Genomic DNA, 144,179 nt, shown 5'->3' with positions numbered 1-144,179 from the left:
CTGAGCTAACGCCTATAGTGACTCATGAAGAGTCACCTTCTAGAAAATTCTAAACTAAAGCCTAAAGATGCTTTACAAAAGAGGTATCTAATGTTTCCCTCTAAGCACCTTCTTAAAACTATATATTTAAATATTCTATATTATTTAAAAATTTATACAAAAGAAACTATAAAGAGAGATATTAATTGAAGCCCATTCTTGAAAGCTTGTAGACTTCTTTGGCTTTAGGCTTGGTCCTCTCTTTATTTTATGTCTTCTTTTAATTTTAAGAAGACTAGAATGAAGAACTTCAAATGTGAGGGTGAATGACCTCTTCCTTCATTAATAAAAGCCCCCCCTATTTGATCTCCATCAACCTGTCCTTAAGGCTTTTCTAGCAGTTCTTCACATGATTTTTCTTAATACCCGATAAGCCAGCCTCATTTAAAGCCATAACTATGTTAGTGTATCCTTGAGTGGTCCAACTACCATCAATTCTACACCCCTTTTGTACCTCGTCAATCATTGCATTGAGCAAAAGTAGGTCCATCTCCGTCGTCCACTTCTTGAACTCTCGATAAGAATCTGATGAATTTGAAGCAACATTTTTCCCACGATCCATCTAATTAACCTAAATAAAGTTAGGATGACAAACATTGAAAAACAGGAGAAAATATATTATTTCATGAAATTAATTGTTTACATAATCTTGTCACATTTAGTTTGCTATAGTATCCCTAATATGACACCCTAGCCTATAATCATGTTCATGAGCATGGGTGGTGCTTGGTTGGACATCTTCTTAAAGAGGGTTTTCGCAAACTTGTTAGTCTAGAATGAAATTCCTTTGAGAAAACTTGATTCAGAACTCAGTTTGCCAAAAACACAAAGCAATTTAGCACAACACCAGAAAAACAATCAATTGTTTATACCAGTTAAAATATACAAACTAAAATTAAAGAGTTTAAGGGATAGAGAGATTGCACACACAGTTTATACTGGTTCACTCTTAAACCAAGAGCTACATCCAGTCTTCCCAAAAACCACTGGGGGAATCCACTAAGCAATCAAACCTAGATTACTTACACACACCATAAAAGAAGTGACCTTGATCCCCTCAAGACACACACTTCCTTTGGCTCAGCATATACACCACCAAGACTGCTGATCTTGACAACCTCAAGAGCACACATCACTTCTTGTCTTATCACACTAGAGTTTTACACAAAGTACGGAAGGATTACACTTGTTACAGAATGATCTGAAATCAATACAAGTTGAAAATCCTATTCCACTCTCTCTTGATCAAAGCAATCTTTTACTCTTCAAAAGCAAAATCAGTGAAAAACTCAAATATGTTTTTCTATGATTAAATCTCCGTTCTTGTTTGTTACAAAAGCTGAACAAACTATTTATTGCTTTAAAAGATTGGTCAAAGCATTTAAAACAGGAGCGCATTCAGTTATAAAATCATTTAAAGCTTAGTCAAAGCACAAAACAGTTTTCAGTTATGGTTTCAAAACAAACAATCGATTGAATGCTCGAATCAATCGGTTGTTTTGGTTTGACAGCAAGTCAACCACCAAAAACAGTTTTCAACCTTTCTTAAAACATCTAAGTATAAAACAATCGGTTGTTTCGACAAAACAACATGTTGTTTTTCACTTAGTTTGAAAAAAAAATTCAATTCAAAAGGTTTGAGAATACTTAAGCTTTGGATTCAATCAAGAGTGGATTTACACAGATAATCTACCCCAGATCCTATTCTAAAACACCTCAGCAACAACAAGCATATCCAGCCTTCCATCAAACTCAAAGGATTTGGATTCTTCAAAGCTTGAACACACTTGATTCAACATATTCTTCCACAAGTTGCCCGTCCACCACAGTCTTGCCTGGGCCAAGTTGGGAAAAGTCCATCCCAGGGTAGATTCCTGAGACCTGGGTGACAGTGCTTTCAAAGCCCGCCAAGTACGAGTTGGCAACATCATTAGTGAGGGCCTTTCTTTCCTTAACCAACTCTTCATCCTTTTTAGCCAATGTCTCTTTAAGCCTTTGCACCTCAGCCAGGAGCGTCACATTCTTATCAGATAAGTCTAAAGCTTCCTTGGACTTTTTAGTCAGGAGGGCCTTAGCTTCTTGTTGTGATTGTTGGAACTCCTCCTGAAGCTTCACTGTCTTTTGTTGGAGGTCTCCAGCCTGTTGAAGAAGCTCAGTGAACTCGTGGGACTTTCTCTCAGCCGGCCCCTTCTACTCTCTCAGTTTGGAAATGGCTAGGCAACTCGTAACAAGTGCTTGCCCACCCTGCCTCACGGCCTCCCCCACCAAGCGGTCCTCCTCGATGTCGATCAGCTTCTCCTTGGCCTTACTGGGCAGAAGGACCTTCTCCATGAAGGAAGGAGCGTCCAAGCTTGGGTCCCACAACCCCTCTTCTTGGACGCTTGTGCCTTCGCCTTCCTACACCACTACGATGTCACGAGGTAGGGTTGGGCTTGGTGAATGAGCCTGCTGAGAGGGAGCATATCCGTCTGAGATAGAGAGCTCAGAAGGTTCAATTGTGGTATTTCGCCTACTTTTGAAAACTGGCCCGAAGTAGGTCTCCTCGTTGTTGGTAGGGGTTGGGGCTGCGTTGACAACAACCTTGAGCTTGAGATCCTAAGCTGAAGGCGCTTGAGCGGCCGCTCTCATCTTCTTGGCTTTCTCCGCCAAATCCTTCTTGTTGATCCGGGCCAACATGTTGTTTGTAACAAAGGCATGAGAAAATTCAGCAACAACAAATAGGTAAGCATAAATAAGAGTAACAGAATGAAAAGATACCAATGTACGCTTTTAGTACCCCTAGGGAGAACTCTTGGCTTATGAGGGTGGCCGTATCAGAAACCACTTTTAGGCTGGAGAATAAATGGCACACTTCTTGGTCCCGTTGTGGCATGTTTTCCAGGCACCGAGCACCTTGGAAGGTTGGTTTCTTGCTCCAATATAAGGGAAACCCATCTATAAGAGTTTGGTCCCTCTTGTTGCATCGTATCTTCAGAAATTTACCCTTAAAACCTTTATAAGATTGTTGGAAGAGCAATAAAAATGCTCTCCCAACCACTCCGTTGAATGAAACCCACAGTTGGCGGCCTAAATGCTTGGCCTCAAAGAAATACAAGAAAACTTCCACAGATGGCAGAAGGCCAAACTGTGCACAAAGAATGGAGAAACCCCAAACGAATGCCCAACTATTTGTTCATGAGAAATGTAAATTGAGACTTCTTCTAAGAGGTTCTCTAGTGCCTAATGGTACATAGCGTGGTAATCCATCATACAGAGTATCTAAAAATGCAATCAAGAAACAAATGCAGACACACATTCAGGCAGAGAAAACCACACTCAAAGTTGCATTTCAGATTCAAGCAAAAACAAGACTAACACAAGCAGAAAAGATGAAGTCAAACAGACCCAGCTTAGACAGTATGATTGCAGCAGATATTCTAAGCAGGTTATCATGCGAACAACAGGGTAAGGGTTCGAGTAAGAGGAAATACCTTGGTTCAAGTAACGATTGAGGGCGATGAGGTTTCCCAAGTTGGGGAGGAGGTACAGAGAGTCTGAGAGGGGCATGAAAAATTCGTAAGAATTAAATAAATGAAACCGTAAGAGGCAATGGTTTTCGAAGAATAACTTAAGCAAACGAGGGAAAAGCAAGGGACAACACTTTTCCACCATCTATGAAGAGGTCACGTGTATGCTCCCAGTTATGTATGGTGAAATGTCACCTCAGAAACGCTTTGTGCGTTGTGCCACGTCTGCCCTTTGTGAAACTGATACGTAAGCCACCAATGCACACGAGTAGTCTCTTTCCTGAAGAAAGCTCAACTCGAGTCTGGGGGGCTTGTGTATTGGACCAGAGCGCTCAGAACTCAACACTCGGTGGTTGGACCTTGGTACATGGCGCAGACAGGTTAGCTCGACTCTTGGGCCAGAATAGCAGGCCATCTAATTGGGCCCCAGTGGTATGAGTAAGTCCATTTTTGTATAATTAAGGTAATCCTTCTCACGTAAAACCTAGGCAGCTAATGAAGGGTAATTGTAGACCTAGGGGTGCGCTCAATGCATATGGGGTCTAGGTCAAGTAAATGTTTTTCTTTTAAACCTAAGCCCATGTGTCTTAGAGCACGTAGAGGTTAGGTTTGATGTATAATGAAAGATAATGTAGCACCATTGATGGATTGTGCCTTCATGACCGAATTCTTTGATTGAATTTTGGAGAGAATTGGAGGAAGCTTCAATGGATGAGACGTGCAAGGATGGCTCTCATGGAGCTATCAATTCCTTGAAGGTGCATGATAGGTAAAGAGAGTGGTTGATTGGGCCATATCACTTGAGCTAGGTGAAGATGAAGATTAAATTGTCTATCCTAGAAAGGCAAGACAAAGGAGTGAGATGGCTAACAATTTTAAAAGCAATTCACTCATTCATTAATCTTACAAAAACATGAGCCAAGCACCTCAATTTATAAGAGAGAGGGTTGAACATTTTGGAGCCAAAATTTGAAAATTCAAAATAAAACTCTCCAATGAGAAGGTGCCATGTGGAGTCATGCTTTCCATGTTTAGCTCACACCTTCCATGCTAAATCCTCTCCACTCCTAAGCTACCATGTGGACATCCTTGTGCTCCATGCCAAGGTGATTTTTGTTCTCCAATATACCCTAGACATTTTAGGGTTACATTGGGCTCAAAGAAGCACAATTGTTACCCTAACTAGTCACTTTTAACCCTAACTATACCTATTTTACTATTGGTCCAAATACAAGCCCAAAAACCTATGCTTCTTATATTGGTCCAAATACAAGCCCAAAAACCTATTGGTCCAAATACAAGCCCTAACTATACCTATTTTACTATTTTCCTTTAGCTTCTCATTCTAAATACAAAGTAGGGTCATTGGACCCACTTAAACTAGGTAACTTTACAAAATCAAAAAAATGTTGTGGTTGATGGTGGTGTTGATGGTGCCGTTTTGCAAAAGTGTGCACTAGCCCATTATGTTCTTGACTCCCACAGTGCATGGATGGTCTAGGTGCTCTTGGCGGCTCCAATCTCCTTTCTTGAATTTTCCTCGCTTGAACTTCTAGTCTTTGCAATCTTTTCGCTAGTGGCTTATTTTCTCGTCTTTGTGGACAAGTCGCTTCTTGACTTCCACAAGTTCTCCCAAAAGTGGGCATTGTGATATGCTTGCGGTTTTGAAGGTTCACCTAAAGACAAATGAGCCATAATTTTTTGCACAAATGAACAAACAATTAGTGAAAACAATTTAAACACTTCTCACATTTACGTCACTTTTGGTTAAATTCAAGAGAACACTCAAAGCACTTCTAAGAAATTCTTCCCTTAACAAAGGTCTTTCTTGAGGTTGAAATACTCTCAAATGAAAAAGGAAAAAGTCTTCAACACTTGATCTTAAAGGAAACCACCTCAAAACTTAAGGAAAAGAAAAAAAAAAGGACAAACAAGAAAAGCTTAACCAAGAAAAGCTAAATCAAATTGGAGAAAGAGATGATGACAAAACTTGAAAAGGAAGACAAGCAAGAAAAAGGCACACAAAAAGACTCTAAGAGACTTACTTAGCCTTGAATAATGAAGTTTTACTATTGCTAGAAAAATGTAAAAGCAAAAGGATCAATTCCATAATGTTGAAATCAATTTGCCAAATAACATGAATCCACTTTGAGAAATATTGATTTGACCAAAAAAAATAAAATGGTGGTGTCTACTTTTGTTCTCTTTGTTTTTTTTATACTAATTGGATGTTTATGGAAATAAGATGTCCATAATTATTTTCATGCATATTTTATTTACTACCAATTACTCACAAAAAAGTGTTGGATTCAAATTAATTGATCACTTGAAATCTTATGTTTGGAACAAAGATCTACCTCTACTTTAAACAAACTTCTAGTGATTTTAGACTTCAAAATTTAAAGCAAAATAAGTAGAATCAAAGTAATGACACCTAGAACACTAAGAACATATGACACAATCACAAGAGGTAAGAAAAAAAAATTGGACAACAATTTAAATATTCAAAAGCGAAATAGAAGTGCTAATGAATAAAAGAGGTGCTGAAAAATAAAAGCAAGAAAGTAAGGGCTGAATTTTAAAGTTGCTTGAATGTAAAAGCAAGAAATTAAAGGTACTTGAATTTAAAGACAATAAATTAAAGGTAGTTGAATTTAAAGACAATAAATTAAAGGTAGTTGAATTTAAAGACAAGAAATTAAAGGTAGTTGAATGTAAAGAATGTAAAGTGTCAATCAACTCAAAGAAAAATAAGCTCAAGAACCTAAGCTCTGATAACCACATGATGTGAGTTAATTTTAGGATTGTTCAATTAGGTGACACTTTTAGATTTATGATTGAGATTGTTAAACAATTAATAGTGAAAACCTAAGGAAAATCCCCACTGGACATTAATTTAACCAAGTGATTAAGTAGATTTGAAAGTTCATTTCACAAAGGCAAAATGAAAAAGACAGTTATAAGGTGATGATGATGACAAGATATGGTGCAGAATTACACAAGGAAAGCAAGAACAAAATGTAAAAACCGAATAGACATAAGGAAGCAAAATAAGAACATATTTATGAATAGAATGGAATGACAATGGAAGGAGATGATGAAGGATTGATGAAGCTTATGAGCATGGATTTGAGATGATGAACATGCCACTTGGATGATGAAATGACTCAAAGATAAGTGTTGGAAGCCGCCACTTGAGATCTCTCAAATTCTCACAAGATAAGACTAAAGACTAAGAGGGACAAGCCTCACTAGCATCTCACAGAAAATGTGCAGAGTAATTTTTCTCTATAGGTAGTCCTCCTATTTATAGGTGAAGGAGCCTTGTAGAACAAGCTAAACAGGTATGATGGGAAAAGGGAAAAAATGGGCAGCCTTAGGGTTTGACTAAGTCAAACCCGCATCCTAGGCTTGTCCTTCTAGAAACTAAGTGAAAATGCCTTCCAAAAGGGCTAGGAACAAGCTAAAATGCTATCCACACCCCCTATTATGCTAAAGGTAGCTTCTTCTTCCGCTTATGCTTTCTCGAGGTTTGGTGGAACCCGACTTTGTATACTGAGATGATTGACCTTTTTGTGAGGTGCTTGATTTGTCCTTAGTCATCCGTTGGTTGCTTTGGTTTGTATCAACTTTGGTTGACTTTGCTGTCAAACAAATTTAATCATTTGTTTCGTGTTTTCAATCGATTGTTTTTCTGAAAACCTTAACAGAATTTTGTTAAGTGGCTTTAATTTGTTTTAAATTATTTAAACTATTTTGGATCTTGCATTAAATGCTTTGACCAATTGATTGGAGTTTAAATAAATTGTTTTACGCTCCTGATCTTAATTAATTTAAGAGAAATCATTCAAATCAGTTCTCCTAAGATTGCTAAAAGCTTTGGATATTTTCTAAGAGTGGAATAGGATTGTGTTGTATCAATTATGCTTTAATCTGTGATTGTACCCAGGTGTACTTCATTCCTTCTTTCTTGACTGCTGTAATTATTTGAGAATTGTTGTTGTGCAGTTTCAGAGGTTGTTCTGAAAACTTTGGTGTATTTTGCCAAAGGTGGTGTGTGTTCTTGAAAGGTTCAAGATCACTACTTTGGTGTGTTGTGTGTAATCAAAGTTTTTGATTACTTAGTGAATTCTCAGTGGTTGCTGAGGATTGGATGTAGCTCTTGGTAAAGAGTAAACAGTATAAACTCTCTGTGTTAATCTCTCCATGCTCACTCTCTTTAAAACTATTTTTGCTTTGTTTTTAACACTAATGATATAAACAACCGATTGTTTCGTAAAAACAACCGGTTGATTTTTTGCAATCACATCAAAAACAATTTTGAAATTGGCTGAACTGATTTCTAATTCATTGATTCCTCATTGGCTTTCAATCTACCTTCAATATTTGATAAAATCTTTCATAAACAATTCACCCCTGATGTGAGTTGAATCAAGCATAAACACTTTAGAAAGACAATAGGGAGGCTTAAGGACAGTTCAATGGAGGACATTGCCTTCCAAATGAAGAGCCAAACTCATAAGAATCATGAGTGCCATATACTTATACACAAATATAGGGTGGAAATGGAAAGAAAAGCAAGATCAACACATGAACACAAGTAGAAACACAATATAGAACAATTAAACCGATTAAAAACAACAACTAACACATATGAACCGATTGAAAGGAGAATTAAGTGCTGGAAATAAAAGGAAACACAAGAGAAACAAGAACAAACAGTGGAAATTAAAGAACAACACCTAAAAAGAAAAACTACCGATTGTAATTGCTAGAAACATGGAAATGGAGATGGAAGGAAGAAGGAACTTAATTGGATGAAGATTTGAAGGAGATGGACACGACACTTGGATGGTGAAAGCTCCAAGATGAGTGTTAGTTGCCGCCACTTGAAGCCCTCCAAAGCTCACAAGATAAGACATAGTGAAGGAGATCAAATCTCTCACAATTCTCTCTCAATTTGAGTAGAGTTTCCTTTCTTCAATTTCTAAATTCTCAGTTTACAAGAGTATGGCCTCTCTATTTATAGTAGAAGAGGGCTGAAAATTAAAAGGCACAATTCAAAAACTAGATTATTCAAAATTGGAGCCAAAACAAGTCTCATGAGAAGTGTGACATGTTTTCCTACTTTGGCACCTCCTAAAACTAGATCTACACCTACTCTTTATGTCACATGGAAGGTGTGACTTTGTTTTGTACATTAACACCCCTTATTTAATATCTACACCTTCCTTTTAAAGTTCTACTAAAATCTACACAAAAGAAATTACAAATAGAGACATCCAGTGATGCTCATTTATTTAATGCTTGTGCCCTTGCTCTTATTATCTTCTAAGGCATGATGGATGATCATGTGTTGGCTTAGGCCTTAGTGTGGGCTTGGGCCTCCATATTAAGAACACTAATAAGAAGAACTTCAAATATTGTGGTCATTGACCATTCCTCCTATTGATGGCCTCTTTATTTATTTGTTGAGATGACCCTTCAAGTATAGCATCCTTGGTCATCTTTATGTATTTTTTATTCTCATCAACCCCCTCCCTCTCTTGTTTAAGGCCTACAATTCTAAAACTATGTTCTCACAACCTAATCTCCATTTCCATTTCTTGAGGAGAGTCATATTAAATAAATTTATGTCTTTAATTCCTAACCCTCCATCCGATTTTGGATTTACATAGGAGGTCCCACTTTACCAAGCTACTTTCCTTCTATCACTACCCCAACCCCACAAAAAATCTCTTTGTATCCTTGTGATTATTTTCCCAAATGCCGAGGGAATTCTAAAAAGAGACAAATAATATAACGGAACGGAAGATTGGACAGATTTTACCAAAGTGACTATGTCAGCAAAGGATAAATGTTTTCCTTTCCATGTGGTAAGTTTATTTTTTATTTTTAAGATCATGTCATTCCATAAAATTTTTTTCCTATGATTATCACCCATCAGAACCCCAAGATACTTAAAAGGTACATCCATTTGATTACAATTTAGAATCACAAAATATCTTTGAATTTCAGTGTTTTGAATGCTTATTCCCTCAATTCTACTTTTCCTGAAATTCACCTTCAAACCACACACAATTTCAAAACATCTCATAACACATTTAATTGTTATGATATTTTTTACATTGTCTTCACAGAAAAAAATTGTATCGTCAACAAACTGTAACATACTAACTTCTACCTAATCCCTTCCCACTTTAACCCCATCATAATACCCCTTTTGCTGAGTCACTCTCATGACTTCTGCCAACCCTTTAGCCACTATGGAAAATAAAAAAGGTGTTAGGGGATCATCTTGTCTTAGCCGCTTAGTAGGTTGGAACTGCTCAGTTGGGCTGCCATTAACCACAATGGAGATAGATGAAGACTTTAGAAAACTCTTAATCCATTTAATCCATGTGGTACCGAACCCCATCCTCTGTAGCATATAATATAAAAATTTACAGTCCACAGAGTCATACGCTTTCTCAAAGTCATACGCTTAACAATAATGCACTTACTCTTTTTCTTTCTTACCTCTTCTATAACTTCGTTTGCCAGAATTATGCTATCAAGGATACCCCTACCTTGTTGAAGGCCTATTGTTTATGGTCACTGATGATATGCATGATTTTCTGCAGTCTTCTTGCTAAAAGTTTTGCTATAATTTTGTAGAAACTACCAACAAGGGAGATGGGTCTAAAGTCCTCTAATTTAACAGGGTTAGAAATTTTAGGTATAATTGTGATGAAAGAGGCATTACATCCTTTTGGTCATTTCCCCCATTTATGAAAGATACTGCTCTATACAATTCCATGTGAATAAGATCCCATAATTCTTTAAATAAGAGTTCAATAAAATGTTAAGTTGAAAATTTTAAATAAAAGAAATAAAGATTAATTTTTAAAAATTTTTGAGTGGTTGGTTTATAATTGATATTACATCCAATTTTTTATCAATTCAATCATGTTTAATAATGAAAACTCGCATTGTATGATACAAAATAAGCATTGAATGAAAACTTCTTGAATATATCTCTTATAACTTATTAGGCCTAACTCATAATTTTTATCTATTTTTTAAGTGAAAGTTAAGATCTTATGGATGGTCTATGTCTTTTATAGGAGTTATTGGCGTTTGACAATTTTAACACATTTTTCAATATATGTTCATGGTCAAAATGAAAGAATATTTTATGAAAATTGTATTTTGTAATGTTTAAGATTATATATTTATGAGATGAAGATACATTATAAGCTATTTTGTATGTGTGATTATCTGCTGAAAGAACTACATCTATCATTGTCTTATACTAACAAATAGATCCACTTTTATGTGTTAAACTTTGCTTTGTATTTAAATTAAAATCACTTGAAGTTTGATACACAAATCTTTTACAACTAGTTAAATTTGAGATTAAAAAAATGAACTTTTTAGAATTTATTTGAGTTATTTTGATGCATTTATTCAATTCCCACAAAAAATATGTAATTAAAACATTATTATGATTATGAAAGTAACCAACGATTAAATTTGCAAAATGTACTATTAAAATAAATTTAATTTAACTATTTTTTCATTTTTTAGTATAATATATCAAGTGAGTCCACTATAAGAAAAATATATTTTAGTTGTCAACAAAAAGCGAGGACTATAAAAAAGAAGCCACTAGCATGGGTGAAGTCTACTCAAATTGGACACAAAAATAAATGTCAAATATTGTGTTCACAATGGACACCTTTAACTCGTACTAAAAATTATTAAAATAATAATAATAAGTTAGCGTCTAAAATGGGGACACAAAGTAAATGTAATGAAAAAAAATTAAGTGACAGAATAATGAGTATAGAATGGGGATACAAAGTGGATACAAGTTAAAAAATTATTAAAATAATAACAATAAGTTAGCGTCTAGAATGGAGACACAAAGTAGATACAATAAAAAAATAAGTAGTAGAATGATACTGCGTCGAGAATGGGAACACAAAGTGAATGCAAGTTAAAAATTATTAAAATAATAATAAGTTAGCATCTAGAATCGAGACACAAAGTATATGCAATTAAAAAAAAGTTGCAGAATGATACTGCGTTGAGAATAGGGACACAAAGTGGATGCAAGTTAATATTTTATTACATTTAGCGTAGATTTAGGTGACACTAAAGTGACATGGACGTTTATTGTCACCTTAGTCCATGCTAAGTTATTTAATAAGAAAAAAAAGCTTTAAAACATTTTTGTCTCACATTTTCATTTTCTCATGTCTGTCTCACACTTTCAAACTCATAATCCTGAAATTCCTCCCAAAAACCCTATGTCTTCTTCGTGTCCATTTCGCTCTCCTTAATTTTGTTTTTCGTTTTTGTCTTTGTGGTCATTTCCCTCTCCTTGAGTGCATTTTATTCATATTTATTTCCCAGGTAGTGTCCTCAATGGCAAAAATTTACTCACATTTGCTTTCTCACGTAGTGTCCCCAACGACGACACTAAGTTTAATTATTGTTGGAGATCCCATATCGACTAAAGATTAGGATATTTCATAGTATATAAGTGGGTGCAAACCTCATCTTATAAGTCATTTTTATGAGGTTGAGTTTGTTGGGAAATTCAACACAATAAAAATAATATCTCAACAAGAGCAATAAGCAGTGGATAATAATTTCCCCAGCTTGCAAGAATCTGTGAGGAGCAATAACAAATAATGGCAGCAACACAAAACACGAACTTTCTCAATGTGAGAAGTAAAAACCACGGGCACAAGTCAGTCAATCAAGCTCTATTATGATCAAAGTTATGATTACAAGAGAGTTTCGAATCACAAAACAAATTATGCTCAATAACCAGCCAAATAGCAATACAACAGAGATGAAACAAAGAACAAGAAACCTGAAAAATTCACAAACTACAGCTACTGTATGCGGCCTATATGTCACTGTTCCGGTGACTTTTGAACAATCCGAACAATCCAATTGAAGCACCACGAGGTATGAACCTGCTGACAAAATTTCAGTCCGATCCAACGGTGGACGAAATAGCAGCAGCAATCCGAAAGTTTTCGTCCTCATTAGAAACGTTGAGAATGCTGCTGCAGTGTGAGATGAATTTCTCACTGTTAAAAAAACATCTGCAAGATCCGAACGGTCAGATTGAATTCACTCGAAGTATGAACCTGCTAACAAAATTTCAGCTCGATCCAACGGTGAACAAAGCGTCAGTGGCGGCCGGAAGTTGCTGAGCGAAACTTTCTCTCTCTTTAATCTTTTCTCTCACTCTCTGTATCTGCTTACAACTATCTCTCTGTTCGAAAAACCTTAAAGGTTAATATTGGACTGGGCCTCCACATAGGAAGTGAGCCCAACCCAACAGAGTTAGGCTTAAAGTCCACTTCTTAATAATTATTTAATTTTATATCTATTTTAGTGTCTCACACTAGTCCCATGTAACGTCTTTCTTTTGCTCTTTGCGTCACCTTTTTGAGGATTCTACCATCATTATTTCTTGTAGTGATCATTTAATCCATTTGGTTTTAATTACTCAAATAAAGTATATATAGCTTTAAAATTAATGAATTTCTCTAATGATGAGTTTATGTGACACTTCAATAGTACACTACAAGAAATGGAATTTACAGTGGAATTTTAATCCATTTTTTTATCGTGTAACACGAAACACGTAAAAACTATGACACTGATTAGCTTTTATATATATATATATATATATATTTACAAAATAAAATGTGTGGAGAACTAATTGTAAACAAATAATATAATATTTAAAACTTAATAAATTTTTATTTTTAATATTATATTGACTTGAAAAGGTAGGGTTTTTTTAGTTTGAATAGGTGGGATTTTTGTTTGTTTCTGGTTTAATTTGTTGCCACTTGGATGATATTAGAATAAAAATGTAGGAAATGAATTATACTCTCAATCTTTCTTCATTATATGTCATAAGTGCTACCATTTTACAAGGTTAAGGTAATAAAAGGAAAGACAACTCCATTAACAAGATATATTAATAGACATTGTAAGTAATTAACTTTTTGTTTCTGTTTTTTACCCTTTATACTTTATTTATGTTAATTATTTTATTGTTAATTTCTTTCATTTATTGCTTATAACTTTTAGTATAATTATAAATTATCGTTTATATTATTTTATATTTCTAAAAAGTAAATAAACAGACATATGTAAGTTTGAGAAAATAAATTATTGTTTTTATATTATTTTTAATAACTATTAGAGTTCAAGAGTGCAAGAATCAAGCTAATAGAGCTACTGAGTGCGTGAGGCAAAGGAAGCAGCGAACCCTATTCGCAGAGAAAGATCAGAATGAAGAGAGGAGAAAACGTGCAAGAGAGTGAAATAACTCTTATTCAATGTGTCAAAAAATAAACATGTATGTGCATATATAGAAAAAGCAATGCCTAAAATAGTTGGCACAAAATAATAGAAAGAGAAAATATACCCAGTGGTGGCCCAACCCAATTAAAAGGGTTGCCTTTAACACCCTCTCAAGCTGGGAGTATATATTGCATATTCTCAGCTTGCATTTGAGTTTGCTAAAAGGTGCTTTTGCAAAAATATCAGCAATCCGCATGGCGAAAGTGATGGGGAGGAGTTTAATGAGACCAACATTGAGCTTTTCATGAACAAGGTGGCAGTCTATTTTAATGTGCTTGGTTCGTTCCTAGAAAACTTGATTGTCACAATATAAGGTAACTGACTATAAATTCTATGTGGAGTTCAATGAGGAGGTAAGTCAGCCATTGTAATTCACATGTGATAGTTTTGAGGGCTCTGTATTTGGCTTCAAAAAAGCTGCGAGAGATGGTTTGTTGTTTCTTGGACTTCCAAGAGATGAGAGAATCGCCAAGGAATATAGAATATAATGTGATGGGTTTGCATGTCTCAGGCATGTGGCTCAGTCATAATCACTAACTGGATGGAACTTGTTCTAGGTAGAAAAATGTCGCCACCAGGGTTGGCCTTTAACTAACAAAGAAGGCGTAGAGGTGAATTGAATGAGAGTGTTGATAGTGAAGGTAATGTTAGGGTGAGTATTGGTTAAGAAAATAAGTCTCCCAATGAGTATTTTGTATGTAGTGGTTGCTTCAGGTGTGAGGAGGATGCCATCAAAAGATGAGAGCTTTGAAAAATGTGTCATGTGTAATAGATCAAGTGTATATTTGTGTTGGCTGAGATGCAAAATTGTGCTGCTTCGGGCTACCTCAAACTTGAGAAACTAAGTTAGGTTGCTCATATTTTTTATTTTGAAGTTGTGATCCAAAGCAACACTGATAGATATAATTTCCTCAGTATCATCACCTGTAAGTACCAAGTCATCAACATAAATAAGTACGGAGGTGGTGAAGTCGACAAGGTATGAGGGTGGCATGTGGTTTCTGCTGGAGCGTCTGGGTGGAAAAGAAGAAGTGTTATGTGTTAGAAAGTATGGCTTTAATCTAGAGGGGGGTGAATGGTTTAAAGAGGGTTTTCGCAAACTTTTTAAGATAAAATGAAAATTCTTTGCAAGAAACCAGATTTAGGAATTCAGTTTGCCAAGAACAAAGCTCAAAACAGAAAAACAATCGGTTGTTTATACCAGTAATATAACAACAACTGAAATTAAAGAGTTTAAGGAAAAGAGAATTGCATAAACAGTTTATACTGGTTCACTCTTAACCCAAGAGCTACATCCAGTTTCCCAGAAACCACTGGGAAATCCACTAGGTAATCAAATCCAGATTACATACACACACCACCAAAGAAGTGACCTTGATCCCCTCAAGACACACACTTCCTTTGGCTCAGCACATATGTTAGAATAGATGGCTTTAAACTAGAGGGGAGGGGGGGAATTGTTTAAAGAGGATTTTTCGTAAACTTTTAAAACAAGAATGAATTTATCTCAGGAAACTATTGATAAGAAATTCAGTTTACCAAAAACAGCAAACAAAATCAGCACAACCAGAAAAACAATCGGTTGTTTCACAGAAACAATCGGTTGTGTATACCAGCAAACAACAATTAAAACTGAATTTAAAGAGATAGAGATAGAGAAAATTCACACAGATGTTTATACTAGTTCACTCCAAATCCAGAGCTACATCCAGTCTTCTCAGAACCCTGAGGAAATCCACTAAGCAATCACAACTTGATCACTTACACAACAACCAAGAGAATGACCTTGAACACCTCAAGAAACACACTCTCCTTGGCCAACACACCAACACCAAGATTGCTGATCTTGATCCCCTCAAGAACACACAGCCAATCTCAGCAAACACAGAAACGAAACTTGTTTTCACAGAGTACAAGGATTACACTTGTTACAGAAGATAATCTGAAATCAATACAAGCAGAATCCTATTCCACAAACTTTGATCAATCACAAACTTTCAGCAATCTCAGCTCTTTGAAAAACTCAAAAACTCTTAGCAAAAACTTGTCAAAGATTTATTCTCAAATCTGTTTTTCTGAATTTATTCAAAGATGTAGTTTGTTATCAAATCTTAATAAACTCTTAAATTGCATTAAAAGATTGGTCAAAGCATTTAATGACTGGAGCGTAAGCAGTTAAAATCATTTAAAGCTCAGTCAAAGATAAAACAATTTTTCTGTTATGGTCCCAAAACAAACAATCGGTTGTTTCCTCGAATCAATCAGTTGTTTTGGTTCTTAACAGTTCAACCATTTGAAAAACAGTTTTCAATCTTTTTCTCAAAACACCTAAGTATAAACAATCGGTTGTTTTAACTTAGTTTGAAAACATTTTATCTTTACAAAGATTGAGATACTTTATGTTTTAGATTCGATCAAGGGGTGGATTACAAAACTCAAACTACCCCAGAACTATACTAAACCAGCACAGCAACACCAAGCACAGCCAAGGCTTCAACATCCTTCAAAGGGTTTGGATTCTTCAAAGCTTGAACACCACTTGGTTCAACAATACACCACCAAAAATGTTGATCTTGACAACCTCAAGAGCACACAACCCTTCTTGGCTTTACAACACCAGAATGTACACAAATCACAGAACGAATTACATTGTTACAGAATCAACTGAAATCAATACAGAGTAATCATATTCCACTTCTCTCTTGAATAACCAAAGCTCAAGTTCAAACTCAAGAATGCTTCAAAACTCTTTGAAAAACTCAAATTTGTTTTTCTGTCTTGTTGTTTGTTATAAAACATTAACAAACTATTTATTGTATTCAAATCTTGGTCAAAGCATTTAAAGCAGGAGCGTATTCAGTTATAAAATCAATTAAAGCTCTTTTAACAAACAAAATTGTTTTCTATTAGGATTCCAAACAAACAATCGGTTAAAATAGCGAATCAACCGGTTGTTTGGGTTTGACAGCAAGTCAATCATCCAAAACAGTTTTCAAACTTTTTCAAAAACACCTAAGTATAAAACAATCGGTTGTTTCGATAAAACAACAGGTTTTTTTTCACTTAATTTGAAAAAACCTTTAATCTTAAAAGATTTGAAAACACTTAAGCTTTAGATTCTACAAAGAGTGGATTACAAAAATAATCTACCCGAGATCCTATTCTAAAGCACCTCAGCAACAACAAGCACATCCAACCTTCCATCAAACACAAAGGATTTGGATTCTTCAAAGCTTGAACACACTTGATTCAACACTATGAACACTGGAAGAAGCCTTAGGCTCGATAAGAGGTGCATGATCAAAACAAACATCACAATTTGAGTCATAGTTAGTGGGAATAGGTAGAGATAAAGTGTTGGGACCCCTGTCAAGATCATTATCCAACTTGTATGGAAAATGAGTTTCATAAAAAAGAACATGTCTTGAGATTTCAATGCGATGATATTTCATATTTAAACTGATATAACCCTTTGTATTATGGGGAAAACCAAGAAAAACGGCTTTGACAGATCGAGCATCCAATTTTTTTCTATTCGCAGTTATGGTGCTTGAATAGCAAAGACAACCAAAGATTTTGAGAAAGGAGAGATCACATGTTTTCCAAAAAGTTTTTCATAAGGAGTAAGATTAAAAAGCATGGGAGTGGGAGTAGAATTAATTAAAAAGTGGCATGATTAACAACAAATTCCCAAAATAAAGAGAGGAGATTAGCTTGAAAATGTAAAGCACAAGTAACATTTAAAATGTGTTGATGTTTGCGTTCAACAATACCATTTTGTTGTGGGGTTTCTACACAAGGGTTTTGGTGTGTTATGCCTTTAGAAGCAAAGAAATCATGTATACTAAATTCAGGTCCATTATCAGTGCGGATTACTTTTATTTTAGTATGAAATTGAATTTCCACAAAATTTATAAAGTTGATGATGTGATTACGAACTTCAGATTTATTATGCAGCATAATAGCCCATTTATGGTGAGAGTAATCTGTTAGAATTAATGGCTTAAACAAGATGGAGGGTGAATTGTTTGACAAAAGATTTTCGCAAACATTAGCAAAGAATGAAGTTTTATCAACAGTCGGAGAAGGAGTAATTAGGGAAGCCAAACAATCAAAGCAATTAAAACTGTTTGCAGAAAAACAATCGGTTGAAATTACATTTTAACCGGTTGTTTATAGCAACAGAGACAAAAAATCAAAATCAAACAGTTTATAATGAGTGAGAGAGACAGAGACAAAGATTACACAATCAATTTATATTAGTTCACTCAACCCTGAGCTACATCCAGTCCCCAAAACAACCACTGGTATTCCACTAGCAATCAATCACAAATTACAAACACTCAAAGCCACAAAGAGGTGATCTTGACCACACAAAAACACTTACCCTTTTTGCCTTTCACACAACCACAGTCAAAACACCCTCTGACCTTACAGGTTTACACACTTTACAAGTATAGAAAAGAAACAATTACAAGAATAAAAAAGGAACAGATTACACCTGGTAGTTCAGGAATTATAGAGCTCCTAAGATCAATTCTTGAACCAATGCACGGCCTTTAGGCAATCTTGCAAAATATTGAATCAAATATCTTCTCCAAAACGTTTTCAATCTCACTTTCTATGTGTTTTTTAATACAAAGAGAAACCATATTTATAGCTCTTAAATCTAGCCGTTTTAGGAAGTTAATCATGAGCCAAAACAGTTTTAATTCAACTAAAAATAGATTTAACAGGTTTTTGAAAAGCTGTTAAGAAATGTGATAATCAACCGGTTGAAATGTCGTTTTAACCAGTTGAATTGGTTTTGACAGTTAGTCAACTAAGTCAAAAACAGTTTTGAAAACCTTTAAACAAATTAAGTGTAAAACAACCGATTATATCGTGAATTCAACCGATTAGCTAAGTGTAAAACAACCTTAGAAAAACATTTTTATCTTTTAAAACAGATTGATTCAGCTTGTGCATAGGATTATGAATGATCTTTACAAGAATTATAAACATGCTAGAACTAAGCCTCAATCAAATCAGCAAAGCATCAAGCCTTCATCACAAATTTGGTTCATCAAAGCTTCCATGTTCTACAATCTCCCCCTATTTGATGAAGACAAATCCCTAAGATGCTTTTTGGAATGTTCTGTTTAGAATCTTGCTTAACCTGCATTCACAAGCAAAAATAGAAATACAGGATAATTTATTCCAGATTAATCAGGCACCATAAACTAGTTTCCACTAGGTTATTTCCAAAAAGGAACATCAGTCAAATCAATGTGAGAAACCAGTCAAACATGCATAGGTGCAGCATCAGAAAAACAATCGGTTATTTCGCATGAATAACTGGTTAAAATATGTATCAAAGTTCATAACAAGACAAAAAACCCAGTTAGAGCAATGTTCAATCAAATGGTCAAAACAAAACAGATGCAAATATAGGAACATTACAACCTAAAACTCACTTCTCCCCCTATTTGTCTTCATAAATGGAGTGACTGAAGGATTAAAAAAACAACATAAAAGAAAAGAAATTGTTCATAAGAGTAAACCAGAAATTTAAATGAAAGCCTCAAACTTGCTTCAGTCATTCCTTCCATATTGCAGATCAAGGAGTTGGTTCTGAACTTCCTCAATTTGTTCATCCAAGGTCTGGAACCTTGAATCCATATGCTGAAACCTAGACTCACATAGCTCATGAAGATTTCTTTGATTCTCCGCAACGTTGTCCATCTTACTTACCATGAGCCTTTCAAAAGGAGACATTGGAGTTATCCTATCACCCATGTGGTCAGAACTTGGATCAACTTCATGAGCTCCAGCAGCAGGTTCTTTTGTGTTTGTTGCAGCTTCAGTCTCTTCTTCAGCATGGGTTCCACTTGGGCCAGCTTGATCTCCATCTTTGCTTACCCACCTTCCACCAATCTTGGTAAACCCCATTTTGCTTAGGGAACCACTATGGATTTCACTTGAAGGCTATACAATCTCATCCAGTTCTTCTTCTATATCTACTTCAAAATAATGTAGAATTTTAGAAATCAAAATGGCATAGGGATAGTGGAAATCACTTAACCTTATAGCCTTTTGCATATGGTCTTTGAAGATGTGGATCCAATTAAGCTTAACCTTGTTCATAATGCAATAGATTAGAAGCAAATCCTCTTTTGAAAGAGTAGAATGATTGTTCCCCCTTGGTGTGACAATCCAGGAAACTATGAAGGCAATGAGCCTTTCATCAAGCTTCAACCCTCCAACAGAAAAATTTCTTAACTTTGAGAGGGGATTCTTGAGACAATTCTTGTAGAATTTCATTTTGTTGAACTCTTCTATCACTCCAAGATTTCCTTTATTGATTCTTAATCCAGAGTATTTTAGCTCAGTTATAGCAGTCCAAACCTCATTAGTGATTTCAATGTCCACCCCCTTCACATGAGAGATGAGAATGTCACCATTGAATTGAATGTTTATGTAAAATACCTTCAAATTTGGATAGATATTTCCAGACAGCTTAAGGAATCTCTTCGGCCTTTTCTCCTTTAAAAGACTTCTCACCACAATAAGGTTCTGTTGTTTCATCCAGGTGAAGGAAACAAGCTTTGGAGTGTTCACAATTTTCCTACTTGTTTCATGTAGGAACTCCTCAATTAGTTCAGATTCTCCTGAAAATCAGCGTTCCAGTTTTCCACCACTCATTACTGGCCTTGCCTTCATCCTCTTAGATGATGGAGGTGTTGATGTCGTGGTTTAGTTAGAGAGAATGTGGGCAAACTGCATAACAAATTTAGTGTAGAGAGAAAAAAAAACTGGTTATTTCTTGTGAACAATTGCAACTAATAACCTCATATTTATAATCAGAATAGTCATTCAAAGTTTTGGCTTTTAGTGGTTAAATTCAAAACTGAAAAGGAATCAAATCAGAACAATAAAGCAGTTTGTCCGACCAAACAGAAAGCACAGAAAAATCACATGTTGATTTGACCAAACTTAAGAGCAATTTTAATTTCTAATATTTAGAAGAATATATTCCATGAAGAGCAGTTATTGCATAGAGAAATTGTATTCAAAGCTGTAATTAATGCGTTGTTGACCATAATCATCACTAGGTTTGAACAGAAAAGCAAATCAAAGCACAAAGAATTAAAACAGATTTAACAAGTGCTGACAGAGCTGAAACAATCGGTTGTTTCGTAGAAACAATCGGTTGAATTTCTGCAACAACTTAATAAAGTTTGAAAAACCAAATTATTTTAACAGATATTAAACATACAAGGATTCAGATTAAAGCACATAGTTTTTGTATTGAAACAAAAGGAATACAACACAAAATAATCCAAAACTATAAAAGTGAAAATACAGATTTGGATTTAAAATGAATGTTCTAGTATAAGAAGAACAAAGAGTTATTCTTCAAGCTATAGATCACATTTGAAGCAGTTCTTAATTTTTAGAGCTAAGGTATTGTCTTGCTTGTTTGCATCCATGAGAACCTGATTTTATAGATCCTTCATGTGGAGGCAAAGTTCTGCAAAAGAAAGCTTATCAAATAACAAGATTTGATCCCTTAAAAAATTTGGGACCTTTCATGTTAGATTTATCTTTAGAACCATGAATATTTCTTGGAATCCATTTAAAGATACCTTTATGAACAAGAAATTTACGAATTTTGTAGAATCTAACAGAATGACCTCTCTTCATATAGTAAAAGCATGTAACAACCGGTTGTTTCGTTCTTTTAATCGGTTGATTTTCTAACACTGTTGAAAAAGGTTTTGAAATCCCATTCTTTTTGCTCTGTGGATAAAATCCTAAGCCTGCTTTTCCAAAAACACAATTTTGAGATGCAAGAACATTCTCAAAGTTGGATTTTCCAGTTGTAAGCCTATCCACGGTTTTCACAAGGTAGTGAACCTTCTTTTCAAGAGATTCACAGTTTTCACAAAAACTTGAGTCACACATGCAAGAAGAATTCTTGTAAATCAAATCCAAATTTTCAAAATCAACTTTAGATTTTTCCAACTCTTCTTCCAATGATTTAACTCTGTTTTCAAGCCAGTTGTTCAATCCTTTCAACCTGTTGTTCAAGAAAGCCAATCTATTAGCTTTTTCATGTGTTTCATTAAATGCTTCAAGTAGTTGGTAGTAGTTCTTACCTTTGGCCGAAAAGGATGAGCTTGCACTGCTTGATGTTGATGCCTTTAAGCATAGATTTGCTTCTACATCTTATGAAGAGCTGGAGGAGGATACCTTATAGTCATCCCAAGTTATGTATGCTTTCTTGGTTTTTCCTCTCCTTTCTCCTTTGATATCAGTTTTCTCCTTGGTGTCATTGTTAGGACACTTAGCCTTGATATGTCCCTGTTCACCACAACCATAACAGGTATATTTGTTAGAATTAAAGCCATTCAGTTTCTTGGAACTATACCTTTTTTAAGATTGGCCTTTGTTCTTTTTCAAGAATTTGCTGAACTTTCTTGATAGCAAGCTCATTGTGTCTTCATCACTATCACTGGAATCTTGTTGCCTTTTCTAGTTAGCAGCTTTCAGGGCAATCCCTTTGTTGTGTTTGTCCTCACTTTCTTGAACAACCAACCTATTCATTTCAAGCTCATGCTCCCTTACCTTACCAAACAATGAAGTTGTTGTCATGGATGTTTGATCCTTTGACTCAGAAATGGCAATGACCTTTGGCTGCCAAGACCTATCAAGACACCTCATAACCTTTATGTCCAACTCCTCTTTGTCAAAGCTTTTTCCAATACTCATTAGGTGATTCAAAATTGTTTCCCCTTTCTGCATTCTGAATAACTCATATTCTTGAATGAGAGCATGCTAACTTGCCCTCTTCACATCATTTGTTCCCTCGTGTGTAACTTCAAGGATATCCCACATTTCTTTTATAGAATTGCATTGTGAAACCCTGAAGTTATAATATTTTTAGCAATCCAATCAAACTTTGTTTTCTTGCTATCAGCCTCAGTCCATTCAAATGGAGGCTTATCAACAAATACATCATCTTTTTTAACTTGAGGAATAAAAGGACAATTTTCAATTGCTTCCCAAATTCCTTTATCTATGGAGTGCATAAAAATCTTCATCCTAACTTTCCAATTTGGTAATTCACACCACAAAATAGTGGTGGTATATTTATTGAAGCACATTCCCTAAAAGGTAGTTTATCAGCCATTAAAGCAGTTTTAGAAAAAAAAATGGAACTTGAATATTTTTCAAGAACCTAGCTCTTGATGCCAATTGTTAGAATTAATTGCCTAAACAAGAGGGGGGAAGAATTATTTGACAAAAGATTTTCTCAAAGATTAGCTAAGAATGAAGTTTTATCAACAATAGAATGAGTAATTAGGGAAGCCAAACAATCAAAGCAATTAAAACTGTTTGCAGAAAAACAATCGGTTGAAATTACATTTTAACTGGTTGTTTATAGCAACAGAGACAAAAAATCAAAATCAAACAGTTTATAATGAGTGAGAGAGAGAGAGATATTACACAATCAATTTATACTAGTTCACTAAACCCTGAGCTACATCCAGTCCCCAGAACAACCACTGGTATTCCACTAGCAATCAATCACAGATTACAAACACTCAAAGCCACAAAGAGGTGATCTTGACCACACAAGAACAGTTACCCTTTTTGCCTTTCACACAACCACAGTCAGAACACCCTCTCACCTTACAGGTTTACAAACTTTACAAGTATAGAAAAGAAACAATTACAAGAATAAAAAAGGAACAAATTACACCTGGTATTTCAGGAATCACAAAGCTCCTAAGATCAAATCTTGAACCAATGCACAACTTTTAGGCAATCTTGCAAAACATTGAATCAAATCTCTTCTAAAAAAACGTTTTCAATCTCACTTTCTATGTGTTTTTTAATACAAAAAACAACCATATTTATAACTCTTAAATCTAGTCGTTTTAGGCAGTTAATCATGAGCAAAAACAGTTTTAATTCAACTGAAAACATATTTAATAAGTTTTTGAAAAGCTATTAAGAAATGTGACAATCAACCGGTTGAAATGTCGTTTTGACCGGTTGAATTGGTTTTGACAGTTAGTCAACCAAGTCAAAAACAGTTTTGAAAACCTTTAAACAAATTAAGTGTAAAACAACTGATTATATCATGAATTCAACCGGTTGTTTTTCTCTTTGCTTAGAAAAACATTTTTCTCTTTTAAAACAGATTGATTCAGCTTGTGCATAGGATTAAGAATGATCTTTACAAGAATTCTAAACACCCTAGAACTAAGCCTCAATCAAAGCAGCAAAGCATCTAGCCTTCATCACAAATTTGGTTCATCAAAGCTTCCATGTTTTACATAATCATCCACAACAATCAAGAAATATTTAAAAACTTGCATAAATGTAATGGGACAAGGTCCCCATATATCAAAATATAGAATATCAAAGATGGTAGTAGTAGCAGAGGTACTTAAAGTAAAAGGTAATTTCTTTTGTTTGGCACGATTACGTGTATCACACAAGTGCAGTTTGTCAACATTTATAAAGGGATATTGACGACTCAAGACAGTTAATCTTTCATGAGAAGGGTGTCTCATTCTATAATGCTACAAGTGTTTGTCCATAACATTGCAATTAATATAAGGAACAAAATTTTGTGGTGTAGTGCGTGAAAGAACGAAAAAAGAACTGAAGAGATGCAAGCCAGCAATAGATTGTCCTGTATTATGCATTGAGTAGAAGTGAAAGTTAAAGTTCATCTAAGTTGTAGAGATAATTTAGAGGTTAAAAAAGGCATAATTTGAATTGAAGCATGTATAACACATCAAGGAGATAAAACTTGTCAGAAAACTTTACTAAACCAGAATAATTTGCAAAAACAGTTTGGCTAGTAGGGAGATTAATTAAAACAAGGGTAATTTTTGTGTAATGTGTGAAAACAAAGAGATCAGTGCATACATGGTCAATGGCACCTGAATCAAGGATCCACGAATTATGAATATCAGGTATAAAGGAGAAAGAGTTACCCGTTGGAGACTAGTCATTTGGTTTGAGGGCATAAATAGAGAAAGTTCCAACTTGGTTGATCTAGCCTTGAGATGAAGGAGCAGCAAAATTATTTTGGCGCAGTATGTCAGTCAAGAATTGATATTATTGAGATGTGAGTTGAATATCTTTGACATCCTGTTCTTTAGAAACATGCTTAAGAGAAACATCATCAGTAGTAACTAAGTTGTGAATCTGAGTGGTACGGGTTGGGTTTTGGGGTCTGTATTCAGGGGGAAGCCATATTTCTTGTAGCAGGTGTCATTGGTGTGGCCAATTCTTTTATAGTAAGTGCAAAATTTTCTATCAGATGTGAGTCTAGAATTCCTAGTATCAGTAGTAGGGAAACCAACCTTTCTAAATCAAATAGTCTCATTATCGCCATATTTCCCACAAAAACCACACAGCAAGTTATTGGGCACAGCAGTACGACTAACATTAGCATTATGGATATTTGTAAGAGGTAAAACAGTGGACAACTGACGTTCTTGTTGTACAATTAGAGAGAAATTTTTTTGGTATTGGGGGAATGAGTTGCATAAGCAAGACATGTGATCGAATATTACTGTATTGATCATTCAAACCCTTAAGAAACTACATAGCACGATTTTCACACTTTCTTTGATTTATAACAAATTGAACATAACAAGAACATTTAACAAAGCAGTAGAGAGGATTAGGTCTAAAATTTTCCAATTCATCCCAAATGATGCGCAATTTAGTAAAATAATCAGTCGCAAAAAGATCATCTTGGTTTAAAGACGCAACTTCTAATTGTAAATCGAAAATGCGAGATAAATCACCCTGAGAATATCTAGTTTTCAAATCATTCCAGATTATACTTTGCCTAATTGGGAGAGAAATGGAATGAACTAACCAGGTAGCCACCATGTTATTGCAACGCGACCATGTCGAAAAGGTAGGGTTATTCTTTGGTGGACAAGGATGGGTTCCAAGGATGAATTCAACTTTGTTCATGGCACTAAGAGCAATGATGATTGAACGGCTCCAAGAATGGTAGTTGGCTTAATCAAGAAATAGGGAAACCAGGGATGCGATGAGATTCTCACTAGGGTGCAGATACAAGTAGCTACTTACAAGTTGTTCTGATTGCGTGGACGAAGTAGCATTATTGTTAGCCATTATCTGCAAAAAGAAAAACAAAACGACCCAGAAATGATCAAGATGCACGAAGAAAGAAAGAAAAATGAAAAATAGATAAAGAAAAGGAACACAAGAAGAAGATATCAAAGGGACGTAGTAGAGCTCTTTATCGGATGAAGAGCTTTGATACCATAATAGAGTTCATGAGTGCAAGAATCAAGCTAATAGAAACACTCTGAGTGTGTGAGACAAAAGGAGCAGTGAACCCTATTAACAGAAAAAGATCATAAGATCATAATAAAGAGAGGAGAAAACGTACAAGGGAGTCAAATAACTGTGAGAAATTAAATTGCATTCGGTGTGTAAAATAGTAAATAAGTACGTGCATATATAGAAAAAGCAGTGTCTAAAACAAAAAATAACAGAAAGAGAAAACGAGCCAGTGACGGCCCAACCTGAGTAAAAGAGTTGCCTTTAACAAAAACATTTTCCTATTTTATTATAAAAACTAAAAAAGGGTTGTGATGCGTATTCGTCTTATCTTAACTAGTGGAAACACAAGTGCAACTGCGCCTGTGTATCTGCATTTTCCTCTTTTACTCAACTTTCACGATGATAGAAATTTAACATATATATAGAAGTAATTTTGAATGAGTCAAAAATGAAAAACAAAAAATAACATGTAAAAGAAAAATGATGAATTGATTAAACAACCTTTTTTTTTCTTCTTCTCCAGATTGAGTCTCTCTTCTTCTTCTTCAAGTTTTTTCTCTTCTTCCATTGATAGTTTTGGAATCGAAGGGTGTGATAATGTTCACGTTAAAGTTAGGATTGACTTGATGGTAGATACAAAAGAATAATGGTTTTGGAGTGAAGATAGTGATTGGAAATGAAGATTATTTTATTTGATATGTGAGATTTGGTATGAAAAAGTATGAGAGTATGCTCTCTCTTTCCTCTTATTTTTGCCTTAAAATGAGGAATTAAGAAAAGAGTGAGGGAGTCAGTTTGCGTATAAAAACGGTACATTAATATTAAATTAAAAAATAATTTTATTTTTGAAGTAATTCATATATAAAAATAACAAAATATTTCATTGTACTAATAAAATGAGATATAGTAAATAAGGGTAAAATTGGAATAAATTCATGAAAAAAACAAAAACGATTTTAATGAGTCTACTTTATATATATCTTATTTTAATAACATTGTCAGTAAATTTTATTTTCGTAACTCATGGATATGTCAAGTAATAGTCATAATAAAACAAAATTGTGTTAATATTTTTTTTTTCAACTTGGAATTATGGATGATTGAATTATTTTGCATAGAATATTACAAACTATAAATGAATGAAAATTTTCTTTCCCAATTTATCATTGAAGGCACAAGTCACCAAGATCTCCAAGAACACTTTCGACTGGTTTATTGAGTTTTTTTAGCATTTTTTAAAAGCATTTTTCAGGTAACAAGATATTTAAATAAACAATAAAGCTTTCAATTTCTTACCTAACATAAAAAAAGACTACAAAGTCACTTTTTAAGTTTATCCAAATACACTTAATATTCTATCAGAAAGATTTCGAAAGAAAAAAGAAGAATGCAACTTTATCTTTTAGTGGTTCAAACACTCCTTGCAACCATCATTCTCACCTTTCATAACTTGCAACATATATATTAATGGTGGTCCCTGCATCTCTGATGGAAACGATGTCATGTTCGCCATTTAAAAAAAAAATGTTTAGTTATATTTTTAATTTCTAAAAATTGAAATATGAAAAATTATAATTACCTTTTAAAATTTTCAAAAAATATTTTCAATTTATAAAAACATTTGAGTTTAACCTGTGAAATTTATTGAAGAACTGACCTAAAAACAATACTAAAAAAATACTTTTATCTTTTAAGTTCAATATTTGGAAAAAAAATGTACATTTTTTTTATTTTAAAAGAAATAATTTTTGAAAGTTTGAAAAAAAATAATTTCAAATCTTAGAAACAAAATAGGTGATTAAACTTTGTTTTAAAGAAATAGAAAAAGTAAACTTTATGTAACAATTAAAAAAAAATGTTGTTGTGGTGGGTGGTTTTGGTTTACTTGTACTGAAGGCTTAAATTAGGTTCCAAAGCAATGATGAGTTGAATATGCAAACCATGGTTTTACAATAAGTACAGAGATGTGGGGATTGTAGCTGAATGAAGATGACAATGATAGAGTATAAACAAAATAGTAATAGAGATCATGCAAGAATGAGGAGAAGAGAAAATATTAGTCTAAATCATTAATAGTTAACTAATGATGAACCAAGCAGAAGTGAAAACTTGAAGAGTATTAAACTCAGTAACAACAGAGAGTGTACTCCACTGGCCTCAGTCCAATACAGATTCAGACAAAATTTCAGAGGCTGCCACTCCTCCTTTTTCCTTTCCCTAAAACTTCCTTTTCCCAGAAAATTTAGAACAAGAAAACAAAATAAAATAAAATAAAAACAAAACAAAACAAAAAGGACACCTCTGGCTTTCACGTACAGGCTCTATCACGAGTGAGTTCCACAGCAGCAGGACCTCACATACCATACATGAGTGCCAATAATCAAACACATAAAAGAAGATTGCATGGGATCCTAGTAAGACAATGCTGATGACTTGGTTGTGGTCATGCCAAACATGAAGCTGATGATGACATGACCATGATTCATAGTGCTGAATCCACCAACTATTCTATGAAACCTGTTTTGGTCAAAATAGCATTTCTCACTTTGCTAAGATCTCTCCCTTTCAGTGTTCTCCCTATCCCTTCACACACAGAGAAAGAGGAAATCTGGCTCCTTGCAAGTTTCCTAGAAATCCATTGATGAGGAGGAATCATATCATCCTGCTCATCATCATCATCATTGTCGCCATAATCATCAAGATAGTGATGATGATCCCCATAACCAAAATCAAACTTCTTGTTTACACCCTCCTCCTCAACACCCTTTTTCCCATAAATTTTAGACCAATCAGGAATGTCCATAGGTGCTGAGGATCTTTGAACCACATTTGAATCAGATTCCAAGGAGTGTAGTGTGACATTATTAGTCCTTGGGATCTTTCTTGGAGAGGTTGGCATGCACCATGCAGAAGAAGAATCGGAGGACTCCTTAGATACCCCCCTTTCTGGGCACATATAGTCCCTCTCCCTCTCCATGGTCACACCCCCCCACACATCTTCTTCGTCAAAATCTTCATTCCTCATTGATCCCCCACCAAAACCGCTGCTTTTGTTCAGAAAACCACTCCAATCTGCCATTGCTTTCTATTAGTTCTGCAATCTCTTCTGCTGCCTGCAAATACAGATAAGGGTGCTTGTGAGGAAACAAAACAAGGGAAGTGTATTGAGGTAAGAGGGAGTGATACTGTGATAGATAACACAGTTATCTATTTCAGTATATATAGACACAGATGTGTAGAAACTTTTTTTTCACCCAAATGTGATCATGGTTACCCACCAATAAGATAAAATATATATTTTTTTCCCTTTCATTGGGAATTAAAAAGCAGAAAGGTGTAAGAGAAGAGAATACTGTCAAGAATCTACGTTGTCCTTGTTTCAATAACCTCCAAAAAGGAAAGGCTTTTGAAAAAATTTCTCAAACGGGAACCTGATACACCCTTTTAAAAACCACACATGAAAAAGGAAGAAAGGCTTGAAAATTCTTCCCCGGACCCTAATGGCTCCAAGGGAAATCACAGGTTTCAAGAGGGCAGACTCACTCACAGAATGGGACCTGAAAAAAGACAAAGGGGCAGAAAAAGACAAGAAAGCAGCAAATGTGTACAACAACACCTCACACACAAACACGAAAAAAGGGTTGTATTATTATAGTTTTGGCCCATAAGTGAAAAACCTCATATGGATATTAAAGAAGGCAGAAAGAAAATGATGGGTCTTGAAGTGAGTCTGAGTTGATATCTCTCTCCCCTGGTTAATTGCAAAAGTCCAAAAGAGCACAGATGAAGGACATGAGGATAGCGGCATCGATCAAAACCCAAAGATAAAGTCCCATCATATCAATAGCAGCACAGCACTATTAAGAAGAGGTGAAAAGAATTAAACGCACCCTGAGGTGCTGCCTGCCTAATTTATCACTCAGTTGTTGCAGAAGCAGTGCACGCTATGTATGTTATCAGCTATGTAATGTATTTATGTATGTATGCAGAAACAGGAACTTAAATGGGTTTTGTTTTTTCAATATCTTTGTAAAGTTCTGAAAGGCTGCATCCTGATTGGGAGAGGTGGTGATGCACGATTGGCTTGAAGGTACCTCAAGGATCTGCAACCTTATCCTCAACTCCCTTACGTAGTAGTAACTCATTCGCCAGTAAGAGAGAAAAGAAAAAGAAAAAGAAAAACTAAACAAAACAAAACAACAAAAGGGTCTTCAATTGGTTGAGCTCTTCTAATTAAGTGTGAAACTTGAAAGTGTGAGCCTAAGCACCCTTTATTAATTGCCTTGGAGATGGTGCTTCCTCCCACCAAGTATAGCAGTTGTTAGTAAAAGCCATTCCATTGGGTGTTACTACAACATTGAGATATGTAGCCAGTTTTCCCTGACTAATAACAATGCCTTCAACTATGCTGTGACTCGCTCCATCACCACCACCTTCTAGTTGTAGACATAGTATTTATCTTCCACCTTTTTACCCCTGCCTTGCGTGAATGAATAATGCAGTGCAAATTGTGATCATACTTAAATCACGATTCCAGTTGTATATGGATAACATAAAATATCTATTTGTCTTCTTCTTGGTTTATGAGTGAAGATGAAGAAGCTCTTTTTCTGTGAATCGTTTAAAAGTTTGTATTACCAATTGTTTATGCATGGTTATTTTAATGAAGAGATTTTTTAGTGACAGCATTATTTGTTTTTTGTGTGCTCCACTATATAATGTTGTTATCCAGCATACTAGTTTTCAGTGGATGCAATATTCTAGTATACTGTAGCATAGCCAGATAGCAAATATGCACGTATATCTATGTTAATTTACATTTATTATTCAGGATTCGTAACTAGCTGTTTTGGAAACATTGACAGCTATCTTGGCACAAAAACCATAATGAACTGTGGCTTATTCTGACTCCATTTTGTAACCATTATTATTTGCATATCTTCACTTCCCTGTTTTATACAAACTTTAACATCGCATATATGAAAAGCATTGATTTCTTGTTAGAAAAGTGTTAGAACCCTTAAGAAGTTCAGAATTAGACGTGAAAGCACATAAATATTATTTTCATATCCCTTTGTTATCTTTCAATAAACTTCATTCCTTCTACTTACTAGACCCTCCTATATCCCAATCTTTTCCATAATCAACTTTTATTTTCAAAAATATGCATAATCCATCCCTTAACTTACATATGAAGAAATAGCATCATAAACTAAACTGCATAAACAAAAAGGTTAATTACGAGTGATGTTTCATTTCAAAAATACATTTAAATAACCATGTTATTATTAATTATATTGGTAAATGCGTTAAAAATAGCTTAAAAATATTTCAATATATTTTTACTTCCTTAAAATATATTTCAAAATATCTCTCTCTTTATAAGACTTTAAGTGTTTACATAAAATTAAAACAAATTTTTTTAAAAAGAAAAAAACATTTTCATCATCCAGCTTCTCACTGAGTAACTCTATCACCTGTAATATCTTCTGCTCCCGTGTAAATACACGATTATCACATATTAAAGAAAACAACCACAAAACAAAGCAAAAGGGTAAGCTAGTTATAAAAAATCTACATAATTTCAATTTCAAATTAATACACAAAATTCATCAAGTCTCGTACCATTTCTCAACATTTCACATAACCATCAAGTGTTTATCCAAGAAATTCACAACTCATATTTCTCATGTCAGACTTCTACTGACTCATAATACGTAGACACTTGACTCTACTTCTGGAAGACTCGTGTATTGAACTTAGCATCTAGAGACCTGCACTTGTCATACTACTCGCTATGAAATCCACACAGCCATGCGCATACTCATCTCAATGTCTCATCATCTCATATGACAGGGTAAATCCATTTCATCTGCTCAGATCAGTTCTTTCAAGTCTCAGACTCAGACAAAATGGACCTCCTTCTACTCTCACCAACTGAATAACTTCATCTATGTGATTTTATTATATCAGTAGAGTTAGGATCGTCTCATTCACAGGATACTCATAGATCAATACGCCCTAAAAACAATCTCGACACAGTATTTCCTTTCCTGAAAATATTATGCCTTGATTACACTTTCACATCATTCCATATCTCATGTAATACATCTATGCACTATTCAATCACATCATATTTTAGATTTTTCAAAGCAATCAAAATATATCTCAAAATTCACTAAAATACAAAACTAAGTTCCTTTAATTATATCTTTAGATAAGATTTTAAATTTTCATATAAAACAATAAACAATAATACATTAGGCTTTCAAAAGCAAAAATAAAAATTTTAAGTTTTTTTTTCAGGGATTCTAGCTTGAGCGAGAATCAAGCCGAGAGCACCCAGAATTTCATCCCAAGTCTCGCTTGAGCGAGAATTTACTCGTTTGAGTGAGAATCAAGCCAAGAGCACCTCTTTCTTTCCATTTTAGCGAGAATTTCTCGCCTAAGCCAGATATGCAGAAAAATCTGCATAATTTTGTCAAATTTCGCCATTCAGAGTCAAACAAAACAATTTCAACAACTCATTCATTTCAAAAGTAACTTGCACTAATCCACTATACAAACCAACTAAATTTTTAATATTCAAACAAAATCCTCTACCATAAATCATCTATATCAAAATCAATATTTTTCATATCTTATTTCAAATAGTACCACATTACTCATAAACAATAAATCTTGCAAACCAAAACTTGAACTGGTGAGCACGTCACCCCACATCCAAATCTTCTAACATAGGGTTCTATTGAAAATTTATACTAGTTTCCCTTACCTAAACTTGAGCAGATGCTCCCTAAGAGCTTCAAACTACCAAAAGCTCAAGGGTAGCCTAACCTGCACCACAGAGTCCTGGTAAAAAATCTAACTATACCACTAGGATCCTGAGCTAACAGAGATTAACGTTGAAGCTAAAAGAGTCACATGCAAAGCCTGTCCAAAGACAAATCTAACAAGTTCAAAATTTGACTCATAAAGAAGAGAAAAAATGAACTTACTCTATTAAAGATTTTGATCGGGCAGTCTTGTAGTATTCACTGTTAGGAATCTGATGGCAGACTCCGATCGTCAAACTGATGAGCGAGGTGGTCAGAATCTTAGAGAGAAGGTAGAGGAAAGGAAAAAGGAGTTTTTAGAGAGATGGTGATTCTTTTTAAAATCAAATCTGAATAACTAAATTTCTATTTATACAGTCTTTTCACTTTAATAATAAAATATTCAGGTGTCATTTTAATTGTACCATTTCTACTCGAAGACTATTTTTCTCAGTCCTAGTATTTATGATTTTTCATAAATAAGATAGTTACATGTATTATTCTTATTTAGTTTTCATTTAATATGTTACTTATATTATTATTATATTTTATTAAAAAAATAATTTACTTAAGTGTTTATAGTTTATTTTCTTTATATGACCTATGTTATTACTAATTATAGTTTTTAATGATTGTAATATAATTTATTTTTAATACATCACAAAATTATTTTATTTGTAGAGCAATTTTTAAAAATGAATTTTTTTAAAAAGTTACTCTTTTTCTTTTTCAAATATTATACAATTCAAAACTAATATTGTAAGGACCGAGAAAAATAGTCTTGGGGTAGGAGTGGTATATTTTAAATGACACCTCAATATTTCATTATTAAAACAAAAAGAGTTCTAAATAGAAAATTCAGTTATTCAATTTTCATTTAAAAAAAAAGAACATCATCTCTCTAAAACTTCTCTTTTTCTTTTCTCTTCCTTCTCTATAAGATTCTGACCTTATCGCTCAGTTTGTTTGACAATCAAAATTCGCTATTAGACTTGTGGTAGTGAAACTACAATATTGCTTAATCGAAATCTTTGATAAAATAAGTTTATTTTTGCTATTCTCTTTGAGTCACATTTTGAACTTGTTAGATTTGTTTTTTCCAGGCTATGCATGTGACTCTTTTAGCTTCAGGGTTAATCGTTGTTAGCTCAGGGTCCTAGTGATACAGTTAGATTCTTTATCAGGACTTTATGGGGCCTACCCTTGAGCTTTTGGTAGGTTTGGAACTTTTAGTGAGCGCATGTTCTAACTCAGTTAAGGGAAGTTAGTTTTAATTTCAAGTAGAATCCTAGGTTAGAAGATCTGGATGTGGGGGTGACGTGCTCACCAATTTCAAATTTTATTGCAGGATTGATTGTTTATGAGTAATGTAGGGTAATGTTTGAAATAAAATGTGAATATGTTGATTTTAATATGGATGATTTATGGTAGATGTTTGTTTGAATCTGAAAAATTGGTTCATTTGTATAGTTGATATAGTGCAAGTTACTCTTGAAGTGAATGAGTTATTGAAATTGTTTTTTATTGACTCTGAATGATGAAATTAGGAAACATTATGCATATTTTTCTACAAATCTCACTTAAGCGAGATAATTCTCGCTCAAGCGAGAATAAAATGGAAAGAAGATGGGGTGCTCTCGTCCATTTTTGCCCAAGCGAGAAGGAAACTCACTCAGGCAAGGCCTGGGATGAAATTTTGGGTGCTCTCAAGTTCAATCTCGCTCAAGCGATCAAACTTTCACTCAAGCTAGCATGTAAAAAACACTTAAAACTTAAAACTTAAAATTTTGATTTTGATTTTTGCTTTTGAAAACCTAGTTTATTATCACTGTTCTCATCGATTGACTCAGCCGTCGTTGACTTCAAAGGCAGATGGTGGCTCCTCCTATTTCCTGGTGGTTTCTACTCTCTCCTTGGGTGGTCGAGAGTGGCTCCGTTGAAATAGAGGGGGGCCTACCTGTTGATTGCACTCCGACGATCAAGTCAGTACTGGGCTAAGAAACAGTAAAGTATGTAAAAGCAGTTTCAGTCTTAGAAACGACGTACCTTTCTAGGGTTCTTACCATCCTTTATATAGGTTGTGTCTAGGTCAACTCTCTATCCCACGAGGATCTTTCCTTAAGTGGAATTAGGGTTACTGGTGAGGCATCCTGTGACGCCTTACACAAGCTTAGCGCAGCTGCTGCACAGGACTTGCCTCTTCTGGAGTGCATAATCTTAACAGTATGGCCACCAGGGTACCAACTCATGCACCAGCGCTGCTGGACCATCTGTTATATGGGTGCCCTAAGTATTCACGTGCCATGCATGTGGTCTCTCCTTGGAAACCCTAACCCTTACGAGCCTTAGCGCCCCCAAGGGGTACTTACTTGTGCTAGACCTGAACGTATTATACACACCACATGCATGAACCCTCCCGTGACTTAGGTCCCTCTTACGTCTGGGTGAACACTCATTATTAATGCGATCAGACCACCGATGTCCGATGTCAATGTCTGACGTTGATGTATGACGCTGATGTCCGAGGTATGGCCAGTACACAAGCCCCTTAAGCTCGAGTTGTAACTTGTTTTAGCGAAGAGGCTAAGTGGTCGCCATGGGCGACCTACGTGGCGAACGAGTGACAGGATGTGCACAACGCATTGACGTGACGTCTCACCATACTTTTTCACCAGCGTACACGTGGCAAGATCAACGGTCGAGGCTCGTTGCTGCTTGCACTTCTCTGATACCTTAAACCCCTCAAATTTTACGCTCTTTTCACTGTTTCATTACTTCTCTTAGACTTCTCATTTCTTCGAACCCTCATTTCTCAGAATACTCGGCCTTCTCTCCTCGCTTACTCCAACTCTTCAACTCGCAATTACTCCAAGGTATGCCTTTTATCTCATAATCGCCTTAGTCTTACTATTCCAATGCTCATAACATGCTTTAACTGTTTTAGGACTGTTTATGTTTTCTGCACTCTATGGTTTTTGTTCTTCGTTTTCGCATCTCTCTGGTTTTTTTTAATGTTTCTGAAGCGCACTAACTTTTTTCTCTAAACTCTGCCCTTTTCTTCCTTTTTCCTTCCCCTTCTTTAGCTTTTCTTCTACAGATGGCTCCAACAAAACCTACTCAAAACCCAACTCCTTCCATCGACTACAAATCTCTATACCACTGGGCTCCTGACAGCCTTCTAGCTGAAACCTCCAAAATCACCTCCATTGAGGATATAGCAGCGTATAAGGAGAGTGAGACCAGTCATAAAACTCGTATTTTCAGGAAGGAGCATGACAGGTTCGTGAAAGTCCTGCCTTGTAGGAAAAGCAAACTTGTGTCCATTGATGAATCGTCGACCCAAAAGGTCCCTTCTTCTTCATATACTCCACCATCTTCAATAGTCTCAAGCTTCGCCTACCATTCACGGGCTTTGAACGCGCACTTCTTACCGAGGTCAACATGGCCCCTGCCCAGCTACATCCCAACAACTGGGCATTCGTCAGGGCCTTCTCTATTCTATGCGACCACTCTGGCTATATGTCATCGGTGGATGTCTTTCTGTACTTCTTCGAGGCTAAGAGTCCAGGGAAGAAGTTGTGGATGAGCTTCAACGAGGTCGCTGGAAGAGTACTATTGTCCTTCTTCCAGCAATCATACAAGGGCTTCAAAGGGAAGTTCTTCAAAATTCGTTGCAGCAAATTCAACCCCACCCTGTTGGACGGGATCCTCTCTACTGGGTGAAAGAACCTGGGCTCAAGAAACCTAGGTTCCTCGAAGACCTGACCCCGCGTGACTAAGAAGTGTGCGAGTTCTTCTCCAGCCTGGGAGGGGTGTTTAGCACCGTTGAGTTGATCAAGCTCGAGTACAGCCCCAAATCCATTAAGGGCTATATTGGTATCCCCATTTCCCCTGTCTTTGTTTGAGCGTCTCTTTACTTGTGTGCGTTACTAGTTTAGATTCTTATGTGTTTTTGTCTTCATATGTAGGCATGGTGCTTAATGTTGAGAAGAGGAGGCAGTTAGTTGTTGTGGCTCTTCAACTCAAGGTTGCTCTTGACCCCTCTGCCCCTACCACCTCTGCTCCAGGCCCTTCTGCCCCAGCCCCCGTAGACCAAAGGCAGAAGGGGGTAGCTGAGGTCGCTACTTCTAAAGACGAGGACACCTGCTCAGGCCTCGTCTTCAAGAGGAAGCGGAAAGCTGATGCCGTGATTCCCTCGCCTTCAGGCTCGGACGATCGTGCCCCTTCCTATAGGGAGCACCCTTCCAGTGCCTCTTCCCCTCGTGACTTTGTGGTACAAGAGGGTAGGGGGAGAATGCTTCAGAGGGTGATCACGGTGCACCTCTTGTTGACCTGTCTACCTTCCTTCAGCGGGCCCTGCAATCCTTCCAGGATCAGGAGAGGCTGGAGAACATGGAGAAGGACCCTCTGCTGAAGCACGCGTCAATGTGCCTTGGGGATATCTCGTCGCATCCAACCTTACCTTGTCTAAGATGCAGAAGCTGAAGGAGACAGATGATGGAAGAGGGCCAAGCACACCTACCCAAGCAAGCCAAGGAGAGCGTCTAGACCAAGACCAAGACCAAGGTGAGCGTCTAGGACGTGAAGGTGAGCGTCTAGGACGTGAAGGTGAGCGTCTAGGACGTGAAGGAGGGAGGCTACCCTTGGAGCTAGACCGTCTAGGTCCCCTTACAAGATCAATGGCCAAACATATTCAAACACAAGCAAATGAGGCCACAGATGGAAGAGAGAAGGCTTTGTATATGTTTGCATAAAGGCCCATTGGGGGTACTTAGTAGATAGGATAGTGTAGGAAGCATTTTGGATGGAAACCTTCTAGAAACTAGGGTTGTGTATGGCCGGTCATTGCACCCTAGAATTTAGATTTAATTTTGGTTTTCTTTTCCTTGTAATGTAGCTTATCATTTACGTCCCAAACGCCTATAAATAGGAAGGCTAACTCATTGTATTTGACAAGTTTAATTGAGTATTGTTATGCTGCCAATTTTGTGCACTAGCTTTACTTCTCCTAGAAATCTAGGCTATAAACTTCAATCCTTTCACCTTTCTCCCTTGAGCTGGCCGAACCTCTCAAACCCATACTCATCATGCACCTTCAAAGCCAACACAACTCCTAGGAGGGCTTTGTTTCACTCACCCATTACTTCCGCATCACTTTCACTACTTTGATTCAAGAAGAACACATGAAATGCCATCATTTGGTATCATGAGCTTTTGGTTCTTCAAGATGAGTAGCTTGGTCTTTTAATTTCAGTTCTTCTTTATTTCATCTTTGTCATTTCAATTCCTTACTTGTCTTGCTGTTTTTATATTTTAAATTGTTCTTGGTGTGCTTATGGAAGATCCAACCAAAGCACAATTGTTCAATTGATCTTGAACAAATTCTGTGCAGCTTGTGATAGGATTCCTTACACCATTGTGTGGTTGTTTTTCTTTTAGGAAATTGAGTCCTTATTGCTTTCTTATAATTGCTTCATTTTATGCTTTTGAGTCTTTATTTTCTGAATCTATAAATGTTGTGTCAAGTCATGTGAATCCATATTTGTCAACAATTCTTAGTAGTCCTATTATTGGCTTGATTGTTTCTTGCTTTTGGGTCTCTTTATATTGCTTTAATCTGCTGTTATTTTGATCCTTTGGTGCTTTTTATTTTTAGTTTGAGTTCATAATTGTGTCTTAGTTCTTACACAATTTCCATTCATACATTTTCCATTGTGTTAATTTTGGTCATCTTGCTGTTTTCTTCCAGTTTTCCAGATTTCCCCTGTATCATCTCTCTGTTCTGGGCTGTTTTGTTTAAAAAAAAATTTCCACCCATAGGAAAATTCTGATTTTCTGGAAAATGCAAGTTTAAAGTGTTATAGAAAAGACAAAAAAAGAATGAGGTCAAAAGAAGCAACAGAAAAAAAATGATAAATCTTACAAAATCAGAGTGCAAATCTTGAGCGCTCCAGCTGGCCTAACTGCACACCAAATTTGCAAAAATTATTAAAACAAAATGGTGCATGCGTTTTAGGTGATTCCAAAGCCAAAATTTAGATAAGATCCTGAATTTTCTTGCATCCAAATTTCAGAAACAAATTTTACAATTACAGCTCAGCATAAATCGGGGAACAAACACGTTTTCTGGCCCACAACATTTTCCAGTGGTGCTGTTTTTTTTTTATTTGGTCATCTAATCTAGTGCTTTTCTTTAGGAATTCCTTTTGTGTGCCAACTTTTATTGACTACCTTTAATTGTTTGCTTTAATTTCTTGAATCTCTTTCTAAGTTGTCATATTATAAATCCTTTTGGTGGTACTGTTTTCTTTCAATTAAATTTGTTTCTTGCTTTTGTTTCTTGACCTCTCATTTTGGGTGCTGGAATTTAATTCTCTCTTGGTGCTTATGTGCATGGAAATTGACTTGGTTTAAGGTTAAACCCTTGTGAATAGGTGCTGGAAATTGGAGAATTAAAGCCAACTTTCTAAGGAGGAGTCAAAGCTAAGGCCGAAACAAGCTTCCTTGAAACAAACACTACAAACACCTAGAAGATCAACAATCAAGACAACAAAGAAAGTGCACTAACCAAAAAGAGGAACAACAAAGGGGGTTTTCTTATCTCCTTTACAACTTGGTTTATTGTTAATTACCTCTTTTAAATTACGTTTTAGACGGTGAGTGTGTCTTCAAGGGCTCAAAGTGTCCAAGAAGCCTCACCTAGGGCCGAATAGCATAGTAATTTTGCTTAGTAATTTGTTGCTTGTTTGAACTTGTTTTTCTTTTGTTTCGGTAGAAACGTTTTGCATGCTTAGTATTGTTTATTTTGTGCTATACCGACTAGCTTTGATTGCATAGTTAGCTTGCATTGTTTTCTTGCATTTATTTCTCAACTTATTTGTGTTCTAAGTGTTTCACTAAGAGAAAGTCTTGTGTGAAGATATTGGGGGATAGTTTTTGGCAAGGAAAAGGCTTGGTACTTAAGTAGTCCTTTGTGACTCACCTCCCTTACCTGGAAAACTACCTTCTCTAACTTTCCTAAACTTTCTCAAAGTAAAACACCTATATACACAAAGTTTTAGCCATGTCTTCTTCTTCTCACTCTCCAAAGTCTATAGAAAGTGAAGTAAAATCTTTGAAAACTCTTTTAAAAGAAGTATCCCAAGCGGTACAATTGATATCTTTTAGACAATTGGAGAATGAGAACAAAATCAATGAGTTGGCTAAAGCTCAAGAAGAGAAATCACAAAAATCACAAAAATCAAAAAAAACTCATGCATCCCATTCTCAAAGTATTGAGTCTCTAGGGGAGGGAAGTCGTAGAATCAATGATTATTACCAACCACCCCCTAGAAGAACTAGGCAAAGGGAACAAGAAGTGCCAAGGGAAACAAGAGTAGACCTACCTCATTTTCATGGAAAGGAAAATGTAGAAGTATATCTAGATTGGGAGATGAAGGTAGAGCAACTTTTTGCTTGCCATAGGGTAAGTGAGGAACGAAAAGTACCCTTAGCCACCCTTAGCTTCCAAGGGAATGCCATGTATTGTTGGACCTCTCTCGAAAGAGATAGACGTCTTCATAGGGAACCTTCCATTACATACTGGAATGACCTTAGGGGAGCCCTAAGACGTTGACATATACCCTCTTACTACCATAGGGAGTTGATGGACAAGCTCCAAAGACTCCAACAAAGAAATATGAGCGTAGAGGAGTATAGACAAAAGATGGAGCTCTATATGATGAGAGCCTCTATTAGAGGAAACCACCATAGCTAGGTTCCTTAGTGGCCTATCACTTGAGATAAGAGATAGAGTAGAGCTCTTACCTTATCAAGACTTGAATGATTTGGTTCAACTTTGCATTAAAGTTGAGCAACAAAACTTGCGCAAAACCTCAAGTCAAAAGGTGAGCCCCTATTCTAGCTTTTATCCCAAGAAAGAGTTTAGAAGGGAGGGTAGTACATCCAAGGAAAAACCAAAAGAGCCTACCAAGCCCTTCACCAAAGAAACCTCAACCCCACCCATCCGAGCCAGAGATGTCAAGTGTTTTAAGTGCTATGGTAGGGGGCATGTGCAAGCACAATGTCCAAACCAAAGGACTTTGTTTTTAAAAGGTGTAGACGAGTACACTAGTGGCGAGGATGAGCCTAGTGAGAAAGAGGAAGGGGGAGAGGATGAGAGGGTAGCTCCACTAGAGGGAGAATTGCTTATGATTAGGAGAACCCTCAACAATCACCCTAGCACATCCATGGAAACACAAAGGGAGAACATCTTTCATACAAGATGCAATGTTTTAGAAAATATATGTTCCCTCATTGTGGATAGTGGATCTAGTTGTAATTGTTGTAGTGCTAGGATGGTTGAAAAGCTTAAGCTACAAGTAGTTCCTCACCCAAAACCTTACAAACTTCAATGGCTTAATGAAAATGGGGAACTACATGTAGACAAGCAAGTGGAAATCAAGTTTTCCATAGGGAACTACAAAGACAAAGTTTTATGTGATGTAGTGCCTATGGAAGCTTGCCATATCTTATTAGGGAGGCCATGGCAATTTGATAAGAAAACCTTGCATGATGGTCTCACTAACGAGATTTCCTTCACCCATAAATATAAGAAGTTTGTACTTAGTCCTTTACCACATTCTCAAGTGGTGAAATACCAAATACAAATGAAACAAAAGAGGGATGAGGAAAACAAAAAAAAAAAAGAGAGCTAGAAAAAGAGAAAATCCTTAGGGATAGAAAGGCGTGGGAGAAGAGTGTTCCTTCCCACAAGGTTGGTCAACAAGAAAAACCTCTCGAAAATGTTTTTGAAAACTTGCTTCTTGTTGAACAACCAAGCCTTATCTTTTGTAAAGGAGCACTTACATGCACTGCCACAAGTAGTGAACTCATGGTTTTACCTCCTCAAGTAGAAAACCTTTTGAGTGAATTTGAAGATCTATTCTCCCAAGAAGGACCCATTGGGCTTCCTCCTCTTAGGGGGATAGAACATCAAATTGACTTTATACCGGGGGCAAGCCTACCAAATAGGCCTGCTTATAGAACCAACCCTGAGGAAACAAAGGAGATAGAATCACAAGTTCAAGACTTGTTGGAGAAGGGTTGGGTTCAAAAGAGCCTAAGCCCTTGTGCTGTACCTGTCTTGTTGGTGCCAAAAAAAGATGGAAAATGGCGTATGTGTTGTGATTGTAGAGCAATCAACAACATCACCATCAAGTATAGGCATCCAATCCCGAGGCTTGATGATATGCTTGATGAATTGCATGGGTCAACTCTATTCTCCAAGATTGACCTTAAAAGTGGATATCACCAAATTCGAATCAAGGAGGGTGATGAGTGGAAAACCGCTTTTAAGACCAAATTTGGATTATACGAGTGGTTGGTGATGCCCTTTGGGCTTACTAATGCTCCAAGCACATTCATGAGGCTTATGAATCACACCTTGAGAGATTGTATAGGTAAATATGTAGTAGTTTACTTCGATGATATCTTAGTCTATAGTAAAAGCCTAGAAGACCATCTAAGTCACCTTAGAGAAGTTCTTCTAGTTCTTAGGAAAAATAGTCTTTTTGCCAATAGGGATAAGTGTACCTTTTGTGTAGATAGTGTAGTTTTCTTAGGTTTCATAGTTAACAAAAAGGGGGTACATGTAGATCCCGAGAAAATCAAAGCCATCCGTGAGTGGCCAACTCCACAAAATGTAAGTGATGTAAGAAATTTTCATGGGTTAGCTAGCTTCTATAGAAGGTTTGTACCTAATTTTTCTAGCCTAGCTTCTCCTTTGAATGAACTTGTGAAAAAAGATGTTGCATTTTGTTGGAATGAAAAGCATGAGCAAGCCTTTCAAAGGCTCAAAGCTCAACTCACCAATGCACCCATTCTATCTCTTCCAAATTTTTCCAAAACTTTTGAGATAGAGTGTGATGCATCGGGGGTAGGCATAGGTGCGGTTTTGTTGCAAGGTGGACACCCCATTGCTTATTTTAGTGAAAAACTCCATGGTGCCACCCTCAACTACCCCACCTATGACAAAGAGCTCTATGCTCTTGTGCGAGCCCTAAAGACTTGGGAACACTACCTTGTGTCCAAAGAATTTGTTATCCATAGTGATCACGAGTCTTTAAAATATTTAAAGGGCCAACACAAGCTCAACAAGAGACATGCTAAATGGATGGAATTTCTTGAACAATTTCCTTATGTAATCAAATACAAGAAAGGGAGCACCAATATAGTGGCCGATGCTCTTTCAAGACGGCACACACTCTTTTCAAAACTAGGTGCCCAAATTCTTGGATTTGACCACATAAGAGAGCTTTACCAAGAAGACCAAGAACTCTCATCCATCTATGCTCAATGTCTACATAGAGCACAAGGAGGTTACTATGTGTCCGAGGGATATCTTTTTAAAGAAGGAAAACTTTGCATTCCCCAAGGAACACATAGAAAACTCCTTGTTAAAGAATCACATGAAGGGGGACTCATGGGCCATTTTGGAGTTGATAAGACTCTAGATCTTTTAAAAGCAAAATTTTGTTGGCCACACATGAGGAAAGATGTCCAACGACATTGTTCTAAATGTATCTCATGTTTAAAAGCAAAGTCTAGAACAATGCCGCATGGACTCTACACCCCTTTGCCGATTGCAAATGCTCCTTGGGAAGACATTAGCATGGATTTCATTTTAGGACTTCCTAGGACTGCAAGAGGCCATGACTCTATCTTTGTGGTAGTGGACCGTTTTAGCAAAATGTCCCACTTTATTCCATGCCACAAAGTGGATGATGCTCAAAATATTTCTAAACTCTTCTTTAGAGAAGTGGTGAGACTCCATGGTATCCCTAGAAGTATAGTGTCCGATAGAGATCCCAAGTTTATAAGCCACTTTTGGAAAACTCTTTGGGGTAAACTTGGAACAAGACTACAATTTTCAACTTCTTGTCATCCTCAAACGGATGGTCAAACCGAAGTAGTCAATAGATCTCTTGGAACTATGCTTAGGGCTATCATGAAGGGAAGCCACAAATCTTGGGATGAGTACCTTCCCCACATTGAATTTGCTTACAATAGAGTAGTTCACAAAACTACTAATGCTTCTCCTTTTGAGGTCGTATATGGTTTTAATCCTCTCACGCCTATGGATTTAATACCCCTTCCTAATCCACAAGATTTTGTGCATAAGGAAGGAGTAATCAAAGCTGATTTTGTCAAGAAAATGCATGAGAAGATTAAAAACCAAATACAACAACAAAATGAGAAGTACACAAAATACAACAACAAAGGGAAGAGAGAAATAATTTTTGAGGAAGGAGACTTAGTTTGGCTTCATCTTCGAAAAGATAGATTTCCAAATCAAAGGAAGTCCAAACTAAGTCCCCGAGGTGATGGACCTTTCCAAGTTCTCAAGCGAGTCAACAACAATGCATATAAGTTGGACCTACCTCTTGAATATGGAGTACATGACACTTTTAATGTAATTGATCTTTCTCCATTTGTAGGTACCAATGACGATGACGAGCTGGATTTGAGGACAAATCCTTTCCAAGGGGGAGGGGATGATGGAGGACGGCCAAGCACACCTACCCAAGCAAGCCAAGGAGAGCGTCTAGACCAAGACCAAGACCAAGGTGAGCGTCTAGGACGTGAAGGTGAGCGTCTAGGACGTGAAGGAGGGAGGCTACCCTTGGAGCTAGACCGTCTAGGTCCCCTTACAAGATCAATGGCCAAACATATTCAAACACAAGCAAATGAGGCCACAGATGGAAGAGAGAAGGCTTTGTATATGTTTGCATAAAGGCCCATTGGGGGTACTTAGTAGATAGGATAGTGTAGGAAGCATTTTGGATGGAAACCTTCTAGAAACTAGGGTTGTGTATGGCCGGTCATTGCACCCTAGAATTTAGATTTAATTTTGGTTTTCTTTTCCTTGTAATGTAGCTTATCATTTACGTCCCAAACTAGCCTATAAATAGGAAGGCTAACTCATTGTATTTGACAAGTTTAATTGAGTATTGTTATGCTGCCAATTTTGTGCACTAGCTTTACTTCTCCTAGAAATCTAGGCTATAAACTTCAATCCTTTCACCTTTCTCCCTTGAGCTGGCCGAACCTCTCAAACCCATACTCATCATGCACCTTCAAAGCCAACACAACTCCTAGGAGGGCTTTGTTTCACTCACCCATTGCTTCCGCATCACTTTCACTACTTTGATTCAAGAAGAACACATGAAATGCCATCAACAGCTAGCCAGGACGCTCTTCAAGTCAAAGAGCTCAAACGTCGCGAGACTTCCTTGTACTTAGAGGTGTCAGATCTTTGCAAAGTCGATCGAGAGACCAAGAGGCTCTTGTTCGAGAAGTCCCAGGAAACTCTGGGGCTCATGCCAAGAACTTGGATCTCTAGACTGAAGTGGTTGGCTTGAAGGAAGAGGTGGCCCAGTTGCAGGAGAAATCGGCCAAGCTTGAGGAGTCAGTACAACTCAAGGAGAAATCATCCCAACTAGAGGAGCAGCTTCCCAAGCTGAGGGAAGAGTTGGTCCGCAAGGATGAACACTTCCTTCAGACCAAAGATGAACTGGTTCGTGATGCTGCTGAGTCTTATGCAACAGGGTTTGAAGATGTCATAGCCCAGGTTGCCTGTGTGCATCCTGGGGTGAATCTCTCCCAAACTGGGCTGGCGAAGAAGATCGCGGATGGGCAGCTGGTGGATGTTGATTTGTGATGATTTCCCCTTGTAACCACCTTTGTAACTATTTGGTAGCTTGATGAACAATTGATAAATCTGATACATATTCCTATTTATAAAATCTGCTTTCCTCTTGATTTGCTTATTGTGTTTATTGTTGGTTATCTTGCTTGTATCGAATTAGCCTAATAACGCTTTAGGCCCACTCCTACTTAAGTAGCATGCTTCTTTACCACCTGTTTGATCTTACCCTTCTTCAACGTATTAAGGTAGAGGCGGTGTTTGCTAGAACTCTTACCTAGCCCAACCCTTTATCAAACAAAGATAAGAAAGATGATGTTCTTGACCTTGGCGTATAAAGGCAAGGGAGATATTTAACTGGTATCACAGTGTCCATGATCGCTTGCAAAAACAGCATGGGGCGAGCCCTAACTGGTATGGGCGGGGTTCACTCATCAATTGTACGCTCACCCATGTGTTGCAAATCTCTGTGCAGATCTTCGTTCGCTTTGCGTAGTTCCTCATTGTTCGCGCGTCACGCAGCCAAATCAACCTGGAATCGGTCCTGGTTGGCCGCTTGCTCGGCTTGGACCTCAACCAGAATCCTGTCTTGGTCAACTTTGGACGTCGTCACCGCTTGCTAGAGAGCGCGAATGATCTCCATGAGTTATTGCATGGAGACGTTGTCTCCCCCTTCTAGTGCAGATGCACCTTGCCTCGTATTCCTCATGTTGCCTGGTGGCTCTCAACACGATTGTGAATGGGACCTAGTTTTATCGAGCCCCACGGTGGGCGCCAACGTTGACTTTAAAGGCAGATGGTGGCTCCTCCTATTTCCTGGTGATCAGACCACCGATGTCCGATGTCAATGTCTGACGCCGATGTCTGAGGTCTGGCCAGTACAATTACCTATTGTTTTTAAGTGGAAATTCTAAATTTTATTTAAAAATATGATTAAAGGAACTTAGTTATGTGTTTAAAGTGAATTTTGAGATATATTTGGATTGTTATAAAGTTTAAAATATGATCTGATTGAATGGTGCATTGATGTGTTAAATGATGTATATAATGAGATGAAAGTGTGATCAAGACATAGTATTTTCAAGAAAGAAAATACCGTGTTGAGATTGTTATTAGGGTGTATTGATTTGTTTGTGAGTGTCCTGTGAATGAGACGATTCTGACTATATTGATATATTGGAATCATATAGATGAAGTTATTCAGTTAATGAGAGTCGTAGGAGGTTCATTTGACTAAGAATGAGGTTTGAAAGAACTGATCAAAGCATATTAAATGGATTTACTTTGTCATATGAGATGATGAGATATTGAGATGATTATGCGCATGACTTTGTAGATTTCACAACAAGTAGTATGACAGGTACAAGTCTCTGGATGCTAATTTCAATACACGAGTGTTCCGAAAGTAGAGTCAAGTGTCTATGTGTAGTGAGTCGGTATAAGTCTGACATGAGAAAGATTAATTATGAACTATAATAAACACTTGATGGTTTGTAAAAAGGTATGAGAATTGATGGCTTTATGTTGATATTTAAAGTTATATTTATATTTGAATTTTTAAAAAATAGCTAGTTCACCCAGTTGTTTGCATTGTGTTTTATTTTCTTTTAATATGTGATGATCGTGTATTTACACGGGAGCAGATGATGTTACAGATGAAAGAACTCCTCAGTGGGAAACCGAAGAATGAAAATGTTTTGTTTTCATCTTATGTATATATTTAAAATCTCTATGAAGAGAGATACATTTTTTAAACATAGTACGAAAGAGTTATATATATTGCAGATTATGATTTTTAGATGTGAAAAAAATATATGGATGTTACAAATATAAAGTATTTTTTATAATAACCATTTTTTTACATATAAAATGATAAGTAGATGTATATGATGGAGATGTGCCTTCATAGTTTTCGGATTTTGTTGGTGAATGGCGGAAGCATCATGGATTGAAGATGAAGCAAGGTCCTCCTAAGAGCGGTGGTGACCTTGAAGGTGCATGAGAGGTAGGGATTGAGAGTGGTGAGGCCAACTCTACTTGGAAAGGGGGAATTTGTGAAGATTAAAAGCCTAACCTAGGAGGTTTTAGGCAAGAAGTGAAATTGGCACAATTTGGCAGCAATTCAATAAGTATATTAATCTTGCAAATACATGAGCCAAGCACCTCATTATATAGCAAGTGAGGGCTGGATTTGAACAAAAGAATTGGAGGGAAATTCAAATGAAAAAGAAATTGAAATTGGCACCTATTTTACACTTAGCACATGGAGCACATGAAGCATATTTAACATGTGATGGAAAACGTTTAGCACATGTTAAATATGGAATATGTGGAAAATGTGCCTTGGTTAAACATAACCGACCTTGGTTAAAATTCGGTGTTTTAGAAATCCTAATTTAACCAAGGTTAGTTTTTAGGTGCCAAATTTCATCTAAGGAAAAACTACCAATAAAATTCCTAATCTAATTTTGACAAGAAATTAAAGTCTACTCTACACTAGAGTTTATGGCATTTGAACATGTAAAAGAACGTCTTCTTGGATCCTCTTGGTCATAACTCTAGGGGTTGGCCCAAATCTACCTTTTGGTGGGCTTGCATGTGGGCTTGTGCTTGGGCCTCTTCCATCATCCCCTCCCTCTTGAAAAGGATTTGTCCTCAAATTCAATGCTTCTTCTTCTTCATTTTTAGGGGGATGAATGTGGTTGGATGGTGTCCATCATCTCCTCCGTCTTGAGAAGATCTATCCTCAAATATACAGGGTCGATCTCGGATAGCAGCCTCTTGCTTTGACAACTATGCTCGTCTTCCCGGATCAAATGTCCATCTATGGGAATCATCAAACAAAGCAAATGTGTTAGTTTGAGCAGTTGTATAAAAATCAATTTTATTAAGTTGCCCTTCTTGTTTTTCTATTGTTTTTGGTAACTTGTCATAATTTTATTTTCTAAGTTTTGCCTCCCTTGTTCTAAATTAACCTCTTTAAAAAAATTTCTATGTGATCCTTTTAAAAGGCTTGAAGGTTGTTCAACAAGAATCATATTTTCAAATGTGTTTTTAATTGTTTCTTCTTGTTGAATGACCTTGTGGGAAGGACCACTCTTCTCCCACTCCCTTTTCTCCCTAAGGGCTTTTTCTTGGTTTTCTATTTTTATTATTTTTTCTTCTTCTCTCTCTTTTTTTCATTTGCACTTTATCCTCTACAACTTGTGAAGGTGATAAAGGATAAAGTATAAACTTCTTTTCTTTGTGAGTGAAAGTAATCTCATTGGTAAGACCATTGTGCATAGGTTTTTTATCAAATTGCCAAGGTCTACCCAACAAAATATGACAAGCTTCCATGGGAACTATATCACATAAAACTTTGTCTTATAGTTTCCCATAGACAACTCGACTTTCATTTGGTTATCTACAACTAATTCCCCATCTTTATTGATCCATTGAAGTTTATAAGGTTTAGGATGAGGTATTAATTGTAGATTTAGCTTTTCAACCATCCTAGTGCTACAACAATTGCAGCAAGAGCCACTATCCACAATGAGAGAACAAACATTTTCAAAAACTTTACATCTTGTATGGAAAATGTTCTCTCTTTGTGTCTCTAGGTTCACACTAGATTGGTTGTTGAGGGATCTTTGGATCATCATTAACTCACCCTCACATGGATATGCTACTTCACTATTTTCTTTTTCTTTTTCTTCTCCCCCACTAGTTTCATCATCATGGCTACTATATTCATCTACCCCTCTTAAGAACATAGTTCTTTGGTTTGGGCATTGGGCTTGAACATGATCTCTACCATAACATTTAAATCATTTATCATCTCTACTACAAGTGGGTGGAGTGAGCACATCTTTTCCTACATGCTTGGGAGTTTCTCTTGATTTTTCTTTAGATACACTTTCCTCCCTTTTATACTCCTCTTTGGGATAAGAGTTAGAGTATGAGTTTTCCCTATGACTTGAAGTTTTCCTCAAAATTTGTTGTTCCACTTTGATACATAGTTGAATCAAATCATTCAAGTCTTGGTAAGGCAAAAGTTCAACTTTATCTCTAATCTCAAGGTTAAGCCCACTTAAAAATCTTGCTATGGTAATGGATTCGAATTCCCTAATGGAGGCTTTCATCATGTATAGTTCCATTTTATGCTTATATTCCTCTACACTCATGGTCTTTTGTTGGAGTCTATGGAGCTTGTCCATCAACTCCCTATTGTAATATGAAGGAATATGGCGGCGTCTTAAGGCACCCCTAAGATCATTCCAATATTCTATGGGAGGATCCTTATGAAGACGCCTATCTCTCTCAAGGGCCATCCACCAATACATAGCATTGCCTTGAAAACTTAGAGTGGCTAAGGGTACTTTGTTTTCTTCAATCACTTTATGACAAGCAAACAATTGTTCTACTTTCATCTCCCAATCTAAATAGATTTCTACATTTTCTTTGCCATGGAAATGAGGTAGATCTACCCTAACCTCTCTTGGGCTTTCTTTCTTTTCCTTTCTAACTCTCCTAGGGGGTGGTTGGTAGTATTCATTTTTAAGACTTTGTTCTCCATATAATTCATTGCCCCTAGAGCTAGATGCATGCGAACTTTTTTTAGATTTGATGTATTCATCTCTTTCGTTAACCATTTGCAATTGCCTATATGAAAGTGCTTGAACATCTTGTGCAATTTTTTCCAAAAGAGATTTGATAAATGTTCCCTCACTTTCATTAGAATTACGAGCTTGAAAAGACATGGTTAAAGTTTTGTGTTATAAGTATTTTACCCCAAAAAGATAAGGATAGTAGTGAAGGTAGCTTTCCAGGAAAGAGAGGTGAGTCACTAGGACTTCTTAAGTACCAAGTCTTTCCTTGCCAAAACATATCCCTCAAAACTTGTCACAAACCTTTTTTCTAAGTAAACTACGTAAATCACAAGTAGAAATGAAAACACAATTTTATGCAAAGAAAACAATGCAAAGCAATTAACAATACAAAACAAGTAATTAAAGCAAAACAATTAACTAAGCACAATTTAAAGATTGCTAACTAAAAAGCTTTTAAACTAGACGAATCCTAAGGTGAGGCTTCTAGACACTTGGAGCCATTGAAGACACAATCACCGTCTACACGTAATTATTCCACTAATTAATCAAAGTTAAATGTAATTAACAACTCAAAGGAAATACAAAAGAAATTGAATTACACAAAATAAAATTCAGATTTCCTAAACTATGCACTCCTTGGCTTGTGGTTGATCTTCCTTGATGTGTTCTACAATTTGTAGGTGTTTGTATTTATATTTGTTGCAGCTCCTTGCCTTAACCTCTTATGGTTAGCCAATTAAAATCTTCAAAACAGTACCTACTAAGTAGGGATGGACTCACCACAAGGTTAATTCCAACTTAACAAGCACCAATTTGAATTTTTGTTCACCAACAATTAGAGGTCAATAAATTAAAGCAAAGAACAATTCAAAATTTAAAAATAGGACTACAGAAAATGGATTAATTTGTAGGACACAACTAGAGGGAATATATTGAATAAATTTGACAAGCAATCAAATAGGCACTCAACAAAAGGTGGCACACAAATTGAACCTAGAGAATGGCACTAGAATTGATTAAAAAAACCAAAACAGTACTACTGGAAATTTTAGGTACAAAAAGCGTGACTTATAAAATTAATGTTGAGCTGGCTATTTGAAATTTGAATCTGAAATTTGAACCACAAACAATTCAAGATCTTAGCAAACTTTTGGCGTTGGAATCACACCAAAAAATTGTGATAAATTTTTCAAAATTCTTGTCAAATTACTGTTTCTGTTTGCGTCAGGATGTACATTTTTTTTGTTTGATTTATCATTTTTTTATTTTGTCTTTTGATCTAATTCTTTTTTCTTGTTTTTATAATACTTCAATCTGTATAAATCCAGAGTTTCATATTTTTTCTTCAACGTATTTTAATTTCATAAGAAAAAAACAGCCAGCACAGAATTGAAAACAGAGTAATCCTAATTCTAGAATTAAAAACAGATTGAAGAAACTTCAAAAACACAATGGAATGGATGTATATGAATTTGTATGGATCTAGCACACAAATATGAACTCAAATCTAAAAAGAAAAATGCACAAAAGGATCAAACAAACTCATAATAAAATTGGACTCAAATCAAATCAAGAAATCAAAATTATCAAAAACAACACTACATGGAATTGATGACAATTTTAGGAGAAACATGACTAGACAAAACACAATTGGATTCAAAAATTAAAATGACTCAAGACACACAATATGAACCGATTAGAATTGCAAACAAGACTCAAATAAACTAAAAATAGAACAGCAACACAAATCTATATGGATCCTACACAATTTGCAAAATAGCTCAAGAACAAATTGAACATGAATGCACCGATTGGAATGAACCAAAACAGTATCTAACACAAAATTAAACTCAAAAACAGAAAGACAATCAAGGATTCATGAAGAACAACACGGAAACAAGATGAACACAAAAATTAAAACGAAATAAGGCGCTTAGCTCTTGAAGACCATGGCTCTAGATACCAAATGATGGAGATGTGCCTTCATAGTTTTCGGATTTTGTTGAATGGCGGAAGCATCATGGATTGAAGATGAAGCAAGGTCCTCCTAAGAGTGGTGGTGACCTTGAAGGTGCATGAGAGGTAGGGATTGAGAGTGGTGAGGCCAACTCTACTTGGAAAGGGGGAATTTGTGAAGATTAAAAGCCTAACCTAGGAGGTTTTGGGCAAGAAGTGAAATTGACACAATTTGGCAGCAATTCACTAAGTATATTAATCTTGCAAATACATGAGTCAAGCACCTCATTATATAGCAAGTGAGGACTGGATTTGAACAAGAGAGTTGGAGAGAAATTCAAATGAAAAAGAAATTGAAACTGGCGCCTATTTTACACTTAGCACATTGAGCACATGAAGCATATTTAACATGTGATGGAAAACGTTTAGCACATGTTAAATATGGAATATGTGGAAAATGTGCCTTGGTTAAACATAACCGGCTTTGGTTAAAATTAGGTGTTTTAGAAATCCTAATTTAATCAAGGTTAGTTTTTAGGTGCCAAATTTCATCTAAGGAAAAACTACAAATAAAATTCCTAATCTAATTTTGACAAGAATTAAAGTCTACTCTATACTAGAGTTTATTGCATTTGAACATATAAAAGAACGTCTTTTTATATCCTCTTGGCCATAACTCTAGGGGTTGACCCAAATCTACCCTTTAGTGGGCTTGCATGTGGGTTTGTGCTTGGACCTCTTCCATCAGTATATACCGTTCATTTCTTTAAATAGTATTGTATGATTAAAAATAATGAATATTTTAGAAAATCAACATTAATATTAAAATTATTGTTTATAAGATATATATATATATATTAATTATATTATTTATAAAAATATTCAATATATTACTTAATTTAATTATGCACTAATAATAATTTAATAATCTCGATTTAACTTTTTTTATTAATTTACTTATCTTAATTGATATTTTGATTTTAGCACTAACGTAAATATAGTGAACTATAAATATTAAAATAATAATTAAAAGATATATTAGGAATTTAAAAGTTGCGAAATATTTTACAACACTAAATCAAGACAAGAAAATATTTACATAAATTAAAACATATTTAAATTAATAAAAAAGAGTGTGCATTATTTGTGAATTAACAATATTTTATTTTTATATCCTTAAAAGAAGAGATATAGTAGTAGTGTCATGTCACATAAAAAGTCTTAATATGGTGGACAACTCAACAACTAAGTTGTTTGAGATTAATGTTTTACTAAAATATGAATTATGGAAAAATAGAGAAATTTCGAAAGTTAAGATGACTTTCTCAAAGAACATTTTTTAAAATAAAATGATAATGTGAGACACATATTCTTTCCCATTTTAGTAAAGCAATGCTTTTTTAAACAGAGAAATTGTAGAAACATTGAATTTGTCATTTGAGCACGAAGTGGTTTGTTTTGTGGTGAGAAAGGAAAGGAATTCCAAAAAGTGAAGACCTTTTCTTATATGATTAGCAAGTTAGGTCATTGTCGAGTCTCATCTCATATTATAGGCTCGACCAACTTTTTTTCATAAATTATAACTCCTCTATTTCCAGAATAAATTAGTTGTCACTTCTAAAAAAAAAAAACTTAATCAAAAACTTTTTAAAATGTGTGAAGAAATTGATCCCAACCCAATTATTATTATTTTCTTTAAAATTAATAAAGCAAATTTTAATAACTTAAATTTAGCCTAACAAGCTGTTAGTCCTTAAAAGTTAAGTTATGAGATATTGAAAATAATTTAAAAACTCATTTTAAGCCTTATTATTTTGAAAATAAATATTTTAAAATTTGAAAAATAAAAAATATTCTAAATTTGAAGAACTAAGAATATAATTAAGAATAAAAATAAAAATTATAGTATGAATCAAATAGATTGAAAAGTGTAGCTTTTTGACCATTGGGTTCAGATCTTTGTTCTGTTTGGACCACAAATTAAAAGAGTTCAGTCCAATACAGTGGGATTAGCTTAAGAGAAATTTTTGGAATCAAGAGAAAAATATTAAGTAATGGGGACAATTTAAACTTCCCCTCTCCAAGAATAAGAGAGAAAACAATACAAATCCTCATTTTATTTTTAGTTTACAATTATTCTCCTTCCTTTCATAATTATACCCTCAATTCCTTTGGTATCACAAATTAGGGTTAAATAAACTTTTTATTCGTCTAAAATATTGTTCCGTATTGAAATTGAGATATCATTGAATAATACCGATTTCTATACAAACAAATTTTAGAAGTATTATATAAAAAACTTATTCGGACCCGTAAAATTATTTTTGCATACATAACGAAATTGGATTATTCGAAGAGTTTATTTATATAATGAAGTGCCGATGGGGTAAACAATATTCGGCATTAGCTCTTCAAATATACGACAATGACAACTTCCATCATCACCATTCTCACTTCCAACGCATGCTATTTATAGAGACCACATTAGTGGATGTGGACAACTCATGTCAAAAGCCAAAGCAAAATAAGAAGGAAAATGCAGTTGGTCATAGATAAATACAAATTAATAAACAATCAGAGTCAAGATAAATTTCTTCTGCTAGAGTCAAGATTCAGAAGATAGGACACTTCTGCTTTCAGTAACACAGCTTATGCAGGTCAGATTACAATGGGCAAGTTGGCAAAGGTTACTAATCCTACGTTAACACTAAGGGTTTGTGTTGGTTTTCCATTCAGTTCAACCTTGTTGCAAACTAAAAGCCAAACACACACTAACCCAAAATCCGGCTACGAAGGAGAAGTGACTTGGTTTCTGATTCTACTTGAACGCCTAACAGGAGTAATCATCGTATCATCTCCCTGAAAAAACAATATAACCAAGAACAAGAGAAATAGTTCATTATTAATGCAATCTTAAGTAAAAAATAATAAATGTTTTACAAGACTAAAAATATACATGTATAACTTACCTGCTTCACTGAAATTTTCTCGTACACAGTTAAGCTTCCATATGATGGGGAACCCATGGAATAGTCTGATGAAGAAGAGGCCAATGATTCTCTCCTGTAGTTACTCTTCCGCTTCTTCTCAGGGCCTACTTTATGACCTTCATTCCCTACTTTTTCGCTGTAGAACGAGCTTTGCTGAAAGCTACTCGTTTCTGAAGGACACGACGAATCTTCAAGCACGTCCAAGGGCTCACATGACTTCTCTGGCGAAATGTGCTCGTTCTTAGATGGAGGTGGCATCAAGGAGCTTTTGTTTTTGCTTTTACCCTTCCTAGACCAGTTGATACCTGCACCTGCAATCAATACAGTACCAGCACAGAGCAGCAAATATAGCACCACATGTGAATGAACGGCAATTGCTTCTAATTGCCCTTCATTCCCTTTGATGGCAGCATCTATGCTTGCTGATTTTTCCTCTGCTACATCATTCACGGTAGCAACATCAGATTCTTGTGCCTGATTTGGATACGCTTCAATACCAATTTCAGAAACCTCCGAATTCAAACTTGGCTGATTTTCAACATTTAAGTTAGTCTCAGCTTCTTGTGCCAAGTTTGCTTCTAAGTTTCCTGCTTCAGACAACAGTTGCTCTGATTCTACCATATTGAGTACTACCTCGGATTCTGCAACATCCAGAACATTTTCAACTCCAGTAATTGTTGCAATATCTAATTCAACCAGCTGCTCTGATGCTGTCATATCGAGAACTTCCCCAGATTCTGGAGCATGCAAAACATTTTCTACTTCAGCTACTGTTGCAAAATCTTGCTGAACTTGTTCTTCATGAACTTCATAATGCTCCTCGGAAATATCCTCCTCAATATCGAAAACTTCCCCAGATTCTGGAGCATGCAAAACATTTTCAACTTCAGCAACTGTTGTAATATCTTGCTGAACTTGTTCTACATGCACTTCATAATTCTCCCCGGAAATATCCTCCTCAATATCATCACTGTCAATATCTGAGGCAGCAACATTTTCTTCAGCGTCCCATATTGGTGCGTGAGTCTCACCTATTTCATTTTCACTACCACCAATTATAGGGTACTGATTCACTATGAAATAATCCTGCTGAACCGTCAAGTTATAATATTGCAACTTGGCCAAATTGTGTGCACCTCTAATATCCGAAACATAATCGGATATTGATGACAGCAACTTGGTAAACCAAATTTGCAAATTTTGAGCTATCTCATCAAAATTTGTTTCTGCAAACTGGGTGAGCCTATCAAAGTTAGCTCTTGCAAACACTGTAAAAACAGAATATTCATAAACCTTGTAGAGGTCTTCAAACGCAGTTCGATCAATCACTGGAGAATCTGTGACTGAGATCGATGCAAAAGCAACTGCAAGAAGCAAGATCAGAGCAACAGCCTTCGCTCTCACTGTGAAACGTGGTTTTGGAACCTCTTTTGCTTCAGCAGATTCTTCTGGCATGGGAGTCTTCTTAGCATGACTCGGTTCAGAAATGTGGCCGCCCTCTTCTTCCTTAATAATTTCATCCGAAGAAACATCGGATTCCTTCTGCGAGCCTTCAGATTGGGTATCCTCCGTGATTTCTGAATCCGAAAAGCTTCCAGAAATGAAGCTGTCCTCTAATTCCCTTTTCCTGAGGAGTTCCATTCGTGATTTTGGTTTGTAGTGAAGAAACTGCGGTCTAGGGGAGAGGTAGTTGGTTTTAGGGTCATAGGGAGGTATCAAGGGATCTGCGCCAAGAGGGGCTACTACGGTAGCTTTCAATGCAACAGGAGGAGTGGGAGTGGGGCTAAGCTTAAAAGTAGGATCAAGATTAACACAATCAGGCTCATTTTCAAACGATGGTTCAGTGTGAATGTCATCTTCTGGAACCAAAAGATTATTCACATTCAAGCTATTGATAGTTTCAAAAGATGACTCTGTATCATTCTTTGACATCAAAGTTTCACTGTCACCACTCAAATCGTCACTAGTCAAGGAAGACCTGGAGCCTTCCTCCAAGGGATCAGCAAAAGTTACCTTACGAACGTGGCTTTTCGGGTCCACGGGACTTGGAACCATCTCGTTCCGCTCAGTTAGGACTCTCTTTCTGGGAGACTCGTTGATCTTGCAGGAAGCAGAAATGGTTGGAGACATGAAATTCTTTGAGCCCTTTGAGCAAACAGCTGGCGATCGAACCTTCACCGGTTTCAAAATTTGATCTTTTCCATTTTCTTTGTCATCCAAGGAGTCCCTCAACGACCCTCCGCTTTCGCGAACCCCAACAGAGCCTCTTCTCGAAAAATCTGCAGAATACCAAACACTAAACCCATCAAACACCTAATCTTTAATTTGTTAACACTTTCTCATGCCAAATACAAATGTAAATACAAAGAAAGATAGAGAAATACCTAAAGGGCTGTTGGCGGGAGTTTTGGCTCCATGAGTTGGGACAATTGAGGGTTTGGTGAAGGGGTTTCCAGTGAAACTCCTTCTCGTAGGGTTACTGATTTCGGAACTTCTTGGATTAGGGTTTGAAGGCATTGATGATGGTTTGTTAGAAGGCATGGAAATGAAAGCTCTGAGTTTAGTCGAAAGATTACGCGAAGTGAATAGAAGGAAACGATTGCAGAGATTTTTAAGAGATTGGGAGAAGAGAATATGTGGGTAACGGCTATATTTGTAGACGAATTCAAACGGTCAAGGGATGAGAGCCGTTGGATATTTTGATCGCAAGACTAGCCGTTAGAGACTTTAATATTGTATTGTGTATCTTTTACAAATCACCCATTTAAGGTTTACATATTTAATTTAATAACGTTTTATTTTGTTATTTGGCCGAATGAATATGAAACTGGGATGAATATTTTCACTAGTACTTCCACCCATATATTTTCACCATATTAACTTGAGTTTGAGTTTAGTTTTTATATAAAAAGATATGCATGCGGCATTATATTAAACATATCGAAACAACATGTTTTAGTTTGACGAGGTTGATGTTACTAGTGACATTATGTTTCCATTCTCATCTCACCTAACTATAGAAAATTGATATGTTCATCATCATTCCACATTCTATTTAAGTTAGTTATCAATTATGTATAATTTTTCTAATATCTAATATTTCAATTTTTTATTAAAATATTAATTTATTCTAATACTTTATTTAAATTTTGAAATATTATATTACAAGAATAATTGTTATATATCACTCAAATTTCAAAATACTTTTCTAAGTGTCTGTTTGTTTCCGCTATATGTGTGATTGTATTTGATGATTGTTTAGTAAAAAAGTAAAAAATATATTTGTGTCTTTGAAGAGAATGTGGAAGAAATCCACATACACCAAATGTTTTTACATTTTTTACTCTGAAAAGTTTAAATTTTTTTCTTCCAACCATGTGCATTCTTTATTTATTTTATATTTTATTTAAATATTGATAATGAATCATTTATATTTAAAATTTATATAGGATTTTAAATACTTTAAGAATTTATTTATTTTATATTTTATTTAAATACTGATATCAAATAATTTTAATTTGTATTTATTTAGAATTTTGTTAATTTAATTTTTTTGTGTATTTATATTAAATAATTTAAGATATATATTTATTAAAAAATTTAATAATTTAGGAATTTTATTTGTACAAAATATATATGTAAAAAAATTGTAAAATATTTTTACATAAATTTTATTTTGTTTATACATAAAACAATTTAATCATATTTTAATTTAATTTAATTTTAACTATAAGGATACATTTGTAATCTTACACTTTTATTTATCAAAAAATAATATTTTATGAATCACACATATCACATCATCCACTAACTTTCCTAAACTTTTTCTTCATTTCTTATCATAATTCTCTCAATCCAAACAACATCACTTTCTATTCACTTTCACCTTATTCACTCCCTCAAATCTATCTTTAAATCCAAACAAAATATAAGTTTAGGATTCACTCCCTCAAATTTGTCATGATTTCTTTCCGATTAAAATTTAGCATATTATTTGGAAATTCTCCAGTGACTTCTTTCTTCATGTATTAAACTTAGGATATCGGAAATGAAGAAAATAAAAGTAAATTAACTTTATAACAAATAACTTTTAATATAATATAAAATCTCTTAATTTCTTTAAATTCAAATGTTACAAACTTATATGTTGGTATTGTGTGAATTTTTTTATAATGAGAAATATCCAAATTCATCATAAATAATACACAATTTTTAAAATTAATTGAGTTTGAAAATGAAATGAGTATGTATATATATTCTTTTTTAATATTATTTTTATTTTAAATTATTATAACATTTTAAATATATTTGATACTTATTTTAAAATATATGTAATTATAATTTTGCTATTACTATTTGTCATCCAAGAGAATAAAATATGTGTCATTTTGACTTTGAAATTTTAATACTATCCTGCTCTCTTTATTTTAATTTTATTTTTTAATTTTTTTAATAAATAATAAAGAGTATACATTATAAATATGAATTATTTAATAAATATTTAGAAGAGTACAAATATAAATATAAGGACAAATATCAATAATATATATTTGTTATTCGACAAAATGAAGATAAAATATAAATTTCATATATGTCGGATATTGAGAAGAGAATGAGTAAGAACGAAAACTCATATATTCTAATTATAACTCTAATTTTAAAATTTGTTAATATTGTAAGTATTTTTATTGGATTAATTATTTTAGTTAGGCCTACCTCTATGCATAATATTATTTAAGTGTCTTTTATTCTTTTTCTATTCTTTTACAAAAATGTTTAATCAAATTAATTATTTCTAAATTCAACAAAACATTTGAAACTAAATATATTTTTAAAGAGCATTGATAAAAAAAAAGTGTGTACATTTTAAGAATAAGGAAAATCTTCTTCTTATTTTGCCTATCTACTTTACAATGTTATTGATGTTATTGTCCATGAGCTTTTCAATTTATAAGATAAAAAATTCTTAACAAATACAAAATTATCATAAAATAACTTATTATTATTATTATTATTACTTGATAAAAATAATCATGGACCATTTGAAAATCATTTTTTAATAGTTTTCTACATCATCATTATTTTTTTCTAATAAACTGTATTTGCAAAAAAAAAAAATCAAGAGTTTTTAAATTAAATAATCACACAAAAAAAATGTGTATAAAAGATATAAGAAAACATAATTTTTATTTTATTAAATCTCATATTTTTTTAAGAGCAACGTGATGCATTACGTGCAACATGGTAAAGTTCTAAATAATGAAGAGCTGGACGATTCCAAGACCAATCTTGTTCCATCACTGTCTTGCATAAAGTGTTAAACCAATCACGATCATCGTACCATCTTGATATTGCCCTGAAAAAAAAATCAACTTTTAAATTACTATTGCAAAAACAAATTTTAGGACTTAAAAATCATTGATTACTAAGTGTGCATGCAAAGCTATTAAGGTGAAACAAACTATTAATATATATGATTCTTATACATCAAAATATTTAAGGTTACTACAATAAGGCTTGACATAATTGTAAAAAAAATCTCAACATTAAGCTTAAGTCACAAGTGACTCAATTCAAGATATATATCTTGATAAAAAAAATGAGTTTACTCTCAAACTTTACCAACTATTTAGTAATTTTGGAGTTTCTATTATTGGAAATTTTGATTTTCTTATGTTTAGATACAAATGTTAAATCATTGCACACAACATATAACTCACCTATTGAGGGCATAATCAACACCAGGAGCATTAGCTCCATCAAAACTAAATCCATTCGGTTTAAGATATTCTGCATGTGCTCGATCTTTATCATCATCAACGTCAAATACAGTATCATATAGTCCTACACAATTATGGAAAATATATGTCAAAAGGGGTAGGTGTTGTTTATCAAATATTTTTTTAGTTATCCATCCAAACATGATTGTTCTAAGGAAAGTGAGAATTAGAAAATATACATTATCAAGATAAAAAAAAAAAATACCTCTATAAAATGTGTAATCATTTATAAAACCCATAACAACAAAAAAAGAACTAAACATGAAAAAGATACAACACATTCTAAATATATACTAAATTGGTGACATATCAACGAATCATTTAGTACTCAGTTACAAAAATGAGGTATGTACAAACCTCCTGTCTTTCGAACAATAGGTATTGAACCATATCTCATTGCTACGAGTTGAGTTAGTCCACATGGCTCAAAGATTGAAGGAACTCCAATGAAATCAGCTCCAGCATATATCTATAACAACATTTCAAACGAGTAAAATAATTATTTGTTATGCTTATGCATACAAGATATCAAATGTTAACAACAAGAATACTAACAACTTATACACTTTATTAATGGAAAAATAATCCATATGGATGACACTAAATAGATTTTGGGACATACCTTTCAACATATAGTAAAACCTTTTTAAAAAAGTGCACTAAAAAGTGTGATAAAAGTATTTCTTGCATTACCAAAGATTTTTGTTTTCCAATAAATTACCAAGTGTGATAGAGGCTCGTCGTATATAAGACAAAGTCTAACACGATCATGATGAAGAGAATGCAACTCATTAGCCAAATTTTCAAATTCATTTTGGATACGAGGGTCTGGAGCTGAGCCAAGTAACACAACCTGCATCAAAATATTTCATTCTTCACACATGTATTTCTTAATACAACTAACAATTATAAGCATGTACCAAATTGAAGAAGAAAACTTGATAACAAAACTAAACTATCTTGCTTTACCTTGCTTTGAAATTTTTCCTTAGGTTTAATCAATGTTATAAACACAACTTTTTTTTTCTAATGGGCATCACAAGCACATACTTAAAGCCTATATTACTCTCGAGGAGGAAACATGGAGGTTATGTTTAAGATAAAGACAACATTCATCCGCTACAATAATTTTCTTAAACAATCAAAACATGTATCTAAGTTATTGTTGAAAACGTAATATTTAATTGCTTATCTCTTTTACATGAACTTAAATTAATTATGTTCATGCTTCTTCTATAATATTTTCCACATTTGTTATTATGTAAGCAACATACATTTATGGTAAAGACAACATCCAATTCAATAAATAAATAGTAATAAAACCTGTCCACCACGTTCTAGGGTGCGATATATAGCATGCCTTATGAGATCAATTCCTTTTTGATTAGTCAATCGAGAAATAACCCCCAATAAAGGAAGATCAACTTTTCTTAAACCAAGTTTTTGTTGCAAGGCTTCCTTGGCAGCTTTTTTACCTTCAACAACATTTTTAGATGTGTATGACATCTGTAAAACGTTAGAATATTTCAATTATAATTTTGTGCATAAGAAAAGAAAAAATGTATAAATGCCTACTCACAGGAATGAACTTGTCGTTAAATGGGTCCCATATATCAAGGTCAATTCCATTTAAAATACCCCGAAACTTGTGACGATGAGGAGCAATTGCAGAATTTTCATAAACCTCTCTAGAATAAGTTGGGGAGACCTGTCAATAAAAGCACATTATTAAAAAATTTATATTGATAAAGAACAATATCATAACAATGTACAAACGTAAAATCACTTATAAATTTTTTCTCCTACTCATGATCGGGACTATAATTAAATTTAAAATTTATATCATGTTATAATGCAAGATTAAATGAGAGAATTATTTTATAATACATTTTAAGAATACAAATTATAAAAATCTATATAAAAAAAAGTGATATGCTTAATTCTCACAATTTTTTATTTCATGACCAACTCAACTTTTTCTTAAGTATATCAACTAGCAATATATAAAAAAAAAATTATTATATGATCTCTCAATGATCCTACAAAAGAAAGATCATAATCACTAAGTATGTTTGTTTTTCAGCACAAACTCGCCTTAATTTGAATCCTACAATATTTTACTTTAATGTTTAATTATTTTGAAAGTAAATCAACATTGAACCAAATACACTTTATATGCTAACAAAATACATCAACCTTAGCAGTAAAAAGAGAAAAAGAAAACTCTGAAAGAACTAAGTGAATATTATAAATAAATAAATATTGGCTGATATAAATGATGGAATATTGATGATAAAAAGAATGAACTTGTACAACAAAGTTGGTAAAATAGATAAATTTAGTGTATAATTAAGTAGCACTCTTACTGTTGTAGCCATGTTTGTGTATGCCATTGCTTTTCCAATTAACTGAGCTCCAAATTCAAGGTTATGAATTGTGAACACAATCCCTGCTTTGCTTAAACTACAATGTGTATATTGTTCTTTGCATAACCATGCAACTGGTGCACTCGACCAATCATGGCAATGGATAATATCCTGTTCATAACCATTTATAAATAATTAATTTAAAAAGTAACTGAAGTGAAAAATATTTTAAAAAGACAAATGTTTTAAAACACCACACACTAATTAACTCACAACTTTAGTTATGCAAGTTTGCTATTTATTCCAAATCCATATATCACAAGTAATCCATTTTCTTATTTTAAGATTTTTTTTCCCCAATGGATCCTATTGTCTTCCGATTCCAGAAAGCCTCTAGCATTTTAATTATTTCCTAATTTGCAACATTATACATTATTTTTCTTTTTAATTTGAAACCACTAGGATAATTACCTCAACCTTAAAAAGGGCAAATAGACACTTTATTAAACAAAAATATACTTTTATTTATTACTAATATTTTAAAAATAAAAATATAATAATTACTTAATAAATAACATTATCTCATTAAAAATATTTTTTTTAAAAGCCCCACTCTCCACTGACATTCTCTCCTCCTTCTATTTTATTATAAAAAATGAAATCTAAGAATAATTATCTAAGAATATTTTAAAAAAGAAATATAAATAATTTAAACAGTAAACTTAAGCATTAAATAAAAAGTCTCACGAAAATTAGGAAGATAACTAGTTTGTAACCTTTTTGTACTAATTTTTTCCAAACAATGGAGAGATAACCCTCTTTTAGGGTAACAATAATTAAGTCTATTTCTCTCTCTCTCACTCTCTCTGTGTCTTCCACTCATTCATTAGAAGGGATCATAAATGTCTACAAAATTTATAGATTGTAATATTTTTTTTTAAAATGTCACATTAATACTCTATCATGTTAAATTCAAATACATAAATAGAGATATTGCACTTTAAACTACATTTTTATAGACAAGTCACATCATGGTTGTAAAAATAATATATAACTCTCACATCAACAGAGAAAGTGTAAAACGAAGATTATAAAAATGACAATACAATTACTACTTGAATGATAGATCTTACTGGATGAAATCCATTTTGAAATAGATATTCAAGAGCTGCATGACAAAAGAAACCAAATCTTTTGGCATCATTCGCACAACCATAGACACGACCAACACGAAAAAATCTGTAGAAAAAAATATAATTATTGCTAAACATAATTCAATTTAATAAATAGTAAAATGTTTTCAAGTCATCTTAAAGTAAATAAAAGTGAAAAAAACATAATTATTAAGTATCATAAACTCTAAACCATAAATACTACAAACAAGCACAAAGTGGATATAATTTGAGTGCTCAATTCAAACATTATACAATCAACAATTATTAATAAACAAAACAAAGTAGTGGATACTGGGAAATTTAAATAGGAATTTAATGTCTATCATTTAATTCTAAATAAAAATATAGTTACATTCATTCTCTAAAGAAAATAAATGATTGAAAATTACAAAAATAGTAAACCCTAAATTATAATAACAATTTTCTATCCAAAAAAATTGTTAACCTCCTATTATGTTTTTTTCTTAATATTTTTCATAAATACAAGAATAAAGGTTAAAATAAATAGAGAAAGAACGAACAAAATTAGTTTCTATTTACTAGTATTTCTTCTAAAAGAGTAAACATTGGTTATAAGTAAGTGTTTCCTAACAACTTTAAAGTTAAAGAGCCAAAATTCTTACTCATTTTGAGGTTCCAAGAAGTATACAGAGAGACCTTCCACCTTTCCATGCCATACTTTTATTTCAGTACCATTCCAAAAATAGTTTTTGTGATATTGAAAATTTTCTACCTGCATTAAGAGACATATTTGAAAAATATTACAAACACACAATCACACAATATACAAATTTTAAATCCAATATTCTAAAAAACACAACAATGGTAGTTATTTATATATTTAAGAGTACATCAATATTTATTCTCAACAAACAATATTAAGAAACATGTTAAAAAAGAAAACAATTTCATGATATTTGTGTTTTTCTCATTTGATTACCAACTAGTTTCAAATTGAAGTTGAGTTATAAACTCTTATAATATCATATTTTGTCAACACAAATGACAAAAAAACTCATTATTTAAACATACTCTAATCATTCAATGTAGGATGATATAACATAAGTGACAAAGAAATAACAAAAAAAACTTACATTGTTAAGGTTCAAACAATCATACTTTGGAAGAATAATATCAACACGATGATCTAAATCTTGAATTGCTCGTGATAGGCTAGTAACAACATCACCAAGGCCTCCAACCTACCAAAAAAATAATATCAAACTTAAAATTGTAAAAAAACGTTAAAATCACTCACAACATGATTTGCTAATGATCATTAAAGATGTTGCCTTCTAAAATCTCAAATTATATTTTAGAATTCAAATATTATAAAAAATGTAAATGATTACTTTTTGTTATTTTTTCCCTAAATGTTAATTTTAATTTTTCTATTATACACATTTTCACACCCTACTTATTATAAACAAGTTTTCCAATAGTTAAAGAAAAAATGACTAAAACTTTGATGTGCACTTCATATTAAGATATCCCTAGATAATATAATCCCATGAAAATTGTATTTTTTTTTATTATAGATGCAATAATAATGGTGAACAAATCATTTGTAATTTAAAAAAGTCATTCTCAAAATAAAAATTTGTATGGACTTGTAGATGAAGTTAAGATAATATAAATGAAATAGTAATTACCTTCGCAATTGGGGCCATCTCAACTGCAATATGGACAATATGCATGGGTGTTTCTTTTACAGTACTGCCCAAAACAGGTATATGATAATCCATTGTATTATTATTGTCAAAGATTCCACCATCTTTTTTCTCAGAGAATACAAAGTCTATCATGTATGCATCCAATGGAACTTTTACTGTAGAAACACAAAATCATAAAGTCTTTTTAAGGAATAAATGCACAATACTATAATTAAATGGACTAATTTAATGTCTACAACAAAATGATTATATAAATACATTACCATCATCAAACTTCAAAATATTCTAAAATAAAAAAAATATTCTCATACAAGATTTATGATACAAACAATAAATAATAATTTTTATAAAGACTTTACTTTTTGTTTGTGATCAACATTGTATCTACAAATTTATAAAACACAATGGGAAAAATATGATACCATTAATAACACATAATTATTGCTAATGGTATAATTATTAATAACATATTTAGAAGACTCTCTTGATAAGTTATAACAAAATAAACAATTAAGCAATAAAGAGGTTAAATCCTTGATACTGTTAACAATTGGATTACTAGATTTTCTTTTCAAATATAAACTATATATATATATATATATATATGAGAGACTCACCAGAGACTTTGACATAAGTATCATTCTTTGAAGACAACATTTTTTGAGGTGGAAATAAACCATTACGATGAGTCCAACGATTAAATGAATGTTTAAACCAAACATCTGGTTTTCCATTTAGGTTTGTGTTGCGAGGATTATAAAACACAGTTATTGTACTCCCTGCTTGAACATGAAGAGGTTCAGTGAAGACAATATGCTTTTGAGAGAGTAAATGTCTTTGCAAAGTTTTTTTCTTTATTTCAGCTTTTAACCTAGTTGTTTCTTCAACCTGGAAATAAGAGCAAGTATAAAATAAATGAGATATTATCAAATTTTTTCTTCTGAAAAGCAAAAACATATTATTAATGTTTTTTTAGACTATAATTTAGATAAGCAAAGTTTTATATGAATCAATCTAAGAATACAATTTCAACGCAAATATTTAAATATGTTATTCGTGATGAAAAAAAAAACCATACTTCAAATATGTGATAAATTACATTATAAGTACATCACAATATGTTCTACGTAACTTTTTATATGTAAAGAAGTAGGAATATAATCATACATTGAAATTTTTTATTTATCTATTAAATATGTTTGACTATATGAAGTTTCAATGTTAGAATTTATATTGTTAGTCTTAAGTCATTTAATATAGAAATATTAGTTGGATTAACAATTTGTACAAGAAAAAGATTTTTTTTTGAAGTGTAATATAATGTGGTAGACTATAAACATAAAAAATTTATGTTGTATAAATTGTGTGTACATCTCTTTAAAAAACTAACCTTGACAAGTGCAGCTTCTTCTCTTAACCTTCTTTTCTCTTGCAATTTTATATATATCTTTTCCTCTTCAGAAATCCAAGTCTCTTTGTTTGGCATGCCCTTATTAGTCACAATAGTATGAAAGTCTTTATGATTGTTGTTATCATACTCACTTGCATTTCCAGGTGGACCATTAGCAAAAACCCAATCTAAGACGACTGCTTGCTCTAGGATAACAACTGCATTAAATGTAATTGATTTTTAAAAATATTGCTTACTTCAAGTTAAATCTCGATAAATAAATATATAATAATAATAATAATTCACTTTTTATCTTAGTTCTTTTATGGAAAAAAAATATGTTTAAGAATTATATGTCCACATGTAAATTCACATTTTCTATAAACAATTTGTTTCATATCTCATAAATTACTAACTTCAAATAAATGAATGAACATACCATGAGCACACCACCAATCACCATCTTTTGAACATTTGACAAGCCTTTTAACCAATGATAATTTGTCCTTCCAATTATTGTGCCCACCATGAAGCCATACTTCTTGAGCATTCGCAAGAGGACCTGATTTTCTATTATAATATAATCTCACCAAATTTTTTTCTTTAAACTCACTAGGTTCCATATACCAAACATTCTCAATACATTTTACTGCATTTTTTGTCAACTCTTGCAACAGTTTTTTCTTCTTTTCTACCTCAGCCCTAGCCATTGATCTATCTTCATCTCTTCCAACTTTCTCTAATTCCATTTTCCTTTTCTTTTTTTCTTCTTCTTCTTTTTCTGCTTCCTCCTTAGCAAGTCTTTCTAATTCTATACGTTTCTCCTCAAGCAAGAAATTCTCAAACTCAGATGCATCAATTCCACCATCAACAGGTATGGAGAAATCCCTTTTGTCATTATTGTCATACACATTTTCCCCATTGAAGAACACAAAGTCCACTTTGTAGGCTTCTCTTGGAACATGTAGTTTGCAAGACCACCAATCACCATTGAGTTGGTCTGTTTTATTCAATCTCACAGTGAAAAGTTTCCACCTCCAATCATTAAAAGCTCCTTTAACCAAAACATTTGGCTCATTACACAGAGTTGAAAGATTCCTATTAAGAAACACTTCAATATCTTGACCAGGCTTAACCACAGGAGGATATACAAACAACTTGTTATGGAGTGACACATTTTCCTTTGCAATCCTCACTATTTCTTGCCTCTTGAAACTTTCTTCCAATTGTAACTTCAACAATTGAGAAGTTTCTTTATCTAATATGTCATCATTATCATAATTTATTCTTCCAATCACAACTTCCCTATTAATTACTTTATTATCACTGCCATTAACATCGGATTCTTCAACAATTGTGATAATTTTCCCATGATTTTCATTCAAATATTCAACATTCCCCATGTTGGAAGTGTCAACATTATCTTGCTTATGAACTATATAAACATTTTCATCTTTTCCAACTAAATTACTTGTTTCAACAGCTGGTATTACCACGAATCCCTTTGAATCAAAACCATAACTCTTGGGCATTGCAATAAAGATCTTTTTCTGTCTCCTACTTGAAAAATCTGCCAAAAAATAATGCTCAATTATATTTAAGAAAATTTTAAAAACTAGAAGAGTATGGGTAAACAAGATCTATATCATTTGACATAGGAATTGTAAATAAATTTAACAAAAGTAGCTAATAAACCTGCACAAGCATGGATGCCGATAGAGTGTCGACCAGTCTTGAATTCACACTGCAATTGTAGAAAAAAATAACTTTGTTATATTTACCAAGATGCATAAAAGCATAAATATATTAAAATAACCCATAATTATAGTGTAATCAAGTGTAAGAAAATAAGGGTATGAGACACTGCAATAATAATTGACACGTGTGTTTTAAGAAAATGATTTTTTAAGGACAAGATTAATCAAAATGATGCAAACATTGTTGTTTCCCTTCACTTAAGATTTGTATCTTTTCTTTCTTTCAACATTTCTTACTTGAGAATGAAACACAAAGAAAATAAAGAATACAAGAAATAACCTTATATTTATTTAATTTTCATCTTCTTTAGATTGACCAATATTGAAAAATTGAATATGTAAACCTTAATTAAAGAGGAAAAACAGTATTCCCATCACACTGAATAATTTTGTTTCCTTTAACTAAAATAATTTAAAAAATATATTTTTGTTATCCCACTTTGCTATTGAATTAAAGAGGAAAAACACTATTTCCATCATACCGATTGATTTTATTTCCTTTAACTAAAATAATTTTAATTTTTTTATTATCCTACTATGCTGTTGACATGCTCATTAACTCATCAATTAATATATATAATTATAAGACACACATAATATAAAAAAAAAAAACTTCATGGTAACCAAAGTGGTAAATATATTCTATTGAAGACAAAAAAGTATGTCTAAAAACTTATTAGAGACAAAAAAACATATATTAGTCTTATTAAGCAGCCCGTATATTACTTCACAAATATAATATCACTTAACATTAGTCAATAAACAGTAAAGATCAAAACAAAAATAAAAAAAGTTGTTAATTTTTAATTACAATGTAGAATTCACAAATTTAAGAGAGATAACAAGTTATTTAAGTGAACATTTTTTATTTAGAATTACGTTAAAAATATATTTAAACGTACAGTGAAAAAGTAGGATATTATTAACATTTGTGATGATTCATTGTGTTTGTTAGGAATATTCGATGCATGTAGTAAAAACAAAATATGTTGTGAGTTAGCAAAAATTAGTGTGGACATAGTTTTGGAAGTGATCCAAAAGATACCTTAACTGATTGGTTTGTTTGGGCAGTGGTAGGGGAGAACAAACCAGCGCCGAAGCATGTTCTTCCATTGGTGAAAACCGTTTTGCAGTTCAAGAGCAAAGGCATGCCCATTTTCTAAAACTAGAGATTTGAGAGCAGTGATTATTAGTGTGGGTTTAGATTTTGTACCCACTCTACAAGTTAGTTGGTCACACGTGCATACTAAAAGGACAAATTGAAACAAGCCACGTGGGAGAATCTTCATGGGACTTGCACTAACTCCTCCTAGGTAGGATAATCTAATGCAGTTCTGTTACCGTCCAACTTTTTTGCATAGGACTTGCACAAATATTGACTTGCTTAAAAAAACACTGAAAAATATTTTTGACAGTTACTTCCTGCACCCCCACAATTTTGTAAATCTCGAAAATGACCTCCACCTGTTATTTGAATTCCGCATCTGGGAGTGTGCTATGGATTCACCAATCCGGAAGTGAATATGTTTCTTTTTGGATGAGGGGTGTTCTGGAAGTAAAGTTTGCATAAATTGTTGATTTCTAGATTGTTGAATCTGGAAGCCTAATTTCTATTATGGATTGGTGGATCTAGAATGATTTTTTTCAGTTATGGATTTCTGAATCCGGAATGTATATTTTGAATTACGGATTGACAGATCTGGAATGGTTTTTTCAATTATGGATGTTCTGCATTTTTTTATTTTAGATTAACACTGTCATTCATGTACTATTGGAAGCACAAATCCGGGAGACCACAGGACGTGTCAATCCAAAATTTTACCAGAAGCGTCAATCCAAAAATTTACCGGATTTCATAATCCAAAATGCAAAAAAATAAATGTACAGTTTTATATAGGGACAGTTTTGTCTTTGCACAACCTTTTAGGGGTGCAGGAAGAAAAATGTAGGGGTGCAGGAAGAAACTGCCAATATTTTTCTTCACTTGGGCCTGAATCCATGGGTCAAGAGTGGGCCCTGGGTTAAGGAGCCCATAACCCGAGTCCAACAAAGGCCCCCGTGGGTTTTGATCCTGGGGAGAGGTTTTTGGTGGGTTTACGGTTGTGAGAGGAAAACGATGGAGTTCGAAAAGAGAAAAGCCGCAGCACTGGCCTCACTGATTTCAACGGAGTTAGACAAATCCCCGAAGGGCTCCTTAGATGCACCTATCGTTCCTCTGGTGAACGCTCTGAACCAAAACCCTTCTTACTTCACCACAAGTTCATGCTCCGGCCGAATCTCCATCCTCTCCCAACCCCTCTCCGAATCTCCAAACCCTAAAAAGAAAGCCAGAGGCGGCACCTGGCTCTTCGTTTCCCACGACCCCGCCGATCCCGACTCGGTCCTCTCCCTCCTCTTCCCCTCCGAGTCAACTCGCTCCCCCTTCGTCTCCGAACTCGTCTTCCGATTCGAGCCCCTCATCATTGCTCTCGAGTGCAGAGACCTCTCCGCCGCTCACTCCCTCGTTTCCCTCGCTATCTCCTGCGGCTTTAGAGAGAGTGGCATTACCAATGCCAAGAAGCGCGTCATCATCGCCATTCGCTGCTCCATTCGCATGGAGGTGCCGTTGGGGGATACGCGCACTGTCATGGTCACGCCCGAGTATATTCGTTATCTCGTTCGGGTCGCAAATGACAAGATGGAAGCTAATAGGAAAAGAACACAGAGATTTTTCCAAGTTATACAGTCCACTTGTTCCTTGATTACTGATAACGGGGACTGTTTGTTGCCCACGAATGAAGCTTGCAACCATCTTGAACTCGAGGATGAATCTCAGTTAGGAAACGGGAATGCCGAAACCTCTAAAGGTATAACATGTTTCTTCATTTTAGTCAACGGTTATCTTCAATTGTCAAATTTAGTCAATTTTTGCAGTAGTGAGGGATTGGCAGTTGAGCATCTACAATGTTAGTTGCCTACGAGATTCTTAAACTTGAGAACCAGCTTTTATGTAGTTTCTCCATTGGAGTGATTGACATGTCAGTTCTTATATCAGAATTGTTGCTTATAAAACCAAATTCTCTCTCTCTCTCTCTCTCTCTCATATATATATATATAGATAATCAACGTGACAGAAAACTAAATTGGGAATTAAGATTTATATAATTCACATTCTAAATGCGAATTTGTTGTTAAGCTTTTCAGTTTTTATATAATAATGACCCCACTGATAGAATACTACTAAAATAATATCTGTTAATGGTTAAAACAACTGGTTTTGTCCTATGGAAACGAGTCTCGTAAAAGAATACTACGAGTCTTGCTATATTTCTAATATAAATTGACTTTTTCCTTATTTTTTTATGATAGGAGTGTCTAAGTGTGTTTAACTAAGTATAGGTATTGATTTTGATTCACTCTAACTCGTGCTTAAGAAGTGTCGGATGGGTGTCCAAGCTGTGTGAAAGAAGTGTTTGAGCTGAATTTTTTTTTTTACTATGGCACATTTGAGGAAAGTCTGACGACATATGTTATGTCCAATGGAGATGCTCTATGTTGCATCTAATGTTGATTTGGTACTTTACAGGATTTGTGAATATCATAATGCATGTGTCTGAGTAATGAAATCAGTACTGATGCATATTGGTATGTATCTGATTGCAGGACAACTTTCCTTTTAATATCAATCAAAAGTCTGAATCTTTGAATGGTTGGCAGGGTCTGTGAGTACTCCTGGTTCTGATGTGTCAATTAGCCATTTTGATATTGTTGGGGAACCAGCTGGGAAGCTTTTCCTTTGGGGCCACTCAGCTTGTGGATTGAATAATGCTGGTGTCAAGAAAGTTATCATTTTTGGTGGCTTTGGGGGCATGGGGAGACATGCCAGAAGAAATGATTTGTTGCTGCTTGATCCATATTCTGGCAATCTTGAAATGGTTAGCACTGTTGGTTGTGCTTCTCCAACTCCACGATTGGGCCATACGGCTTCTTTGGTTGGAAATTGCATGTTTGTGATTGGAGGTCGGACTGGTCCTGACAAAATTCTCAGTGATGTATGGATCCTAGATACAACAATGAATTCTTGGAAGTTACTGCAATGTAGTGACAATTTATTTCTTCCCAGGTAAGGCTTAACAGCATTCTTGTGTTATATTATATTATACCTTTCAGCCCCGTTCCTGCTCAAAAGAAAGCCCACTGATGAAGCAACTTTTCAGTAGTGAAAAAAATTGCACACTTGTTTTTAAGATCACTTTATGTGTTGGATAAATTCTGGGATCAGTATTTTAATTCATGTGCATAAATGCTTACAATTACTAATTAAATTTTATATTGTATTGTAACAATATCATAAGGCGTAGTGACATTACTTGCTGTTGATTGACTTGGTAATATTATTTGGGTGTTGATAACCAGTACCCAGCACTAGTTAAGGAATTACGGGGGTATTAGAAATTGTAGTAGGGCGCACTAAAACACTTGGAGGAATGCATTGTTATGTATCCCAATAATGAGTTTTCCCCTTTTAATTTTTTAACCTTAGGGCACTGGGTAGCGTACATATTATTTTTACACTGTATTTCTAATACATAGTTATTTTCATGTTGGATAGGCATCGTCATGCTGCAGCTATCATGGGTTCTGACATTTATGTATTTGGGGGTCTTGATAATGATACTATCTTTTCTTCCTTTTATGTTTTTGACACAAACACTTTACACTGGAAAGAAATACCAGTTTCTGGTGACTGGCCATGTGCGCGTCACTCACATGCTATGGTGGCATCTGATTCTCAGATTTTCATGTTTGGTGGATACAATGGTGGGAAAGCACTTGGGGATTTGTATAGTTTTGATGTTCAGAAGGGTCAATGGACAAAGGAAAGGACAACTGGAAGGAATCCACATGCCAGATTCTCCCATTCAATTTTTGTCCATAAGAATTATCTTGGAGTTCTTGGTGGTTGTCCTGTTAGGCAACACTGTGAAGAGTTGGCTTTACTTGATTTGAAGCTTCGTCTATGGAAGCATGTAACACTCAATTCTGTAGGTAAAGATTTGTTTGTGCGTAGTACAACCAATGTTGTTGGTGATGATCTTGTCATAGTTGGTGGTGGTGCATCATGCTACGCATTTGGGACAAAGTTCAGTGAGCCTGCAAAAGTCAACTTGCTCCATATAATCCATTCACATGATGAACATATGTCTGTCAAAAATCAAAGCAAACATGTGATTAACCAAGATGAAGGGACAATCGGGAATAACATTAAAAATTCATGTCAACCCCAACTTGAACTTGGACCAAATGTATTTGAAGATGAAAGTTTATGTTTTAATGATAACCTACCCTGCTTGAATGATCAAAGTCAGATGATTGCATCGCATTATATTTTGCAACTGAAAAAGAAATATGCAAAATTGGGAAAGGATATATTGAAGAAATTTGGATGGTTAGACTTAGGGAGGAAGGCACACTCTGAAGAGGGTGGAGTACATATCTGTTTTCCTGTCCATCAAGAATTTTTCGCTGTATTTTGTGAAAGGAATCATCATTTGCGAGATGCATCAAATGGAAAAAATGAAGTTCCCTTTTCAAAACCACTTAAACAAGATGAATACTTGTTAAATGAGTTATCCTATTCTGAAGCATTGACCATTCTCCATGAGTATGGTGCAATTATTCTTGAAGACAAGGTTGTTGAAGAAAGAAAAACTGCCAAATCTCCTTTAAAAGTGATGACCGAAGCAGTAACATCTTTGATTAAGCATAAAGGCCTACCAACGCGGCTTCTAGAGGAACTTCCTACAAGGTTTCTTTTGTTAAAATTGCTTTTATGGTGCCTAGTTAGAGGTTGTATTTTTTTAAGTTGAACTCAACTCAGTCCTCCATGACATGCATTACTCCTACCTTTTTGTCTTGGAAAGTGGAACACCCTCGTTCAATGATGTTTGAATAGAAAAACAAACATACCATTAGTGCTTACTAACTTACTGCAATCTTGCTCATTTCGCAATTTTTTTGGAATTTCCCCTTGTAGGTGATTTCTTTAGTGTTGTGTTCTTTGTACTAATTCTTTATTCTTCCAGATGGGATCGGCTTGGAGATATTATTATACTTCCAATTAGTTCTTTTAAGGATTCCATGTGGGACTCCATTGCAGGAGAGCTTTGGCCCATTGTTGCCAAATCACTCAAGGCTCACCGTCTAGCTCGCCAGGTAATGACGCATGCATCATTATTAATACATTAATTTGTGTTTGCTTGCCCTTCCTTAAGATTCAACATTCTGATTCTTACTTATTTTTACTAATTCATGGTTTATTTAAATCTTTCCTGTTGAATATACAGTGCATATTGAATGTATGTGAAAAATAAGTATGATGATGGAATTTTTCAAATATGTGAAATACTTAGGTTTCAAATAACAAATAATTTGTAGAGGTTAAAGGATACTATTCTCTGATTATAATATAATATATAAATTCAGTCTAGGATGGAATCCGGTTTTAGCATCTTCTTCCAAGATAGAAGCAATCAATGTCTAGACAATGAAGGCTAAGTTAAAGCAGGACTGAATTGGAAGTTCTTATTAAGATGCAAACCATAAGTGCTTTGTACTAGGTGGTTTTTTATGTAAATTTTTTCAGAATTACCAGTAATACTTTATTCCTGAGTCATTTTGTTTTATATATCTTTAGTTTATTAATCACTTTCCTGAAATAGATTTGCAATGAATTATTTATTTATGACATGTGTTGGGATATAATAGGGCCCAGTTGCTGCAACTGGTACAAGAGATAGTACATTGCAGATTCTTGTTGGAGATAGTGGCTGGGTTAATCATCGAGAAAATGGAGTATTCTATTCTTTTGATGCTACAAAATGCATGTTTTCATGGGGTAATCTTTCTGAGAAAATCCGGATGGCCAGTCTGGATTGTAAAGAGGAGGTTGTAGTAGACCTTTTTGCGGGCATTGGCTACTTTGTGCTTCCTTTCCTCGTCAGGTATTCTATCTTTTTGTAGCATAGCTGCGTATTACACTTAATCTCTAATTATATTGTGATAAGTTTTGTAGTGTTGTATGGAAGATATGGGTCCACAGTGAACAAAATTTGATAATTTATTTTTTGCAAACATCATAAAATACATTATGGATCTAAATATGAACATTTGGTGACTGGGATGGGATGGGATGGGACATGCCTCCTGAACTTAAATTAAACAGAGATTGAGGTTTTGAAATATTTTGTTGCTGAAATTCCATATTAACTAAAAATATGGTCAATATTGTCTTTATAAGGCTTATGCAGTCTTCTACATACAAACCTGTGTTTGTATTGAGATCTCATATAAACTAGAAATGACCAATGGAGTCCGTACAAGGCTTGGACAGTTTTCACTATTCACCTTCCAAACCAATTTTGTGAAATAGAGTTGGGGCCTAACTCTTAAGCCCAAATACCAAGACTTCTAATATTCTATTTTCCAGCATTGCTTGCTTCTGAGGTTTTTCCAGCAATATTCTATTTTATACGCCCAGTGGGACGCATTTTTATATACACACACATACACAAAATAATGTTAACCTATATATAGTCATATTGTTTTTGCATGTTCTCAAGCAGGGCCCAGGCAAAATTTGTATATGCTTGTGAGTGGAATCCCCATGCAGTAGAAGCACTACGACATAATCTCCAAGCAAATTCTGTGGCTGATCGTTGTATCATACTTGAAGGAGATAATCGCATTACCGCTCCCAGGGTATAGTATTTGTATTTAACTATTTATACTGTATTCACCCTGCAAAGAAAAATAAGATTTACCATTGCCATCTCCTTGTTGAACTCTTTCAAAGAGCTTGATTCACCACCCAACAATCACTCCCAGGAATAATCCATCTAAAACTGTGTTTTATGTCACAGCAAAACCTTTCTGCACTGCCAATTAACTTACTAATTCAGCTGTAAACTCGATGCATTTCTTGGAGAAGCGAATGATCCATTTTTCATCTGTCACAAATCAGACACCCCCTCACCCTTTCTCAGTAATGCTTTGATTGCCCTTAGGTTCCCTCCCTATTGCTGGTAAACATTTTTTTTTATTTAGGAGGATTAACCAAAAGATTGATTGCCAACATTTTGAGATGGTTAATATATATCGAATATAGAGATAGAAAGAATAGAAAAATGTTATATTGTGTTTCTCAACGTAGAAGATTACAAAAAGGTGCTGAGCTTCTCTGTACAATAGTATTTATAGATGAGAAGCTACAGCTAGGCAAGGTGAGACAGCTGTAAGAGTTATATAACTGTCATGAAGACAGTTATAATTGTCTAATAAAAAACAGCTGTCAGCCAAAACAAGAATAGAAGACAGTTATAGCTTGTAACAGACAACAATTATCAGTCAAAACAGAAATAAAGAGAATTGATATTTGATTAACCTTTTTTTGTTGACTCTTCATAAAAAGGAAATGTACTTCTGTTATTAGCAAACTGTGTAGTTTACTTGCAATAAAACTTGATTGTATACTGTAGTACATACCTGTAAAAGTTATTCTGGAATCTTTTCTTTCTCTTTGCTAATTAAGATAATTTATTATTAGCCTCTGTGTTATTCCAAACACATGAGAAAATCAATGAGCATTTCTGTGATATTATTAGAGACGCTCCTCCTACAAGTATTCAATAAAGAACTTAAAGATGAAAGGAGGAATTATGTGAAGGGCAAGAAAATTGTACAGAGGAATTCAAAAGATTGTAATATTCTTCTTCCCTTGTTTGGATAAAAAGAAGATGAAGAGAAATTGGGAGTTTTTTATTCCCTTGTTTTGTTAAAAGATAAGTAGGAAGGAAACATATGATCAATGATCTGTTTGCTCTATTCTCCTTTTTCAAATCCAATCATTGTGAACACTGACGATGAAAGTGTGATGTCTAAGGAAAATGGATTCGTTGATTCTTGACACTAATTAATGTTTGTGGGAAGAAATATTTTAATGTAGTTTTTTTTTTTTTTTTCATTTACAGGGTGTGGCTGATAGAGTTTGTCTAGGTCTCATTCCATCTAGTGAGCTTAGCTGGATCACAGCAGTGAGGGCTTTAAGGTAATTGGAAATACTAATATGTATCATTGCATTCAACATACTTAAGGTTTTTGTCTTCGCTTTGTGGTTAATTTTCAAATTGGCTTGTTTGACTTGTCTACTAATTCTACCAATTTTAGTCATAATGATCCCCAAAAGCTGTGGTTCATATCTCATGCATTTTAATTGCCTAAAAAACCACTGCATCTGGAAACTGTATGAGTAACTGAACCAAATTTATGTTTCTTAATTCAGTTAATGACTCTGAAATCTTACAAAATTGGAATTAATATATGAACCTAGACATGAAGAAAATTGTGAATATGTTATGACGAACTTAATTCTGCTCTGATTTCACTTCTTGGCTTCTACTTTCATCATCAATTTCATTCTCTCATTGAATCAACGTTTGCAGAAGAGAGGGTGGAATGTTACATGTCCACGGGAATACAAAAGACTCAGAGGAGAGTGAGTGGATTGATCGTGTGGCAAAATCAATAAATGACATTGCTAGATCGGAAGGTAGCACATTTTATTTTATATTTTTAAATTATTCAACTTTGGTATTGTCCCACTGCAAGAAGATCTAATTTTGTGAATTACGACTGATCAACCCACAGGTTATTGTTGGGAGATTTCTGTAGAACATGTTGAGAGGGTAAAATGGTATGCTCCACATATTCGTCACGTTGTAGTGGATGTAAGATGCAGACAGATCTAAAGATAGTGAATGAGCTGGTATTTGAGGTTAAACACTGCTCTCTGAATGAAATCAGAGTAAATGTCATTCGGAATATTAAAATGCCAAAAATCTAACTGATCTACCTTTTTGAGTAGCAAATGTAAATGCCGAGTCTAGATTGCTGAAGTTCAGAAACTATTCGTCGGACTGGCAAATATTGTACGTGAGAGGTTGAGGAGTGGACGATAGTTGTTGAATTTAGTAATGACTCAACCCTGCATACTGTCTATGTATAATGTTTTCGAGATTATTTTGTGCAATGGTTTGAAGAGGAATGCTTCAAATTATTGGCTTATGATTCTTGCATCCAATCAAATTCTAACCTGCACCCAATCAATTTTTAAAATTCTAGAATTATCCTTTATTCTGGAATTGAAAAATACATTTCGGAAAATAAATATCGAGAACAGATTTTGTGTGTTCTGGAAATGAAATTTTGGAATCAAATTGGAAAACCAAAATCTTATTCCAGAAAAGCAAATCTGGAATAGAAATATTACATTCCAAAAGAGTCTTGAAAACAAAATCCAAAAAGGAAAGCTTAATCCAGAAATGTACTCTTTAATATCAAATATGTTATACATTTTGACTTGGATCTTCCATTACTATTTAAAAACTAAAAAACATTTTTGTCATTAGTGTTGGAGCTGGTTCAAATTTTGTTGGGTTCACCAAAGCCTAAATTATTTGGCAATTTCTCCTTGCACCATATCAAAATCCAACATAAGTTTTTAAATCCAACTTTGCCTTGTTACATATTTGTGTACAAATGTTGTCACATAATTGTTTATGGATATTGGCATCCTGTTTTGTTTATGGATATTGTCATCCAGAATTATATATTTTTTTTTTGGCAGTGTGATAATTTTGGTACTTTTAATGGATTAAAACTCTCTAAACCAAACTAATTTAAAGAATATAAGTAAAATTAACATTAAAAGGTAGTCATAAGGTCAAAACAAAATTAAGTTATACTTAAAGTTCAAGTTCAAACAACATTGTTCATGGATAAAAATATTACAACAATTGTCCTAATACATAATCAATCATTCCTACATGAATGTTTTCTGACATACCCAACTCAACTCGGTCATTCGTCGCTTCTCGTGCTAACATCAGGGTTGCTTGTATTCCTTACCACACAGGACTGTCCTCCACCACATCACCATGATTAAGTAATGGTTGCAATGTTTGTGTAATTTTATGACAAATATCCTACAACCATGAGTGTCATAATACTAGACAAAAATTAACACAAATGAAAATGTTATTAATTGTTCATACATACTAGAGTAGGATGTTCAGGATGTATCTCTTCAGGATGTGTTGCCACTGGTACGTGGGCAGATGATCTTGAGGTGCAGGACGATCATCCTCAGCCATGTCAATGACATATGAATGTGATACCGATCGAAACCACTCCATGTAATGTTGAACACATGCGCCAGGATAAGGTGCTACGTCCATTTCCTGTATGACATAATCATTGAAATGTAACCATCGCAGGTCTACTTCATTTGTAGTGAGATCGTCATCTTTAACTATAGTGGGCAGATACAACAAATTTGACACATCATCAAGAGTGATGATCATCTCCCCAATAGGCAAATGAAATGTGTTTGTCTATGGATGCCACCTCTCTACAAATGCACAAAACAATCCTCGACCTGATAACTTGCATGAACTAGACCACTTAAGCCACACATGTCTATTGTAGTCTCTATACGCTCATGAGGTGCTCCTAACTTATTTATCACCACGATCCTACAATAATCAACCTATACCATCAATAAATACATACATCCATAAGACACTCAATTAATGTTCATTACTTACCAAATCATCCCATAACTATTTGACCACATGATCTTCATAATTAATCAGTAATGACTTATCCACTAACACTCCTGGATAGTCTTCATCATCAATTTCAACTTCTTCTTGTTCAATATAATCTTCAAAGTCCTCACTTGGAACTGAAGCATTTAGAATAGAAAAACACTTCCGGATATAGATATCCAAAAGTCACAAAATTTGCGAAAACTTATTGTATTGCACTGCGTATTAGTTCTTGCAACCACAACTCTTCTCCTCCTTTGTGAATGACAACTCTTCTCCTCTCCATCGTAGTGCCTTAAGAACTCAGTGGTGTGTGTTAAGTACCACCGTGCCTTAAGTAGTCACTGAATGTTGGGTGCCTAAGGGTTGGTGTAGGGAATGCATTGTTAGTGAAAACCTAGCTTTTATTCATTAAGAATACAATAGACATTTCACATAGTGCTATTGGGTGTTGGTAAAAAAATGGTATGGTGCAAGGAAAATGTGCCAAATTATTTTATAACATGATTCTGGTTCAAATTTTGTTGGGTGCAACAAAGCCCAAATTATTTTGTAGCATGATAACATGAGTGTTTTCTTTATATATTTCTATAGTTTTTTCTTAGACCTCCATAATTCATTTAAATCCAAAATTATCCTTCACCAAAGAGCGTTGAGTTTGTTTTTTAATTTATTTTTAAATTGTATAATCTGTAAAGCTCTTTTGAACTCTACAATTTGAAATATAATTTTAAAGTTCAGAATTTTCAAATTAGAAAATAATTTTCAAATTCTACAATTTAAAAAAGAAAATTAGACTTTTCATAAATAGTATGAAAGTCATATAGTGAAGGAAGAAAACGCAAGCTAGGGCAATGGTTTCTATTAATTAGTTTGGGCTACAATAAAAAATTTGGAATACAAATAATACATTTCAAAACAGAGAATTAAAAAACAAAATTCAAAAATATATTTTGAAAAAGTGGAAAACAAAAATCTAAAAAATATTCTATAAAAATTTGGAAAACAAATAATACATTCCAAAAAAAAAAAGTCTGAAAAACAAAATTTAAAAGTATATTTTAAAAAAGTGGAAAAATCTAAAATCATATTTTAGAAAGACTATTATGGAAAGTTGTTTTTGGAAAGCTTAATATTAAACATGAAATATATTTTTACTTGCATCCTCCATTACCATTTAGAAATTAAAAAAACATTTTTGTCATTTTATGTTAGTGTTGGGCTGCTTCTTCCTGGATATTTTTCTTCCTGGATATTTTCATGAAAATATATTTTTATCCTTTAATAAAAAAATATATTTAAAAGTCTTTTCTAAATTTAAAAATAACTTTCGGGTAATTCATAATATATATATATTTTTTAAAATATTTTAGATTACATAATTCATAATATATTTATTCAAAAAAAAAACTTTTGGATTCTATCAATCTAGAAAAGGTTCCCATATCATAAATTAGCTTTTAGATGACATAATCGGAAATATATTTTTTTTTTATAAAAATACGTTTCGAATTACATAATCCAAAATATAATTTTGCATTATGAATGGAGAATTCAGAACATTTTACTAGATTCGGAAACAAGTTCTAGATTACCTAATCCAAAAGATACACAAACATTTCAATTAAATTAATTCTAGATTGTGTAATCCGAAGAGTCACCGGATTACACAATCCATAATATATAGAAAACACACCTCCATAACTAAACCTTCAAACATTTTAACTTTTTTTTACTGAAAAGTATTTTTGAAATATTATAAAACTTATGAGGGTCCTGCAAGAACTTATGAAGTGTAGGAAGAAGCAGCCTAGTGTTGGTGTTGGTTCAAATTGTGTTGGGTGCAACAAAGCCCAAATTATTTTATAAGTGGTGTCCCGACCAGTCCTCGGTCATCGACTCAAAGACTGACCTCAGACATCGCGCACTGATGTATGGTAATGAAAGGGGGTCACTTAAGGTGGGCCCCAGACACACCTACCAAGGGGTTGGTTAGTCTTTGACATTGCTACCCTAAGCCTGATGTCGGAGATCGATATCGGACCTCACCAGTAGAGGGATAAGATCGGACATCTGCCGTTAGGATGAAGTGAAAGCCTCGTAAGGTGGGCCCTAGAATTTCGTTAAGATAACAGTTAAAGATAAAAGATGGATGGGAAGCCTAAGGCACGAGAGACCCATGCATGTGGGGTGCATGATGCATGAAGGCACATCATCATGGATAAACCTTAGGGGGTGCAAAAGTCCAGTAGAATTAGGGTTTTCCAGGAAAGTTGCATGCATGGCACGTGGGTACTTAGGGCACCCGCGAAACACATGACGCTGGATATTAGGTGCACCAAGTTGGAACCTAGGCGGCACTCTGATTATTCGTTGCACTCCAGTTAAAGGAAGTTCATGTGCCAGATATGCGAAGATTACACAATAGCGACACAGGGACACTTCCCAAGGAACCCTAAGCAGTGGTAACAAAACAAAGGTAAACCCTAGTTTCAACCTATATAAAGGGTGTGAAGAACCCTAGTAAGGTAAGCAACTTTTGAGACTAAAACTATTTTATACACTTGATGTTCTTTGCCCTAATACTGACTTGAGCGACGGAGTGCAAACGGCCGCTAGGGCACCCCTTTATCTTTGCAGGTGACATGTTTTTTGATGGAGAAGGCACAGTTCTCAGGTAAGGATAGAAGGGCCAAAGAAACCGTTGAAGACGACCGACGGGGCAAGTCAACCGGATAGAACAAGTGGCATATTGTCCCTATACTTCCACACATTCCCTACACTTTCATATTATTTTAATTTCAAGCCCTATTCTTTTAAGTATATGTTAGAATTTTTATTTTGGTGGAGAGTGTGGTGACTTCTTTTTCATTTTCAAGTGGCCTTGGTTGTTTGTGGTGGTTGGTGGTGGTAAACGTTGGTGGTTGATATAAGTTTTGTGATGTTTTTACCATTCGTTTTTTGTTTGCTTATTTTTTTCACTTTTTTCATGTATACTGGATTGTAAAATTCGTAACATTCCTTTACTATAATATGTGTTACAGATTGTACTATCTGGAAGGTAATTTTGGATCCATAAATATTTTTGGGATTGTACAATCTAGAATCTAAAATACATATTATAGTAAGAGGGCTACATATTGTACCATCCGAAATATATTTTCAAATCCAAAAATATCTTATGAATTCTGTAATCTAGAATGTATTTTCTGAAAGAAAAAATATATTATAGAATTCAAAAGATATTTTCAGATTCGAAAATACCTTATGGGTTCTACAATCTAGGAGCTGTAAATAGAAAACAAAATATTTCTCGATTTTAGAATTCTAAAATATATTTTTTTAAGGACAAAATTATGTTTTTGCTTGACTTGTGGAGTTGCAAGGAGAAGGTATAGAGGTACAGGAAGAAAAACCTTATAACATGGTGTTGATTCATATTTTGTTGGGTGAAACAAAGTCCAAATTATTTTATAACATGATAACATGAACATTTTCTTCTTAGATATCTGTAATTTCTTCTTATACCTCCATAACTTTTTTAATTCCAAAATTACTTCACCAAAAAGTGTTAAGTTTATTTTTTTCATTTTTGAATTGTATAATCCTTAAATCTTTTTGAACTCTACAATTTAAAATATAAAATTGAGTGTAAAATATATTTTTCGTTATTCTTAAATACCTTTCAAATTTTGTAATTTAAAATATGATTTTGTAGTTTGAATTATAGAGTTTGAAAGTATTTTTTTATTTAAAATACTTTTTAAATTTTACCATTCGAAATATAATTTTATTAATCGTAAAGGAATGTAGCAAATTACCTTTTGAATCCTACTATTTGAAAAGGGTAAATTAGAGTTTTCATAAAGTATGGAAGCGCAGTAAGACGGCGCAGGTAGGAAAGAAAACGCAAGCTAGGCATTAATTAGTTTGGGCTACAATCAAGCGCATACCGATACTTGGCCGTTAGGATTCTACACAGCTACTCTATTAAATCAAGTTTCGGCTGGCATGATTTTAAGACTAATTCTTACTCCACTTCCATATCTTCTTCCACTTCCATAAATATTCGTATTTCTAAAAATATCTCTTTGTAATCTTTCGGATTACGTAATTCAGAAGTCTCTCCTCAAATTCGTAATTAGTTTTTAGATTATATAATTCGAATACTTTTTTAAGATGTATGATTAGTTTTCAGATTACATAATCCAAAAATCTTTTTTAGCTTCCGAATTATGTAATTTGAAAATATTTTTTTAAATAGATGTTTGGATAATAACATAATCCGGAAGCTAATCTACAGGGATGATACAAGAAAGATAAAAATGTATTTTTAAATTTTTTATGACTGTAGATGAAGGTGCAGGAAAAATGAGTCTGATTTTAATTGTAACCGAAAATGTTGTAATATTCAGAATTCTCCTTGATGGAATATGGGACAATGATTTTCTAGTTACGGTAAAGTCATTCTGCTTCACAAGCTTTCACGTGAAGAATTAAAATTCCACATTTATAATCCTTAGTGTAAGAAAGGTGGTAAGTGCAGTATATTAGCAGTAAGGTATTATTGTGAATTTGCTTTTGAAGCATATTATTCCTCTTCTCCACCCCTACAAACCTAGAGTTTAATACAGAAAATGATTTAACGCTCTTTCGATAATGATATGCCAACAAATTTTTGTCATCTGCTGTAATTCTGGAAATATTTCTTTGCTACAAGAGATCCCTCATCATGTCACTTTCTCACTTTCTGAGTACATAAAGACACTACGTGAAGCTTCTGAGTGGATTATTTATAAAATTATGTTTTTTTTGTTGTTTAAATTTTCAGTTAATTGTGACAATAAATGGTGCAAAGCTAAGGAAGTAGAGAGGTTAATGCGTGGAGGGAAGTGCATGGTAGGTAGATGTGGAGTTCCAAAGCATTATTATTGAGTGTCGGTGGTGAGTGGTAACAGAGCACACAGAAGCTCTGATGGTCCCACCGAGCCAGGCTCAGGCTCCGGCTCAGCCAGCCATCAGCCTTTTCTGGTGAGGCCTTACCAAGTCATGATTACTCAAGATTAATTTAAATTTCATTTAACTTGTTGGACTTCTTTTGTGTGTGCCATTATTACAGGATAAAAATTGTTAAAATAAATTTATTTATAGATAATTTTTAAAAATATTATATAATTTAAGACACACACGTGTTATTTAAAAAAATATTTAATTTTGAATTCAAATAAAAAATTGATAAATTCATTAAAATAGTATGATGTATTAAAGAAATATTTGACGAAGATGATTAGTGATGAACTTGAATATTATTAATTTTTTAGGAAAAATCGAAAAAAATTATGTTGTTGCAAAGAGTTTTATAATTTTAGTAATTTTTAAATATAATTATGGTTGCAAAAATACCTTCAAACATACATGTAATCCTTTTTCGTGAGAAATTAAATTATTAATTACATTAAGTTTGAATCCACGAAACGAATAACTTTAACATTTAAATTATTACATTGATTTTCTTAAAAATCATTATTAACTCTAGTATAAATACTGTCTACGTATAGTATAGACACTAACACGAACATGAAAATACGTATAATATCTAAAATGTAGGATATAAAGACACAAATCTATATATTATATAATTAAGAATTATATAAATTGACAATAAAGATTTATGTTCACAAGTATCTTTTAGTTTTTTTTTAGCAGAAAGATGTTTTTTCATGGCTGATTCAGAAGGATTTGTTCCTTATTTTTATAATCATAATAAAAATTTATACACAAGTTTAAGTTTTTAGAAAATTAATGTATTTCTTCTTTTACTTCACTGAAACGTGTCCTACGAGTGGCGTACAAGTGTCGGTGTCCGACACGGACACGCCATTTAAGAGGAGTGTTCGAGCCTTGCGCCTGTGTATCAACATTTTTCTTTTCCACTTCTGCTCAACTTTGACGATGATAAAAATTTAACATACATACATAAATAATTTTGGATGAGTCGAAATTAAAAAGCAAAAAATAACATGTAAAAGAAAAATGATGAATTGATTAATCAACATCTTTTTTCTTCTCTTATCTGAGTTTCTCTTCTTCTCTTGTCTGAGTTTCTCTTCTTCTTTAAGTTTTTTCTCTTCTTCCATTGATGATTTTGGGATTGGAGAATGTGATGATATTTATGTAAAGTTAAGATTTAATTGATGCTAGATACAAAAGAATAATGGATTTACCAAAAAATAGAGTTGCTTGAAATGGTGTGGAGAGAGTAATTAGAAGTAGATGTTATTTTATTTGATATGTGAGATTTGGTATGAGAACCGAATTAGGGTGAGAGTTCTTTCTTTCTGTTGTTGCCTTAAAATAAGAAATTAAGGGAAGAGTGGTCTTGACATGAGATATATTAAATAAGGTAAAATTAAAAAAAAAACTTCATTGTACTAATAAAATGACAAAATACTCCATTATACTAATAAAATGAGATATATTAAATTAGAAAAAATTTATGTAAAAAAATATTATGAAAAGGAATCTTCTTTATATATAGGTGTAGATAAATTTAAAAATTCATCACATGTCAAATGAGTAATTTAACCTTGGTCTTGACATTTTTAATAAATTGAAGGTATTAAAACGCTTTCATGCACACGTAACAATAATAATATTATCAGCTGTATTAATTATTTTAATGATAATTATCATATTATTATAATTTTATTATGTGTTATATGAAACTTAAATTTTTTATTCAAAATTTTATTCCGTTGATCTGAAGATACACTTATCTAAATTTAATCTTATGTTATATAATTTTAATTAAAAAAATAAGAATTGATTTTACGACGTCTCACTGTAATGACTGGTTTGTCTTGATTTCTGTCATATTATTTTCATTCTAATTTATGTTATGAATTTAGTTTTTTCGTTCTCTCTTCATGTGTATCTAAATTTCCAAATTTGGTTGTATCCATAATATGTTAATAAACTTCAAATCTTATGCTTAAGAGTCTCATCAACTATTCGGTTAATGCTCAATGATGAATATTTTTTAGGTATGCGTTGTTTAGATTTGTTTAGTTTGTATACATTTATCTTTTTTATTCATTTTTCTTATCAAGATAATGTTTTCTACACAAGTAATTGTTATAATGTATGGCCTTAAACGAGAGCGGGGTGAATTGTTTAAAGGGGGTTTTCGCAAACTTTTTAAGCTAGAATGAAATTCTTTGCAAGAAACCAGATTAGGAATTCAGTTAGCCAAGAAACAAAGCTCAAAACAGTAAAACACCAGAAAAACAATCGGTTGTTTCTGCGAAACAATCGGTTGTTTATACTAGTAAAACAATAACAAATGAATTTAAATGAGTTTGAGAGAAGAAAGAGATGCACAAACAGTTTATACTGATTCACTCTTAAACCAAGAGCTACATCCAGACCCCAGAAACCACTGAGCAATTCACTAAGCAATCAATTACAGATTACATACAAACACCACCAAAGAAGTGACATTGATCCCCTCAAGAAACACACTTCCTTTGGTTCAACACACCCACCAAGAATGTTGATCTTGACAACCTCAAGAGCACACAACCCTTATTGGCTTTACAACACCAGAAAGTACAAAGTATTAAGAACGAATTACACTTGTTACAGAATGAATTGAAATCAATACAGATGTAATCCTATTCCACTATCTCTTGAGAAAACCAAAGCTCAAAGGTGAAAACTCAAATCTTGAAAGCAATCTCTGAAAAACTCAAATCCGTTTTTTCTCTTTTCTTTATTTCTTGTTTGTTACAAAACATTAACAAACTATTTAAAGCTTTCAAGTATTGGTCAAAGCATTTAAAACAAGAGCGCATTCAGTTTGAAAATCATTTAAAGCACACTTAACTAACAAAACAGATTCTGTTAAGATTTTCAAACAAACAATCGATTGTTTTGGTTTGACAGCAAGTCAACCAACCAAAACAGTTTTAAACCTTTTCAAAAACACCTAAGTGTAAAACAATTGGTTGTTTCGACAAAACAACAAGTTGTTTTTCACTTAGTTTGAAAAACACTTTAAACTTAAAAGATTTGAAAACACTTAAGCTTTAGATTCAACAAAGAGTGGATTACAAAGATAACTACCCAGATCCTACTCTAAAAATACAGCAACAACTCCAAGCAACTTCAGCCTTCATCAAACACTAGGATTTGGATTCTTCAAAGCTTTTGATCACACTTGATTCAACAATCTCCCCCTATTTGATGAAGACAAATCCCTGGTTGCTTGTGTTGGAAGACAAAGGCAAAGTTAAGGAAGGTCTTATCCTTTTATGAAGTCCCTTCAACGAGTCATTGTTTGTGATCAAGAAGCTTCTTTTGACTTTTGAAAAGGCTTGAACTGGTATACACCCTCAATTCAGTTCCAGTCTTAATCCTTTCCTTCCAAGAACCTGATCAGATGACTCAGAGCTTCATGTTCTTCTAATTTCCCTGCATAAAAATGAATTTAAGCAACAAGGTTTGGTCCCCTTACAAATGTGGGTCCATTTGATTTATCTTTATCATTTGAAACCTCACTACCTTTGACAATCCACTTCATGAAACCTTTGGGAACAGAATATTTCCTTATTTTGCAGAATCTGACAGAATGGTCTCTTTTCATGCAATAAAAGCATGTAACAACCGGTTGTTTCGACTTAACAATCGGTTGTTTTACTGGCTATTTTGAAAATTTCTTTGAAAAATTATCTTGCTTGTTCTGTGGATTAAAACCTAATCCAGCTCTTCCAAAAACACAATTTTGAGATGCCAAGGCATTCTCAAAGTTGGATTTTCCCTTTGAAAGCTTATCCAATTCTAACAAGATAATGGACTTTCTTTTCAAGGTTTTCACAATTTTCACAAACAAGAGAGTCACACACATGAGAAGAGTTTTTGCAATGTTTTTCAAGCTTTTCAAAATCAATTTTTGATTTTTCTAGCTCTTCTTCAAGTGTCTTAACCCTCTATTCAAGCCAGTTGTTAAGCCCTTTCAATCAGTTGTTTGATAGAACCAATCGGTTTGCTTCTTCATGAGTTTCTTGAAAAGCTTGAAGCAATTTACTATAATTTTCAGCACATGAACTTACATTGCTTGAGCTACATGACTCATCATCTCCTTCTGCAATCAAGCATATGTTTGCCTTTTCATTTTCACTTGATGAGGAGACTTCATTTTCATCCCAAGCAATATATGCTCTTCTTGATTTTCCCTTTTTCTCCTTGTAGCTTGATTTCTTTTCATTGCTTTCTTTGTTTGGGCAATCAGCTTTTATGTGCCCTTGTTCACCACAACCAAAGCAAGTATAATTGTTAGAATTGAAATCACTAGTTTTCTTGTTGCCATACCTTTCTTTGTTGGCTTCTTTGTTGCGATTTCTTTTCAAGAATCTACTGAACTTTTTGGACAGCAAACTAAGGTTTTCTTCTTCACTTTCATCACTTGACTCTTGCTTGCTTTTGTGCGTGGCAGCTTTCAAGGCAATGCTTCTCACATGCTTGTCTTCACTTTCTTGAACATTGAGTCTATTCATTTCTAACTCATGTTCTCTAAGCTTACCAAACAATGAAGTCGTTGTCAAGGATGTCAAATCTTTTGATTCAGAAATTGTTGTCACCTTAGGTTGCCATGATCTATCAAGACACTTGAGGATCTTGATGTTTAGTTCTTCTTTATCAAAGGTTTTCCCAAGGCTCATAAGGTGGTTGATGATGTGGGTGAACCTCTTTTATACTTCAGCGATTGACTCACCCTTAAGCATTCTAAACATTTCATATTCCTGAATTAGAGTATACTTTCTAGCTCTCTTCACATCATTGGTTCCTTCATGAGTCACCTCCAAAGTGTCACACATCTCCTTGGCCGATGAGCATTGAGAAATCATGAAAAATTCATCTGAATTCAAGGCAGATGTTATGATGTTCTTAGCAATACAATCAAATTTGGCCTTTTTGTTTTCAGAATCAGTCCACCAAGGTTTTTCAATGGAAGATCCATCTTTTTCAAATTTTGGAATAAAAGGACCATTTTCAATTGCATCCTAATTTCCCTTGTCAAGAGATTCAACAAAGATTTTAATTCTAACTTTCCATAATTGATAATTCAAACCACAGAATAGAGGTGGTCTGTTGATTGAAGCACCCTCTCCAAAAGGTAGTTTTTCAGCCATTGAAAAAAGATTTTAGGATCAAACTTGAGTATTTTTCAAGTACCAAGCTCTTGATGCCAATTGTTAGAATGTATGGCCTTAAACAAGAAGGGGTGTGATTTGTTTAAAGGGGGTTTTCGCAAAATTTTTAAGCTAGAATGAAATTATTTGCAAGAAACCATATTAGAAATTCAGTTAGCCAAGAAACAAAGCTCAAAACAGCAAAGCACCAGAAAAAAAATCGGTTGTTTATACCAGTAAAACAATAACAACTGAATTTAAATGAGTTTGAGAGAAGAAAGAGATACACAAACAATTTATACTGGTTCACTCTTAAACCAAGAGCTACATCCAGTCCCCAGAAACCATTAAGCAATCCACTAAGCAATCAAATACAGATTACACACAAACACCACCAAAGAAATGATCTTGATCCCTTCAAGAAACACACTTCCTTTGGCTCAGCACACCCACCAAAAATGTTGATCTTGACAACCTCAAGAGCAACCTTCTTGGCTTTACAACACCAGAAAGTACAAAGTATTAAGAACGAATTACACTTGTCACAGAATGAACTGAAATCAATACAGATGTAATCATATTCCACTATCTCTTGAGAAAACCAAAGCTCAAAGGTGAAAACTCAAATCTTGAAAGCAATCTCTGAAAAACTCAAATCTGTTTTTTCTCTTTTCTTTTTTTCTTGTTTGTTACAAAACATTAACAAACTATTTAAAGTTTTGAAATATTGGTCAAAGCATTTAAAATAGGAGCGCATTCAGTTTGAAAATCATTTAAAGCACACTTAACTAACAAAACAGATTCTGTTAAGATTTTCAAACAAACAATCGATTGATTTCACGAAACAATCGATTGTTTTGGTTTGACAGCAAGTCAACCAACCAAAACAGTTTTCAACATTTTCAAAAACACCTAAGTGTAAAACAATCAGTTGTTTCGACAAAACAACAGGTTGTTTTTCACTTAGTTTGAAAAACACTTTAAAGTTAAAAGATTTGAAAACACTTAAGTTTTAGATTCAACAAAGAGTGGATTACAAAGATAACTACCCAGATCCTACTCTAAAAACACAGGAGCAACTCCAAGCAACTTCAACCTTCCATCAAACACCAGGATTTGGATTCTTCAAAGCTTTTGATCACACTTGATTCAACAATAATGTAGTTGATTTCTTTTATAAATTTTACCTTAAGAAGTTTATGTACATCCTCTATAGTCGATGTTCTTATTTCTTTACCCAACTTCCTTTTCTTTTGATCAGAGAAGGTAGCCCATTGTGACCACATCTTGTGATTGTCAATATTGTGGGAGGTACGCAAACTAAGTGTTGGGGTTATTTGCAGATCTATCGCATAACACTCTCTAGTTGTTTTTTTGTTGACATACACCATGATTGTGTCTCCTAAAGCCGAAGAGAGTTTCATGGTTAAGTGAGGGTTGAGGTGATAGTACCCAAGGCATTAACGGAGAGCCTACTTAGTAAAATGTTATAGGAAGTATTGACACTTACAATGAGACATTGCAGTTTGATGGTGTGATAATCGTTGCTTCCCTCCCAAAACTTGATGTAAAGTCTCAACATATTCCTTGGTGTCCACTTTCTCCTTTGAGAATATGACTATCTGATCATTATTCAACCTTATTTCACTTTTTAGTAACTACAACTTTTTGAAGGTTTTCTAGTATATTATACAATTGAGCTTCCTTAGTTAACACGTGTCTTAATGATGGCACAAATTTCCACCTCAATTTTAATGATTAGGTCATCTTAGAACAGGTTAATCACCTTGAAATGTAAGTTTTTGAATGTGATTGAAGGTATTTTCCTTCTTGGTGTCGATAACATTATGTTGATTAATTGCATGACTTATAAGAGTCTTTTTTTTCTGGTTGTGGCTGAAGTTCCTCCTCCGACTTAGCCACCAACTATTGTATTTATGACACCCTAAAAAGATGCATCTCTACTCTTATTTGCACCTCCCTTGGAAGGATGTATTGTCATTGTTCTTCTTAGCAATAATTATCTTTTTGTCGATCTCCTTATCAGCGAAAATTATCTACTTTCCACCTTGATTGATAATTTCCTTCCCTTTAATTTTGGTGCCTTCTTATGAACTTGTGCAGGTGGCGTGTTTGGATTAGTTCTTTAATTTTATCCTTTAAAGTGAGACATTATTTTGTCATATGTCCGTAATTGCGATGATGCCGACTATGACCAGTGTTAGGGGGTGTTGGACCTTTCTTGGGGGTTGCGATGGGTTTGGTGGAGTATCCTCTAAGATATGGGCCTTGTTAGTGTTGAAAAGGGTGTAATGTCTGCATTGAGAGCCCTTGGTTCCTTAGCCTTTTGTCAAGTGTTGTTGTCATGAGTATGCTCCTTCTTGTAAATTTTTCTCCAAAGAGACGATCTCAACTTATACTTTATTGTGAAAGTCACTGAGTTCCTCTAATTATATGAATTTTGTGGATTGTGTCTCCACTCATCCAAATCAAATGCCTATTTCTTACACAAAGTGTCTTAGTTTTAGTGTCGTGACCATGTAATGTAGAATTACCTTCGAGTTCATGTTCCATATATTCAATGTCACTTTGTTGAAATATTCCATGAGCACTTGAAGAAATTCTTCCTTTTATGGTTAGATATCCACTAATGTGATAAATGTTAAGTGATAAGGACAACTTTTTGAAAATTTAATGTCGAATTTTGAAAGAAATGTGTCAAACACGTTTTATGGAAAATTTTGGTAAACACAACAAAAAATTATGCCATCCATTGTGCAAAATTTGACTTGAATAATATATGTTTGTTAGGATTGGTGTTTCCATCATACGATCAATCAACAACTTTTTCAACTTGGTGGGAGGCTAGTTTTCATAATCTATTCTATAGAAGGGTACTAATGAGATCTACCAATGGTTTGGGAGGTATGAACAAAAAATGTGGAATTGTGATACAATATTTTGACTTATCAGCTTCAAACCCTCCTAAAGTGTAGGAATAGGGATGACAATGTGGGACAGGCCATGCAGGGTGGCCCATAGCCCGCTACCAAAAAGTGTAGGGAAGCTCACTGATCTAACTTGTTGACCAACTTAATCCCGCCCCACATAACCCGCAGCCCGCATAGGCCAACAACAGGGCGGGACGGATTGGCCTACTAGCCCGAGTAATATTAAATAAATAATTATTTTTTATACACAAAATCTCCACCCCACAAGACCCATCCCAAATAATTCATTGCCTAAAAATAGTTTCGTTCCACTCCTCCTTCGCAGTCCGCACCACAGACCTGTCTCCTCCATTCAACTTCCCTACAACTTAGCGTCAGGACCGCCTTCTGTTGTTGCCCTCCACTTTCATTGTCCTTTAGGTTTGTTCCGTGGATTTCTATTAAAACATATATTTGAAATGCAATGGAATCATCACATGCCACCAATTTCATTCCTAATCCTATCCTATCTTCCTGTGTTTTGAAAATCTCACTAAAAAGTTGTAAGAATTAATGGCCTAAACAAGAAGGGGGGATGGGGGTGAATTGTTTAACAAAAAAATTTCGCAAATATTAGCTAAGAATGAAGATTTATAAAGAATTACAGAAAGAGCAATCGGGGAAGCTAAGAAATCAAAGTTGTTAAAACTGTTTGCAGAAAAACAATAGGTTGATATTTCGATTTAACCGATTGTTTAAAGCAACAAAGACAAAAAAAAATCACATCAAACAGTTTGTAATGAGTGAGAGAGAGAAGATCACACAATCAAGTTCACTCCTTACCAGAGCTACATCTCGTCCCCAGAAAACCACTAGGTATTGCACTAAGTAATCAACAACAAATTACAATCACACAACACCACAAAGAGGTGATCTTGATCACACAAGAACACACACCTTCTTTGCCTTTTCACACACACAGTCAGAACAACCCTCTAACTTGCAGATTTACAAGTATACAAAATGAAAAAAAATTACAAGAATAGAAGGAACAGATTACACCTGGTTTACAGGAAATCACAGAGCTCTTAATTCACTTCTTGAACCAATGGCACAGCCTTAGGAAATCTAGCAAAGCTTGAAGCAAATCTTCCTCAAAATTGTTTCTTAATCTCTCTTTCTCTATTTCAAATATGGAGGGTAACCTATTTTTATAGCTCTTCAAACTAGCCTTTTTAGGCAGTTAAACACGAGCCAAAATAGTTTCAAATCAACTGAAAAAAGATTTAATAGGTTTTTGAAAAGCTGTTAAGAAATTCAAAAAACAACCAGTTGAAATGTCATTTTAATCAGTTGAATTGGTTTTGACAGTTAGTCAACCAAGTCAAAAATAGTTTGAAAACCCTCCAACCAAGCTAGGTGGAAAACAACCGACTAAACCGAGAAATCAACCGATTGTTTTTCACTTAGCTTAGAAAAACACTTTTCATTTTCAAAACCAGATTGATTAAGCTGTGCTTTGGATTCAAGAATGAATTTTACAAATTCTAAACTACCTAGAACTAAAACCCAGACACAACAACACATGCATTAAGCTCTCTTCACCGATTTGGAGGCATCAAAGCTTCATTTTCAACATCCTCCCCCTATTTGATGAAGACAAATCCCTGGGCTGCTTTGGGATGTTCTGTTTAGAATTTGTCACAACCTGCAATCACAAAAAGATGCAGAAACACAGGATAATCTATTCCAAATATATCAAGCAGCATAAAACCAGTTTCCACTATGTGATTTCCAAAGCGGAAGATCAACCAAATCTTTGTGAAAACCAGTTACACATACATAGGTGCAGTAGCAGAAAAACAACTTATTAAAATACAGGATTAACCGGTTAAAATTATCAGAGCTATAACAACAACAACCAAACAGTTAAGGCAAAGTTCAAGCAGAATAAGTGTAGGAATAAGAACACTGCAACCCCAAAACACTTTTCCCCCTATTTTTCTTCACAAATAGAGGGTAAGAAGGGATAAAAACAACATAAAGAAAAGGAAATTGTTCAGAATATTAAATCATAATTGGAAAGGAAGGTTGTAAACTTGCTTCATTCATCCTTGCCATACTGCAGATCAAAGAGTTGATTCTGCACTTCCTCAATTTTCTCATCCAAGGTTTGAAATCTTGAATCCATATTCTGGAACCTAGTCTCACACAACTCATGAAGGCTCATTTGATTTTCAGCAAAGCTATCCATCCTACTCACCATGAGTCTTTCAAATGGAGACATTGAGGTTATCCTTTCATTCATGTGAGTAGATCTTGGTCTAGCCTCATATGCTTCAGCTGCAGGTTCATCTCCAGTGGCAGCATCTTCATTTTCTTCCTTAGCTTGTGCCCCACTTGATGATCCAACTTTGTCTCCATCTTTACTCACCCACCTTCCACCAATTTTGGTAAACCCCATTTTGCTTAGGGAACCATTATTGATTTCACTTGAGGACTTCACAACCTCAAACAATTCTTCCTCTAAATCCACTTCAAAATAGTGTAGAAATTTAGAAATCAAAATGGAATAGGGATAATGGAAATCACTTAACCTTGTTGATTTTTGCATGTGGTCCTTAAAGATGTGGATCCAATTCAACTTTACTTTGTTCATGATGTAGTAAATCAGAACCAAATCTTCTTTTGAAAGAGTGGAATGGTTGTTGCCCCTTGGTGTGAGAATCCAGGAGATGATGAAGGCAATGAGCCTCTCATCCAGCTTTAATCCTCCAACAGAAAAATTCCTCACTTTTGAGAGAAGATTTTTAAGGTAACTCTTGTAGAATTGCATCTTGTTAAATTCTTCAACTACTCCTATATTGCCTTTATTGATTCTCAGTCCAGTGTACTTCAACCTGGTTATGGAAGTTCAAACCTCATGGGTAATCTCAATGTCCACCCCTTTCACATGAGAGCTAAGATTATGACCATTAAATTGAAGGTTTGTACAAAAGACTTTTACCAAATCTGGATATATGTTTCCAGACATTTCAAGAAACTTCTTCAGTATTTGCTCCTTCAACAAGTTCTTTACTTCAATGAGCTTTTGTTGCTTCATCCAACTGAAGGAAATTAGTTTTGGAGTATTGATTATTTTCCTACTTGTCTCATGTAGGTATTTCTCAATCAATTTTGTTTCTCCCGCAAACCAGCTTTTAAGTTTACCTCCGCTTCTCACAGCCCTTGTTTTCATCCTTTTGGATGATGGAGCAGTTGATTCCATGATTCAGTGAGAGAAAAAGAGTGTAGGCAAACTGCAGAAACAGATTAGAGCAGAAGAGAAAATAGATAGTTGTTTCTTGTGAAGAAAAACAACTAATAACCACACTTATTTATAACCAAAAAAGGCAGTCAAAGCTTTGGCATTTAGTGGGTTAAAATTCAAACGAAAAAGAATCAAATCAAAGGCAATAAAGCAACCTGTCAGACCCTAACAGAAAGCACAAAGAGAGAAATCATATGCTGAATTGACCAAGCTTAAAAAGGGTTTTAATTTCCAATATAAAAAGGAATATATTCTATAAAGAGCAGTAATTGCACAAAGAATACATGTTCAAAGCAGTAATAAATGCATTATTGACCACTAACGACATTGGGATTGATCATAAACATGAATCGAAGCACAAAGAAATAAAGCAGATTTGACCACAGTGCTGTCAGGGATGAAACAATCGGTTGTTTCGTGAAAACAATCGATTGATTTTCTGTGACAACAATTTGAGTTTTAATAAAATCAAATTCTTCAACAGAAATCAAAATTCAGAGATACAAATTAAAGCACATATTGTTTGAATGAGATTAAGGAAGATACAAAACAAAATAATCCAGAAACCAAGAGTGAAACCACTGAATTTGATTTAAAACAGAATGTTCAAGCATAGGAAAAACAAAAATTATCCTTCAAGATCATTGTATAGATTTGAAACAGTTCATAATTCCATAACCAATGCTTTATCTCGAGTATTTGCATCCATGAAAGCCAGATTCTACAGATCCTTCAATATGGAAGCAAAGTCCTGCAAAAAGAACATATCAAGTGCCAAGGCTTGATCCTTTAAAATATTTGGATCCATAAGTGTTAGTTTGATCATAAGAAACTTTATGAAACTTAGGAATCCACTTTAATATGCCTCTTGGAACAAGAACTTTCCTTATTTTGCAGTATCTAACATAATGCCATCTTTTCATACAATAGAAGCAAAAACAACCGGTTGTTTCGAGTTTTTAACCGATTGTTTTTCTGCAAAGGTTGAAAACAGTTTTGAACTTTCACTGTTTTTGTTTTGTGGATAAAAACCAAGACCTGATTTTCCAAATACACAACTTTGAGATGCTAACACACTCTCAATATTTGATTTTCCTTTAGTGAGTTTATCCACTCACAAGATAAAAAAACTTTGTTTTCAAGGATTTTGAAATTTTCACAAGAACTTGAGTTATACTCACAAGAAGAGTTTTTGTAAATAAGTTCAAGATTTTCAAAATCATTCATGGAATTATCCAGCTCTTCTTCTAAGCTTTAAACTCTAGTTTCCAACCAGTTGTTCAAACTTTTTAATCTATTGTTTGTGAGAGTCAACTTATTTGCCTCTTCATGAGTCACTTTAAAAACCTCAAGAAGTTGATAATAGTTATCACCTTTAGATAAAGAAGATGAAGTTACACTACTTGATGTTGATGCCTTCAAACACAGATTAGCTTCTGCATCTTTTGAGGTACTGGAAGAAAACACTTCATTGTCATCCCAAGCTATGTAAGCTTTCTTGGTCTTTCCTCTTCTTTCTCATTTGAATTCTGTTTTCTCTTTTTTCTCATTGTTAGGACAATCTGCCTTGATGTGTCCCTGTTCACCACAACCAAAGCATGTGTATTTGTTAGCATTGAAATCATTCAGTTTCTTGGAATATACCTTTTAGAAGATTGGCCTTTGTTGTTCTTCTTCAAGAATTTGTTGAACCTTTTTTTATAGCAAACTCATTGTGTCTTCTTCACTTTCACTTGAATCTTGACACCTTCTATGTCAAGTTGTCTTTAAAGCTATGCCTTTGACTAAAGTTATGCCTTTGACATGTTTGTCCTCATTTTCTTGAACAAACAACCTGTTCATAAATAAGCTTTAAAATAAATCAATAATGCATACTTTAAAATTTTTATTTATTTATAATATTTAACAAAAAATTACTAGGATGGACATGTCAAAATCGTGAAGTGTTATGTAATTGTAAGGGACTAAGTTGGACAATTGATACATTTTCTTCGATCACGCTTTCTTTTTTCATCTCTTTTTTTTTCTCGTTCAAGCTTCAGCTATCAATTGACAAAAGTATATTTGTAAAAAATTATCCAACACTCAAATAAATATTTAATATTTAGATGTTGTTAATGCTATAGATGTTATTAACGCTATTACAGTAACGTACTTTTATTTTATCTTTTGTATTTCTTTGTATAATTGTAATGAGTTCTATTACTGATCCATAATTAAATGTACATACTCGTAAAAATATACTATCTAATTTTTCATATATTTATTTTTATCTTAATACATTTCACACAAGCCGATTGACCCACATCCAATCCGGAGTTAGAGAATCGTCCTATCCCCACCTGAACATGTTCAATTAATACTTAATTAGATATAATAGAGATTACATTACTTAATCCAAGATGAAGTTATCGTTAGTGATAGACATTTATCTTGGAAACTATTTTTTTTTTAATAACAATAAAAAATAAATAAATAGAAGATAAATAACTTGACTGCTTTCAATAACAGATGTCCCACAAAATAGATTATTAGTTGGTAAAATAATCCTTATATTATTATGGGAAGAAGAATAGAATATGGAAGAGTGAGGCATGAGGGATTTTGAATTTGTGGAAGAAATAGAATAATTTATAATAAATGAAGTGAAATGATGCAAGAAATTAAATGGCGTGTCACACAGTCCAAGTTTTGAAGCCGAAAATAGGAAAAGAAAAGTTGCAGGGAGTGGAGTCCCGTAGCCTATGCACATGCCCCATAATTAATTCAGTAAATGGTTGAGTGGCCTTGGATCATCATGAAGCCATCACCATCATCACTCAAAAACCAATTTTCATTTTATTTACCAAACCATTCTCTCTCACAGTAGTTTTTTATTTGCACTTGAACTTTATTTAAGCAGAAGCAGAGAGGAGTGTAAGCAGGAGAGTGAGTGAGAATGGCTCCCAAGCTTTTAACCCTTTTGGCTGTCTTATCCTTTTCAGCACTTTCACTGCTGACTCCCTCTCTTGCAGAGGAAGGCCAAGATAATGGCCTTGTCATGAACTTCTACAAGGAAACATGTCCTCAGGCTGAAGATATCATCAAAGAACAAGTCAAGCTTCTCTACAAACGCCACAAGAACACTGCTTTCTCCTGGCTCAGAAACATCTTCCATGACTGTGCTGTTCAGGTGATTAATCTTGGTTTTTTTTATGCAACTCCTTGCTTTCTTGCTTTTTCTTATTGGTTTGCAAGTTGCATGTTGTTGCCCATTTTGTTTTATTTTTGTTAGTTAATCTTTAATGAAGGAGTTTGATCTTTTGTTTTGTTTTGTTTGTGAGGGCAGAGTTGTGATGCTTCACTCTTGCTGGACTCCACAAGAAGGAGCTTGTCTGAGAAGGAGACAGACAGAAGCTTTGGTTTGAGGAATTTCAGGTACATTGAGACCATCAAAGAAGCTGTGGAAAGGGAGTGCCCAGGAGTTGTTTCCTGTGCTGATATACTCGTTCTCTCTGCCAGAGATGGCATTGTTTCGGTAACTAACTCCTTGTCCTTTCCTTTTGTTTTCTTCCATTTCTCACTTTTGCTCACCCTCATTAGATCTGTCATTTGCTACTTTTTTTCGTCTTTTAAGGAAGTTCACTTTTGAGAGCTAAAGATATCAACTAATTCTACCAGATCACTCTATTTTTAGTGTGAAGGAAGTAGTATTTGGAGACTTATTTAGTCCAGAGTCGTTTTGGCAACTGCTTTCATTGTTTTTCCATTATCATTCTTATAGTTAATTATTTTGATGGAAGCCTCCAAATTGAATGTGTTACAGCTAGGAGGCCCCCATATCCCTCTTAAAACTGGAAGAAGGGATGGTAGAAGGAGCAGAGCTGATGTGGTGGAAGAGTTCCTCCCAGACCACAATGAGTCCATTTCTTCAGTTCTTGACAAGTTTGGTGCCATGGGAATTGACACTCCCGGGGTGGTTGCATTGCTTGGTATGAACTACTCTACATCCTCCCATAATCCATCTTCTACATACACACGTTCATCAAAAAGACAAGCCCCATTATGCAAATCTTGTGCCACCATACTTGTTCTTTCATTCATAATATATGCAATAATTTCTCTGCATAAACATATTCATAATGCATACATAAATTAGCACAGGAAACTGTATGAGTCATATTTATTGTTTCATAAATGTATGTGGGCTCAGTATGAAACTTGATGCAATATTAAAAAAAGCAACACGTGGCGTTATTGGTTGCAGATTTAAGCTTTAATTATTGAGATATTTTGTTGAACAGGAGCACACAGTGTTGGTAGAACCCATTGTGTGAAGTTGGTGCACCGTTTGTACCCAGAGATTGATTCAGCGCTGAACCCTGACCATGTCCCTCACATGCTGAAGAAGTGCCCTGATGCCATCCCAGACCCCAAGGCCGTGCAGTACGTGAGAAACGACCGTGGCACCCCTATGATTCTAGACAACAACTACTACAGGAACATATTGGACAACAAGGGGTTGTTGATAGTGGATCACCAACTAGCCAATGACAAGAGGACCAAGCCTTATGTGAAGAAAATGGCCAAGAGCCAAGACTATTTCTTCAAGGAGTTTTCTAGAGCCATTGCTTTGCTCTCTGAAAACAATCCTCTCACTGGCACAAAGGGGGAGATCAGAAAGCAGTGCAATGTTGCCAACAAGCACCATGAGGAGCCTTGAACTTTCTTCTCCTGTATATGAGGAAGAAGAAATCTGTAAAATATTATGCAAAAATAACATGCTATGTTTTATTTTAACTGAGTTGGTTTGGTTGAGTGGAGTGATGTGATGTGAACCGATCCAGACCACCGCTTTCTCAATGTTTGAACCTTGTCGGCAGGTTCATGGGATATGTGAGGACTGAGATGTGACTGTTGTTGTTTTTTTTATTTCAATAAGGATATTATATTTAGTATGCAAGTAGCTTAGAGTTGTGTAGAAGTGTATGTTACAGTGTTAATTATGATATCAACAATGTATGCATGTGAGTTCTGTTATCGATGGCATTGACAAAAATGTTTATGGTATCCATATCCATATCCATACTCTAAATCTTGTTCTTTCTTTCAACATAAACCATGGCCCATGGGAGGCCCCAGGATAGAGGAAACAAAATATGTATAATTGCAGACTACAATAATTGCTCACAGTCACAGATACAGATATTATAGTACATGTAAGTGGTCCAAAAACAAAGATGAAGTAAAACAAAAGTGGTCCATTGACGTGGATGAGAAATCTAGATTCTTTTCTTGTTGGTTCTTTGTAAGCTACTTTGTAAATAGCATAGCAAGAGAATGGTATTTGATGACTAAGTAGATAGGATATTGAAAAGGGCCTGTGAGTTTAAAGTTATGGTTTATGATGGACCACTTGTTAAACTAGCCACCCAGCATTGCCATTATTAAAAAAGTAAAATATTTTACTTTTGTCAAAGCTAAAAAGATAAAGTGTTTTAGAAAAGTATTGTTATCAATGTCTAGGATTCAGACTCTACATGAACAATCCATTATCCCCACCTCAAGCACTACTCCAGGATTGTAAGAACTTCATAGCAAAGCACACAAGCACCTACCACACCAATTCAGATGAGAGATCAGAGTAATAGTTTTAAATATGATCACAACTATACAAGTCAGAACAAACAAGTTACTAACAATTTTTTATATTAATCTTATGTGATTTTAATTGAAGGTTAGCAAACTGATTAAGCAATCAATATGTAGAATTGGGACAAAAGTAATTACTGATGAATAGGAATGTGGTTAGGTACAGGTGGGAAACTTATTAAATTTTAATTCAAATAATGACCAGCAGATGAAAACAATTCATTAATCCATAATTTATTAAAAATTTAATTAAAAAATCTATTTGATAAAAATTCAGTCCAATATATCCATTCATATTTTTTTTATGAGTGCATATCTTATTCATCCATGAAAATAGTATTTAAAATTAAAATCATCCTTTTAAATAAAATTTTGAAAAAAATTGTAAAAAAATTAAAAACAATAAAGATAAATAATAGATAAATAAAAGATAAAAACAAAAAACAACCTAATTATGAAAAAAAAAATTGGATTAATTTTTATTTGATGGATTGAGAAATAATAGATAAATTATTAATTATTCTTGTACTACCTTGACCTCCTTTAATCCAACCAAAAAGTATAAATAGAAACAATAGAGACAATCAAAGGTTAAGTTACATACAGACTAACTTAATGTCAGAATATGAGACAATCAAAGGTTAAGTTACATACAGACTAACTTAATGTCAGAATATCTCTGCAGGTTCTCCCTTAGTCATTTTGCTTAAGTAGAAGGGTTGACTGAAAAACCACAAAACCTAAAAATCAAGAAAACCGGAAGAATTCCATCTAAGAATAACCAGAACTTGTAAGAACCATTCCTAAAATAAAATGGATAAAATATATGAATTTACTTGTAAATATATGTGATAAATGACAGATAAATAATTTTTTGACCACTGGTAATGTTATGCAGAAAAGCCAAAAAGAAAATCATCATTCAGATGGCATGTTCCTGTGTTGCAGTGCAAATCAACACTGAGAAATGACAGAATAGAATTCTGAATTAAGCAGTGGAATATCAACAAAAAAGTGTGCAGATTCTTGTTGGTAAGTCTTGGCAAATTGACTAATGAGATTGGTTAGTTAAATATTAGTGTTGTTTCCCACTGAGACTAAAATTGAAATTGATTGAGCCCACAGAACAATAAGATTGAAGAAAATGGGTCTTTCCTAAAAATGGACGTGGTTAAGATAAGGCAATCTGCTATACAAGAGAGTATGTGGACCAGAAGAAGAATAACTAGTAACATAGTGCTCTTATATATGGTACAAGTTTAATCATAAGATATAACAACCAAAATATGACCATTTATGTTTCTAAAAAAACAATAACTTTTTTTTAAAAAAAACTTTTATAAAGAAATTCTAACAACAAACCTTTTAATATTTTTTTTTATCTAATAATAGTAATAATAATTAAATTTGGATCTAATAAATTGTCAAACAAGAAAGCAATGACTATTACAACTTCTAATATTATTAATTTGGATGGTTTGATTTTGGCTTTTAAATTTTTCTTAAGTAATTAAGTTTTTTTTTATTCTTAAACCATACATTTGTTTTATTTTTGAAACTGTATTTTTTTATTCTTAAAACTAAACAAATTTTACCCTTTTACTGATTTTATCCTAACTATACATTTTCAGTAACATCAAATTTTTGTTTAAAAGAACTCAATTTTCCTCTGCCTAATCGTCCATGCTTATAATTATCAATACAATAATATATTGCGTTTATTTAACTACGATGAAAGCTTAGTTGCAATAGTACAAAAGAAATTTAAAAAAATGTTAAGAAGATCTAGAACTATGCAAAAAGAAATAAGATAAAATACGGTCACAATATTAATATGATACACCTTTGAAACCAAGTCCATAATGCTGTTGCATACTTCAGAGAGAAGCACTGCAATTATTGTTCTGTCCACCATGGCTCAGTTCCTAATTTGTTGATGTTTAAGATTATTGCTCAATTTAATAAATATTCATACTAATCTAATACAAAGATGCAGTGTTATGTGTGCTTATAATGTAATTAAAGAATTGCTTAATTGTACAGCAATCCCAAAAAAAAATATAGAAGACGGTAAGAACATAAAGTTTGTTACAAACTGCACAGAAAAGCTATGCTATGCATCATTTCACTTCAAGCATCAACAACATTATTACATAAATTAATACATTCCAAGTATATCATTTATGGCGTGCCATAGTAGTGCTGAGTCCATCATTTGTGGACTGCAGGACTCTTCTTGTGCTCACTACAGCCTGAAGTGCTGCTATCAGTGTCACTGTCAGTTTCATCTGAGGCTAAATCATTCTTTCCACTACCTTCTAACGACTTTGGATGATTGAGATAAGGCTGTGTTTGGATTGACACGTAGTTTGCAGCAGTAGGAAAAGAATGGTATCCATATGTGGAAGTATAGGGTACAGGAAGAAATGCATTTGGTGGAGGCCAATACATCACTGGCAGAAATGAACTTGCTGGCTGCGGTAGCAGTATACCATGATTACCAGAGACATTGGTAATGGAATTGGCAGGAGCTGGATTTAGGATGTGAGAATTGTCTTGGGAAGAAACCTGAGATGGCATTGAATGAAATGCTGCCATTGCATACGTGTAAGCTGAGGAATAGCCTGTTAAACCAAATTGAGTAGCTGCTGAACTTGTTGGTGCTGCCTGTTGAGATGGGGTCTTCTGTGAATTCTGAGACTTGATGATGGCATTAGGGTGCTTTTTTCCCTTGGATTTTGCAGGAAGTGTCTTTTTGGTTAAGTTGTGGGGTTCAGGAGTACCCTGCTACAACAATACAATGTAAAAGCTTAAAAGAGCTATCAAATATGTGACACCAAAAACAGGAGCTATTTTGAAGCCACCAAAACCAATAGAAACGTTATAAATTGCGTCTATTATGTGAGAACTTGTACTCTTCTGTTCCATGTATAGAAATAAATTTTGATAGTTGAGTTTACTCACTCAATTTGATTTTAGAAATTGTTGCTTGAGATTTTCAAAGAAAAAGAACAGGCAAGTGGCTCATACAAAGAACAGTGCATTATGAGATTCGTATTCTTACATTGTCACATGCGATTGAATGTGGAAGAAACAACTCCTCGCCTTCAGCATCCTCATCACTCCTGCAAAGGGAAAATTATGTGTTAGATTGAATTACATTAAATATTTTCCTATTTAGATAGCATCTACTGATTTGTTTTCTGTGATGACATTGATTTCGAGCAATGCTCCTAATAGATTGTGCTGTTCTTTAACTAGAAATATATGTATCTTTCTGTTTCATTTATGCTTAGATTGGTTGTTGCATATAATTAGATAGACCTGTAATATTTCTGAAGCAAGTCTAAGTTCCGGTATTTGGTTTCCCTTTGAACTAGATAATCAGGAAATCCTGCCATAAACAGGAGTGTGATGCCCAAAGCCTTGAAGAAAAAGCTTCCACTGCGACTATGAACCAACACTGCCATTCGGCACAGGAGTGGACCAAAAGACTTCAGTTTGTTTCTTCCCATCCTCTGTCTCACATATCTGTATTATGCAATCGAAAAATTACTCCATATTAGACTGCATACAAATATTTTGAAGTGAAATATTCATCAGAGCCAATGCCATTTATAATAAAGGAAAGTACTATGAGAAAAGGAAGCAGCAGTGAACCATTATCATTCCAAAACTTACTCATTTTGAGGAAGATTTCTTGTCCTTCCACCATATTTAATGCACAAGAATAAGTATGATGGACAGCTAGGATCTGATGGACGCATGACTCTTTCTTCTTCTATTATCTGAACAGGACATAATACAGGGTTTTGTTGATTTGGATAAAATATTTTCCTCCGAACACCAGGATTCTCGTACAAAACATGCTCCTACATAGATTGAAACCTCAATCGTTACATTTATAAAATAGAAATACCTGAGCCTAACTTTTCTAGGTCTAAATTCATGCTTGAATGCAAAGTAGTGACTTGGTTCCAGATAGTATTTGGCTAATGGTTGCATTCTTCCATTTTGGCACACAACTAGTTACTAGTTTAAATGCATCATGACAAAAAATATCTCTTATTTTAATTGATTTGCTCCATCAGAGAAATAGCATTCTAAGGATTGCTCTTACCCCAGGGCTTTTTGGAGACACGTATGGTTCTCCTTTGTTCAAAATGCTAAAATGATTGAAGTCCAGTTCGTACATATCCTCACATCCATGCCTTATGCCAAGTGATGCAAAAACTATGATTTTCCTTACAGTGTGGGACTGAGCATTTTTTTGCAGAAGGGCTTCTGACTCAATTATTCTTTTCACTTCTTTTGGGCAGAAAGGTACCTTCGGAGGCTTTCTATTATGTGATATGCGAGCCGATCCTGAAGAAGGAACCTCAGCTGCTGCTGTAAATGCTGCTCTCTCCTTAATTTCTTTCCCTTGGAGTGTTTTGACTTCACTCTTCTCGGATAATGGAGTGATTAATATGCAACTCGTCTTTTGATTTTCATGATCTTCTTGTCTCACATTACTGGCTGGATCACCAGAAAAATTTCCCATGCATGTTGTATTTGATTCCTCGTCAACATGATCAGCACGGTAACCTTTTTCTGCACTAACGGCTTCATTTGTGTCATCAACCTCCTCATGTCTTTGGCTATTTTCCATATCATCATCAAAAATTTCATCACAAGCATCATCACTATCCGTTTCACTGAAATCTGCAACAGAGTTCCAGTCTTTAAATTTTTCAGCGTACAAATTTTGACCATTGTCCATGCTCATCCAATTAACTAAGCGCTTTTCTAGATCAATCTGCTTAGGAACAATGCCTTCTGTATCAGGCGTGTACTCTGAGGCCGTTTCACTTTTCACAGTATTCCTATTTTTTTCATCATCTACCATTTCTATCTTCTGCCTCTTGAAATTCTTCAAGCTTCTTGCAACTGCACGCTGATGATTTTCCTGATACCAAGGGAGACATTTTCATCAATGATAAAACGGATGAAAACTTCAACAGACAAGGAACATGAATAATAATTAAAAGGGGCATCATGCTGATCATGTTTCTAATGTGTCAATAAATCTTGATCATCATATACAGTTGATATCAGTGTCAAATATAACATGTACATCATTCCCCCACACTCCGACCAACTATACTTAGATTTCATCATGCAATGAGCAGATACTCATATATGCTATATGATATAATATAACAATGGTTTGCAGCCGGTTCATCAAGTTAGAAAATGAATTTTCATGCATAACACTAACTTTAAACAAGCAAGTGCTTATTTAAGCAAAAATACAATGACAAACAAGAAAAAGTAGTCACTAATTGTTTAATGACTAACCGTACTTGAGATTCTTTGTTTCTTTCTCTTAACTGAGCTTCGAGCATTGATATTCTCTCCATGAGCTCTGCATTCTTCTTTCTTTCCCTCTCCAACTCGGCCGAAATCTCAGCAACCACATTGACGCTATCTCCTCTCACTTCTTGTTCTATAGCACACAATGATGAGGCATTGACCAAAGTAGCACAAGATTGGAGTTGTACCATTGGGAATTAAGTTAAATGATTACGTAAAGTGACAGATAGATACCCTATAACCCCTGATTAATAGTAGTAAATAAGAAAATTGTACTTCCAAAGCAAAACTAATATCAGCAATGATACGTAAAACAATACTTGGATGGAAACAAAACGGTTATAAAGAAGAGAAGAGGTTTCACTCTCAGTGGAGGCCAAGAAGAAAAGTTAAACTCATTAGTCAATGCCAATAGACAGAGGCAAATGGCATGATAGTGATCTCAATGCAAAGCAAGAACGGAGTCCTTTTTGTTTTGAGTTTTGCTTAATATGATTTCTGAGTTTGGTAAAAGAAAAAGAGCACAGCGAGAAGAGAGGCATGCATTAGCATCACCACGTGCGCTCCTCTCTCTATATCATTGTATTCCGAGCCACACTTCTGGTATTATCTTCAGATCGCAGAAAAGCGAAATCTTTAACGGGTTTGTCTCACCAATTCACCATCCCAGAAGCTCAAATCATATTGTAGCCTCTTAGGCTTAAAGGGTGTGCAAATTACATGTATCTAAATTAAAAAATTCGCATCAGAAGAATAGTTGTGTATCTTTAACCGTATTTGATTTGCGATTTTTCTTGTTCCAAAATCGAAGTGCGCTTGCTACAATACAAGTTATATATTATTAAGCCATGTACTGTGAGTACATATTAGTAGTTAGTTATTAATTTTGGGATATTAGTAGACCATTGAAGAGAATGTGCAGCTTTGGTGCTTGTTAAGGTTTAATAAACCTGCAGCATACATAGCTTGGTGGCCTCAAATTTTTTTTTTGGACAATGCATGAATCTTCTCTGCTACTGGTCATGACAACTCAGCGTCATGTTTTAATTAGAGTTGCATTGCGTTGTCTTTTCTTTAAAGTCTGAGGCTGTTACCATGTTAACAGTTTGGAGCATCCGAGGCACCATTCACATATATTATTCTATTATTTATTCAACTCTGTCTACTGCGTTGCTCTTTCAAACTTACAATGTCAAATGTTACAATTCCACTTCCACCCTTCGGCCACAAAAGAATGAAAAAGCTTCTCATCTTTGAAGTTTTCATAATTTTTAGTAATTTTAGCGTCTGTGAGAGGCCTTTTTCTCTTAACTCATATTTCTCTGTTTGTTGTAAAATGATTACTATATAATAATGATTTCTCTTTCCCAGACATTTATAGCAACAAAGAAAGGGGTGCACACGTGCATATATATATAATATTATAGTTAGTGGGGTGCATAATATGCAGTATTAAAAACAAGCTCACGTGGATGAGTAACTTAAATGGTTGTCTCTTAATACAATTTTTGTCAGGAGAATATGAAGCTAAAACCTTGGATACCATCTTATTAATATTAAACAAAGTTTATTAGCGTCAGGCATTTCTCCTTTTGCAACAATTGCAACGCCCTTTGATTATTCTTAGGAGCTGTGGCCAGTTTACTTTGAGGTTACCCCAAGAAATCAAATATATGAAACTTCGGACCCACGATTCTACTGACTTCTCAGGATTCCTTATAAAATACAAAAAAAAACAAAGAAACAAAAACTTCATGATCACTGCATTTCTAGTTTCTTTTGCCTCATTCTGTGTATAGTTTACTACTATGACAGACCATAAACTGCAGCTGTTCTCTGTGTGGACTACTGCACTTTCTTGTCATCAAGGTCATCCTTTTGGCAGATGCTCAATAAATTTGACATTAGTTAAGTTAACTTTTGAACATTTGATAGAGAAAACCATTTGATCCTTTTAAGTAGTAATGTTTGAGCTTATGATGTATACCATACTGTTTTTCCTCTCAACTTTATTCTTACCTATTTTAATTAAAGTCCTATTTTATCATGTCCCAAATAAAAGCCAAAAAGTATTATACATATCTCACATACAAAATTAAAAGTTCACTCTACTATATGTTGTGGCGTGTCTTGATAAAAGATAAGAGTCTCCAGCTCCAACATCTCTACAGAAATTTTAACCAAAATAGTATAGTTTAACTATTTATGTTTTCTCATATCATATATTTACTCAAATTACATATTATACCAAATAATTATTTAAATAGTACGATTTACTACAGTAGTTCATAGTTTGGTTTCACCTTTCACTATTTTTTACAATTTTCTGTGAAATTTTCAAACCAAATTTAAAAAATAAATTATTTCAAAATTTATGAATGCTAATTTTGTTAACAATCTTTTCTTATTTACATACTTTTCTAAATAATTATTGCTTAAAATATATGTTTTTTTGTAAATACTTATTTCTTCAAATAATTATTTTCCAAAATTATTATATTTTATATAATTATTTTTCTACATAATTTTTTAAGCATACCAATTTTTTAAATAGTTAATTTTTAAAAAAACTCCAAATTATCAATTCCCTTTCTTTTATTTTTAATAAAATATTTAGTATAGTATGCCATTGGAGGAAATAAATTATCTTAATTATGCTATTTTAGTCAAAATTTCATGTCTAAGGACCACTTGTAAAGTAAAGCATTAACTATTAACAAAAATAAAACACAATTCATTTCAGTTTTTTGTTCTCATTTTGCTTTTTCTATTAAAATTAAAATTTTAAGATTTTAGATAAAATTAATTGAAAACAAATCAAAGCATATAAATATATAAATATTTTAAAATCTTATTTAGGTAAATAAATAGAACTTATGTATAAAAAAAAGCATCACATGTCCTTTTACATAATTTCATATTTATCAACTAATTTAAAGGCTATTTTTACCAGTACTTCAAATGTAATCAACTAGCTTATCAAATATCTTACATTAACTAATCTACTATTAGGTATAGAGTAACCATCTAACCCACTATTTATTACTTTTTGTCAAACAGTCAAATTAAAAAATGAAAATATACAAAATACAACTACGAATACTCAGACCATTTAAGTAATTGAGATTAATTGCATTTAAGCACTGAGATAACTACCTAGAATAAAGTAATAGACATAAATATAAGATAGGCCACAACATATAGCTGATTAAAACAAGAGGTGATTTACCTCTTATTATATCTCTAATAGCTCTAATCAATAGGGATAAAAAAGAAGAAAACATAGCATTGACACACTAGATTAAATTGCCAAAACATTATTCGAAAAAAAGTTCAAGTTTGCACTTCAATATAAAGGTTAAGGAAAATAGTTCCCTCCCTTGATTACTTGTTACTTAGCCACAATAAAAATGATAACTCTATATGGTACAAAAGTATCTTAATATAAAAATTCTGTTTTCCATGTCACTTGTAAAATGTGACAGCTGAACAGATAAAAAAAGTACAGACCAAGCAATCCGACAGACACCACAGGAACCTTGTAATAAATTGGGATTGCAAAGAAATATCATCATTGCATGAAGTGTACTGTCACACATTCCCGGAGATACTGCTTTTTCCCAACAGTAACAAGTCACTGCTCAACCCATCAGTGGATTTAAAGTGGTTGACCCTCCCTGGTGTGGCATTCCACTTCTCATCATTGCACAAAATTCCTCATAGTTTATTCTTCCATCCTGTTAGTTCAAGAATTGTTAGTTACAGCATCATTGTTCTGTACCGCCATTAAACAAACTAGAACCAACTTACATTATCTGTATCCACCTCAGATATTATTTCCTTTATTGTTGCTTCATCACCCATTCCATGTTGGGTCATAGCAGTCTCCAATTCATCTCTAGTAATGTACCTGGACATGAATTTAAAGCCCATTCTTATCCATCAACCTTGCGTGACCCTCAAGTCTCAGGTTATTGATATAGTCTTAAAGTGAACTAATGCAGTTTAACAGAGAAATGTTACTGATAAAAAGTACTGTCTAATATGGAACATGGAGACTAAAAAAAACAAAATTCAAATTCTCATAACAACAATGAAGAACTCGACAAGAATCAAACCAGTGGATGATAGTTGTCTGAACACAGATGATTAGAAAGAAATTGTAATATGGAAATCACCTAAATACCAGTCTTGTAAAACTCACCCACTGTTATCCTTATCAAAATACTGGAATGCTTTGTAAAGATGTTCATCACGTTCAAGTCTGTGCCTATGCATTGTAGCCGAAATGAATTCAAGATAGTCAATTGACCCATTTCCATCAACATCAGCCTGAGAAAAATTATACATAAGAAAAACAACGCTGAGTTCAAGATACAGTGAATGCACAAATGTCCAACTAGTTGTGCTCTTCACAAGGGTATGTAACAACTGACAACTTACAGCCTCCATGAGTTGCTTCACTTCAGCCTCGGACAACCTTGATCCAATTCGAGCCAAGCCAGTCTTCAATTCTTCGTAGGTAATTGTGCCACTGTTGTCAGTGTCCATATTTGCAAACATTGCTTTCAGACCTTTAATCTCCTCTTCTGATAGATTTTCAGCAATAACCTTGAGAAATTTGCACCAATGTCAGTGATGGAGAAATATTTAGAGAAAAAAGTAGACTGGAACACGTAACTCATAAAATGCTTCTCAGCGGCATCCCATGAATTGAGAGGACAACTTCAAGAATAAAAGCAGTATCTAGAAACCTAGAAGCACAGATACAATGCAAATACATAATATAACGTATAACAGTATAATTTATAAAACACAAATCTTTAATCAAGAGAGAGAATTAAACTTCTAAATATGAGCTCAAGTCATTGTAGGTGTAGTCTTATTAACATGCTTTGATTTATCTAATTACTATCGGAATAAGACTATAGGTACAAAAGTTTTTAAAAATAACATGAGATAAGGAGTAATTCTCAAGTGTTTGTACTTCCTTGTCGAAAAGTTGAAAACTTCAGGACACCAGTTTTCCTGTAAAATAATTTATGTCAATAACATAGACAATATGTCAGTTTTAGAACGCAATTCTCTCATCCCATAACATTGTTGTGTTAAATATGATGAAAAGAAATTGCAAGGGCCAGTTGAAAAGAGATTATTAACTTGTTTCAGGTGAAAGAAACAAAGGTTCATATACCAGACAGAACAAACAGGAGGACTTTAATAATATTGTGGTAGTCATATTCCATAATGGGTAAATTTAAAATTTTTGTGTACACAAAATAACAACTGCAATCAAAAGAGAATCATCATCCCTCAACAATATCAAGAACTATCAGAAATGGACATTGACGGTGGATGTTTAATTCAAGTTTGATGTCATACCTTCAATGCTAGCTTCTTGAGCTTATTCATTGCCCTGAATTGTTTCATTCTGGATAGAACTGCACTGTCAATTGGTTTATCGGATGCCTCTCCGCCTTCTCTCATCCATGGGTGTTCTTACCAAACAAAATCATCAATCTTAATCAGGTTTTGTTTGGAAAAGAAAAAACTAGACAAAACAGTGGCAACTCAAATGACTAATGAGAAAAATTTACTTAGTTGATGATATTTTGATCGTAACTTATAGTTGGTAGGCTATTAACATTTCTCTGGATAGGATTTTGCTTGCTGGTTCTTATTTTTACAGTTCAACGCATGAGCAAACTATTCTCGCTGCCTACATATATGTAACTTGGGAAAGTAGATGCAGCAAATAGAAGCACTCAAAAAATTTGTAATAAAAACTGAAAGGAGGACAAGTAAACTGCTAAACTAATACTAACACAAATAATAGCAGTTTTAATTTAAATAAATAAGTACTGCATTTATGACAGTTACTTGAGTCAAATTAGTAACGGTAGTCTAATACCAAGGACTTGCGCAGAAGTAATCCGCTTCTTTGGATCTTGTGTCAACATCTTCCTGACTAGATCTTTAGCACTGTCTGATATGGATGGCCATGGTTCACTTACAAAATCAAGTTCACCTTCCAATATGGCGTTAAATATTCCCTTTTCAGTTTCTGCAGAAGATAATAGAAACATATTCTCACACCTATTGTATGTTGAAGAGTTAATTTTTAAATAAGAAACTCAACAATAAACAATGGATATTCAACATTGTCAAACTACAATTAGATCTTACCAGCCCAAAAAGGTGGTACACCACTGAGAAGAATATACAATATGACGCCTGCACTCCAAATATCTATTTCCTTTCCATAACTACGACGCAATACCTCGGGAGCAACATAGTAAGCACTGCCAACCATATCATGATATACCTTCCCTGAAAGAATTCAGAAAATACAATGAATTATCAAATGCAAATTGTGAAAGTAATGGCCGTGTTAGGTCCTTTAGAACGACATAGAATGCAATTAGAATTCAACATAAGCTGTAACTAAAATGACCATTCAATCCTGTGGATACACTTCAATGCACCTGCTGAAAAGGAATTAGAAATCAATGTAGCATCGGATCTTAAATTTGCTTAAAATATCACCTACATCACAAAATCAAATATTATTTTTACAATCGCTGTCCTGATCAGATACCTACATCTGAAATCAATCTCACTCCGATAATTCCTTAGTATAGAATCATCTCCACGAATCATTGACAAGGTAGCCATATCAAGGTGATATCTATATAATAATCAAGCATCTCACAATCCACGGAGTGTGTTGGCCTTTAAAGTTCCCAAATGTCAATGGTCACCTTAGACATAAGTTTAACCAGGCGATAGAACTCTGAAAACCTATCCTATCAATGTTCTTATGAGTTGATGAGTCAACTTAATCTTCATGCCCAAATGGTTCACCAGTGAAGTAGGGAACAAAAAAAATCAGAATCAGAAGTAGCACAACAATGCAAGCAACAGATAAACCAATCAGAAATAGATAACATCAAAGCGAAAAAGGAACAAAATTTCTATCGTGGTTCACCGCTCACTGCCCCCTGAATATCTAAAGCAAAGAGTAGTGACAGAGAGTAGGAGGGTTGAAAGTGAAAGTGATGGGAACCTTCTTCAATGAAGACAGAGAGTCCAAAATCAGTAGCCTTGAGCGTAGCATCGTCATCCTTAGTAGAGAGCAGAAAATTTTCGGGCTTGAGATCGCGGTGTAAGACTCCCATGAAATGGCAAATGTTAACAACGTTGACCATGGCGCGGCAGAGTGAGGCGGCGGCTCTCTCGGAGTAGTGGCCTTGGGCGATGATCCGGTCGAAGAGCTCCCCGCCGGCGCAGAGTTCCATTACAAGGTGGACCGACATCCTGTCCTCGAACGCCCCCTTGAACTCCACAATGTTGTTCTGCCCAGACAAATGCTGCATGATCTGAATCTCCCTCTTCATGTCCTCCCTGTCCGCTCTCGACACCAGCTTCCTCTTCAGAATCGACTTGCAAGCGTAAGTCATTCCGGTCGCATTCTCCGTGCACAGATACGTTATACCGAATTGCCCTCTTCCCAGTTCCTTCCCCAGACTGTAGTACTTCTTTATATCCTCAAAGGGTTTCCCCAGAATCGTGGCGTCGGGTTTCTGCACCGCCCTGGCATTCTGGGTCGGAGAAAGTTTCGGTTTTGGTGGACTCGCTACCGCCTCTGAATGTGGTTGTGGTTTGGGTGGTGGTGATGTTTGAACCTGTGCAACAGTGGTGGTAGATGGTTGTTGAACAGTATTGTGACCAGCACTGCCTGATCCATAGGCACTGCTGAATTCTGCGTTTGATTTTTTCTCCTTGCTGCCGTGACAACCCATTTTCTCTTTTGAAGGATTTGGGAGAAGATTCGGAGATGGAAGGAGATAGTTTGCAGTGATGTGGGCAGAAAGTAGAAAAGAGGGATAAAAGGCAGCTAGTGTCCAAAGTCCAAAGCGATGGTGACACTGTCAACACTCGCTGTAAAAAACATTGAATATTTTCGAATCCGACCAATTATCTTTTCTAAAAAAATATAATCTTAAGTAAATTAGCCAATAAATAGGTTGATGATGGCACCCAAGAAAAAGAAAGGCTCGTGAAAATAATTATGTTTTGATTTGGAATTTAGTTTTATTTGATTACAGACCACTCCAGCAAATCTCTCCATTTGGGCAAATTTTTCCCTAACACCTCCTTATCTTCCCCCCCCCCCCCCCCCCATTATCCACATTTATATTCATACTAAAATATCCAACTTTGTATTCATACTAATATATCGATTTTAATATTTTTCAAAATTTCAAATAATCCTAAATAAAGTATAATTTTAAATAATTTCAGTGTACATTCGTATCTCATATATTTTTTTTTTAATATTTTTTTTCATTGCAATACTTTTATTATTCTCTATTAGTAGCATTCAACAGAACAATGATATCATCTGGATATGTGTGAAAAAGTTGACAAGAAGATTTGTTGTTTTTGACATTTTTCAACATGAAGATAGACTTTTTTTAGTTTTGTACTCATCTTTACATCTCGCTGTTTTGTTTTTCTGGGTTTTGTGGCTTTCAAAAAAATGAAAAAAAAAATAAGTAAACGAAGAAACAATCATCATCAGTAAAAACACCATAAAATTTACCTCAACTACCAATGTTCACCACCAATCACCACCAGCCGCCACCACTTGAAAATGAAGAAGACGTCACACTCAACATACTAAAAAGGGTATTGTTGAAATTAAAAAAAGTAAGGAGATGCAAGAAGAATTTTCCCTTCATTAAGGATTCAAATGCGGTTCGCCCCACATTAGTCTATAAAATGTGAGTCAAGTTGGTCCACATTCCACATAAGAAATATAAATTGATTTTGTTGACTCGCTCTGTATAAAGGTTAGCTCGCGAACCTGTAAACTATCTTGTATAAGGAATTTTTTTAAAAAAATATTATAGACACAAATGTATCTTAGTAAAAAATTTATTAAACATAAAAAAAATATTGCTGAACAATTGGATTATTTTGACTAGCTTTTTCAAGGATCCATGCAGCAAGTATCCTGACAATGGAGGTAAGAGTTGTACGTAGGAGGAAGAATGACATTTAGGGTTGGCTAGCTAACTACGTGTTATTTTTAGGGATTAAAATGAAATGTTAAGGTATGCAGATTGTGTGGGTTGATATGTCCCATACCTAGCTCGTGCGAGTTGCGTATCAGCATGCGAGTTAAAATAGCTGGCTCCACGTTTTTTTATCACGTCGTGGGTCAGCCCAACCACGCCAAATTGTCATCCTTACATTCCATGTATGGGTGGTCATGGATTGAATTTTTCAAAATACAATCTAGATCTAATCCACATTCAATAAAATGGATTGGATTGAAAATCCTTATCAATTTTAACTAAATCATATTTATTTGAATTTTTCAAATCCATTTAAATAGATTAAATCCATCTTAATCTAAACATGGATTGACTTAGCCGACCTGGACCCAGACCGACTTGGCTAGACCCAAACCCAAACCAACTCGGCTCGACTTGGATTCAGACCGTCTCGGCTCGACCTGCACCCGATTCGAGTATGCTCGACCTAGTACCAGGCTGACTGGACTCGATATGGGTCGGGGTCAACTCGACCTGGTACCAGGCCGACTCAGCTCAACATGGGCTCGAGCCCACTCGACTTAACATGGCCCCAGGACCACTCAGCTCAACAGGGTCCCAGACCCACTCGCTCGACATGGCCCCAAGCCCCCTCAACTTGACATGGCCCCGAGCCCACTCAACTCAACATGGCCCTGAGCCCACTTGACTCGACCAGGGCTCGAGCTCACTCAACTCGACCTGGCTTCAGACCGAATCGACTCGACCTGAGCCCAGACCAACTCGGCTCGACCTAGTCCCTCGACTCCACATGGACCCTAGGGCAATCAGCTTGATATGGGCTAGGGCCGATTTGTATCAACCTAAGCTCAGGCTGACTTAGCTTGACCTAAGCTCAAGCAGACTTCGCTTAAGCTCAGGCCGAATTGACCAAGTATCAGGCGACTGAGCTCGACTTGGGTCTGGGTCGACTGAGCTCGACCTGGGTCTGGGTCGACTGAGCTCGACCTGAGTCAGGCCGACTCGGCTCGACATGGCCCCGTACCCACTCGACTCAATATAGCCCCGGGCCCACTCGACTTGACATCGCCCAGGACCCATTTGGCTCGACATGGTCCCAAACCAATTCGGCTCGACATGACCCAGGCCAACTCGACATGGACTCGGATGGTGTCGGCTCGACATGGGCTCGGGTCAACTTAGCCTGATCTGGGTTTGGGTCAACTCAGCCCGACATGGGTTTGGGTCAACTCGGCTCGACATAGACCTAGGACGGCTCGACTCGACATGGGCTTGAGTCGACTTGGCTCGATATGGGTTTAGGCTGACTTGGGCCAAGCTGACTCGGGTCGATCCAGCTCGACCTGGGCTTGGAACAACTTGGCTCAACATGGGTCCAAGCTGACTCGGCTCGACCTTGGCCCGGGCCGACTCGGCTTGACCTGAACCTTGGCCAACTCGCTCTGCCTGAACTTGGGCCGACTGGACCAGGTACCAAGCCGACTCAGCTCAACCTGGACCTTGGTCAACTCACTCTGTTTGGATCTGGGCTGACTCGACCAGGTACCAGGCTGACTCAGTTCGACTAGCCTGGGCTGGCTTGACTTGACTTGACTTTAGTTCGGGCCGACTCGACTCGGCTCAAACTATGCACAGGCCGACAAGTCGCTTCCTGGGTTCGGGTGAATTCAATCAACTTGAGTTCAGGCCAACTCCACTCGACATGGGCTCAGATCGACTGGTCTCGATTCGGGCTCAAGTCGACTTAACTCAATTTGGGCTTGATCCCGGCTTGGGTCAACTCAACTCGACTTGAGTTCGGGTCGACTCGACTTGATCTGGTCCCGTGTCATCTTGGCTCGATCAAGGTTCGAGCGATTCGACTCAACCTAGGCCCGGATAAACTCAGCTGGACCTTGGTTCGGGTCGACTTAGCTCGACCATGGCCTGGGTTAACTTAGCTAAACTTAGGTCCAAACCAACTCAAAATCCAACTTTGGATAATCCAAAAATATATCAAATATATATCTAAGCCATATTCCAATTAAATGGATTGAACTTAAAATTCAAAAATATAAATTTAGATTTGAAATAAATCTATTTAAATAACTTAAAAATAATATGAGTTTGGATAATTATGAATTAAATTTCACAATTTAAATTTTTTCCAACCTTAATTTCATACAACTCTCCCAAGCTCCTCATCCTCATGTACAATATTCACGTTTTTTATTCTTATATTAAAAAAAAAAACTATTGAATAACATAGGATGAGCATTAAACAAGTCTTTCGAGACTTTGGTTAAAGCAATCACAAAAATACACACAAGTGGTGTAGCCTTCTAAGGATAAGTAATGAGCTTCTTCCTGCCTTTCATAATATTTCAATGGTAACTTTAGAATTATCTATTACAAAAAAAAAATTTGGAAAGAGTTTTTTAGTATAAGTGTTTCAGAACATATGATATGTTTTTGTGGATTATCCAATCTTAAGTATGTTTCTAGAATTTGTAATTCAAAAACATGTTACAAATTTTAAAATAAAACAAAAAGGTGTTTTGAGATGACCTGTCCAAAATAGTGCATAAACAACAATTTCTCACTTTTGAATTTCTAATCTAGAAACATCAAGAATTGAGCGATCCGGAAATTTTTCAGATTAAACAATTGGAAAAGTAAAAAAAAATCACAAAACTATGTTAAGATTAACACTTTCTCTTTCTCGCGTACCTCCTTCCACACTTTCTCGTGTTCCTTCATCACCATTTCAATTCCACCAATGGTCTATTTTCATCACCGTCAATTCCTTTCAAGTGAGGGAACTCAACGATAATACGATAATGGGCTGTTTCTTCCTGCAACTCCATATATTCTTCTCCCACCTCCATACATTTTTATACTTTTAAAAATAATCTGGATTATGTAATCAGAAAGTCTTTTTTTAAATTTGTAATTAGTTTCCAGATTAAATAATTCGAAAGCTTTTTTTCATATGCATGATTAGTTTCTAAATTATGTAATCCGGAAGTCTTTTTTAGCTTATGGATTACATAATCCAGAAGTCTTTTTTCAAATGTGTGTCCAGATTACATAATCCGGAAGCTACTCTATGAGGGTGGCACAAGAAGATTGAAAAAGTATTTTCGTATTGGGTATGGGGTGGCAGAAGAACCTATGGAGGTGCAGGAAGAAAGAGTCACGATAATGTCATTTTCATTAAATTTGGGCCTTTATCTTTTGTTGTGTTGTAGGGATGTTGTTCTTAAGAGATATCTTTTTGCACCCTATAAATATAAAAGTCATCACTTTATCTTTTTGTTCAATTTTCTTTTTTTAATTTTGTAGTTTAAGAACTTTTTGGATTGTGAAATCCAAAAGTCAAAAGCTTCCTCTCTGCACAATCTGAAAGTCATATTTTTTGTGCAAAAAGCTTTTAGATTGGCTAATCTTCAATGTACTTTTAACTTATAAATTACATAATTTAAAAGTTATTTTGTATTTAAAAAAAAACTTTTAGATTACATAATTTTAAAGTTATTTTTTATTTTGGATTGTACAATCTTAAAGTTATTTTTTACTTTTAAATTACATAATTTAATATTTTTATATGAAAAAAAATAAATTATATAATTTAAGATTGACTTTTAGATTACAGAATTCATAAATTACTCTTAAGGATAAAAAAAAAATTCATTCAAGATAGGAGCATAAAAAGACACAATTGAAGGGACATTCGATGGAGGTGCAGGAAAAAACCATGGGTTGCTAAAAGAAATCCCCTAATCTTAAAGTTTCGTTTCCACTAAATTGGGCTTATTATTCTCCTTCTTCATAACTTGGCTCTAACATTTGTTATTGTACCGGTCGACCCCGGACGACCGAGGCTACACATTAAATAATATAATATAGTAAATACGTAGTAAGGAAACGGTTACAACTAGCGTTGAATAAGTCAGAGACACTTCGAGAAGCACTTCCTTAATATCAGGAAACCACTACACATGACCTAAGGACCACTACGCATGTCTTTGACAACCGGTTACCTGGCCCACAAGAAAAAGCCCAAGTCAACTTATTAAAGGGACTTCTGAAAGGGGGAAAATGTATGTTTTTTTATGATATCCTGAGAGACTAGACAAAACACTAGCACTAACTAACTTGAGCGTCAGAGTGCAATTGCAGGTACCCCGCCGACCGGACGAGCACGCACGCGAAGGAGGAAGGACTTGAAGGATTAGGTAGCTGCTGACACGACAACAATTGTGTATCAACGTGGATCAGTATTACTCTGGCCCTGACATCCACACAGGTATAGTTATCAATAGTGTTATCTATAATTTTATTTTATAATTATCTTGCAAATGTCATTTATATATAAAATAAATTCATTGAATGATGAGACTTGAGATAAAAAGTAATTAAAATATTAAATAATAAAAAATGAGTTTATATATATAATCAATTGATATTTTGTATTAACTTTTTAAATTTATGCTTAATTTTCGCGTCTTTCTGAATGCTAAGGGTAAAACAATTGGATCAAAAGAAAAAGCCCAAATAATTTTCGGTGGCATATGAAATCAACCGATTTTAAATTGGAAAATCCTTAAACATTTCATGTTTGTAAAATTTCACGGGTTAATACTTTATGACATTTCTTACTTTGGTTGAACAGTTATTGATGTAAGATGTTCACTAGGACTTATTGTCAATTTTCTGGTTAGTATTTTAGGAAAATTGATTAAGGAAATAAAAAATATATCAAGCAGGAAAAAATTTACCAACCATGTCAAGCAAGTAAAAATTACTTATGATTTTTAAATTTTTAAATGATAGAGAGAAAGTAGTATCTTTTAAAAAGCATGGATTATACCATAAAAGTTTTACTAATTTAATTATTGGATAGTCTTTTACGAATACATTTTCATTCAAAATTATAAACCTTCGGTTGAAATTCATTTAGAAGGTGTTTATAGATTAAAAACAAAGACTATTATATTGTATGGTGTTCTTGTCTGAAAAGAGATTGAGAGAACTATTTATTGTAAAACCATAAACGGATATTGCAAAATAAACAGAAAAACAGTTTGTAAACTCATGTTGCTTGATCCTGGTCTTACGGAAATATGGAGAACGTTGTCAAAGAAAAATCAAATTCAGTTTTGAAAGTGCAACAACAAAGTGAATTTTGTTGTGGAGATGCAAAATATCTTTGATTCCTCTCCCTATATAAAGAGGGGTTTCATTCTCACTTTCACACACAACTTTACGCTTCCTTTCTTCCTCACTTTCTCTCTTCCCCTTCACTCTTTATTCATTTATTTTATTATAAATATTTTTCTGGGTTTTATTGGGTTCTTACTCTTTTAAGAGTAACTTGCTAGTTCTGATCCTCAGAATTTTTCGGGGAGTTCCTGTTGTATCTTGAGGGACTTGCGCAATACACCGTGGATAAGTTCTTACGGACAGTGATCGCTCATGCCTCGGGAAAATCAATTTTGTTAGTCTTTTGAAGCCTCATTGACTACAATCGTAAGGACTTATGGCTGACAAGACGGACAAAAGAACGTGTGAAACCATTTCCGTATGTCTCAAAAATTGAAGTCTTCACCGCTCAAAATTTCCAACGTTGGCAAGAACGTGTGTCCACCCTTTTTGGACATGTACGAAGTCGTTTTTGCACTTACAACTTCTAAACCAGACTCAAGCACAGCTGCGAAACAAGTTGATGATTGGATTCATGCAAATAAGGTATGTCGTCACACCCTACTCAGTGCGTTATTTAATGATTTGTTCGATGTCTATGCTTCTTACAAGGAAGCAAAAGATATTTGGGATTCCTTATCCTCAAATATATTGTCGAAGACGTCATCAGATAAAAATTCGTGATTCTGAAACTACTACCGCTGGGAGATGATCGAAGGCAAAGACATCAAAATCTAGATAAACGAATATCACAAGCTGCTTGAAGATATCAAAGCTGAAAACATAGCCGTGCCGAATGAATTCGTGTCTGAACTCTTGATCGAAAAGCTTCCACAATCTTGGACGAATTACAAACAACAACTGAAGCATTGACACAAACAGATGTCACTATCAGATCTGATCACCCACATCATCATCGAAGACACAAACAAGAAGGAGTGTGTTGTTGCAAAGGCCAAAGCTTTGTCTGCTAAAGCAAACGTGATAGAAGACAAACCAGCTCCAAAAAGGTACAAGAAAAAATCTGATCACAAAAAGAAATATAATAATAAATTCTCTTGTCCCAATGAAACTAACCCCACTTTCAAGAAAAATGGTAACTGCTTTGTCTATGGAAAGCTAGGTCATCATGCACCTCAGGGTAGACATAGGACCAAAAACGACTATCCTCCTAAGACAAATATAGTTGAAGGGGAAGATACAATTGTGGCATTCGTTTCACAAGTAAATCTTGTGACAAATGTGAGCAAATGGGTGATAGACTCTGGGGCTACCAGACACATCTGTGCAAACAAAAATGTGTTTACCTCCTACACAAGTATGGGGGATGGAGAAGAACAAGTTTATCTCGGTGACTCCAGGACAACTCCTATCCTAGGAAAAGGAAAGGTTCTTCTGAAGCTCACATATGGTAAAACTCTGGCTTTGAGTGATGTGGTACATGTGTCATCAATTAGAGTTAATTTGATCTCTGTGGCAATGCTAAGCAAAGTTGGGGTTAAAGTGTCATTTGAATCTGACAAGATTGTTATGACAAAAAAACAATGTTTTGTGGGGAAGGGATATTGTGATCAAGGTCTTTTTGTATTGAACATTTCTGAAGTTATTAATGAATATGAATCTTCTGCTTATATTGTTGATTCGTATGATATATGGCATGCTAGATTATGACATGTGAATTTTTCGTATGTTATGAAATTGCAACGACTATGATTAATCAACATGCATGACAAACAAAATAGTAAATGTGATATATGTGTAGAATCTAAAATAACGAAGAAAACATGTCATTTTGTAGAATGTCAAACTAAACTTCTTAGTTTAATTCATACCGATCTCATAGACTTAAAACAAATCATGTCTAGAGGTGATAAAAATTATTTTGTAACTTTTACAGATGATTTTTCTAGATACACCAAAGTGTATTTAATTAAACATAAAGATGAAACTTTTGACATGTTCTTAACTTATAAAGCAGAAGTACGAAAATCAATTGAATAAGAAAATTAAAAGAATTAAATCAGATAGAGGTGGGGAATATGTTTTATTTAATGATTATTGTGTTAAATAAGGCATTATTCATGAAGTAACCCCACCATATTCACCTAAATCTAATGGAGTAGCTGAAAGAAAAAATATGACTCTTAAAGAAATGATGAATCTCATGCTTATTAGTTCTAATGCTCCTGATAATTTATGGGGTGAATCTCTGCTTACCGCAAGTTTTTTTGCAAAACATATGAAAACTAGTAAAACACCCTATGAGTTGTGGAAAGGTTATCAACCTAATCTGAAATACCTAAGAGTGTGAGGGTGTTTAGCTAAATTGATGTTACCTGATCCTAAGAAAAGGAAAATAGACTCTAAAACATCTGATTGCATGTTCTTAGGATATGCGGAACATAGTGTTGCCTATAGGTTTTTAGTTCTTAATAGTGATATAATTGAAAATGATCCAATAAGTTTTTTAGAAGCTATTAGTGCTCCTGATGCTAAACATTGGGATAAGGCCATTAAAAATGAGCTTGATTCAATTAAGAAAAATAATATGTGGACCTTAGTAGATCTGCCTAAAGGAGCAAAATCCATTGGTTGTAAGTGGATCTTTAAGAAGAAGTACCATCTCAATGGATCCATAGAGAAATATAAGGCAAGATTAGTAGCTAAAGGTTTTACTAAAAAACATAACATATATTACTTTGATACTTTTGCACCTGTTACTAGGATTTCATCTATCCGTGTGTTGCTAGCCTTAACATCTATCCATAAGTTAGTAATTCACCAAATGGATGTTAAAACAACCTTTCTGAATGGTGAACTAGAAGAGGAAATTTATATGACTCAACCTGAAGGATGTGTAGTTCCAAGTCAAAAGGAAAAAGTATGTAAGCTTTTAAAATCTTTATATGGTTTGAAACAAGTACCAAAACAATGACATGAAAAACTTGATAATATTTTACTTTGTGAAGGTTTTTCTACCAATGATGCTGATAAATGTGTGTATTCTAGAACTGAAAATGGTGAATGTGTCATTATATGTTTGTATGTGGATGACATGTTAATTTGTGGTACATGCAATGATATTGTTTTTAAAACAAAATTGTTTCTTGGATCTAAGTTTCAGATAAGACATGGGTGAAGCAAGTGTGATTAAAATCATAAGGAAGGGAGATAGTATATTACTATCCCAAGAAAAATACACTGAGAAACTTCTTAAGAAGTTTGGTTATTATGACTTTAAGTCAGTGAGCACATCTTATGATGTTAACTCTAAATTAAAGAAGAGCAGAGGAGAATCTATTTCTCAAACTAAGTATGCCTAGATAATTGGGAGCTTATTGCATTTAATGAGCTTTTATAGACCAGATATTGCTTATGCACTAGGTAGACTGAGTAGGTACACTCAATGTCCTAGTCAGGATCATTGGGATGCGCTTGCGAGACTCATGAAATACTTAGAGGTACAATGGATTATGCCATTGAATATAGTGGATTTCCCATTGTGATAGAAGGGTACAATGATGCTAATTGGATCTTTGATTCAGATGAGACAAAATCCACTAGTGGTTATGTATTTACACTTGGGGGTGGTGTAGTTACATGGAGATCAACCAGACAAACTATTATTGCAAGATCAACAATGGAATATGAGTTTGCTGCTCTTGAGATGGCTGGTAGTGAAGTTGAGTGATTGAAAAACTTCTTAGCAAACATTCCGTTAGGAATGAAACCAACCCCGTTTGTATCAATGCGTTGTGATTTCCAATCGGCAATAGCTATAGCTAAAAATAAAAGTTACAATGGAAAGAATAGACATATACAATTGAGACATAATTTGGTGAAACAACTGTTAAAGAGTGGAACGATTTTCTATTGACTATGTCAAGTCAAAACGGAATTTGGCAGCTCCTCTAACTAAACCTCTAGGGAGAAAAATGATTTTAATAACATCGAGGGGAATGAGACTTAAGCCACTTGCAAACAAACAAGTGATGGAAACCCAACCTTTGTGATTGGAGATCCCATGAATAAGGTTCATATGGGTAAAAATAAGTCACTTGTTAGTTCTGCTAGCACTAATATTGATTTAAAATGAATTTGTCCATTCCTATGGTGTGTGTGAAAGTGCTAGATACTGCATTATCGAGAGGATAAACTTTGTGGTTAAAATTTTGAGGTAAAAGAGCTTTAACGATTTACAAAGTTTTTAATGATTTTCATATCCCTTATGGGTGGTGTATGATTTGCAACATATACTTGATGAAATCACCTATATGAGTGTCAAGTGGGGCCTCTTGTATGAGATCTTGGCAAGATCTCTACTACACTCATGAATATCGGGCACGCGCATGGCCTAGCGCAACACAACGATAACCGCAAGTAATGTGGGGGTCTATTGTGATTGATAAACCTCTAACACATACTAAATGTCTTGGTTCATATAATTTGCTATTCCAACTACATTATGTGTTAAGTTCATCAATCTAAGATTGGTTCATATAGCTTGCTATACCAGCTCTGATGCAATACATCTTAGATGAACCCATAATTATTTTTTCTTTCTTTATCTCTATGTTTTATCTTTTGCAATATGTGGGGGATTGTTGTAAAACCGTAAGCAGATATTGTAAAAGAAACAAAAAAAAAAAAACAGTTTGTAAATCACGTTGCTTGGTCCTGGTCTTACGGAAATATGGAGAATGTTGCCAAAGAAATATCAAATTCGGTTTTAAAAGTGCAACAACAAAGTGAATTTTGTTGTGGAGATGCAAAATATCTTTGATTTCTCTCCCTATATAAAGAGGGGTTCAATTCTCACTTTCACACACAACTTTACATTTCCTTTCTTCCTCACCTTCTCTCTTCCCCTTCACTATTTATTCATTTATTTTATTATAAATATTTTTCTGGGTTTTATTGGGTTCTTACTTTTAAGAGTAACTTGTTAGTCCTGATCCTCAAAAATTTCCAAGAAGTTCCTGTTGTATCCTAGAAGACTTGCACAATGCACTGCGGATAAGTTCTTACGAACAGTGATCGTTCATGCCTTGGAAAAATCAATTTTGTTCGTATTTTGAAGCCTCATTGACTACACTTTTATCTCCTATCTTCAGGCAGTCAATTGGTAATTTGTCCTCCTTCTTCTCAATTTAGCAACTCCATCTCACCTTGATCAACCCTCGATCCTTCACTTGAGTCCAACTCCTTCTTTCTTCGTAGGCTTCCGATCAAGAGAACATCATGCAAAAGTTACTCCAACAATATGGTTTTGTTAAAAAGGGTACATATGGTTTTGTTAAAATGGTAATTTTGTTAAAAATATTAAAAAAATAAAAAGTATTTATATGGTTGAGTGATATACATTTGAAAGTATAAAATGATTATGATATATAATACGCAAAAGGAAGAGAGATTATGTGATATATAAGATTCTGAAATTGATAGTTCAGATAGCTGTGAAGATGAAAAACTTGGTTGAAGTAGAAATTGAAGAAGTAGAAAAAGTTTTAGTTTAGAAGGGGATTCCTGATACTTAAGTACTCACATCCCTTATTTGATTCTGTAATATAAGATTTGGGGTGTGTAATAAAGGTTTTGCAGTTGTTAAAGTGTGGTTCCAGCTTATAAAAGAAAGAAAGTTGGAGTGGTAAGGTTTTGTTCCATTGGTGAAAGGTTGAGTGATGGGAGATTGTGGTGTAGATTTTTTAGGATGGAAGAAAGGCAGAAAGAAAGTAAATCTAGAGGAAAATCTGTGTGAAACTTTGGCAGCAAGAGTGGAAAACTAGTGGTGATAAAGGCACCTGAGTTGTGAGCCCAACATGTATAAGTAGCGTCATTGTCATGCAAAAGAAGGGTGGCACCATTAAGTTGTCATTCAGTCATTTTAGTCCTCATGTGCCTCACTCTTCCACTATTGGACCCTATTTAACCTCTACCAGTCCATCTCTTTCCATTAAAAGCATTTCCTGTCCCTCTCTCACTACCCATTCTAATGGAATATACTCATTTCCATTTCACACACCTATTCAACTCTTTTCTTTAAACATTATTATCAATAATAAAATAAACCTTTCAGATTTTATGCTCCGAATATGTCACTCTAACATAAATTGCACCCTATTTCACACATGATGTTTATGAGTATGTCTTGCTAAATGTTCAGTGTGAAATGTGATACAATTTCATCTTGACATGTCAAAAATTTAATCACCTTAATATGACTTTTTCACAGTAAAATCGCATCAACATGACACGATTTTTCTATATCCATATTTTTTTTTCAAGAAATAACCCTAATTTTGATAAAAAGGAGAAAAAATTATCCCACTTTCATAAAAAAAATTGAGTATCAGTTTCTTCTCTTTTCTATATATATTTATAAATTTCTTAATTAATTCATCTCAATGGCGTGTATATATTTACATTTCACATTTTTTTATTTTCAAATCTTGTAACAAGTGGAGAGCTACAAACAAAATTTAGAGGAAAAAAACAGCATCCTAATGTCAAAAGCATATGGTAAAACTTGAATAATAAAACAAATATTGCAAGGCTTGATGTTTAACCCTAGTATATAGGTTAGACGAGTTAGTATTTTATGGTCTCAAATAATGCATTCATATTACCTTTTTTTTCTTCCTTTTAAAATTGAAATTAAAAAGCCATCCATTAATTAAACACTTTCTTTTAATATTTGAATTAAAATATTAACTAATTGTTGTACTGTTTGGACTTCAAATCTTAGTTGAAGGGTTTTTGGTCTCATGGTTCATTGTACTGTGTAGGATCTAATCATAGCTTCAACATATCGATATTACCTTCATCAACACAGTCCACTATTGAAGATGGAGATCTTCATTAACCATTTCTGTATTTTTAATAATAAAAAAGATTCTCTTACGTCAATACAATAATGATACACATTGAATTGAATGCTTTTTGTTGGAGATAAATATTTTTAGCAACAACAATTTTTCCACTTTAATATTAAGATTTTAAATTTTTTTAATTTAATTCTTTAAATTGCTACCACTAGTGTACCAGCTTAACTAATATGTGTTTATACATAAATCATATTATGATACTTCCATAAGCAGTGTAGAATGCATACATTTAATATATATAGTTTTTTATTCATTGAGAATTCTATAACTGAAAATATTCGGGTATGAGCATCTTGAGTACACAAAAACATGAAAAAGTTACTAAAAAAAGTTGAAATATGAGGTATTATTTATATATTTTGTGGTTCCGAATTTGGTGAAGTCCACGGTGGTTTAGCTTATAAATGGCCCACCCATGGATCGTACATGTGTATGGTTAGATATGTTATTATAATAATGAATGGTGGATATCAATTACTTCTATTGAGACTAGTTAAATATATTTGTAATTAGCTATTTGATCCTTAAATATTTATTTATTATAATTTGTTGTGAAGTATTAAACCCAAAATATAAATTGATGTTAGTGCCATTCATCAAAATGTATCATTAATGCTCACTACTTAAGAGGTTAATTCTGCTCACTGCTTAAATGATTTAAGTAACTTGTGTATGTAAATTAATTGGAGAAAAGAAAAAAAATAAATCATTATTTATTTTTAAAATAATTAATTACATAAAGTCTCACTAAAATTTTAATGCCATAAACACTCATCTTTCTTCCTTCCTATTAATTATGAATGTGAAAATATGTTTTTATTATTTAAAATTTGTTAAGCAACTCTTAAGGAAAAACTTCTTTAAAAAAATTGATTGAACACTCCAACATTCAATTTTGATTAGAATCCAACTTAAAAAAAAAACTTAAATTTGAGTCTATCTGAAGTAAGTGAATTAAAAAATGGTATAGAATAGAAAATAATGAGAAAACAGAACAGAGAACAGTGAATTCCTGTTCAGATTTTATAACATAATATCCTTCATCATCCCATCACTTCACATTCCTTTCTCAAATATATGCTTAAACTCATCACCTCTCATCATCTCATTCAATTTTATAATAATAATAATAATAATAATAATAATAATCCAAAAAAATAAACCTAAATCTATCTGTTTAACTTTTTAAAATTTCCCCAAAACTTTTAAATTAACCACCACCTCATAATAACTAAAAGGATCCAATGTTGCAAAAACCAAACCGGAGCAAACAACTCAGCCGTCGAACCCGGTCTGGCTCCAAACGGCGTCGCGAACCCGTCTCATGTCGCGGCCCTTTAACGTGCGCCCCACGCCCTCGAATACGGAGTTCGCCGCCATCTGGCGGCTGCGCGCCAGGTACTCGTGCGGCGGAACCATCTCGGAGTCGTTGTCGTCGAAGGCGACGTCCATCTCGTGAAGCGACTCGACCGAGTCGGCCCGGAGGATCTTACTCCAGTCGGGCACGTTCACGGGTGCTGACGTGGCCATTTGGTGATGGCGTCCACGTGGCGACGACGAAACGGTGTCGTGCTGTGCGCGGTACTGGTGGTGCACGATTCTCGTGGCACCACCACCACCCGACCCATTCGGATTCTCGAACGCCAACGACAAACCCCCAACGTGCCGGTGCACCTGCTGCTCCCTGCTGTTCCGTCGCCGCGGCCACTCGCGTGGCTCCCACTGGCCCGGCGAGGCCTTGAAGTCTCCTTCGCGGTCTTCCGGCGTGGACCACACGTCCTCTTCCCGGAACTCGGAGGGTTCGACGGCGGCGGAGCCCTGGGATGAGTAGGTTGTTCCCAAGAAGCGCTCGCTTCGGGCCGTGGTGGGGAATTTTCGACCCTTGGCCATTTGCGCTTCTTCTTGTTCTTCTTTGGAACCTGCTTTTGCTTTGGCATAAGCTTTGAGCGTAGCGGTCGAGGTGTTTATATAGCCTCTTTTTCTCTCTCAAATTTCATTTCAATTTGAGTTTCAACTTCATTTTCTCTGCATTTCTTCCCATCCTGTTCGGTTCGCCTCTATAGGTCCGGTTGCTTAGACTAATTCAGTATATCTCAATTAAAATAAATATACTAAACCTTAAAAAAATCATATATACAATTTTAATAACTGCTTTAAAATAAACTATAATTTTAGTTATTTATTAAATTTTAAAAAGTATCATTCCAAAATTTAAATATTAAATATATTTACAACTTTATAAATATTAAAACATTTTTTTTAGATGGAATGAGATATTTACAAATTTTTAATTTGTTATTCACATTTTATCATTATTATTTGTTTTAGCTAAGTTTTTTTATTCAATATTATCTATTCATAACGGATTGTACTTGGAATTTTCTGTAGTAGAGTAAGATGAATTTTATTTGCGTGGGGCTAGTTAAAACTGAAACTACCAAAGTAACTAATGTAATCATTATTCAAAATACATACCAAAACAAAACATTGCCTTTGCCTGTTACTCTTCTTCAACAGTTCCTTTCAACTTCTTTGTCCAAAATATTACTAACTAATGTTACAATCTTTTCACTAACTATATTTTTAGTTGAGAATTTTATAAAAAAAATATGCCATTCTGGATAAATGAATTTTTAAAATTATTGAAGTGCACCAGACAAATTGAGTATGCCACCTTCATTTTCTTACAAATTATCACTGTTTTATAACACAATTTTGATAAAATTTCGTACATCAATTATTCAGACCATTAACTAGGGGTCCTATTCAAAGTACACTGATAATATTAATCATTCCGTACATCCATTATTCATACCATTAACTAGGGGTCATACACAAAACACTCATAATATTGATCATTCTATCACTTTTGAGAGGACTCGGTTTAAAATGTTTATGTACTAATACTTTTTTAAAGAAATATCTCTAATTATAAGTTTTTTTATTTCAACAAACACCAAACACAGTCACGTTTTTAGATTTTTAGACTCTGACTTTGTCTTCAATGAAATTATTGAATTTGTATTCTCTCTCATTCAAACATAAGAACCTTGTTTAATAAATCCTAATTATTTATTATATTCATTACAAAATCTAACCGTCAAAATAACAACAAACTAAAACAATTAGAAAAAAATAGGGAATATAAATGTTAATTTAGTGTAACAATGAAATTGTTAATTTTGATTTCAATCAACATTAAACAAAAAATGTTATATATATTAAACAAATCTTGTTAAAATAAATTTTATTATAATATTAAAAAATAAATTGAAATATAATATTAAAAAATAAATTGAAATATAATATTGTGTTTGTTTGGGGTTATTTACTGTTTGCACTGATTTTGGAATGAAAAAGATAAGTTCGTATAACAATTTGATTGAATATATTTGGACTGATTTGTGTGGAAAGAAAATGTAGTGGGAAGGGAGAAACACTCTTCTAATATGAGATGATTTAGATGAAATTTAAAGATTAAATATGATTTTACCATGTTGTCTCTGTATAAGGGTGATTCTTTTACGTGTATGTGTATGAATTGTTGATTTTAATTTTGGCAAATAGACATACTACAAACATTTTGCATGGATTATTCTATTTTTTTTATGACAAATGGACACACTGCGTGAAAATCACCATGTGACAGTGGTTCAAATGGTCATATATAATAATTTTAAGTGTTCACAAATATCTATTAACACTTTTTTTTAGATATATTGTATTATTTTAATATTACGTATAATGAGAAAAAATTTAAAAACATTTTAAATGAAAATCACGATAAATGTTACAATTGTAAATATATTAATTCCAACAAAACAATAAATTAAATTCGTAAATGTTGCACAGTTACAATATATTAAACAATAGATTAAACAATTTATTATAAATTAAGTTTCAATATTTAATCAAATTTAGGTTAACCACTTAATCGATTAGTAGCCTATCATATCAATTAAACTTTTGAATATAATTGATTATGAGTTTTTAATTAATTTTAGGCTACAAAAATTATAGTTACAAATACTTTTTCATTTACATAATAATATTAGTTGTAAAAATTAATTTTCCCAATATTTTATTTAATTAATTTTTTTTCACAAATATATAAATACTACAAACCTTTATATAAACTTTTATATCTATTTTAAAACAACAACTTACCTAATTTTAGTTTAGACAAATGTATTTCGTAAAAGTTATTTTTTTTTTACATTTTGGTGACAATAATCAAATCATCTATAATATTATTTTTTTTAACTCACTTTACCTAGATCAAAACAAGTAAACTTTCCACTTATTTTCCTCTTATTTTCTTTCTTCCCACTCCCATCCTAACCAAACAAAATGACGATGAAAATTAGTTTGTGATTGATAATTGAGGTAGTTACATAGGAGAAATTGGATGTGTAAGAAAAGAAGAGAAAGGCAGATTGAAATTTGCAGTATTGTTGTTGGTGGCTATATAATTGGCATAAAGAGATTTATGTTTTGTACTTGGGTGAGTGGTAGTGAGTAGTGAGGATTCACATATTTCTTCCACTGCCCTTAATTTTGAAAAGAAATGAACAAGTTGGTCTGGAATAGGAATGAGTGAAAGGGCAGTTATGTGGCATCCAATGCAAGGTGCCTTATTTTAAAACCAAATGGGAATTCAATTAGTGGATTACAATATTTGGAAAGGCATCATTCTAGTCAACCACACCACACTTCATTCTAATTTTTAAACCAGACACTATTATACTGTTTGCAACAAATATAACAACATTACTATAAAATATAATTACAGTTGCCAAATGCAATAAAGATGGAGGGTCCACATGTTATTGTGTGTGCCACCTCTTACTACCCACCACGTGTAAGATTCTGGAAGACCAGGGCCCCTCGATCATCTCTCAATCTCCTCCACGTGGCTTCACAATCACAGGTTCTAATTTATTGCAAAATAAGGTTCAAGATAATCAATCACTTACCCAACAACCCAATTTGGAGCTAAACTAATATTTACCGGATTGTTCTTGAGAAGGATTGTTTTTCTACTCTTTCGGTCGATTGTTCGTTATTAACTTTCTGTTTCTCTTTCTTTCTCTTAGTCGTCTAATTTTATAGGTTGAGATAATACATGCAAAAGACACTCTAACGATCAAGTTAGTAAAGATGTCAATACTCAATTGTTAGAGTACTATAAATAATGTACCTGATTCTTGAAATCTGTGCTATTTAAATTACCTGGACCTTTGTTGGTTGATCGGATTAAGAAATTGATTCGTTTTTAAGATTGTACTAAATAACTCTTAATTATGAATTAACCCTACTAACTTGATCAATCCATAAATCGTCGCTATCGATCGATCGACCACGTATTATTATGTGATTTTCTCATTTTTGACCGAGTGATTGAATGATGGAATTAATGACGAACTTACTGGATGATTCGGTCGTGCCAGTACACTAATCAAATTTCACTACCATGCCATCTTCTTCAAACAAAATCAAGCTCCGTGAGAGACCCACGTTCAGCGGTCCACAATTTCGTTCGGCCTCCGTGTGGGACCCACATCGGTGCCACCTGTCGTGTTATCACCTCAATACCATTTCTGAATCAACCAGCACGGGCCTTGGGCCCAGCCCGGTCACGCTTCCTTCACTCACTTTAAGCGTGAAGGTAACTGTGCCTGCAAAACTGCCATCTTTTAAATGCACTACTCATTATTGATGAGAGGCAGGAGAATGGTTGGTTTCTTTTTCTCACAAGTTTGTTATGGGCCTTAGATTGTGGAGTGGGCAGTAAAAGTGGGCCAGAACACAGGAAATGGTTGGATTTGGCAGGAGTGGGCCCCTGGGCCATAGGTCCAACTCTGGTAGATTTAGACCCATCAGTAGAACCAAGCATCCTATGCTATGTATGCTGTAGTTTTATTCTGAGCCAACTGTTCAATTCTGTACTTCCTAATGCCAATGAGAGAAAGAGTAAAATAAAGTTTAGACAATGCGGCTTCATAACATCACATAAGGAATGGGCCATAGTGAGAAAATAATCCCATAACTTAGGAAAATCACATACAAAATCAACTTTACAAGTACAATAATTCTCTATTATCTTCTTATCTTTATCAACAACCACACTCCACAAACTGCCACAATTATGTGTTTACTTCTGTCAGTCCAAGGATTCATCTGATGTTACCAATGTTTAATTCTTTTACACTTTTTTTTAGTGATGAAAGAGAAACATGCCCACACTGCATGATTATTAGGGTTTAACTGCAGTAGCAGTGCAGATACCATAGCACGCTCAAGGAGGATCTCCAACACTGCTTTTGTCGGCTAGTTCCAAATTATTTTTTAATTTACATTTTTTATTTATTTATTTAATTTACTTGTACTTAAATAGACAAAAATAAAAATAAAAAATCACAAACATATGTAAGGGAGGTTTTCACATCCCATCATTATTTTAAAAGTACTTTTCTTCGATATATGTAAATTTTATCATCTTATGATTTAATTATTGCAATAAAGTTTTCTTAAAACCAGGTAGTTTGTCATGTCATTTATTTTCCTCAAGATAAGATGTTTTATTAGATGGGTTATTTTACTCTGACACTTGTTTTTCTTATTTTGTGATATTTGTCTTGTGAGATTTTGTTCAATGAAATTAATTTTATTTTTATTTTTAATATCTTTAATTATTTTAAGTAGTATCTATTTCGTTAATCAACATTAACTAAATATAAATATGACTAATGATGGAGTACTATGATGAAAGAGCGTAAAAAAGCTTTAAAAAGGGTTGGCACCCAAATTTTCTCAATAAAATTTACACAACTTTCTATATTAAAATACTACTCCCACTATTCCTCTCTAACGGTTGTTCTAATAGAAAACAAATTATTCCTTTATATAGAGTAAAGTTTAAAACTGCATTAATTATTTTTTATTAATTATATTCTTATTTTTAATAATATAAAATAAAATTAAAGGAATGTGCAAATTTATTATGATTGTGTTTATATTTTGTACTGGCACGATCGAACAACTCAGTGACTCGAACCGGCTCGGTCAGGAACTCGAACCACTCAACCACGATAAGAAGGTTATGTGACGACACATGGTCGACCGACCCATGGGTTTACTAAGTCAGCAAGGTTAATCCATAATTAAGAGCTGATTAGCATAACCCTAAACATGAACCAACCTCCTAATCCGGCTCACCAACAAAGACCCATTAAGGTAATATAAATAGCACAGATTCCAAGAATCAGGTACGTCATTATCTACAGTACTCTGACAACCGAGTGTCGACACCCTGACTGACTTGATTGTTGGAGTGCCTTCTGTAGGTACCATCACAACCTGTGAGATTAGACGACCGAGAGGAGAAAGGCGAAGCAGGAAGCTGAGAGTGATAGCGACTGCCCGAAGGGAGGAACAAAGTAATCGTTCTCTAGGCCCAACACCCGTTCGAGAACAATTGGCGTCCACCGTGGGGCCGAGAGGATAAGTGTGAAGAAGAAATAGTAGATGGTATCAACCCAAAACATGACAAGCGAGAGGATGTCAGAGGCAAACCAAACGACAATGTTGATGGCTCTACAAAAAGAGTTGGCTGAGATGAAGAAGGTGCACGAGGAAACCACCAGGAGGAATGAAGGTGAGATCAGGCACCTCCGAAAGGAGAATCAGGAAATGAAGAAGCTCGTAGAAGGAGGACCGTCCGTGGACCCGACCAATCAGGTCGGTAGGTCCTTTGCCACCGCTATCGGTCCTCAAACTGAGAGAGAACCGAAGAACAAAGTCCTCACCTTGGAGATGGATGGTGAGTCCCATCTCAATAAGTCGCTGAACACGACCGAGACTGCGATGACTGGTCGCCGACACCCTTTCACTGATTTTGTCATCGAAGCTCCCCTACCGGACAAGTGGAAGAGGGTCAACAGGGACCGTTACGATGGAACGACCGACCCTGATGAGCACATGGACGCGTATACCACTCACATGATTCTGTATACCACGGATGACGCGGTTCTATGCCGGGTCTTCCCCACTTCTTTGAGATGCTGGTGGCCAAGTTCGACGCCCAGTAGGCTACCAATCGGCCCCATCACCTGATGTCCATCGCCTGGTCAACATCTGCCAGGAGAAGGTGGAATCATTGAGGAAGTTCATCGACTGGTTTGGGAAGGTCGCCACGAGCTTCCGAAATCTTAGTCTTGATGTGGCGATGCACAACATGCTCACGACCCTCCGACCGAGTCCTTTCGCAGATGGCTTGTGCGTGCAACCTGCTGCAAGCTTGGACGAACTTAGGCGCCGAGCCGCCAAGTTCATGCAACTGGAGGAGTTGTGTGAGTTTACAAACCAAGCTCGGGCAAAAGCGAGTGGTGAGAAGAAGGATGACAAAGAGCGACAAGGGAAGTTCGGGTCCGGACGAGGAGACCCCAGGCGGGATAATCGTGGTCCCCGATTCTCATGATACACCCCTCAACGCCGATCGAGGGAAGATTCTGCAAGAAGCTCTTAGTGCGGAATTGATGCCATCGCCCAAAAGGGCCCTAAGTCCCGACAATGCTGACCGCAACAAGAAGTGTCGGTATCACCAGAACACCGGTCATTCGACCGAAGAGTGCCAAGCCTTGAAAGATAAGATAGAAGAACTGATACAGGCCGGACACTTGCGCCGCTTTGTACAAGGCCCCACGTCGGGAAGAAATATCAAGGAAGAGAGACCACACACTTCCAAGGGCGAGGGAGGACAATCGGTGACAGAAACGCCACACGAAAAGGGACGACCCTCCAAAAGATGATTGAAGGAGGGACCGCGAAGTCATAAACACCATTGCTGGTGGATTTGCTGGAGGAGGCAGCTCGAACAACGCTAGGAAGAAGCATCTACGCGCAGTACACCAAGTCAACTTTGTGGCCGTTCGGCCGAGGATGCCACCTATCACGTTTACGGATGAAGACTTCAAAGGGGTAGACCCCTCCTAGGATGACCCAATGATGATATCGGTCAACATCGACAATTTCACCATCATGAAGACCCTAGTAGACCAGGGGAGCTCAGTCGACATCCTCTACTAGAAGACCTTCAAAGCTATGAAGATTCCTATAGAGGAAATGAGACTCTATGACAACAACATAGTTGGCTTCTCAAGGGAGCGAGTAAGTACGAAGGGGTACATGGAGCTGTACACCACCTTCGGCTTAGAAAAGATGAGTAAAACCATGAAGATCAGGTACTTGGTTATTGATGCCAATACTTCATACAACATTCTGCTCGGACGGTCGTTGTTAAACAAGCTTGGAGTGATAGTCTCCACCCTGCATCTGGTGATGAAGTTCCCGTCTCTGTCGGGTGACATTTTGACGATCCATGTAGATCAGAAGATTGCAAGGGAGTGTTACGCATAAAGCTTGAGAGTGGAACTCACTTGTCAGAAGGTGGTCGGCAGTCGATCACCCAGGCGTAAGATGCCTGGACGAGGAAGGTCTCCCCAAATAAACATGCGACCGACGGAACATGCGGTCGCTATGATCGATCTTGACCCACGAGAGGTCGAACCAAGGCTTGAAGCGAAGGATGAGCTGCGTCACGACCCACTCATCGATGAAGAACACTACACGAGTATCGGCACAACAATGGTAGTCGCTGACGCCGAGCTCATACATCAAGCTTTGAGGAAAAATGTTGATCTTTTTGCCTGAACAACCGTCGAGGTGTCAGGCGTGAACCCTAAAGTCATAACCCACAGACTCTCAATCTACAAAGAAGCACGTCCGGTCGCGCAAAAGAAGAGAAACCATGGAGAAGAAAAAGGCTCGCGACCAAAGCAGAGGCTGAGAAGCTCCTAACGGGTTCATCCGAGAAGCCCGATATACAACCTGGTTGGCCAATGTGGTCATGGTCACCAAGTCCAATGGCAAGTTGCAGATGTGCGTGGCCTATAAGGACTTCAACAAAGCCTGCCCAAAGGACTCCTAACCCCTGCCAAACATTGACCGGCTGGTTGATGGGACAGTCGGGTACAAGGTATTGAGCTTCCTGGACGCTTCCTCTAGCTACAACTAGATAAGCATGCATCCCAGGGATAAGGAGAAGACGACTTTTACGATCGACGGTGCAAACTACTTCTATGAGGTAATGTCGTTTGGCATAAAGAATGCAGGAGCAACATACCAGCGGCTGATGGATAAGATCTTCAAGGGGATGATCGTTAGAAGCGTGGAGGTCTACGTGGATGACATAAAGGTCAAATCCAACTCGTGCGACCAACACATCAAAGACTTGTAGGAAGTCTTTGGCACTCTAAGAAGGACCAATGTGCGCCTCAACCCCGAGAAGTGCGCGTTCGGGGAAATTCTTGGGTTTCATGCTGACCCACAGGGGAATCGAGGCCAACCCTGACAAGTGTAAAGCAATAACTGAAATGAGGAGCCCGAAGAACCTGAAGGAGGTACAACAATTGACCGATGACACAAATGCTTCGAAAAACAACAAAGTTCAGTTGGAATGAGACATGGGAAAACATTTTCAGCCATCTCAAGGAATTTTTGTCGTCTCCGGATGTCTTTCAAAAGCCAAGGCAGAACCTGTCGATCGTAGTATACCTGGCAATATCAGAAGAAGCGATCAGCGCCGCCTTGGTACATGAGATCAACAAAGAGGAAGGTTCGGTGTACTTTGTCAGTCGCACACTTCACGCAATCGAGACAAAAGTACCAGATGATAGAAAAGTTAGTGCTAACGCTAGTTCTGACCACAAGGAGGATGCGACCGTACTTCCAAAACTACGCCATAACGGTAAAGAACAACTGCCATATATATAAAATATTGTCTAAACCCGATCTTGCAGGGTGAATGATAGGGTGGTCGATCGAGCTGTCAGAATTTGACATCGGGTACGAACCGAGAAGTGCCATCAAATCCCAGTGTTTGGCGGACTTCTTGGTAGAGCTAGCACCACAACCAAAGGGCTCGACCAAATGGATGTTATATGTGGATGGATCGTCCAATAAGACCGCCTGTGGCGCAGGGGTCGTCCTAAAAGGACCAGACGACCTACTGGTTGAACAAGCGTTGCAACTTGCCTTCAAAGCAACGAACAATCAGGCCGAGTATGAAGCCATCCTGGCCGACCTCAACCTCGCCCATGACCTCGGAGCCCGTGAAGTTGTATGCAAGAGTGACTCCCAACTGGTCGTCAGCCAGATCAAAGGTGAATTTGAGGTTAAGGAGCCCCTACTCCAACGGTACTATCACACGATCGGCAATTCAATTTCCAAATTCGATAAGGTCGTTATCGAACACATACGCCGACAAGACAATGAACGAGCGGACGCACTGCCTCGCCTCGCTTCCACAAAAAAGTAAAGCCATCTTTGGTCAGTCGTTTAGATCCATTTGGAGCAACCAAGCGTTGAAGATACCAAATGCTTGGCCATTACTGAGGCCGTCACATGGATGAGTCGAATCGTCCAATACTTTGAGCATGGAACGTGCAAATCAGGAGACGAGAAGACAATCAGACTGCAATGCACCCGATACACTATGATCGGTCAGGACCTGTACCATAGGGGTTACTCAACACCACTCCTGAAGTGCCTCACCAAATGACAAGCATAATATGTGCTACAAGAAATGCATGATGGAGCGTGAGGCAGCCATTCTGGAGCACGAATAATGGCGGCCAAAGTCATCCGGACAGGGTACTATTGGCCGACCGTTCAGGGAGATTGTGTAGAATACGTGAAGAAATGTCTGAAATGCCAAGAGTTCGGTCCACTGCACCACTCGAAACCAGAAGAGCTCCACAGCATGACATCGCCCTGGCCGTTTGCCATATGGGAAATAGACATCTATTGGTCGCGGTGGACTACTTCACAAAGTGGATAGAAGCTGAGCCTCTAGCCTCTATATCAGCTAAAAATGTCTAAAAATTTATTTGGAAGAATATCGTGTGTCGTTTCGAGGTACCGATCACAATTGTATTAGATAATAGACGACAGTTCATCGACCGAGGGCTTCATACTTTCTATGATGATTGCGGCATCAAATCTGTGACCAGCTCGGTCGAACACCCCAGACGAATGGTCAAGCCGAAGCGGCTAACAAAGTCCTCTTGAACGAGTTGAAGAAAAGACTTGGCGCAACAAAGGGAAGGTGGACAGAGGAACTGCTCGAGATCCTATAAGCATATCGGTGCACGCCTCAGACGACGACACAAGAGACGCCATATAGCCTCACGTACGACACTGAAGCCATTATCCCAGTCGAAGTGGGCGAGCCGTCCATTAGGTGGAAGTTGTTTGATTTATTCCTAAATTAGGAAAGCCTGGCGGTCGGACTTGACCTCATCAACGAGCTCCACGAAAAGAGAAAAATTCGCGAGGCCGGGTGCAAGCTTCGAGCGACAAGAAGATCCAACACGAAGGTTCGACCAAGAAGCTTCCACAAAGGAGACCTCGTCTGGAGAATCCGCAGCGACGCTAGGAAGTCGGACGACAAGTTCTCGTCAAATTGGGAAGGACCATTTCGAATCCGAGAAGTAGGTGAAGGGGGAGCGTACTACCTAGAGTGGTTGTCAGGCAAAGTTGTACCAAGGACGTGGAATGCCTTGCACCTCAAATTTTATTTCAGTTGAACAATGAATAAAATCCATGCACTCTTTCCTCGCCCAGAAGCACCAGCGGTCGGAAAGGTTTTAACGAGGCGTTTTCATCAAACAATGTGCAAACTATAAAATCAACCTAAGAGGCACGGTTCGGTCAGGATGAAGCTTTAACCAGCATACCCTCTCGTGACCTAAACACAAGTGTTGGCTAGGATGAAGCCTTAACCGACATACCCTCTAGATAAGTGTTGGCCAAGACGAAGCCTTAAACGACATACCCTCCCAACACTTCATCCCCACGGTTCGGCCAGGTTGTAGCCTTAACCGACATTCCCTCCCGATACCCACTCAAATGTATTGGTCTATCCAGATACCACTGGCTATAACTGAATGAAGCACTACACCGATCATGTGATATAACTTGTCAAAATATTTGCTATGCATCTACGACCGAGAGGGTTAACTTACACCAGTTGCGTTAATTAAATTGGTCATTTTTAACTCACGCCACACACATCGACCGAAAGCAGTAACTTGTGCAAATTTTCAAAAGAAGAAGTTGATTGAATTCATAATAAGCAAAGAAGGAGGCCACACCCCAGCTTGAAGGTAACAAAACAAACAAAGACAACAAAAGCTAAAAACCTAAACTATAGTCTTCAGCGTCTTCGCTTGGTGCTGGTTGGGTGGCGGTCTGTAGAGTCTAAACCTTGTCTGTGGGAACAAAGCGACCATCATATACCTCTATCTCTTTGTCAAATCGACCAGAAGGGGGAGGGCCACCATATAGTACCCCAGCCTACTGAACAACCAAGTCGAAGCTCTGGATGATCAAAGCCATGGTGTTATCTATGGTCTTTTCTAGCTCGGCCTCCACCGCCTCCTTCCTTTGCTTCAGCGAGGCAACGTCCTCCTCCAGTGACGCCACTCTATGGCCGACCTCCTCCAGGGTCTTCTTCATTCGAGTGTTCTTAGCTGTGGTATCAACTTGAAGCCGCTCCAACTCGGTTATCTGAGCGGCGTCCAGCTCGCGCTCAACAGGGTGGTCACACAGACGCTTCTCATAGGTTGTGTTCGCGTCAACAACTTGCTTCAAGCTGCCCGACACCTCAAGGAGCTTTTGCTCCAAGCGGGAGATCTCCTCCACACGCCGATCGCGCACCGTGGCCCCTTGGCGGGTCAGGATCAACCCTCGGCATATAATCTCTATGCCGCCCTTGAGCAGGTCGTCTTTAGGGACCGCCCAGATCAGTTCTTCATTATTGGGGGGCAAATTAAAACTTACCCCTAGCAAATTGCAGGTCACCCCCCAACATTGATAGGGGTGACTCCTGGACGATCGCCACTGGCATCGTGACCGCAGTTGGGATTGGTTGGTTGAATTCATCAGTCGGCGGGGAGTCGAGGTTGATAGGGGCTCGGCTCGGAGGAGGAATGGGTATCTTGCCTGGAGAGCGATATGTTCGGGTAGTGTTGTCGCCCTCCTTTGCCCTCTTCTTGGGGTTCTTCTAGGATGGCCACGCTCAGGCCTCGGCCTGAGGAGCCTCAGGGGGTATCTTTGAATGCCTTCAACATGCTGATCACTTGTGGAACTTCTCTTTTTGCTATCGCTGCAACCAAAAAACATAGCGTTAGTTAAAATTTAAAATAAACGACCGAAGGTCTAAGGTGTTAACATACCCTCAAAGGTCGCCTCTCGATCGGACTCGGTGTACAGGGACATCAGTGGTCGAGCAGGGAGATTTCTAGGGAGGCTATCAAAGAGGAAAAAATTCACCCGTTCACCAGTAATCGGGTTGACCGGACGAGGCCAATCCTTTATCTTTGTAGGATTCCTAGTCCAAGACAAAGGAAACCTAGGCTGGCCAGCTGCGTCGAAGAAGTGTGGCATACCGCAGGCTCCACAAACA

At 35.0% G+C, this 144,179-nt stretch overlaps 9 protein-coding genes and 2 long non-coding RNA genes across 15 annotated transcripts; 4 read left to right on the top strand and 7 right to left on the bottom strand.

Moving 5' to 3' along the window:
* Positions 1-28,307: 28,307 nt before the first annotated feature.
* LOC137806703 (protein S40-6) lies at positions 28,308-30,748 on the bottom strand. Of its 4 annotated transcripts, none has more exons than XM_068606941.1 (2): positions 30,530-30,748; positions 28,308-29,374 (listed from the first exon to the last, which is right to left on the bottom strand). In XM_068606941.1, the coding sequence occupies exon 2, from the start codon at positions 29,338-29,340 to the stop codon at positions 28,765-28,767; it is 576 nt and encodes a 191-aa protein (XP_068463042.1). In that variant the 5' UTR covers positions 29,341-29,374; positions 30,530-30,748; the 3' UTR covers positions 28,308-28,764. The 4 variants fall into 4 exon arrangements, with proteins under 4 accessions (XP_068463042.1, XP_068463043.1, XP_068463041.1 ...); XM_068606942.1 differs by lacking the exon at positions 30,530-30,748 and adding an exon at positions 30,152-30,289; XM_068606940.1 differs by lacking the exon at positions 30,530-30,748 and adding an exon at positions 29,939-30,204.
* Positions 30,749-37,579: 6,831 nt separating this feature from the next.
* LOC137806702 (uncharacterized) lies at positions 37,580-45,093 on the top strand. Its single transcript, XR_011080390.1, has 2 exons — positions 37,580-37,684; positions 44,683-45,093. It is a non-coding gene; the product is annotated as an uncharacterized lncRNA (long non-coding RNA).
* Positions 45,094-49,570: 4,477 nt separating this feature from the next.
* On the bottom strand, positions 49,571-50,503 carry LOC137839130 (uncharacterized). Its single transcript, XM_068648257.1, has one exon. The coding sequence runs from the start codon at positions 50,501-50,503 to the stop codon at positions 49,571-49,573; it is 933 nt and encodes a 310-aa protein (XP_068504358.1).
* Positions 50,504-54,855: 4,352 nt separating this feature from the next.
* LOC137806701 (uncharacterized) lies at positions 54,856-57,963 on the bottom strand. The gene is made up of 3 exons (XM_068606939.1): positions 57,684-57,963; positions 55,279-57,578; positions 54,856-55,168 (listed from the first exon to the last, which is right to left on the bottom strand). Exons 1-3 carry the CDS (start codon positions 57,838-57,840, stop codon positions 55,097-55,099), a joined length of 2,529 nt encoding a protein of 842 aa, XP_068463040.1. The 5' UTR covers positions 57,841-57,963; the 3' UTR covers positions 54,856-55,096.
* A 2,547-nt stretch (positions 57,964-60,510) lies between these two features.
* On the bottom strand, positions 60,511-70,596 carry LOC137839129 (starch synthase 3, chloroplastic/amyloplastic-like). Its single transcript, XM_068648255.1, has 16 exons — positions 70,492-70,596; positions 69,379-69,415; positions 68,123-69,253; positions 67,684-67,901; positions 66,911-67,181; positions 66,273-66,448; positions 65,711-65,822; positions 65,244-65,349; positions 64,579-64,684; positions 63,446-63,616; positions 62,659-62,787; positions 62,403-62,585; positions 61,801-61,932; positions 61,437-61,548; positions 61,020-61,143; positions 60,511-60,655 (listed from the first exon to the last, which is right to left on the bottom strand). The coding sequence occupies exons 1-16, from the start codon at positions 70,594-70,596 to the stop codon at positions 60,511-60,513; spliced, it is 3,258 nt and encodes a 1,085-aa protein (XP_068504356.1).
* A 909-nt stretch (positions 70,597-71,505) lies between these two features.
* On the top strand, positions 71,506-79,539 carry LOC137806700 (tRNA wybutosine-synthesizing protein 2/3/4). Its single transcript, XM_068606937.1, has 9 exons — positions 71,506-72,286; positions 73,137-73,542; positions 74,032-75,228; positions 75,506-75,635; positions 76,188-76,423; positions 77,045-77,180; positions 78,449-78,525; positions 78,920-79,026; positions 79,125-79,539. The coding sequence occupies exons 1-9, from the start codon at positions 71,557-71,559 to the stop codon at positions 79,223-79,225; spliced, it is 3,120 nt and encodes a 1,039-aa protein (XP_068463038.1). The 5' UTR covers positions 71,506-71,556; the 3' UTR covers positions 79,226-79,539.
* Positions 79,540-100,067: 20,528 nt separating this feature from the next.
* Positions 100,068-102,534, top strand: LOC137806699 (peroxidase 42). Its single transcript, XM_068606936.1, has 4 exons — positions 100,068-100,687; positions 100,844-101,032; positions 101,321-101,486; positions 101,799-102,534. The coding sequence occupies exons 1-4, from the start codon at positions 100,454-100,456 to the stop codon at positions 102,215-102,217; spliced, it is 1,008 nt and encodes a 335-aa protein (XP_068463037.1). The 5' UTR covers positions 100,068-100,453; the 3' UTR covers positions 102,218-102,534.
* Positions 102,535-105,217: 2,683 nt separating this feature from the next.
* On the bottom strand, positions 105,218-109,434 carry LOC137806695 (uncharacterized). The gene is made up of 6 exons (XM_068606933.1): positions 108,492-109,434; positions 107,267-108,094; positions 106,828-107,018; positions 106,471-106,677; positions 106,211-106,271; positions 105,218-105,930 (listed from the first exon to the last, which is right to left on the bottom strand). The coding sequence occupies exons 1-6, from the start codon at positions 108,690-108,692 to the stop codon at positions 105,358-105,360; spliced, it is 2,061 nt and encodes a 686-aa protein (XP_068463034.1). The 5' UTR covers positions 108,693-109,434; the 3' UTR covers positions 105,218-105,357.
* Positions 105,584-107,740, top strand: LOC137806698 (uncharacterized). The gene is made up of 2 exons (XR_011080389.1): positions 105,584-106,645; positions 107,272-107,740. It is a non-coding gene; the product is annotated as an uncharacterized lncRNA (long non-coding RNA).
* A 2,368-nt stretch (positions 109,435-111,802) lies between the features above and the next one.
* LOC137806696 (calcium-dependent protein kinase 2-like) lies at positions 111,803-116,661 on the bottom strand. 2 transcript variants are annotated; one of them, XM_068606935.1, is made up of 8 exons: positions 115,568-116,661; positions 114,688-114,831; positions 114,413-114,565; positions 113,884-113,999; positions 112,945-113,112; positions 112,706-112,833; positions 112,312-112,411; positions 111,803-112,238 (listed from the first exon to the last, which is right to left on the bottom strand). In XM_068606935.1, the coding sequence occupies exons 1-8, from the start codon at positions 116,301-116,303 to the stop codon at positions 112,143-112,145; spliced, it is 1,641 nt and encodes a 546-aa protein (XP_068463036.1). In that variant the 5' UTR covers positions 116,304-116,661; the 3' UTR covers positions 111,803-112,142. The 2 variants fall into 2 exon arrangements, with proteins under 2 accessions (XP_068463036.1, XP_068463035.1); XM_068606934.1 differs by having other exon boundaries at positions 112,706-113,112; positions 115,568-116,423.
* Positions 116,662-130,631: 13,970 nt separating this feature from the next.
* Positions 130,632-131,608, bottom strand: LOC137806694 (protein S40-5-like). The gene has a single exon (XM_068606932.1). It carries the CDS (start codon positions 131,540-131,542, stop codon positions 130,928-130,930), a length of 615 nt encoding a protein of 204 aa, XP_068463033.1. The 5' UTR covers positions 131,543-131,608; the 3' UTR covers positions 130,632-130,927.
* Between the last annotated feature and the right edge of the window lie 12,571 nt (positions 131,609-144,179).

The sequence above is a fragment of the Phaseolus vulgaris genome, chromosome 3, assembly GCF_000499845.2.
Source record: "Phaseolus vulgaris cultivar G19833 chromosome 3, P. vulgaris v2.0, whole genome shotgun sequence".
NCBI lineage: Eukaryota > Viridiplantae > Streptophyta > Magnoliopsida > Fabales > Fabaceae > Phaseolus > Phaseolus vulgaris.
This window is presented reverse-complemented; position numbering and strand designations above follow the sequence as displayed.

Bases quoted from the DNA above. Each gene is read 5' to 3' on its own strand.
- LOC137806695 (XM_068606933.1), bottom strand. From the start codon at position 108,692: ATGGTACAACTCCAATCTTGTGCTACTTTGGTCAATGCCTCATCATTG. The intron at 108,095-108,491 runs GTACGGTTAGTC...CCTTGGTATCAG, and splicing joins AAAGAAACAAAGAATCTCAA to GAAAATCATCAGCGTGCAGT. The intron at 105,931-106,210 runs GTAAGAATACGA...TTGTTGTAGCAG, and splicing joins ATTCAATCGCATGTGACAAT to GGTACTCCTGAACCCCACAA.
- LOC137839129 (XM_068648255.1), bottom strand. From the start codon at position 70,596: ATGGGCATGCCTTTGCTCTTGAACTGCAAAACGGTTTTCACCAATGGA. The intron at 66,449-66,910 runs GTGAGTCTCTCA...GTGTTTCTACAG, and splicing joins TACTTATGTCAAAGTCTCTG to TAAAAGTTCCATTGGATGCA. The intron at 64,685-65,243 runs GTAAGAATTTTG...TTTTTTCTACAG, and splicing joins TTCTTGGAACCTCAAAATGA to ATTTTTTCGTGTTGGTCGTG.
- LOC137806701 (XM_068606939.1), bottom strand. From the start codon at position 57,840: ATGCCTTCTAACAAACCATCATCAATGCCTTCAAACCCTAATCCAAGA. The intron at 57,579-57,683 runs GTATTTCTCTAT...GGTATTCTGCAG, and splicing joins TCCCGCCAACAGCCCTTTAG to ATTTTTCGAGAAGAGGCTCT. The intron at 55,169-55,278 runs GTAAGTTATACA...TTGTTTTTTCAG, and splicing joins AGAAAATTTCAGTGAAGCAG to GGAGATGATACGATGATTAC.
- LOC137806696 (XM_068606934.1), bottom strand. From the start codon at position 116,303: ATGGGTTGTCACGGCAGCAAGGAGAAAAAATCAAACGCAGAATTCAGC. The intron at 114,832-115,567 runs GTTCCCATCACT...GAATTCTTTCAG, and splicing joins CTCTGTCTTCATTGAAGAAG to GGAAGGTATATCATGATATG. The intron at 114,000-114,412 runs GTATTAGACTAC...TTGTTTGGTAAG, and splicing joins TACTTCTGCGCAAGTCCTTG to AACACCCATGGATGAGAGAA.
- LOC137806699 (XM_068606936.1), top strand. From the start codon at position 100,454: ATGGCTCCCAAGCTTTTAACCCTTTTGGCTGTCTTATCCTTTTCAGCA. The intron at 101,033-101,320 runs GTAACTAACTCC...AATGTGTTACAG, and splicing joins CCAGAGATGGCATTGTTTCG to CTAGGAGGCCCCCATATCCC. The intron at 101,487-101,798 runs GTATGAACTACT...TTTGTTGAACAG, and splicing joins CGGGGTGGTTGCATTGCTTG to GAGCACACAGTGTTGGTAGA.
- LOC137806703 (XM_068606941.1), bottom strand. From the start codon at position 29,340: ATGGCAGATTGGAGTGGTTTTCTGAACAAAAGCAGCGGTTTTGGTGGG.
- LOC137839130 (XM_068648257.1), bottom strand. From the start codon at position 50,503: ATGTCTTTTCAAGCTCGTAATTCTAATGAAAGTGAGGGAACATTTATC.
- LOC137806700 (XM_068606937.1), top strand. From the start codon at position 71,557: ATGGAGTTCGAAAAGAGAAAAGCCGCAGCACTGGCCTCACTGATTTCA. The intron at 75,636-76,187 runs GTAATGACGCAT...GGGATATAATAG, and splicing joins CTCACCGTCTAGCTCGCCAG to GGCCCAGTTGCTGCAACTGG. The intron at 76,424-77,044 runs GTATTCTATCTT...GTTCTCAAGCAG, and splicing joins GTGCTTCCTTTCCTCGTCAG to GGCCCAGGCAAAATTTGTAT.
- LOC137806694 (XM_068606932.1), bottom strand. From the start codon at position 131,542: ATGGCCAAGGGTCGAAAATTCCCCACCACGGCCCGAAGCGAGCGCTTC.